This window comes from Schistocerca serialis, chromosome 5 (assembly GCF_023864345.2).
Source record: "Schistocerca serialis cubense isolate TAMUIC-IGC-003099 chromosome 5, iqSchSeri2.2, whole genome shotgun sequence".
NCBI lineage: Eukaryota > Metazoa > Arthropoda > Insecta > Orthoptera > Acrididae > Schistocerca > Schistocerca serialis.
This window is the reverse complement of record NC_064642.1, coordinates 511191121-511335299: the sequence shown is the minus strand read 5'-3', so window position 1 is coordinate 511335299 and position 144179 is coordinate 511191121. Positions and strand designations below refer to the sequence as shown.

At 41.5% G+C, this 144179-nt stretch overlaps 1 protein-coding gene and 1 pseudogene across 1 annotated transcript; both read right to left on the bottom strand.

Annotated features, from left to right (window-relative positions):
• Positions 1-46304: 46304 nt before the first annotated feature.
• Positions 46305-107310, bottom strand: LOC126481665 (odorant receptor 43a-like). Its single transcript, XM_050105593.1, has 5 exons — positions 106487-107310; positions 88122-88221; positions 74896-74997; positions 64455-64610; positions 46305-46650 (listed from the first exon to the last, which is right to left on the bottom strand). Exons 1-5 carry the CDS (start codon positions 107305-107307, stop codon positions 46594-46596), a joined length of 1236 nt encoding a protein of 411 aa, XP_049961550.1. The 5' UTR covers positions 107308-107310; the 3' UTR covers positions 46305-46593.
• LOC126482555 (5S ribosomal RNA) lies at positions 91420-91537 on the bottom strand (annotated as a pseudogene).
• Positions 107311-144179: the final 36869 nt, after the last annotated feature.

Here is a 144179-nt window from a genome sequence, read left to right as displayed (position 1 = left end):
TCATGGTCCAGCCCACAGTTTTCATTTGTCAGGAAGTTTTAAATCAGTATACAATCTGCTGTAAGGTGAAAATTCTTTGTAGTTTCTTGAATCTGTCAAATTTGTCAATTCATCAAAGTTTTCCTCAAACTTACAGAAGTTGTGTATGTTTAGTATCAGTGCAAAAATATCAGTGTCCTAAAGGAGAAAGGCACAAAGACAGATGGACCAAAACAAATGTACCACTGAAACACATAAAATCATATAGTTGGCACAACCAGTCAAGGAAGTGAGAAATGAGTTTACCAAGCAATTTGTTTCACCAGAAGGGAAAGTAGAATGACAGTTCGGACATCTTTAAATTGTAGCTGATTTTTTTTAAATGTTACCATGAACATAAATGCATTACATCTGTGATAAAAGTAGTAAATACTGCTTGAAAAAACCAGAGGAATTAAAAGGCAGTTTTCTTGTTGAGATGCTGTGCTGCACTTCTGTTTCTTGTTATCAAATAATTGATTATACAGTATGCAAGAGATGGCCAAAATTTGCATACCAGTATGGTATCCTTAAAATTTTTATCCTAAATGAAGTCCTCTAATTTTAGTTAATTTTGTTAGCATCAGCATGTACTCCTCTACATTTTTTCTATTCTTGTTTATTTTTGTGTTTTGTCGTGATTTTTATCTATTAATAAAAATGCAACAACAGTGGTGACTGCTCCTGTTTTTTAAAAATAACTGCACTTCTGCAACAATTACTTGCCGCAAGGTTCTGAAATAAACTTGCCCCAGTGACTTGAAGAAGTAAACTTCAGGAAGTTTTTGTTGTAACATAAACACCTCGGCAAGTGCTTAAAGAAGTTACAAGACACAAGCCTTTCATAATTCTTCATTTGTAGGGGCATCTTGACATTGGCAGTACTTGGATACAAATGATTATCGTACAAGGAGTCCCTGATCTACTTCTACATCTACATGGAAGCTCTGCAAACCACCATGATATGCATGGCAGAGGGTACCTCCCATTGTATCAATTATTAGGACTTCTTCCCATTCTACTCACATATGAAGCAAGGAAAGAATGATTGTTTGAACTCCTCTGTACATGCAGTAATTATTCCAATCTTATCTTCATTATTCCTATGTGAGCCATACATAAGGGATTGTAGTATATTCCTAGAGTAAACATTTGAAGCCACTTCTTGAAACTTTGTTAATAGACTTTCTTGGATAATCTATGTCTATCTTCAAGAGTCTTCCAGTTCAGTTCATTCAGTATCTCTGTGGCACTCTCCCACAGATTGAACAAACCTGTGACCATTTTTACTGCCCTTCTCTGTGTATATTCAATATCCCCTGTTATTCCTATCTGGTACAGGTCCCACATACTTGAGCAGTATTCTAGAACTGGTCACATGAGTGATTTGCATGCAATCTCCTGTGTAGATTGATTGCACTTTGTCAGTATTCTACAATAAACTGAAACTACCATGACTGAACCTATGCGAAAATTATGTATAGAATCTGTCAGGGATTCCATGGTGCACTGGTGATTTGTCCAATTTTAATGATTTCATCTCTTTCTCAACACCACTGAATCTAATACTTATTTCGTTCATCTTTTCAGTGGTTTGAGGATAAAAGTGGGGCAAATTTCCTGGGTTTTCCTTTCTGAAGGAATTTTTCTGCTTCTGGCAGCTGTAGTAAAGTCATCAAGTTATTGTGGTCAAACAGTACGAGTCTGATTCATATAGTTCTCCGTATGCATCACTTACCAGCTATACCCTCTTCATCTCAATGTAAGCACTGTTTCCTACATCATCATACCTAGTTCTTTCCCTGTGATTCTTTCCTTGTTGTAATGATTCAAAACTTTTAGTTGAAAATAACCAGTTATTGCCAAGTAGCAGCAGGGTTTAACTTTTACAAACTTTCGTAGACAGTGACTCATTCTTCTGGCAGCTCTCTCAGTATCATTTTCAGAGACAACTCATGTTATAAAACCTACTCAACTTGACAAAAAATACACCAGATACCTTTCATAATAACTTCAAAGAAAAAAATCAGGAAGCTGTGGAACAAAGTATCACAACTGTTTTATGAAAGTCAGTTGAGAAGCTATATCAAATTTGTAACATTGCTTCCAATAAATAATGATATTTAATATGTTGATACAGAGGACTTCCATACATTGATCTCCATAAGTTAAGATTCTCTAAGAACATAACAGAAAACATGGCCATGATGGTTTTTACAAAAGGTGTCCTATCAGCACTGTGCACGTGACATAGAAAGATGATAGTTGGCGTGATGCATTTGTGTGTCAGATGTAATGATACAAAACTTTCAGTTGAAAATAAACAGTTATTGCCAATATGATGTAAACGGATAGATAAAACATCTACTCACCAAGCAGCAGCAGGCTTTAACTTTTACAAACTTTCGGGGACAGTGACTCCTTCTTTTGGCAAAAGAATTGAAGGGGAAGGAAGAGCAGTGAAGGAAAGGGGCTGGAGAGATTCAGGGAAAGGGGTACAGTTCAGAAAAGTCACCCCAAACCCTGGATCAGAGGAAACATACCAGATGGGATGAGAAGAAAAGAGATGCTGCCACTTGGTGAGTAGATTTTTTTATCTACCCATTTCCATTATATTGTCAAACTTTTAGTTGGCTTCATGCACTAATACGTAAGATATAATGATACAAAACTTTAGCACTAGTCTTCTATTTTCTACACAAATGAGTAGACAAACAGGTACCGGTACATTCATTTCTTGGCTTATGACATCTGTTTCTGGAATCTGGGCTGTTTTTATGGGATCCAGAGAATCCTTTGAGGTGAAGTAGTACTACTGCCACTTGTCCAACAATATTCAAAAAATAAAATAAGCAGGTACCAAGACATAGTACCAAGGGTCCTATTGCTACTGCTCAAATAGGACCAAAAATTATTGTATAGTATAGGATATGGATAGTACCATAAGCATTGCTAACAAGAATTGAATTAACAAGAGAGCCTGTTTGCTGTTTCTGGGATGAAAATATTTGAGGTTACAGCAGCCATAGGGAAAATGGTGATGGAGGAGATGTAGGTGAACTTATTTGAGATTTTTGGGTTTTGAAGAGCCTATGTGACTATTTAATAATAATACATACATACATAATTTTAGGGGTGGACTGGATAATGGCTTATTAGGGTGTCATTGGCTTTAATATAAGGTGTCATCAAATGAAAGTGAGGCAGATGGGAACAAAGTAAGTAAATTGTATGTTATTTTAAAAATAATCACCATAAAAGTTAATACATTTTCCCACTATGAAAAAAGATGGCCAACACCTGCATGAAAAAATGTTTGTGGTTGCCTATGGAACCATGATTGTAACCAGGCATGCACCTCTTAGTTTGAAGCAAATCAACAGCCATGAATGTCTTTCTTCAGGAATCTAAAAGTAGGGAAACTGTACAGGGAGAGATCTGGACTCTATGGAGGATATGTAAGGGCTTCCCAGCAAGCCTTCTGTAGTTTACTGACAACAGTATTGGCAACAGGTGAGTGTTTGACTGTCCCATATATAAATAATGAAGTCTTGATTTTTAATGATAACAATAAGCTTAGATAATTAAGTTTAAGAGGTAAGAAGAGTGTAGGGACTTAAGTCTAAATACTTCTAACATTAATTTACTACCAGAAACGAGAATTTAACTAAGATCTACTCAGAGAAAGTCCATTTAAATGGGATGTTGAGTGTAGTGTTCAGGAAGAGTCCCTCAGTTTATTTGATAATAAATGTATAATAAGTAAATGTGGCAGGGAACAGATACTAACAGATATGAAGAAATATATTGAAGTTTTCTTATTAAGACCTAGATTTGAAAAAAAAACAACAAATGTATATCCTTCAGGTACGCACCATTTTAAGTGAAGCCTTATGCTATACCTATGATAGTTAAAGCAACTGCACGAAAGGAAATAGAAAACATGGAAGAGTGGAGCATGACAGAGGGGTTATGGAACCAGTACAACAATCCTTGGTTCCTGTTAACAAATCGTATATTACAGTAAGAGTACACTTAAATGTTATGACACTTAATCATATTCCTGATGTGGAAATGGCCTGGTCCCCCATTGTTAAAGAGTTACAATGTTTAATGAGGGTAAGTACATAGTATCATTGATTTCACAAATAGATAGTGGCAAGTACTGCTTGCAAAATAATTCAGATCATATGCAGCATCTGTTTTTGAAGGAGTTAATTATCAGTTTAAGGTGTTTTCTCTCAGTGTGAACACATCTGTTTTAGCTTTTGTTAGGATTCTGGGCCAGGTAACTAATAAATAATTATGTTAAAATTTTTAATGCATTTAGATAATGTACTATAATTACCATGAATTCTATTATACATGGCTATTTATTATTTATAAATGATGTACCATACCAGTTGCCAGCAACAGGGCCAATGTTGAAACTTCCTGGCAGATTAAAACTGTGTGCTGAACCAAGTCTCGGACTCCGGTCCTTTGCCTTTTGCAGGCAAGTGTTCTACCAACTAAGGTCCCTAAGCATGACTCACAACCAGTCCCCAGAACTTCGATTCTGGCAGATGGTATAGCACTTGCCCATGAAAGGTTAAGGTCCTGAGTTCAAGTCTCCATCTGGCACACAGTTTTGATCTGCCAGGAAATTTCATATCCGCACACACTCCACTGCAGAGTGAAAATTTCATTCTGGAAACATCCCCCAGACTGTGGCTAAGCCATGTCTCTGCAATATCCTTTCTTTCAGGAGTGCTAGTTCTGAAAGGTCTGCAGGAGAGCTTCTGTGAAGTTTGGAAAGTAGGAGATGAGCTACTGGTGGAATTGAAGCTGTGGTGATGGGTCGTGAGTTGTGCTTGTGTAGCTCAGATGGTAGAGAGCTAGCCAAAAAAGACAAAGGTCCCAAACTCAAGTGTCGGTCTGGCACACAATTTTAATCTTCCTTATAGTTTCATATCAGCTCACACTCCACTGCAGAGTGAAAATTTCATTCAGGACCAGTGTTATTTTATTAAAGGACACAGTAAATGTGATATGCAGCAGAAGATCTCAGTGATAATAAAGAATCAGAAATAAGGTTTGCAGACATTTAAATGTTGATAAATGAGCATAAAACAAATGGTATGAGCTTTAGAGACATAAGAACAAAAATCTGAAAGAACACAAGTCTAAATTTATGGGTCTGTAGCATTTGACAAATATTTTACTCAAACTTTTAGGAGTTTTGTTAGTTGATCCTTTAAGATGAGAAACATAATGAATTTTTTCATGTAAATCTAATGGAGACAAACATTTATTTTCCATGTTATTTTTGCACAAAATGAGCAATAGATGAACAACAGCAGCAGCACAGTAGCAACAACAACAACAGCATCACTTATAATCATTATTTTTATTCTTATACAATATAGAAAAATTACGTGGTTAAGAAGTTAGAGAATCACAATAAAGTTATGTATGTCACAGCTCATAAGAAAAGAATTTATGTTCTTTGGTCATATTATTTACTAATGGAATATTATACCAGTAAATGATCATAAAAGCTTGGTTCTTTAACTAAGATGGTACAGAGTAACAGCAAAATATCTGCACAGGTATTGAAAAATGATATAAAGGACAGTTTATTGTATGTGAACTGTCTGAAAATCAGTGATGGTAAGGACAGTTTGTACTAGTGATCTAGTGATCTAGTGATGTGTCAATAAAATAAAAAAAAAATAATAAAAATAAAAAAACTGCACAGGTATGTCAACCTACACTCCCTTGGAAAAATGTAATCTGAAAAGTTTTGAATAGAAGCCAAAACCTCTAACAATTTGTGGTAGTTAGAAGAGGTGCTGCAGACACATTATGGGTACAAAAGTTTTTTGAAAATATGATATTCAAATAAATATTGATCCATACGCTCCTCTCTATGTGGTTATCAAAAGAACTGGTCAGCTAGTAGAAAACACAAGTGAAAATGATAACAAAATAATAATGGTTGGGTCAAACAGTACCGAAAGCCCATATGTCAGCATTTGTAAAATCTCTGACTATATGTTTCTAAAAGTCATTGACACAACAAATACAATTCTTTAGCCAGTGCCTCAGAAATTTGGTAGCAAAGAACAAACATCAAGATTTGAATAGTAAATCCCTTTTTAGTGCACTGTGAATAGTTCAAAATATTGCAACAAATGTACATTTTTTCTAAACTTTGAAATGCAAACAGGTTTAGATGCTAAATTTACACATCTTTATTTACTCTTGAACTGAAATGCAAGGAGCAAGTGTGCAGTGGGCTTGTTTCATTGTTGAATCTGAATGCAGGTGTAAAGTATAGAAAATGAATGTTCATCTGTCCAGAGAAATTCATATTTAAGAGAAGCAGCTAAAGTATAACCATGGTTAAATTTTAGACTTTCCCTAGAATGAAGCAACTATTGCTAGGCAAGCAGACTATGAGTGGAAACATCTCAACAGAAGAAAGGCAGAATCTCACATACAATGAACCAACAAGCCAGAAGTCAAACACTAAGAACCCCACTCCATTGAAGTAATCAGGATTTTTCCCACTAGAGTAAGCAGTGAAAAAGTGAAGTAACACAAAGTGACAAACTAACATGTTATTTCCAGAATTAATCTAAAGCAATTTATAAAATGAGAAGTAGGCTTAGGTGAAGTAACAGTGTGTGTGTAGAAATCAACTACATGGAAAGTATACAAGCTCTTAAAGTACATAGTAAATGAATCCTTCACATCAGGGAAATTTCCAGAATATTCAAATTACAGTAATACAAACTGATTAAAAACAAAAACTAAATAAAGCCACACTAGTGGTTAGTGCCTCCAGTTATTGTTCTTCAAACATAGTGTAGCATTTGATACAAACAGTTCATGAGAAGTAGCCAAATGATAGAAGACTAAATTCAGATTCAAAAATTCATGCATAGACATTAATCACATACCCAGCAGCACCTGAAGAACTGACCATAACTTTCTGGGAATTACGAAATAAATGTCAGTGGGTGTTGATGAGATACGGAACAAGTGGTTCACACTACATAGTAATGTGAATGTGTGTTTTTCAAGAATTGCAGTGAAATCACAACAAAAGTTTCCAGAAACAAATATAATGCCAGTAAATAATTAGGCTCTAAGTTCAATGATGTTGCTACCAACCTCACAGCATAAAATGAGTAAAACTGTACAAAAAATAGAAAATCAGTAGGCTTAGGTGAAGTAACTGTGTGTGTACAGAAATCAAATACATGGAGAGTATACAAGCTCTTAATGAACATAATAAATGAATCCTTCACATCAGGGAAATTTCCAGAATATTCAAATCAGCAGCAGTTGTACCTCAGCTAAAGAAAGGTAGTGCAGAAGACATAGATAATTACGAGCCATTTCCCTGTTCTCACCAGCTTATAAATAACAGAATCACTTATGAGAGACAGATTAATGAGTTACCTGAACAAATACAACCATTTAAATAAATCACAATCTGATTTCCAAATTGTAAAAGTAAAGAATCAGACATAATAGGATTCACAAAAGTGGTACTTGATGCTCTTGAGAAAGACGAGTGTGTCACAGTCATATTTTTGGATGTCTCTAAGGCTCTTGATACCACTGACCATAAGATTCTACTAAATAAGCTAAAAGCTTCAGGAATAAGAGAGGCAGCTAATGACAGCTGATTATACCTGGCAGGTAAGGTACAAAGAGAAGAGATAACACAGCCCTCAAATAATTATACAGCATTAATGAAACACTTATCAGAGCAAAATACATTAATATAGGAGTTCCTCAGGGTGGAATTTTAGCACCAATACTGTTACTGATATGCATCAATGACTTTTAAAGTAGTGTTAGTCATGAAGGAAGTATTCTCCTTGTTGATGAAAACAGTATTGTACTCAAGAAAGGAAAAAAAGAAGTCCTTGTAGAGAGAGAAAATGAAACCCTCAATGAAGTTTACAATTGGTCAGTAATAAACAAAATCACAGTGAATATAAAGAAAACAAACTCCATGAATTGCAATCTTAAGAGAGTAAATGACACTATTAAGTTAAATGTAGATGGCCCCTCATTAGACAGTGTATTAAATGCAGAATATCTGGGAGAGAATGTTGATTCTCAGTTGAAGTTGTGCAAACACATATATACATACATGCAAACAAATATATTAGCACATTATGTCCTTAGAGTCCTGCCATCAGTGTGTGATAGCCAGTGTCTTTTAGCTGCATACTGTTCACATGTACACTTAGTTCTTAGCTATGGCATTCTTTTCTGAGGATCAAATGCACAAAATTTGAACACAATTTTCAAATTGTAGAAAAGGTCATCAGAATAATAACCAGACAGTAGCCAAACTAATTGTAATGATCTGCTCAAAACACTGGGGATTTTAACCACACCATGTGAATACACTTACCAAACAGCTGAAGACACAAAAATAATGGTGGTAACTACTGCACAAAGACCTCTGTTCATGACAATGCGACAAGGTCTAAGACTGAACTTACATGTACCAAGAAGGAATAATACAATATAGAAAACACTATTTTCTACCAAGGACTAAAACCATACATTAAATTGCCAAATGACAAAAAAACAGTTACAAATAAATATATTAATATAAAAATAATACAAAAGAATTAAAGAAATCAACTTATTTAAAGAGGCAGTTGAAAAGTAAAAGTACTTGTTAACTGAATCATTCAGTCAATGGGATTACTTATATAAAAATGAGTAGAGGCTTAGCAAAAAATGTATCACAAATAATAACAATGATTATAAAAATCTAACATTTCACATACTGTGATGAAGCAAGCTGGGATAATTTTAATTTCCCTCTTTTTTTGCCTTCTGCCTCCTTAAATTCGTTTTGTTACTTTTAACTAATTATCATTAACATACATGAATATAATCTGTATTTCCATAAAAGAGAAAGTTTGGCCCTCAGTTTTAAAGGATATAATACCAGATCTAATTTTGTGCTTAGTTTCATGTATGTAATTGATTTTCTAATTTATTTTGTTTATTCCTAGCTAGTAACTATAGGGTTAAATCAGTAATTCTTTCATAACTTAAATTCTATTGTTGACATATAAACACATGTAAGTTCCATAATAAATGTAAACATTTGGAAGACGAAATTAATAGTAACCTAAAAGTATCTATTTGACTCTAATCAAAAACATGTTAGCAAGGCATCCCTTAAGTAATTCCAAAGTAACTAACAGTTTTGTCAAAAGTATTGTTGGCATGACTATATTTGTAAATTTCATGATTTAAGGAATTAATTCGGCCTAACTCTTGCAATGGAAGAAACTGTTAAAAAGAACAAATCTTTTGAAGTATTCAGTTAATTTAATGAAGTAAGTTTTAATTGTACTTTCTGTAAATTGAACTTAGAACAATGTGTAGTTTCAGTACCTATTACTGTGATGATGTATGAGTGCCCAGTTTTTGGTCCCTCACGAGACAAGTCAGTCCACGCCCGGATTTCAGATGAGTAATCTGTGCTGGTTAGAACAACAACAATGCTTCAAATTAACTGTGGAATAAGTGTTAAGCAATTAGGCCTTTTCTGTGTTGTTGTGTTGATGTATGGTGATTTTGGTTAAACTGCTCCAACAGTAACCCCAGTACCAGATTTCTGCCTTTACATCTACATCTAAATCTTCATCTATGTCTGCACTCTGCAAACCATAATGAGGTGCATAGCAGAGGGTACATCCCACTGTGGCGGTTATCAGGGTTTCTTTCTGTTTCATTCACATGTGGAGTGTGGGAAGAATGATTGTTCAAATGTCTCTGTACATGCAGTAATTATTCTAATCTTATCCTCACAATCTCTATGTGAACAATATATAGAGGGTTGTAGTATTTCCTAGAGTAAACATTTAAAGCTGGTTCTTGAAACTTTGTTAATAGATTTTCTGTGTATAGTTTACACCTATCTTCAAGAGTCTTTCAGTTCACTTCCTTCAGCATCTCTGAGACACTCTTCCATGGATTATGCAAACCTGTGACCATTTGTGCTGCTCTTCTCTGTATATGTTCAGTATCTGCTGTTAGTCTTATCTGGTGTTAGTCCCACACACTTGAGCAATATTCTAGCACTGCTCTCATGAGTGCTGCTCTGTATTCTGTAATCTGATTTGTAGGCTGGTTGCACTTCCCCAGTATTCTGCCAGTAAACTGAAGTCTACCATGTGCTTTGCCCATGACTGAAAATATCTGATCATTCCATTTCATGTCCCTACAAGGTGTTACACCCAGGCATTTGCATTGTTAGCCAATTGCAACAGTGACTCATTGATGTTCTAATCATAAGATACAACATTTTCTCATTTTGTGAAATGAAAAATTTTACATTTCTCAACATTTAAGCAAGCTGCCACTTTCTGCGCCACTTTGAAATCTTACCAAGATGTAACTGAATAGTTTATGCAGTGTCCTTCAGATAGTACTTCATCACAGATAACTGCATCATCTGCAAAGAAACTGATTTTACTATTAATATTGTCTGCAAGGTCATTAATATACAGTATTAACTGTAACAGCAAGGGTTCCAACATACTTCCAAAAGCTGCTTCTACATCTTATGATGATTCTGACCAAAGATAACTTCCTGCATTCTCCATACCAAACAGTCCTCAATACAGTCACAAATGTCACTTGATAGCCCATATGATCATACTTTTAACAGTAAGCATAGATGTGGTACTGAGTGAAATACCTATAGGAGAACAAGAAATGCAACATTTACCTGAGTGCCTTGAACCAAATCATTCAGTTCATCATGTGAGAAAAAAATGCAAGTTGGGTTTCATATGATTGATGTTTTTGAAGTCCATGCTGGTTGGCATTGAGGGAGTCATTCTGTTCAAGAATCTCTCATCATGTTTGAGTTCAGAATACGTTCTAAGGCTCTTCAATAAATTGATATGAAGGATACTGGATTGTACTTTTGTGGATCACTTCTAGTAACCTTTTTGCAGATGGATGTGACCTGCGTCTTTTTCCAAGAAATGGGCACAGCTTTTTCTTCGAGGAATCAGTGATAGATTATAATTAGATGAGGGGCTAAATCAGGTGATAATTCAGTGTAGAATCTGATAGGGATGCCAGTGAGCCCTGGAGCTTTGATCAATTTTAACGATTTCAACTGTTTCTAAACACCATTGACACAAATACTTATTTCATTCATTTTTTCAGCAGTATGAGAATGAAATTGGGCAATTCTCCAGGGTTTCCCTTTGTAAGGGAACATTTGAAAATGGAGTTAAGCATTTCAGCTTTTGCTTTGCTATGCTCAATTTCATATCCTGTCTCATTTGTTGGAAATTGGACACTAACTTTGGTACCATTAACAGCCTTTACATATGACCGGAATTTCTTTGGATTCTGTGAAAGATCACTTGACAATATTCTGTCAGCATTAGTCACTGAAGGCATCACACATTGCTCTCTTGGCAGCCAAATGCATTTCATTCAGCATCTCTCTATCTGTAGCCCTACACTTTGTTTTGCACCTATTATGCAGTACTCTCTGTTTCTTTAGAAGTTTCTTTACATGATGGTGTACCACAGAGGTTCCCTTACATTATGAACTGTGCTACTGGGTACATATCTCTCCAGTGTATGGTCAGCTATTGTTTCAAAATTGAGCCAGAGTCCCTCTACATGCTTCTGCCCTGTGCTGAATGTTTAAAGAGTCTCATTGAGAAATTGCACTACTGTTTTTTATTCAGTTTTCTGAACATATACATCTTTCTGCTTGATCTAGTTGTTATTGTACTTTTGTAACTATTGTTGCTACAACCACATCATGCTCACTGACATCAATTTCGATGCCAACATTCTCAAAGAGGTCTGGTCTATTTGTTGCCATTAGATCCTACATAATTCCATCATGAGTGGAGTTCCTAACTGTCTGTTTTGGGTAGTTTTCAGAGAAGTCATGTAGTAAAGTTTCACAGGATGTCATATCATGCCCACCACTAACAAAGCTGTAATATTCCAATTTTTTTTTCCATTCATGCTTTTTGCAGCATCCCACTTCCCCTTGTGTAGTTTCTAAAATATATTTATCTCTCCTTTCTTTTATCAATGAGTATGATGTTTCCTCTGTAAACACTCTGTTGTAAAGTTATGTAGTTACCTAGGGTTGAATGAATTTTTCATTGAAAGTGGGACTATTTTACGAATGATGTCAAATATGCTAATTAACAAAATTTATTTGTTAAAATTTTTGTTCTAGTTAGTTAAAGGGTGTTTTAACAGGTACACCCACATTATATATCATTTCTAAGACTCACAGCCAACACTTTAATTATGATAATAGAATTAGCCAAGTTTGAGTAGGACCTGTGCTCTGAGGATTCCTTACAGAGCTAATTATGTGTGAAGACAGATCATCCATCTCAGGTATCGAGAATCTCGACGATTTTTGCCTGTTATTTATGCTGGCAAGAATCAGTCCCAGGAATTCCAACACATTTGAAAACGTTTTAATTTTATGTTTTAAATTTATTTATTTATTTATTTATTTTGCATTTCCTACAGTAAGTTATGATAAAAAGGGGTCTTAACAAGTGGACAGAGAAACAATCAGATAGCAAATGCAAAAATATTTCTTTTCATGATATATAATTACAATTAACTATTTTTGACTCATCCCTTTACTCATACAGTGAAACCTTGCTGATTGCCAAATTTCAAAGCTTTAGATCAATGGGAAGTACCCTTCAGGTTTGGATGAGTAAGTTTGCGAGTATCAGAATATGTGAGATAAATGGCTGCATAGTTTGATTGCATTGACTTAGAAGCTTAGGTTTCTTGCACCACCAAGGGATTGTAGTCCTTTGCATGTGACTTAAACATGAACTTGATATGTCTACCATTTCCTGAAGAAAAGGGTTCCTCAATGACAGACAGACAAGCAGATGGACAGACAAACAACAAAGTGATCCTACAAGGGCTCAACTACTACTGACTGAGGTTGTTGTTGTTGTTGTGGTCTTCAGTCCTGAGACTGGTTTGATGCAGCTCTCCATGCTACTTTATCCTGTGCAAGATTCTTCATCTCCCAGTACCTACTGCAGCCTACATCCTTCTGAATATGCTTAGTGTATTCATCTCTTGGTCTCCCTCTACGATTTTTACCCTCCACGCTGCCCTCCAATACTAAATTGGTGATCCCTCAATGTCTCATAACATGTCCTACCAACTGATCCCTTTTTCTAGTCAAGTTGTGCCACAGACTCCTCTTCTATTCAATACCTTCTCATTAGTTATGTGTTCTACCCATCTAATCTTCAGCATTCTTCTGTAGCACCACATTTCAAAAGCTTCTATTCTCTTCTTGTCTAAACTATTTATCGTCCACGTTTCACTTCGATACATGGCTACACTCCATACAAATACTTTCAGAAATGACTTCCTGACATTTAATCTATACTCGATGTTAACAAAGTTTTCTTCTTCAGAAACACTCTCCTTGCCATTGCCAGTCTACATTTTATATCCTAATTATTTATGAAAATCTCATTATAAGCATATATTTCTGAGATGCAATACCATGCATGTTAATGGCTTTTTGAAGCACAGTGCTATTGATATTACATAACAAATGCAAATTAATTGCAGAAACTGTCATTCGGACCAAACAGATGACAAAAGTGTAGATAATGATACTAATACAAGTATTCTCTGATGGAGTAGTTGAGTAATATTCATTTACATTAGCTGATTGTTGTTTTCCTATGTCCAGAATAACTCTGTGTTATATTTTACTATGGTGAAGCATAAATGTTTAAAGATTGTTGTATAATTACTGTGGTCCTAATAGCTGAATGAAAGTATGGAAATAACATCAAGTAATTATTATAATAAAAGGTAACTTGGGACAATAGCAATGACAGAAGTAGTAGAAGAATTGAATGTGGAGAAATATTTGTATGCTGTGATGTTGATGAGGATTTGGCTACACCAAAAAACTGAAACAAACATTATCATATTTGACTGAGAATACAATGATATTTTTTAAAAAGGAATGAATTATTTTGTTTGATGTAATGATGACAGTTCTAACTTCTCTATTAAAATTTTAATAATACATCCTTGTAGAAGTTTAAATGATAGTATTACTATTTCATATTTTAAATCATATGTTCATATGTTAGGAATTTTTAGAAATATTTTTCTTAGTTACAGTTTTGACTATGACAGAATATCTTACTCAGAAAATGTTCAAATTAGTCTTTTTTTCCCAATAAATAAGTGAACCCATTTCACACCAATTTACATGTGTATGACTGATATCACAAGAAACTAATCAGCGATGTTTTCTGTAGCTGATATTATACTCATGTAAAAGAAAGTCTACGAAGCCAAAATGTGAAAAAGGACTGATCCACTACAGACAGTGGTATGACGTTTTGCCAAAGAAATGGAGAAAAACATCAACTTTGGATGTGATGAGATTTATACCTCTGTGTGCAAAAACTAATACTGTTAAAGAAAAATAGCATGAACTGAAAGGATATCTTTTTTTTCTTCAAGTGCATAAGGCTGTCATTTACTTGTTCTTAACTCCTCAGAAACTGAATTCTCTATAATTCTGATGTAAATGTACATTTGTGAAGCATAATGCTGACATAAAATTAACTATTTTTTTCTATTTCTAATGTACTTCACAGTTTTATTCACTTGTGAAATCAAGAATATTTAGATTTAGTATTATAATTATACTTATTATTTTCCATGACTCTTCAAAAAGATAAAATCAAGAGAAGACTGTATTTATTTTCTCTTTCTTGATATATTAATTAAATTGTAACTCTTTGCTCAAGGGCATCCATTAAATCAATCACATAAACATATATTTGCAATGAGATGAGTATATCTCTTTTCTTGTTCACATGGGGGGTGTGTTACATTTTTGTGGGAGGCAGTTGTGATGTAGCTGAAAAGCAGTTCTTATAGTGAGGTGTAATGGTTGGAAGTTAGTAGTTCTTGTCAAGAAGTGTGTTAATTTGTGAAAACTGCAAAATATGGAATAAAGTATTTTGAGAAAATACGCTCCTGCTGCATGGAATTTTTGGCTTGACGTATGGATAAACAGAACCCAGATACCTCTTTGCAGATTTAGTCGCAAGGAATCCTTAACATAATGAGAGTGTGCCAAGAGAAAGAAGAACTTACAACAAATGACTAGAGATATGTTAAGTGCAAAGTACTTTTTCTGATTCTTTTATTGTCTACTTTGTGCCATTAAGAAGTGAAGACATATAATCTCAAATACATGCATAGTAATAGCATAAAAACTGGCTTAATTAATCATATTTTATTTAAATTTTGGTCCTTTTAAGGCCCTACAGTGAGTAGAGGTGTCAGAATTAGTAACTATGTTCTTTTAGTAAGCATTTTTCATTCCAGCTAGAGGTGAGGCTGTGGTTGTGAAATATTAATAAAATACTAAAATCTGGCTTAAATGCTTAAAATTCAGATAATATCAGAAGTTGCACAATACATTTTGGGTATAACATAGTAATTCACTGTCAAAAACAAAACACTGGAATAAAATGTTCCTTTCTTAATTTACATTCAGTTCTCTTTATATTCTCCTGGCATTGTTGAAATAACTAACTTTTGTTCCTTTTGTACATTGCATTTTTTCATTGTCTGGCATAACCAAACATGCATTCTGCTGTGTTCTTACTGGGTAACACTGACTGGCAATCTGGAACATTGATGACATGAGACAATGATAAATACAAGTATGTGGGTGTGTAAGTAAATAAAAGAATTTCACAGGTATCAAAGTGATGATGAATGCCTAGAAAGATATTTAAATGACAATGGGATAAACTGAACACAAAGATAATTGATGTACCAGGTGGTTATATTCAAACTTGCCCTATTTAACATGTTATAACATGGAAGTTAATTACCTCATGAATACCAGACTTGGTAGCATTAATGTCCAGAGTATGGGGTGCATGATTCCCATGTGTTGCAGTGCCACTGTCCAATTCCAACTATGGCCACTGAGTGCTGTGATCAGTCATCATGATTCACATTCTCACAAACCTGACAAGTCTTAGTGCACTTGTTGACATGTCAACATGTGCTTGGACAAAAGGAGCAGGCGTTACTAGTGAAGCTCTATTATCAAAACAACAGTGCATTTGTTGACATGTCAACATGAGCTGGGACACAAGGAGAAGGGCATTAATGGTGAAGCTCTAGTATCAAAACAAGAGTAACGCTGCATCTGCACTCCTCGAATACTGCTGGATGAAAGAATTACTAAAGGGTGCTGTTTCTCCACTGGTGCCAAGCAGAGCATGATGAAGAAGTTCGAATCAACTGTAGAACTGAGTGTCACCCTGGGAAGAGGCTGCAACAGATTTCCCACAAGTGGCTGATGAAACCGCTGTTGCTATGGCGGACAATGCTGCATGCAGTTCCTGATTATCAGACAGTACATGTGCTGTGTCATGACAGTTGAACATCCCATGGTCCACTGTACAGAAGGTGCTTCGAACCATTTTCAAATGGTATCCACGCAAGATCCATTTCATGCAGCAGCTTGCAACACAGGATGCACAACAATGTGTTGACTTCACTCTACACTTTCTCACAAGGATTGAAGTTGAAGAGGGGTGGCCCTCGACCATCCTACTGAGAGACAAAACATACACTCCTGGAAATTGAAATAAGAACACCGTGAATTCATTGTCCCAGGAAGGGGAAACTTTATTGACACATTCCTGGGGTCAGATACATCACATGATCACACTGACAGAACCACAGGCACATAGACACAGGCAACAGAGCATGCACAATGTCGGCACTAGTACAGTGTATATCCACCTTTTGCAGCAATGCAGGCTGCTATTCTCCCATGGAGACGATCATAGAGATGCTGGATGTAGTCCTGTGGAATGGCTTGCCATGCCATTTCCACCTGGCGCCTCAGTTGGACCAGCGTTCGTGCTGGACGTGCAGACCGCGTGAGACGACCCTTCATCCAGTCCCAAACATGCTCAATGGGGGACAGATCCGGAGATCTTGCTGGCCAGGGTAGTTGACTTACACCTTCTAGAGCACGTTGGGTGGCACGGGATACATGCGGACGTGCATTGTCCTGTTGGAACAGCAAGTTCCCTTGCCGGTCTAGGAATGGTAGAACGATGGGTTCGATGACGGTTTGGATGTACCGTGCACTATTCAGTGTCCCCTCGACGATCACCAGTGGTGTACGGCCAGTGTAGGAGATCGCTCCCCACACCATGATGCCGGGTGTTGGCCCTGTGTGCCTCGGTCGTATGCAGTCCTGATTGTGGCACTCACCTGCACGGCGCCAAACACGGATACGACCATCATTGGCACCAAGGCAGAAGCGACTCTCATCGCTGAAGACGACACGTCTCCATTCGTCCCTCCATTCATGCCTGTTGCGACACCACTGGAGGCGGGCTGCACGATGTTGGGGCGTGAGCGGAAGACGGCCTAACGGTGTGCGGGACCGTAGCCCAGCTTCATGGAGACGGTTGCGAATGGTCCTCGCCGATACCCCAGGAGCAACAGTGTCCCTAATTTGCTGGGAAGTGGCGGTGCGGTCCCCTACTGCACTGCGTAGGATCCTACGGTCTTGGCGTGCATCCGTGCGTCACTGCGGTCCGGTCCCAGGTCGACGGGCACGTGCACCTTCCGCCGACCACTGGCGACAACATCGATGTACTGTGGAGACCTCATGCCCCACGTGTTGAGCAATTCGGCAGTACGTGCACCCGGCCTCCCGCATGCCCACTATATGCCCTCGCTCAAAGTCCGTCAAGTGCACATACGGTTCACGTCCACACTGTCGCGGCATGCTACCAGTGTTAAAGACTGCGATGGAGCTCCGTATGCCACGGCAAACTGGCTGACACTGACGGCGGCGGTGCACAAATGCTGCGCAGCTAGCGCCATTCGATGGCCAACACCGCGGTTCCTGGTGTGTCCGCTGTGCCGTGCATGTGATCATTGCTTGTACAGCCCTCTCGCAGTGTCCGGAGCAAGTATGGTGGGTCTGACACACCGGTGTCAATGTGTTCTTTTTTCCATTTCCAGGAGTGTATTTTTCTCTGACAGATGAGGTGATCGCAGTATTGCTGAATGTGGTGATCTTAACCTCCAGCCACTGTGCATGAAGTGCCTCTGTATGGTGAACATCTCACCATAAGGTGTGGCTTCACAGCTGCGTTCATCATTGACCCATTCTTTTTTGAACTGGTTGGTGCTCAAGTACCAAATATGTGCAGTATGACTGGCCAGTGTTACTCCAATATGTTTTGCAGCATATTATATCCACCCTACAGGAAAGAGATGAATTGAACTCAACAGTTTTCATCCAAGATGGGGCCCCACTGCACATTGTTCGCGAATTTCAATTGCTTCTCTGAAACACATTTGGAAATGATTGAATTATTAGCTGTTTATTTTCAAATGCTTGGCTGGCACAGTCAGCTGATCTCATTCCCTATTGATTTCTGGTTGTGGGGCTACCTGAAGGACAGGGTTTACCAGGGCAACAGTCACACATGTAGTGATCTGAAAAACAGCATATCAAGAGAGGTAGTAAGCATACCTAAGGACAAGTTGAGTTCTGCTGTGCGGAATGCAGTCCTGTGCTTTCAGACAGTTCTGGACGCTGATGCATGCCACATTGAATTCCTTTCGTAGCAGTTACAGTACCAGTATCAAATGGTATGATGTACCATATCAGCACATTAAAAGTGTTTCAGTTGAACTGATTCTGCATTATTTCTCTTCCCCATGTCCTTAATATTAATGCTACCAAGTTTGGTCCTCATCAGATAATTAGTTTCTGTCTTGTAACGTATTAAATAGGGAAAGTCTAATTATAACCACCCCGTAGATTGTAAAATACTTGGCAATTTATTACTGAAGAAATTCTGTGACTGTAACAGGAGGCTTTTGTGTGTTCCTTGTATACCATCAAGATTTTTTGTGGCTTTGATAGGGATATCTAAATAGAGGATAGGCTCATTTAAGTGTTAAGAATTGTTTATTACACATTATAAGTTGTTATTAATTTAAAAATCTTATTCACTGTGTTGATAATTGTTAGATATAATTTATCTGCACCAAACGTTAATGTGAAATTTACTCACTTATATACCAGATTATATTGAATGTTATTGACACGTCTGTTGTCATTGGCCATGGACATTTTTGATTCATTGCAATGTGACCAGGGAGGTCTGGCATACATAACTGCGACAATGGAGTTGTGTCCTAGCTCAGTTAAGCTTTATTCAAGGAAACACACTATGATGCAGACAGCAATAAGGTGTTTAGGGAATCACTATTTAAGGAAGTTGGTGAACCTAGGAGACTGTTTCCAGACAACAGAAAATAATTTGTAGGTAAGGCAGTTAAGAGATTCCTAGCTTAGGAATGAGTGAGACAAGTGTTTATATCAAAGGCCCACTCCCAAACCAACATGTTGAAGAGGATGATGGAGTTGGAGTGGTGAAGGTCATACTGTTCAGAAAGGCACTCAAGCTGGCTTTAGTTAGTTGCTGAAATTGAACAAAATTGTAATGTGTTAGCTCATTCTAGATTGTTGATTGTACTTAATGAAGCAGTAAGCAAAATTAATGAGGGAGACATGTGCTGCATTGAGAGGATTGACCAAAGCATATATTTGTAACCCAGGGAGACAAAGTATTCTTAATAGGTTGGGAATGGTGTAGCAAGAAAGAGGTGAGGAGGAAGGGTGTACTAATTGTGTTTAAAGTTGGTGTTATGAATTTAGACTGAAACAATTAAGTCAAAAACCAGTTGAGGAGAACAAAAAGTTCTTTTCTTTGTATGATGGATCAATCATAATCCCACCCAAGCTGCATCCCAAATCATTTTGTTCTGATGTACCAGTAGCAAGGGATATGGCTTATACAGCTTCTGTGATATAGAAATCTGGAGACAGACATTCATCTCTACACTCATGTGAAACAGTGTGCAAAAATATATACATTAATAAGAGTGATTCACATAAGAATGGTCATAAAAAAAATTTCTTTAGTTGTACAAGTAAGGTGCCTACAGCTTGTATTTTTTCAATTAAGGTAACCATAGTTTTTGAATTAACAATCTTTAACATTTTTCGAAGTGTGATTCAATAAAGGCTTTAGGGGTATTTTATAATATTTGGTATTTGTTTGAGTAGGTATGTTGGTTTGTTTAGCATTGTAGAAGAGTTATGCCAACTTATCACCATTATGAAACCTGTTTGGAAGTCATCACCATTGGAGTTCTCTAGCGCTGACTTTTCAATTGTTGGTAGCTTACTGCAAAATGGCTTCTCAGTACACAACTCCTTAAAGTAAATTGCTTTGATTTTGTGTTAAATTAAATAAGCATTATATGCTATGAATTTCAGTGAGTAATAAACCAGTAATAGTTGTGTGGAGACAGAACTAAATAAGCGTGATTGCTGTTATTTATATGGAATTTTAAAGTCTCATCTGAGGTGGTGGGCAGCAGCGTTAATGTAGTGGTTCACCCTTGTGAAAATGATGCAAAATACAGTATTGCTAACCACTGCCAGCTGATTTGGTGAAAGCATTGAAAAATGACAAAGGAAGAAACACAGGTAATGCATGATAAAATGTGGTGATACCACAATATGCTAAACAGAATGCTCCATTCATACTTTTTTAGTAATGTAAAAGCTCTATAGCTGGCAAGAGCTCAAGAGGGACTCAAGGCTTTTACTGCTTTAAATTGCTTTTACATGTGCTGAACATGAGTTCATGTTAATGCAGGTGAGATTCATTGATAAATGAATTGCTTGGTAGTAAAGAATGTTGTGTACAACATTGATTCGGTTTCAAGTGGTGCAGTACATGACCTCAGTTCATGGCTTGTAGAAAATAAACTAATGTTAAATCACAGTAAGACTCAGTTTTTACAGTTTCTAACACACAATTCAACAAAACCTGACGTTTTAATCTCATAGAACGGGTATATGATTAGTGAAACTGAACACTCCAAATTTCTAGGTGTTCAGATAGATAGTAAGCTGTCATGGAAAGCCAACATTTAGGATCTTGTTCAAAGACTTAATACTGCCATTTTCACTATTCGAACGGTACCAAAAGTGAATGATACTTCGACACGCAAATTAGTCTACTTTGCTTATTTTCATTCACTTATGTCGTATGGTATTATGTTTCGGGGTAACTCTTCCCATTCTAGAAGGATATTTTTGGCTCAGAAACCGGCGGTTCGGGCAATAAGTGGTGTGAGTTCACGAACCTCTTTTCGACCTCTGTTCGCGAGTCTGGGTATTTTGACATTGGCCTCTCAATATGTATATTCCTTATTGTCGTTTCTTGTTACCAATATTAGTTTATTTCCAAGAATAAGCAGCTTTCACTCGGTTAATACTCGGCAGAAATCAAACCTCCATTTGGATCGGACTCCTTAATTCTAGTGCAAAAAGGTGTGCAGTATACTGCTGCATCCATTTTCAGTAAGCTGCCAATCGAATTAAAAAATTTCAGCAGTAATCCACGCGCTTTGAAATCGAAACTGAAGAGTTTCCTCATGGGTCACTCCTTCTATTCTGTCGAGGAGTTCCTTGAAAAATTAAGCTGATTCTTATTGCATTGCGAATAGCGTTTACTCAGACTTGTGGACTGGCTTTTTTTCAGGTTCATGAACATTTATTTTTATCTGTTATTACTTTTATGTTGTAAGTTCATGTACTGACACATACCATGACCTTGGAGATTTGCTCCTCAAGTTGGTCCTACGGAACTTGACGTGTAAATAAATAAATCATATGGATTACTAAAGTCTTTGTGTGAGACAAGAAGGAACAAGTTTCCAGATTCGAATACAAGGACTCAGGCTCTTGAATAAAAATGCGGAGTGTTGTTAACTGCTGGTCGGGGTGGCCGAGCGGTTCCAGGTGTTACAGTCTGGAACCGCGCGACCGCTACGGTCGCAGGTTCGAATCCTGCCTCGGGCATGGATGTGTGTGATGTCCTTGGGTTAGTTAGGTTTAAATATTTCTAAGTTCTAGGGGACTGATGACCTTAGAAGTTAGGTCCCATAGTGCTTAGGGCCATTTGAACCATTTGTTGTTAACTGGATCTTAAAACGTAAGATTGCCTTCAGAATTTGATTCTGTTGCAGCCCACAGGGCATGGGGGCCCATGGGTGCTCATTAGCTTTGTTCATGGACAAGTGCAGATAGTATAAGCTACCCTCCAGATGGCGCTGTTGCACCACATTGACGTTTTTATCTGCTGAATGCGTGAGCCACTTGGCACCTGATTTCCTGTGTGTATAAACTGTTGGCCCACCAACAGGCAGAAAAATGTCCAGAGTACTTGTGGAACATCAAAAGAAATTTTGATAACTTGCATGAAATCACCGGAAAATTTCAGCAGAAAAATAAAAAGTATAACGAAAACGGCATAGAAAAAGGAAATCCTGCTGGGTCTGGGCATTTTTCTATAACAGCTATTGTTAAAGCATGAACAAAGTCGAGTCTTAGAATTTAGTGCAGAACTTTTTAATAAATGTTTGTCAGTAAGTGAACTGTAAAGTTCTTTTTGCGAAAATGCCAACAAGAAGAATTGTCATAAACGTTAAGGCGTTAGTTTTACCACCTCCTTAGGGTAGTTGTGCTACAAGATACTGAAATCAAAAGGAATTGGTGGTCGAGAGCTAGATATTAAAGACAAAGTTGTGTTTAAATTGGCAGGTCATATCAGCATAATGTGGGGGTCGTTCAAAACTTTTTTCTGAAAGGAGGTTGGTTTTATTCAGGATTCCAAGACACATAATTATTCCCCAATATTTTGGCTACAAAACTCTATTTTTCAACATAATATCAGTTCAATACGACAGCCCTGCGCCACCTTACTGGTAGGCCCCATATGCCCTCATGGTACTCTACTGGTCGACTTCACAGCCCACGTCTTACTGTATCAGTAGCCTCCCCATCTGCTTCCTGCAGAAGGCCAAACAGATGAAAGTCGCTGCGAGGTCCGGGCTGTAGGATGAATGAGGAGGAACAGTCAAATGAAGTTCGGTGAGCTCCTTTCTGGTCCGATGACTCGTGTGACGCCTTGCGTTATCGTGGAGAAGGAGAGGTTCGTTTGTATTTTTGTGGCGACGAACAGGCTGAAGTCGTTTCTTCAACTACCTGAATGAAGCACAATATATTACAGAGTTGATCGTTGCACCAAGACGGAGGACATCAAACAGAATAACCACTTCAGAGTCGCGGGAGACCATCGACACGCTTCACCTGCAGAGGGTGCGGCTTCGAGTTTCGGAGGAGAGGTGGTGTGGCGCCGCTCTGTGGAATACCGTTTTGTTTCCGGTTAGAAGTGATGAACACATGTTTCATCGTCTGTGACGGTGTTCGACAAAAAATTGTCACAATCAGCCGCTTAAAGCACAAGCAGCTCAGCACTGATGGTCCTTCATTGCCCTTTACGGCATTCTATTAGGAGGCAAGGAACCCAGCCGGCACACACCTTTGAGCACCCCAAATGGTGGACGAGTGGGTCAGCGCTACCGACAGAGACATAGAATTGTGCAGCGAGATGTTTGATTGTGACTGTCGATCACCTCGAATGAGAGTGTCGACACACTCCAACATTGCAGGAGCCACAGCTGTATGCGGCCTGCTGGCATGCGGAGGATCGGACAGGTTTACGTGACTTCGTTGCGATGATGACAGACGCCTCATCCAGTGACTCACCGTGCTTTTGTTCAGTGTCACGTCTCAAATCAAATGGTTCAAATGGCTCTGAGCACTATGGGACTTAACATCTGTGGTCATCAGTCCCCTAGAACGTAGAACTACTGAAACCTAACTAACCTAAAGACATCACACACATCCTTGCCCGAGGCAGCATTCGAACCTGCGACCGTATCGGTCACGCGGTTCCCGACTGAAGCACCTAGAACCGCACGGCCACACAGGGCGTTTGTCACGTCTCCATAGACTTCCTGCAAGCGTACATGAATATCTGTGACGGTCTGGTTTCTCCGTCAACAGAAATTCAATGACAGCTCTCTACTTGGAACAAACCTCCGTTATAGACGCTATTTTAAAGATGAAGTATAGCACCGTTACCTGTCATTCATGAAACTATAGGGGCTGAATCGGGAATATTCCACGATGTACCACAATAAATTCCGCATTTTTCCAGCCAAAAATGGCTGAGAAAAAAAAGTGTTGCGTAACTTATTGAACACCTCTCATATCTTCGTCTCAAGACATCTAAGCAGCGAACGACTAGAACGAGTCATGGAATTTCGAAAAGTACAACTGATCAGATTTTTCAGATTAAGCGAAACGGAAACGAATGTACCTCGCAGAAGTACACACGTTCTACACAGTAAAGTATTTAGGCTATACACGGGGAGACTGGAAAAATGACAAAACAATTTAAGGTTAATACAGAATAGAGACTAGAATTTTGTACACACTTTCCGAAAAACTTATGGGCAAGAAATTCTTAATAATCAAAGTAAGAAATCTGAAAAGATGATACAGAAATAGGTATGTTCTTATTCACAGAGAAACAGTTTTTGATGTCTACGATAGAGACATGAACCATGGACCTTGCCGTTGGTGGGGAGGCTTGCGTGACTCAACGACACAGATAGCCGTACCGTAGGTGCAACCACGACGGAGGGGTATCTGCTGAGAGGCCAGACAAACGTGTGGTTAATGAAGAGCGGCAGCAGACTTTTCAGTAGTTGCAGGGGCAACAGTCTGGATGATTGACTAATCTGGCCCTGTAACACTAACCAAAACGGCCTTGCTGTTGTGGTACTGGGAACGGCTGAAAGCAAGGGGAAACTACAGCCGTAATTTTTCCCGAGGGCAGGCAGCTTTACTGTATGATTAAATGATGATGGCGTCCTGTTGGGTCAAATATTCCGGAGGTAAAATAGTCCCCCATTCGGATCTCCGGGTGGGGACTACTCAGGAGGACGTCGTTATCAGGAGAAAGAAAACTGGCGTTCTACGAATCGGAGGGTGGAATGTCAGATCCCTTAATCGGGCAGGTAGGTTAGAAAATTTAAAAAGGGAAATGGATAGGTTAAAGTTAGACATAGTGGGAATTAGTGAAGTTCGGTGGCAGGAGGAACAAGACTTTTGGTCAGGTGAATACAGGGTTATAAATACAAGATCAAACAGGGGTAATGCAGGAGTAGGTTTAATAATGAATAAAAGAAATAGGAATGCGGGTAAGCTACTACAAACAGCATAGTGAACGCATTATTGTGGCCAAGATAGACACGAAGCCCACGCCTACTAAAGTAGTACAAGTTTATATGCCAACTAGCTATGCAGATGATGAAGAAATTGATGAAATATATGATTAGATAAAAGAAATTATTCAGGTAGTGAAGGGAGACGAAAATTTAATAGTCATGGGTGACTCAAATTCGAGAGTAGGAAAAGGGAGAGAAGGTAACATAGAAGGTGAATATGGATTGGGGCTAAGAAATGAAAGAGGAAGCCGCCTGGTAGAATTTTGCACAGAGCATAACTTAATCATAGCTAACACTTGGTTCAAGAATCATGAAAGAAGGTTGTATACACGGAAGAACCCTGGAGATACTAGAAGGTTTCAGGTAGATTATATAACGGTAAGACAGAGATTTAGGAACCAGGTTTTAAATTGGAAGAAATTTCCAGGGGCAGGTGTGGATTCTGACCACAATCTATTGGTTATGAACTGTAGATTAAAGCTGAAGAAACTGCAAAAAGGTGGCAATTTAAGGAGATGGGACCTGAATAAACTGAAAGTACCAGAGATTGTACAGAGTTTCAGGGAGAGCTTAAGAGAACAATTGACATGAATGGGGGAAAGAAATACAGTAGAAGAAGAATGGGTAGCTTTGAGGGATGAAGTAGTGAAGGCAGCAGAGGATCAAGTAGGTAAAAAGACGAGGGCTAGTAGAAATACTTGAGTGACAGAAGAAATACTGAATTTAATTGATGAAAGGAGAAAATATAAAATTGCAGTAAATGAAGCAGGCAAAAAGGAATACAAACGTCTCAAAAATGAGATTGACAGGAAGTGCAAAATGGCTAAGCAGGCATGGCTAGAGGACAAATGTAAGGATGTAGAGGCTTATCTCACTAGGGGTAAGATAGATACAGCCTACAGGAAAATTAAAGAGACCTTCAGAGAAAAGAGAAACACTTGTGTGAATATCAAAAGCTCAGATGGAAACCCAGTTCAAAGCAAAGAAGGGAAAGCAGAAAGGTGGAAGGAGTATATAGAGGGTGTATACAAAGGCGATGTACTTGAGGACAATATTACGGAAATGGAAGAGGATGTAGATGAAGATGAAATGGGAGATATAATACTGCATGAAGAGTTCGACAGAGCATTGAAAGACCTAAGTCGAAACAAAGCCCCGGGAGTAGACAACATTCCATTAGAACTACTGACAGCCTTGGGAGAGCCAGTCCTGACGAAACTCTACCATATGATGAGCAAAATGTATGAAACAGGCGAAATACCCTCAGACTTCAAGAAGAATATAATAATTCCAATCCCAAGGAAAGCAGGTGCTGACAAATGTGAAAATTACTGAACTATCAGTTTAATAAGTCACAGCTGCAAAATACTAACATGGATTCTATGGAGACGAATGGAAAAAGTGGTAGAAGCCGACGTCGGGGAAGATCAGTTTGGATTCCGTGGAAATGTTGGAATACGTGAGGCAGTACTGACCCTACGACTTGTCTTAGAAGAAAGATTAAGAAAAGGCAAACCTACGTTTCTAGCATTTGTAGACTTAGAGAAAGCTTTTGACAATGTTGACTGGAATACTCTTCTTCAAATTCTGAAGGTGGCAGGGGTAAAATACAGGGAGCGAAAGGCTATTTACAATTTGTACAGAAAGCAGATGGTAGTTATAAGAGTCGAGGGACATGAAAGGGAAGCAGCAGTTGGGAAGGGAGTGAGACAGGGTTGTAGCCTCTCCGCGATGCTATTCAATCTGTATATTGAGCAAGCAGTAAAGGAAACAAAAGAGAGGTTCGGAGTAGGTATTAAAATCCATGGAGAAGAAAGAGAAACTTTGAGGTTCGCCGATGACATTATAATTCTATCAGAGACAGCAAAGGGCCTGGAAGAGCAGCTGAATGGAATGGACAGTGTCTTGAAAGGAGGATATAAGATGAGCATTAACAAAAGCAAAACGAGGATAATGGACTGTACTCGAATTAACTCGGGTGATGCTGAGGGAATTAGATTAGGAAATGAGACACTTAAAGTAGTAAAGGAGTTTTGCTATTTGGGGAGCAAAATAACTGATGATGGTCGAAGTAGAGAGGATATAAAATGTAGACTGGCAATGGCAAGGAAAGCGTTTCTGAAGAAGAGAAGTTTTTTAACGCCGAGTATAGAATAAGTGTCAGGAAGTCGTTTCTGAAAGTATTTGTATGGAGTGTAGTCATGTATGGAAGTGAGACGTGAACGATAAATAGTTTAGACAAGAAGAGAATAGAAGCTTTTGAAATGTGGTGCTACAGAAGAATGCTGAAGATTATATGGGTAGATCACATAACTAATGAGGTGGTACTGAATAGGATTGGAGAGAAGAGAAGTTTGTGGCACAACTTGGCTAGAAGAAGGGATCGGTTGGTAGGACATGTTCTGAGGCATCAAGGGATCACCAATTTAGTATTGGAGGGAAGCGTGGAGGGTAAAAATCGTAGAGGGAGACCAAGAGATGAATACACTAAGCATATTCAGAAGGATGTAGGGTGCAGTGGGTACTGGGAGATGAAGAAGCTTGCACAAGATAGATTAGCATGGAAAGCTGCATCAAACCAGTCTCAGGACTGAAGACCACAACAACAACAACAATAGAGGAGGTATACACCATTTTATGAGAATACCTACTAATGGAGACACTATAGTGGATATTCTATAGAATTAATTTACTATTTCGTAACCGAAATTTTGGCTTTCAAGTCCATCATCGTATTTTAAATGATTACCGCCGTCAAAGAGGGCACAAAAGTAACGAACAATACCTCCATGCGAACAACACCGGAAAAAATGTTATGTACTGAGTGTGTACAAATAGAGTAAATGTCACCTTCGACAGTGCTGTTGTAAAATATTTGAAAATCTTCAACTATAATTAAATATAAAGGGGATAAAGCAAAGAAATTTACACTTAGCCACGAAAAACAAATACACGAACAAATAAACAAACGCGCGTGTGTGCGCACATTTGTGTGTGTATGTGTCTGTGTCTGTGTGAGAGAGAGGTAGTGAGTACGTGTGGGTGGTAGGTAGAAGGAAGAAGTACAACATTGACAAAGAATTGCACTCAACTGAAGAGAGGATGTGTGCATGGAAAAACACTGCAGTAAACTACGTAATAATTTAAATTAAATCAACGATCAGAATAAAATAAAATTAATACAAGAGTACTGAAGATTAGATTGAAGACGTATTACAAGTGTGACGAGATGGAAGCAAGAAATATATGTATACGATAAGCTACACTCCTGGAAATTGAAATAAGAACACCGTGAATTCATTGTCCCAGGAAGGGGAAACTTTATTGACACATTCCTGGCGTCAGATACATCACATGATCACACTGACAGAACCACAGGCACATAGACACAGGCAACAGAGCATGCACAATGTCGGCACTAGTACAGTGTATATCCACCTTTCGCAGCAATGCAGGCTGCTATTCTCCCATGGAGACGATCGTAGAGATGCTGGATGTAGTCCTGTGGAACGGCTTGCCTTGCCATTTCCACCTGGCGCCTCAGTTGGACCAGCGTTCGTGCTGGACGTGCAGACCGCGTGAGACGACGCTTCATCCAGTCCCAAACATGCTCAATGGGGGACAGATCCGGAGATCTTGCTGGCCAGGGTAGTTGACTTACACCTTCTAGAGCACGTTGGGTGGCACGGGATACATGCGGACGTGCATTGTCCTGTTGGAACAGCAAGTTCCCTTGCCGGTCTAGGAATGGTAGACGATGGGTTCGATGACGGTTTGGATGTACCGTGCACTATTCAGTGTCCCCTCGACGATCACCAGTGGTGTACGGCCAGTGTAGGAGATCGCTCCCCACACCATGATGCCGGGTGTTGGCCCTGTGTGCCTCGGTCGTATGCAGTCCTGATTGTGGCGCTCACCTGCACGGCGCCAAACACGCATACGACCATCATTGGCACCAAGGCAGAAGCGACTCTCATCGCTGAAGACGACACGTCTCCATTCGTCCCTCCATTCACGCCTGTCGCGACACCACTGGAGGCGGGCTGCACGATGTTGGGGCGTGAGCGGAAGACGGCCTAACGGTGTGCGGGACCGTAGCCCAGCTTCATGGAGACGGTTGCGAATGGTCCTCGCCGATACCCCAGGAGCAACAGTGTCCCTAATTTGCTGGGAAGTGGCGGTGCGGTCCCCTACGGCACTGCGTAGGATCCTACGGTCTTGGCGTGCATCCGTGCGTCGCTGCGGTCCGGTCCCAGGTCGACGGGCACGTGCACCTTCCGCCGACCACTGGCGACAACATCGATGTACTGTGGAGACCTCACGCCCCACGTGTTGAGCAATTCGGCGGTACGTCCACCCGGCCTCCCGCATGCCCACTATACGCCCTCGCTCAAAGTCCGTCAACTGCACATACGGTTCACGTCCACGCTGTCGCGGCATGCTACCAGTGTTAAAGACTGCGATGGAGCTCCGTATGCCACGGCAAACTGGCTGACACTGACGGCGGCGGTGCACAAATGCTGCGCAGCTAGCGCCATTCGACGGCCAACACCGTGGTTCCTGGTGTGTCCGCTGTGCCGTGCGTGTGATCGTTACTTGTACAGCCCTCTCGCAGTGTCCGGAGCAAGTATGGTGGGTCTGACACACCGGTGTCAATGTGTTCTTTTTTCCATTTCGAGGAGTGTATTTATCATCGGTATAAATAATTTCACTTATTGTAGAAAAGTTGCACATATTACAAAACTTCAAAACATTTGGTGCATCTTGAGAATCACAATAACATAAATAAACGTAGGAAAGACAGAGGAAAAGAAAGCAACAGGCGGGTGACCAGAACTGGATACAGCAGAGGATTAAGTATTGTACGTTCTTTGACAACGATACCCGTAGTTACTGTCTGAAGATGGCCGTGTAAGCTGAAAGCTGCTTACGAAATAAATTAATATTGTTGTACATCCACTGTACTGTGCTTTTTATTTATGATTATGAAGCTGTTCTAGCTAAAAGGGACGGAAGGATTAACTAACGTACTGTACTAGTGGAAGAATATTGATAACAGAGTCTGGTTTCAAATTCTAGAAAAGGGGAATGTTTGAAAGTTGGCTGATATACAACAAATCTAGAAAACTTTACTGCTAAATATTGTAAACAACATATGTACTTCGGAATTTTTATATCAGAAGAGGAACAGAACAGAAGAGACGTACAAAATAGATTTACATGTATTCAAATTGTTAGGTCATTTATCGTCAGCAAAAAAGGAATTAGAACAAAATTCAATACATACCAAGCAGTTCTAAGCCCAAACAAACTTACAGAGCAAGGTGTTAGAACTGACCAACTGTTTATGTTGTCACGAGAGATAAGTACTACTCGTACCGGTGATGAAACGAATGTAAACCGGTGCCGTACGGAACAGACATGGCTGAAATGTGCTATAAAACGTAGCAGAACTACTTGACTCTAAGAACTAACCTGCTAAACAAGTTTCTTCTTGACGAAATTCATCTGTTCTCACAGAGGCAGTCTGCTGGCATCACCACACGATTAATGTTATAGATTAGGTTTATCTTTTCCCCGCTGATAGCGTTGTCCCAGCAATAATTATACCTCTTGCCAACAACCTTTCTGTGCCGTCTGAGGTTTGTGAAACCCCTTCTACTTATCATCTTTTGATCTTTAGACCGCGTTAGTCACTTGTAAGACACTTCTGGCGCTGAGCACAGAAGCCGCCTGTCTGCGTTCAGTGCCGCCGCACGTAAAGCACGCCGCCGGTTGCGTGACTGAAGGCAGAAGCCATCCGCGCTGTTTGATGTTACTGGCTGCTCTAATTGGCTGTCAGCTTCATCGATTTAGCGCATAACCGAGGCTAGCGCTGTAATCTGTTAATGTGCAGAGATTACCAATCGTCTTCCCTCTTTGATCTTATTTTCAGTACTGACTGAAAACATTTTTCACGAAATATTATAAGACATACCTTCTGAAAACACGTTACTTAGAAATTCCTTTCACAGAAGTCTAGAAAATGCGCTAGTTTGGTAGATAATAATGCTCAGCAAACAAAATGCTGTGAAAATGAACTGAGCTAAAGTGTATAAACTCCTTGAGTCTAAACATTATATTACGTGAGATTTCAGTCCTGGGGGATTTAAAGTCATTGCCACATTACTAGGAACAACATCAGCTACTGTTATTTCCTATGTGAATGAAAAATCTTTGCTACAACGAGCACTAATTGCAGCAATACTGATAGATGGGACAGTCATTAACTCCCGGAATGAAAACTATTGTGCGTGGACCAGTGACGGAGCAAAGCAAAGCACACTACTGGCGTTAGTAAAAGTTCAAAGGGAAAAGGAATGCTATTCTGTTACGTGATTGTTCCTGGAGGGTAAATGAACACGTCTGCTACGTAGTACAAGAGGAGCACAAAAAAAATTTAATTTGGTAGGGAGTTGATGCCTTAAAAACAAATATCACCTTTTCTTTCCAGGTGCATTCGATAAATATTATTATCTGAAACTGAGTACCAGTCAATAGATTTAAGCTTCATTTTCGCGTTCTGTAACTTGAAAATACCCGTATAAATAAGCCAAATTCTCTTCAACATAAAATTCAACTTCATAAAATTTGTAATGCAGTGTAATGTTCGAATAGGAAACTATGTCTGGGGTCCCATAGTTTTCATATTTTAGGGATAAATATTTAAAACAATGTGTTCTGCTCATGTACGGCTGTTGGTCGAATTAACAACTGCAGCCATTATTAAATTTCAAACCAGATAACATGTCATACCAGCCTAAACTCGTTTGTAATCGTGAATCCAACGGAAGACGAGAACAGGGTGTGTAAAGTAACAATCGAAATATTGAATGTTGCGAGTATTTTGGCACTGGGAATTACTACCTCATTAGCTGGCTGGCTGCAACTGAAAAAAATTAGCAGGCACAGAATAAATTACTATCACTCCTTTACCCACCCATTACAAGGTTGTTCCTACAGTGCAGAAATGGTCTGACTCCAGACTTCTTTACTGTCAATGTCTACACGCCACCCACTAGACATTCTGGTATTCCTAATTATTAATTCAGAAATGGTTTGTACATGGACACTGCTAACCAAAAGTTCCGCCATGTCTATCACTAATCTGTCCATTTCTTTCCCCGGAACGTGGTATCTCCTTCTTTGTACACTTTTTCCGTTTCTCCACGGGGTCTGCCCTCTTATATAACTTCTGGCAATATTAGTGACAATTAGTGGTCTGATGCCGTTCCTCACGCCACCACTGCAACCAGAACGGAATCTGTGTATACCGTCCGTCTCCGTCGAGAGTAAATATCACGTTCAATTGTGAGAACGTTTGTAAATGGTTGCGTAGTTGGTATCAGAGGCGGGACGTGGGTACCAGCCCGGCATTCAGCTAGCTGGATGTGAGAAAGTGCCTAAAAGCCAATCCACGGTAACCAGCCGCCTAGTACACGTTGTTAATCCACAGAGTGATTCGATCCAGGGGTGGCAGGGATCTCCGAATCCCGGAACCGGTGAGTTAACGCGACCAGCTATCCAGCCAAATCAGTCCTGTGAAATTACTACGCCGTTAGATATTTACTTTCGTACCTCTCCTCATGCTCACATTAGCACTTTGTATAGTTACTATTACCGTTTTAATTCTGAAAATAGTGGTTATTATTTTTATTGTTTGCAGCAGCAGTCCTAGTAGTAGTAGATGTAGCAGTAGTAGTTTGGTATCATTATCTGTTGTCTCAGACACTGTAACATTAATTACTGCACTCATCACGAAACTAGTGGCATTATTTCTGCCTTAGACATACACCGAGGTTACGAAAGTGACGAGATAGTGATATACACATATGTGGATGGCGATAGTATCGTGTAGACAAGGTATAAACAGCGCAGTGTATAGGCGGAGCTGCCATTTGTATTCAGGTGAAATAGAAATTTGTGGTAAGGTCTTTATGGGACCAAACACCTGAGGTCATCGGTCCCTCGCTGCTTAATCTAACTTAAACTAACTTACGCTATGGACAACACACACGCCCTGCTCGAGGGAGGACTCGAACCTCCGACGAGGGGAGCCGCACGGGCTATTCGGGTGATTCATGTGAAAAGTTTTCCGACGTGATTATGGCAGAACGAGGAGAATTAACAGACTTTTAACACGGAACAGTAGCTGTAGCTCGACATATGGGACATTTCATTTCGGAAAACGCTAGGGAATCCAATATTCCTAGATTCATGGAGTCAAGATTGTGCCGAGAATACCAAATTTCAAGAGTCTCTCTCACCACGGGCAACGCAGTGGCCGAGGACCTGCACTTAACTAGAGAGAGCAGCGGCGTTTGCGTAGAGTTTCAGTGCTAACAGACAAGCAAAACTACATGAAATAACTACGGAAATCAAGTGTGGGGTGTACGATGAAGATGTCCGCGAGGATAGTGCTGCGAAACTTTGCGTTAATAGGCTATGGCAGTAGCATGACATCGCCTCTCCTTGACCTGTGACAATACCGGTTGGACCCAAGAGAACAGGAAAATCGGGCCTCGTCATATGACTCCCGATCTCAGTTGGTAAGAGTTGACGGTAGGGTACCAGTATGGCGCAGACCTTACGAAGTCATGGACCCTAGTTGTCAACAAGGCACTGTGTAAACTGGTTGTGGCTCCATAATGGTGTGGGCTGTCTTCACATGGAATGGACTGGGTCGTCTGGTCGAACTGAACCGATCATTGATTGGAAATGGTTATATTCAGCTACTAGGAGACCATTTACAGCCATTCAACAATGGCATATTTATGGATGACAATGCACCATGTCACCGGATCACAACTGTTCGCGACTGGTTCAGAGAACATTATGGACAATTCGAGTGAATGGTTTCGCCACCCAGATCGCCCGACGTGAATCCTATGGATAATTTGTGGGACATAATCGAGAGGTCAGTTGGTGGTGAAAATCCTGCACCGGCAATATTTACGCAGTTATGGATGCCTACAGAGGCAACGTGGCTCATTATTTCTGTACTGGACTGCTTTCGACTTATTGAGTCCATCCCATGTCTAGTAGCTGCACTATGCCGGGCAAAAGGAGGTACACCACGAGATTAGGAGGTATGCAATGACTTTTGTCACCTCTGTGTATTTAAAGGTGTCCAGATCAAGTTGCAAAATCCAATATTAATTATGACAAATACTAATTATAGTGTAACGAAACTGTACATTTAAAGTTGTTTTTGTTGTGTTCTTCAGTCTGAAACTGCTTTAATACAGCTCTCCACGTTGCTCGGTCCTGTGCAAGCTCTTCATCTCTGAATAACTACTGTGAACAGAATGTTTTTGAACCTGCTTTCTGTATTCGTCTATCAGTCACTCTCTACAATTTTTACCCTCCCCTCCCCCAACCTTCTCTCCAGTACTAATTTGATTATTACTAGGGGTCTGTCAATGTGTCCTATCAAATGATCCCTTGTTTTAATCAAGTTATGGCACTAATTTCTTTCCTTCCCATTTCTGTTCAGTCCTTCCTCATTAGGTATGCAGTATACCCATCTGATCTTCAGCATTATTCTGTAGCTCAACATTTCAAAAGCTTTTATTAACTTCTTCTTTGAACTGATTATCGTACACGTTTCACTTTCTTACAAGGCTACACTCCAGACAAATACCTTCAGCAAAGACTTCACAACATTTAAATTTAAATGCGATGTTCTTCATTATCTCTGGTTCTGTCATTATAAGTAATTTTACTTCCCAAACAGCAAAATTTATCTACTACTTTTACTGTCTCATTTCCTTATCTAATCCCCTCAGCATCACCTGATTTAATTCGACTACACTGCATTAGCAATGTTTTGCTTTTCATCTAACACCCTCCTTTCAAGACACTGTCACTCTGCACAGCTGAACTTCCAAGTCCTTTCTCTCTCTGACAGACTTGCAATGCCATTGAAAGCATCAAAGTTTTCAGTTCTTCTCCACGAACTTTGATTTCTTCTCCAATTGTTCCTTTGGCTTCCCTTACTGCTTGCTCGGTGTACAGATTGTATAACATCACGGATAGATTAAAAGCCTGTGTCACTACCGTCTCAACTGTTACCTCCCATGACCTTCGAAGTTTATAACTGCAGTCTGGTTTCTGTGCTAGTTGTATATAATCTTTCGTTCCTTGTACACTCCTGGAAATGGAAAAAAGAACACATTGACACCGGCGTGTCAGACCCACCATACTTGCTCCGGACACTGCGAGAGGGCTGTACAAACAATGATCACACGCACGACACAGCGGACACACCAGGAACCGCGGTGTTGGCCGTCGAATGGCGCTAGCTGCGCAGCATTTGTGCACCGCCGCCGTCAGTGTCAGCCAGTTTGCCGTGGCATACGGAGTCCATCGCAGTCTTTAACACTGGTAGCATGCCGCGACAGCGTGGACGTGAACCGTATGTGCAGTTGACGGACTTTGAGCGAGGGCGTATAGTGGGCATGCGGGAGGCCGGGTGGACGTATCGTCGAATTGCTCAACACGTGGGGCGTGAGGTCTCCACAGAACATCGATGTTGTCGCCAGTGGTCGGCGGAAGGTGCACGTGCCCGTCGACCTGGGACCGGACCGCAGCGACGCACGGATGCGCGCCAAGACCGTAGGATCCTACGCAGTGCCGTAGGGGACCGCACCGCCACTTCCCAGCAAATTAGGGACACTGTTGCTCCTGGGGTATCGGCGAGGACCATTCGCAACCGTCTCCATGAAGCTGGGCTACGGTCCCGCACACCGTTAGGCCGTCTTCCGCTCACGCCCCAACATCGTGCAGCCCGCCTCCAGTGGTGTCGCGACAGGCGTGAATGGAGGGGCGAATGGAGACGTGTCGTCTTCAGCGATGAGAGTCGCTTCTGCCTTGGTGCCAATGATGGTCGTATGCGTGTTTGGCGCCGTGCAGGTGAGCGCCACAATCAGGACTGCATACGATCGAGGCACACAGGGCCAACACCCGGCATCATGGTGTGGGGAGCGACCTCCTACACTGGCCGTACACCACTGATGATCGTCGAGGGGACACTGAATAGTGCACGGTACATCCAAACCGTCATCGAACCCATCGTTCTACCATTCCTAGACCGGCAAATGAACTTGCTGTTCCAACAGGACAATGCACGTCCGCATGTATCCCGTGCGACCCGACGTGCTCTAGAAGGTGTAAGTCAACTACCCTGGCCAGCAAGATCTCCGGATCTGTCCCCCATTGAGCATGTTTGGGACTGGATTAAGCGTCGTCTCACGCGGTCTGCACGTCCAGCACGAACGCTGGTCCAACTGAGGCGCCAGGTGGAAATGGCATGGCAAGCCGTTCCACAGGACTACATCCAGCATCTCTACGATCGTCTCCATGGGAGAAAAGCAGCCTGCATTGCTGCGAAAGGTGGATATACACTGTACTAGTGCCGACATTGTGCATGCTTTGTTGCCTGTGTCTATGTGCCTGTGGTTCTGTCAGTGTGATCATGTGATGTATCTGACCCCAGGAATGTGTCAATAAAGTTTCCCCTTCCTGGGACAATGAATTCACGGTGTTCTTATTTCAATTTCCAGGAGTGTATTTTAACCCTACTACTTTCATAATTTCAAATATTCTTTTCCACTAAATACTGTCAAAAGTTTCCTCTAACCCTACAAATGCTATAAACGTATGATTGCCTTTCTTTAATCTACCTCCTAAGATAAGTCTTACGGCCAGTACTGTCTCACATGTTCCTACATTTCTCCCAGAACCCGAACAGGTCTTCTCCAAAGCCGACTTCATCAGTTTCTCCCTTCTTTTATAGATAATTCGTGTCAGTATTTCGCAGTCATAACTTATTAAACAGATAGTTCGATAATATTCACCTCTGTCAGCACATACTATCTTTGGAATTGGAAATACTACTGTCTTCTTGAAGTCTGAGAGTATTTCGCCTGTCTCGTACATATTGCACACCCGGTGGAATAGTTTTATCGTTGTTGGCTTTGCAAAGAGTATCAACAGTTTTGGTGGAATTCGTCTACTCCAGGGACATTTTATTAACATTTGTCTTTGGTGCTCTGTCAAATACACCTCGTTCCGTGATATCTCATCTTCATCTACTTCCTCTTCCCCTTCTATAACATTGCCATCAGGTTCATTTCATTTATATAGTACCTCCACAAATTCCCTCCACCTCCCAGCTTTGCCTCCTTTGCTTGATACTAGTTTTGAATTTGAGCTCTTGATAGTTTGTAACACCGAAAATAGAAATAAAGTATCTTCTGTACCACCTCAAAATTTTCACCGTTTAATATCCGTGGATAACTTGTTCTGTACTTCTGATTCTGAAGCTGTAAGCTGTATTACAGAAACTATGCGAAGAGTACAGAAAAAGAAAGTGCTTTGTCCACTTTTTTTTCAAAAACGAGTAATGTATGCCATGAGATGTATGATTCTATGTTGTTTAATATTGTTAATCGTCCAGTGTGATGGTATGAATAGTCCATGTTGTATAATTCATTTTAGGCTAGGCATACAGGGAAAGAATGTGCTAATGTCTCTCACTACAAGAAATAAATGTGCTTTGTCCAATGTTTTGTATTAAGTTTTAGATTCCTTCTGGGTTGGCAAACAATGTTGAAGCAAGAAGAAGAGAATTTTCCTTTATTGTGCATTGTTGTTACTAGTTAGAGCTATTACTTTAGTTTGAGACATTGTGTTTAGTAATGTAGGTGTTGTAAGTGATTCATTTCAACTTTAATAGTTTTTATGTACAACCAGACACTGTAGTCATGTGTGTGTGTGTGTGTGTGTGTGTGTGTGTGTGTGTGTGTATGTGTGGAACTTCCATTGTTTTATTTTTTACATTGAATGGTGAGTACTTCATCTGAGGTTGAAAGACAGAGACTGTCAAATTGTAACAGTGTTAGGAAAAGATAAGTATGAGGGTGAATGAGTACACTCCTGAAGAAATTTAAGGGTTCAGTCGCACGAGCTAGGAAAAGTGTTTTGAGATAGCAAGAACTGAAAAAAGATCAAGTATTATACGAAAATTTAGTAACACCGCAGACTGAAATGAACAGTCACTGTATCTGAGTGGCCTTATTACAATACTTACACTTCACAGAAGGTGATTGAGGAGTAATAAAGATGAAGCGCAGCTTCAAGAGTGTAATTTCAAGTATAGAGTTACCGTAGAAAGCGGCGAAATCGCTCGTGGGCTGTACGTGCAGTGACAAGGCGATGATTAATGTCAGTTCAGATATTTTTGAAGTTGCGCAAGTCTCTTCGTGCTAGAAGGGGTAAGCTTGGAAGCAGGCCATGGAAAATTAAAGAAGGAGTAGGAATGGCAGTTTATGATCACATTCATTCATCCAAGAGTAGATCAAATCGTTACACCAATTACAAGACCAAGACATTGCATCTCCAAGAAAAAAATGGATGAAATGGCCAGGAAAAACACCCAAATTTTGACATTTCGTATGAAATGCACAGAACAGTATTCAACACAAAATTCAGTATTCAATATAGCTTTGGGATATCCAAGGAACGATACATGCTCATCATGCAGTAAGTACACTGCTAAGATGAAAGTGTTGAAATAAAAATGCTGAATGCAATGTAATCTGAAAATTTATATGATAACATGAAGAAACAAGTCTTGAAAGAAATTAATAAGATCACCACTGAGCAGAAAGGATACAAAGTGAAAGCTGAAACATCTTATAACATAAAGAGAAATGCCATAAGAAGCCATAAGTCCAATAAACAGAACCAATTTGCATCGACTGCTTAAAAAATGTATACTTACATTATGTAAGTACTAACAGTGTCTACTACAAGAGGCAGTTGTCTATTTATTCTTTCAGTATTCTTCAGGTTTCAAGTGCTACTTCAGTGTTCTACCCGTACACTGAAGATACTGGAACAAAAGGAAACAATTAAGTTGTTTCCTTTTTAAATTGATTTTTGATAGAACTATTGCTCATGAAAGCGAAACGTCTAAGAAGTTTTTTGCGATTCATATTCAGGGCAGAGCAAGAATACACTGTATCAAGATATCTTAATTACCTTGTGAATGAAATGAAATTTTTGAAGGTAGTGAAAGTTACTTCACCTCTTAGAGGATACACTTTTATGTAGTTTGATAATAGTGTGGAACTGATTAACTTCTAAGCAACAGCAGAAGTTTTAATGGATTGGATGAAAATCGTATTTGAATCTCGATGTGAACCCGGGCCTTTTGATGTCATTGTCACTCAAGATATGATACAAAATTGGGGGTCATTTCTGAAGAAGAAATGTTTGAGGAAATGTTCTTTCCCAAGAAGGCTCATCAGAGAGGTTGTCATTGCAAAAAACATCTCCACCTCTTTCAATACTGAGAAACTTAATAATGGAGCATGGATTTTATCAGTGGTGAAAGTTTCACACCAACTTCAATTACAGCAGTCTGGAAATATAAACTCCCAGCTCAAAGGGATAAAATATAAAAATATAATAAAATATTATCTTAGAATAAATTTATATACTGCTGCTGATAATAATAATAATAATAATATCAGTAATTTGTCTTTACAAGTCCGCTGGCAACATCAAAAGCAAAGTAACAGTACCTTCAGGTTTTAAAGGAGTACTGTAAACAAGAAACTAGAGTGTTTTATGCTCTGACGAACTGAGCTCAGTTCGTCAGCGCACCTGACGATGGCGACATGTCTTATCGCCGAAATATTGTGTCCGTTGGACACTATGGACCGGCAGTACACCCATGGACTGTTCGAGCAACAAATAATCCGGGAGAAACTGAAAAATCACAATATTAATAACAATAACCTAAAATATTATTAAATAAAATTTCATAACATAGAGTAGGTACATACTTTTCTTCACAGGAAATATATGATGTTGAAACTTGGTTAAAAAATAAGTCAAATCTTCAAGACTGGTTTGCCTACGAATTTGATTTTCACAAATGTCTATTTTTCTCAAAATTTTGTGCCTGTGCTTTGGGCCCTTATGGTTATCAATGTACCAATTTATTCTATAAATTTTTTCCATTACTTGACGTTCTAGAATGATGGCTACAGTAAATTTGCTTAAATCAACGTTAAATGTCATAATAGATCTATTTCCTTTCGATGTTCCTCCTAAAAGACCTGCTATCTTCAGATTGCATTTGTCGAAAATGGTTTCTCTTGTGTCTGTTATAACTAATGGCATCTTTGAGTGAACATTCAATCCATTGACACTTATCAAATGTTATGAAGTATTCTTCTACATCCCTTTTCACTCCTTTCCACGTGCAACACTTTCTTAGCCATTCCAGTGTTCTTTGCGTACTTGGTGACCACCCAATGGATTGCCAAGTATGTCCTTATACTTATGCTTTCTGCTCTTCGCAATTTTTTTCCATGTCCTCATCTGATTGCTTGTGCTCAGCCTATTATTACTTGCTCTTCTGGCTCTCTTCCGGTTGCTGGCACATCTGTTTGCTTCATTACATTTAATGCATCTCCAGCAGCTTTCAATTGTCCTGGTGAATATACGATTTCATATGAATATTCTTCCAATTTTTATCTCCACTTTAGCAAATGCCATGAGGAATCTTCCACGCCAAATATCCAAGTAATTGGCTTATGATGTGTTATGCTTGTGAATACACATATGGCATAAATTTCTTCATTGGCTGCACTAATATCGAGAATTCCAGTTTAACTGCTGAGTAATTTTTCTCTCCTTTGTTTAATGCTCTTGAGAGGTACACTCCCAGTAGGCTGCTTCCAGTTTTTCCTTGGGATAAAACTGTCGACTCTGACTGACCACTTGCTTCTGTAATAATGATGAAAGGTGTCCCGTAATCAGGATACTGCAATGTGTGAATCTTTTATCCCTTCAAATGCATACTGCTGTTCACTTCCCTAATCACATTTTGTGTCAGGTCTTAGTAACTTAAGCAATGGGGCCACAACATTACTGAAATTCTTTATGAATCTGTGGTATTGTCCTACTAAATCTACATATCCCTTTAATTCTTTACTAGCTCATGACACTGGGAACTTCTTCACCTTCTCTGCATTTCGCTTATCTGGATGTAACCCAGCATCCATTATTTTATCTCCCTGAAACATTTCCTTCCACAGAAATTCACTCTTGTCTGGCTGTACCTGTAGCCTGTGTGCCCTTAGTCTTTCAAAAATGCCCTGTATTTTCCCATTATGCTCTCTCAATCAACTTCCATAACAAATAATATCACCTAAACATACCAAACATTTTGTTCCCTAAAACCATGTTAATGTGACACTCGTCAATCTTTGGAGTGTACTCAGTGCACTTTTTAATCTCATTGGTATCACCTTATATTCATAGTGTTGGTAGTTAGCACTAAAAGACGTGTTCTCCCTGCACAAGGGCCCATTAATATCTGATGACACTCAGTCGTGAATTCCAAGGTGGAAAAATACTTGGCCTTTCCTAACTGCTTCAGTATTTGTCTTATGGTTGGTATTTGGAATGCTTATCCTACTGGAATGTAATAATGATGGTGTATTCCATAGACTTCAGCTCTCCGCTATATCATTAATTAGGCTATGTTCTATTTGACCCTGTAATATCTTGCTGTGACACTCCTGGAGCTTACAGAATCTGACACTTATAACTTTGCCTCTGTGTTCTAGTAGTACTGGAAGTGCGTTCTTCACAATTTCGATAAATGGCAGTCTTTCACCCTTTCAATGGAATACATCAGAATATGCACTGCACAAATGTTTAAATTCATGTTTTTATTCTGCATTTAGGTGTTCTGTTGACAAAGCGTCTCTGACTTGCACAATATCAGTATTATATCTCTCTGCCTGTTCCAGCGTTTCTCATCCCCTCCTTAGTGTTGCCTCCTGGCATAGGTCTTCAGTAATTCATGGTATAGAGCTTACATCACACTCTTCGTCGTTCTCCACATATGTCTTGCGCTAGAGCTGGAAAGTCTTATGTTCCTTTATTTGAACCCTCATGACCTTCTATTTCCTTGGTCCAATCGCTCCCTTTCAGGTGAGAAGTTAATTTTTCCTTCTGTATGCCCTATAGTATGATTCTCTGTCATCTGACAACTGCTTTGGTTGGTTATTCTCACTGACACTATTTTGCCATTTTAAATTCCTTGGGCCCAACTAGTCTCATAGTTTCTTCTCATTTATCACACAAGCACTATAAGCCTAATGGACTTTTTGTGTGTGCATCTGTCAAATAACCTTTTCTGATTCCATTGGTTCTTTTATTACCTCATCCTTGGATACTGTCAACAGAGGTTTGTCCCAACTACTCACTTCTAACTGTCTATTCCTGTAGCTAATCACAGCGCTTTGTCTTGTGAGGAAGTCCCTTTCTAGTAAACCATTGTAAGAGATGTCTGTTGCCATCCTAAAAACGTGAAATTTGTGCTCTCATCACACAAGTTACAGCTATCCTTAGTGCATTTCTGTTCACATACACTCACTGTGTAATGTGTTATTCCTTTCGGTCTTTGCACCTCATGCCTATTAGTTGGCATATATTTGGTCACAGTTTTGTCTTTAATTACAATAGTATGTTCTCCATACCTGTTAAGAAATTCAGTGCTTTATCAAAGTCTTTGCCGTCGTCTGTCATTACACCATTACCAGCTTCACAGTTTATTGCCTTTATCTTGGAACATTTAGTGGTGATTATAAGAGATGGCTGCAAGCTACATCTGTTTAATTTCCAATCTTCTTACCTGGAGTCACCCTCGTGCACTGTATGCCCATATTTAGTACATATTTAACATGTGGAAGTTCGTTGCCTTATGCTCACATCTCTGATATTCTCCACATATAATTATCTTGTTCAACTTCACATATGTATACACTGACTTATCAAAATGGTAAGAGAACTCTTAAAATTTTCTAGCTCTCTCTTTTCTGGTAGGTGTTTGCAGCCATCTTAATTTTCCGTTCTTTTGGTTCTTACCATGGTAGTTGGATACACTGCCCAGTTTCCCACAGTAGTAAGATTCTGTATACACATTTTGTTTATCATTACTCTGTCAGCATCTTCCCAAGGGCACATGGTTTTTCCCTTTCACTGACATTATCGTACTTTTGTCTTGTACTGCTGCCTCAGCTATGTTGCTTAAACTAATTCTCCCTCCTCTACTTCATATAATGGTTTCTATTCTATTATTTGCGAGATCCTAAATGAAACATGCTCGTCGTAGTGTATAAACCAGTTCTATTGCGCCTTTTAATTGTACTTTCTCGGTCACCTTCGTTACAGCAAACATGAATGATTTGGACAGCTCGTCTATCCTATTTCCCCATGAGGCTATTAATCCCCCTGAATGTTGTCTGGCTTGAAACATTTTACATGCGTAAAAATCAGGCGTACATTATCAGAATAGTTTTCGTCTGAAATACTTTGCACCTCTGGTCAGCTACTCATACTGTATCTATGAACTTAGCTCTTGCAGCTTCTGTAATTTTGGTCTTGATGTATCAAAGTAATAACATCATTGTCCTCACTTTTAACTACTTAAAATGCGGCATTCGCATTCTCAATGAACTCCTACATTTCCCTTTTGTTGCATTCAAATGTTCTCAAAACTAATACTAGTGTTTTCTTAGAATTTATGCCATACTTGTACTTCTGGAGGATGTCATTTTACGCTATCTCGAGGGGCATTATACTTACTTTTGATGAGACGCCTTGCCCATTCTGATGTCTTGATGCAGTGCAGCTCATTCAGTCTGCCAGCCTCCTCTGGGCATCCGCTTCTTAGATGCTGCTCCCCATATGGGTCTGAATCTGCTGACCTCTTCTGGTCTTCTGTTGCTTTGACACTGCTACTCAGATGGACCTTTTCTTTTTGCAGTACAACCTGGTGATACAACTGATAGGTTTTCTCTTATGTTCACCCACCTTTCATAACAGATAAACCCTATACACCTGTCACAACAATTATATGTTGCCTCCCAGCATTAGGCCTACTCCTCCAAGTTTGGTATGGCCTGCATGGTGCAATCAGAACATTGTTGACAATATTGTTTGTTGCTTTTCTCATTATTAGTCGTTATAATGGATTCGAGAGAGAATGGAACTTTCTTGACTGTTGGGAAACAAAGAAGCATCTTTGAGAGAGATGGTGATGTGACAAAATAGCAAGATGATGTGCACTCGTTAAATAAGTATGTGCCATTATACATATTTATGTTTGAACCGTCTAACCAAGTAACATACATACATGAGTTACATCTGGTACTACCTTTTCACTGTCAAAGCTCCTATCTCTACATTCTGACCATTACACATGGGATTCCCACTATCAAGAGACTAGAGCCATCTAGCTTCTTGTTCCTGTCACTGTTAAATGCATTATCTGCGCTGCCCATATCAGAGACAAGTCCAGTCGTTGCCATTTCTTCGGCAATCCATTGAACGAATGGGCACTTAGCTTAACTATTATATCAGTGGCTCATTAGCCTAATTCACAGGAGACAAGTACTATTCAGCTATTTGCTCCTACTAGTAAATGAAATCCACTATGCTACTAATTGAGACAAAGGTAGACTATCACTGTTCAGTGCTTTTCGATGAAACATATATGAGCCACTTGCAAAATTATTATTTATCTAAAAATAATTGTTGTGGCATCATCCAGAGTAGTAACGTCTTTTCACAGATAATGTACTACTGTTCCATCAGTAGCCACTGGCATAAAAATTGCTGGTGCCTCCATTGACAATCTACTAACTCCATTAGTACTGACTATTCACTGACTCTCTGACTGTTCACTGCTGCCTTTTTCTTCTCACGAGTTTGGCCTCCATCCTCGACTCATTTGGCGGGTCGGCAAGCGTTACTAAAGTGCTATATATTTGGTAAGCCCTCGAGTGATAATTGGGAATCAACTGCTTTCGAAAAAGTTATTGTTTACAAATCCTTGGGTTTGCCCCACCTGTGTGGTACCTGCCAGCAGAAACCTATGGGAATCTGCTGAAGAGCTCAGTCAGAATTGTTCCATTTCTTTCTTTACATTTAACTAAAATATTCTCCGGTCATGATTGAGTTTTCAAATGCTTTATCAACTCATGGTATAAGTTTGAAATTATATTCAGAGGCCTCAGCGACTAGTATTATATATTTAAAATGGTATTCAAAAGCCTTTTATCTTTTATGTGTGAATTAAGCCGTTTGGAGGTTTAGGAAAAACTGGTAATTATTTCTTTATTTTCATCATGGCAGCAACATCAGCAACTGTCACGAAGTTGTTTTGAATGAAAAACACCCGACAATTGCACTACATCGGAGTATAACAGTTGTTGTGGCGGAGGACATACGGTGCCATATGCAGTTTTACTTGTAATCGAAATAGGCTTATGTCTGTTATACCCAGATGTAGTGGCGAAGGACATACGGTGCCATATGTAGTTTTACTTGTGATCGAAACAGGCTTATGTCTGTTGAAGGTATTTTATTTTATTGATCGTGACGCAGCCGCTGGACTAAGACGTTTTTCATTTTTAAAAGCTTTTGTAAGTAATATGTTATCACATACGTAATTTTAGAAATTTGTGCATAGATTGTATTACTGGTCTAAATGTTATTTTGATCACTTTTGAGGATTTCTGAAGAAGGCTATGTTATTATAGTTGAAACCATGGTCAAGATTTAGTATAAACATAATTAGTGCAACTGTGGGCTGTTTTTCATTCGAAACAATTATTTCTTTCATATGCTTGCTGGTGCAGAACACGTCCAGTTATACCTACCACCCACTGCCTATCCTTAAAACCAGTATAATGGATTTAGTAAAATGTATATACACAAAGTGTAAGTAAAGCTTTGGATAAAGCTGTTTATTACGAATTTCACCAAGATTACATTATATTTTAAATAGCTTACAATTTCCAATTATTATTTACTAAGTTTTAGGAGGGTTTGTTGCTGTGTTAGTGTAATACTACATTATTTGCAGTGCTCTTTTTCTTTTCACTAATCCATCTCAGCCTGCTGATGGAGTAATGAGTGTATGATTTTCATAATAACGATAGCCGCATTACACTGTTCTCCCAGACATTGTGCTGCTACAGAGTGGACACACTTTCATGTCGCCAAGTACTGATTTGCGAAAACTCAAAGAAAGGTGTAAGCTTTCAGGAAGGGTAGCTCTCTGGCGGTGCATGTCCTCTTTTATTGGCGAGTAACATACAGCATCTTGATCCGTTAACGTCCATTAAAGTTCTTGAGCAGCGCGTAGTATGAATAACCCGCATTTAGCAGCTGCAACAGAGCAGAGGCAAAAAAAGTTGGTTACCTAAAAAAAAAAAAAAAATGGTTCAAATGGCTCTGAGCACTATGGGACTTAACATCAGAGGTCATCAGTCCCCTAGAACTTAGAACTGCTTAAACCTAACTAACCTAAGGACAGCACACACATCCACGCCCGAGGCAGGATTCGAACCTGCGACCGGAGTGGTCTCGCGGTTCCAGACTGTAACGCCTAGAACCGCACGGCCATTTCGGCTGGCAGTTGGTTACCCCAGTCAGGCATTTATTGGTTGATTTAATTTTAATCTGGTAAGCTGAGTCACACTCAAAGTATCAAATTTACTGTTATCTACAGTGTGCTACTGACTGATGAAGGCTTCAGAGAGTTGTTTTGCTTATTTTTAAGATTCATTATTTAAGAAGCAATGCATGCTGACACAAAGTTGAAGGACAAAGAAAATTATACACATTCACTTGTTCTTAATCTGTTTCCAATGTAGTATTAAACAAAAAGTCCATTCATTTAATATTTTATGATGGAAACAGTACTGAAAGGAAGATTGAAGAGGTATGTTAGCGTAAATTTAATTTTGATCATTGACATGGAAAACATCGTAAAATTTTTGTGGCATCTTGAATGTTACAAATACCTTACTCGATCTGAGATGCCGTTAAGAACTGAATACATTAAGATAAAAATTAACGTAAGCTTCTTTGTGAAGCTGTGTCTAATATTTTTCAGTGAGCTAAAACGCATATTTCTCTTAAATCAGTAAACATATTAATTTGAATATTCGAGTTACTGAAACCAGCCACACTAACTTGTAATTTAAATTGATATTTATAACAGCGAAGATAAAGTCTAAGCGAGAATGTTTGCATTTAAAGCTTATACAACTTCTACTTTTCACTAAGTTCATATGAACGCTACGTGGACAGAAATCTGAGCAGTAGGATTGGCATTTAGAGCTCCTAAGGTATTGTTTTACTCACGTCTGGGTGTTAGACAGCCTCACCGTAGCATATTGTTGTATGAGTAACCAGATTAACATGTGCTTAAGTGAAGAATAATGGAGCCCAGAGAAGAGGCAGAATACCGTTTATTTTACAGTAAAATACAGTTTTTCTATATTTCATGTCTACCATTAAATGATATCTTCACACCTTCGGTTCTAATAATACGAAGATCGTTCAATAAGTGATGCGACACTTTTTTCTCGGCCAGTTTGAGTCGAAAATATGCTTAAATATTCCCATTTCAGCCTTTGCAGTTCCGTGAATTTCCAATAAGTGGCGGCACTAATATAGCCTTCAAAATGGCGTCTGTAATGGAGGTGCATTCCAGACAGATAGCTGTCACTGAATTCCTTTTGGTCGATAGCCAGAGATTCGCAAATATTCAGAGCGCTTGCAGAACCTCTACGGGGATCTTGCAGTGAGTCGTTGGCCCAGGTATCTGTGATCATCGCAACAAGGTGGTACAAATCTGTACAATCTCCCGCGTGCCACAAGGCCCCTCATAGGTGTGACTCCTGCAATATTGCAATGTGCAGACGCTCTCATGTAGGGTGACTGACGGATCACAATCAAACACCTTGCTTCTCGATTGGATGTGTCTGTTGGTAGCGCTGACACATTCATACACCAGTTGGGGTACTGAAACATGTGTGTCTGTTGGCTTTCTCGTCGCTTAACAGAAGACCATAAAGAGCAACGAAGGACCCTCTGTGCGCATTTGTTTGCTTGTTACAAGGCTGATAGTGACAATTTTTTGGCGAACATCGTCAGAGGCGAAAAAGCATGGGTCCTTCACTTTGAACCGGAAACATAACGGCAATCCATGAAGTGGCGAAAGAAAAAGTACAAAGCGTCACTCCCGGCCAGTAAAGTCGTGGCGGCTGTCTTCTGGGATTCTCAGTTGTTCTTCTTATGTCTTATGACCTCCCTCATGATGCGACGACGAACTCTGAGGTGTATTGTGCTACCCTCAGGAAACTGAAGATACGACTTCAGCATGTTCGTCGCTTCCAAAATGCAAACGAACTCCTTTTCCAAGATGATGCAAGGCCTCTACACACCTGAGAGGAGCTCACTGTTCTTCCCCATGCACCTTACGGCCCAGGTACAGCACCCTCCAACTTTCGTCTGTTTGGCCCAATGACGGATGTACTCTGCGCAAAGCAGTACGTGGATGAGGGGGAAGTTACTGGTGCATCAAGACGTTGGCTCCGACGTCGACCAGTAGAGCCGTACCACGTGGGCATGCAGGCTCTCCTAGTAAGGTGGCATCAGGCTGTCGTATTGAACTGAGACAATGCCGAAAAACAGAGTTATTAGTCAAAAGAGTGGGGGATAATACAGTGTATTGAAATCCTAAATAAAACCAACCTGCTTTCAGGAAAAATATGTGTTGCATCACTTACTTAAGGACCCTCATAACTGAAGCTAACCGAAGAAGAGAGAATATAAAATGCAAACTGGTAATAACAACACAATAATTTTATACGGAAGTCAAACGTGGTCAGTAAGCGGTTCAGGGAAGAAGAGATATGGTGCTACAGAACAATGATAAAAATGGGTAGATCGAATAACTAAAGAGGTGGTACTGAACCGATTTCGGGAAGAAAGAAATTGATGCACAGTTTAATAAAAGAAGGGATAGGGTGATAGCATGCATCCTGAGGCAACAAGAAATCATCAGTTTGATAATGCAGGAGATTGGCGTGGCGGGGTGAGGGGGGGGGGGGGTGAGGGAGAGGAGGTGAAAATCGTGATTGTAGATCACCGAATGCTGTAGGCTTGTTGAAATGTGGCTATTTTGGAGATGAAGACGCTTGGAGCTGCAACAAACCAGTCTTCGGACTGAATAACGCAACACAACAGACGAAGACACGTTATAGGGATCTGATTGCAATCGACGTATATACCACATACGCCAGAGGAAGGCTCACTGAATTAAAGAACTACTGGAAGAAACACTCTCATCCCCAAAAATTCACGAATTCAACAAGACCTTTAAACTATTAACACTATCATTCAGAGTGCAACAAAAGAAGAATAAGACTTACTAGAAATACATGGTGATTCAAACGTAAATGTACACACTTCATGGGTGCAATGTAAGGATCAAAATAAGAGTAAATTGTTCGGTAAAGTTTTATCCAAAACTACTTTGTTTGCGAGTTATGATGCGTAATGCCATTTGTGGTAGGCATTACATCATTGGCCAGTAGAGGCTTTGCCGTGATGTGTTCGCCTGTATATCGACTGATGTTGCTATGTCGTTGGTGCCCCATCACATTTCACCCGGGAGGCAGGAGTGTGTCTCAGTGTTGCTTATCCCGATAATTTGACAAGCAGCGCAGGACCAGCTGCATGGCCCGCCAGATCTCCATCTCTCAACCCCTGGGTTTCCATCTTTGGGGCCGTCTCGAGGAACTCGTGTACGTTGTTGCAATTGAGAACGTAGCACAACTACAGGAGCGAACTGAAAATGGTTGTGCAGCTGTACAGAATGAGATGATCGGTGCCTGTTACATTTGGAGAGCTGTAATAAATCGAGCCGGCCGAAGTGGCCGAGCGGTTCTAGGCGCTACAGTCTGGAACCGCGCGACCGATACGGTCACAGGTTCGAATCCTGCCTCGGGCATGGATGTGTGTGATGTCCTTAGGTTAGTTAGGTTTAAGTAGTTCTAAGTTCTAGGGGACTGATGACCTCATAAGTTAAGTCCCATATTGCTCAGAGCCATTTGAACCATTTTTTTTTTAATAAATTGAACACGTCACTGTCTTCGCCCACATGGGCATCATTTTGAAGATGTCCTGGGGCAAAAGTACAATACGTAGCTGAGTTGAATTTTAGATCCCTTCGTGTCGATGCTCTCTGAGAAGAATTAATTTTGTGTTGTTTGTGCTGTACTTGTGATCCCTACTCTATTGCATAACTCTGGAATATAGCAATTGCAGACAAAACTTTTTTTTAATGTTTTATTCATATTTTGATACATATATTACACCCACGAAGTGTGTACAGTTACTTTTGAATCACCCCATATAATTCTTGCCATCATATTCGGACACAAACTAGACAGTGAGCAAACTTATTACAACGGATGTATTTAGGAAAACCCTTACTTATGAATAATAATACAATGAAGGCTTTCAAGGCCGTTGTTTAATTAATTATTTTGAAACTTCCAGTCTAAGAGGACGTGGTCGCTGCATACAGCTATTCACTAATGTATCGTATCCATCTGCGGGAGACATATTCAGAGATAAAACTGGCAACAGCATGGAAACGGGATTACGCTTTTATTAGCACGTTATGAACTGAGTAGAGGGCACCACTATTCGTCATGTGATGCTGGGTCCACGTGATCATTCTCTGTTAATAATAAGCGATGATTAGAATCACTCTCTTTGTGCAGATCAGTACCCGTAATTTTATTCAGTTTAATTATTTCTACCTTTCTATAAAACTTTTCAGTGTTCGTAAATTTCTTTTGACTCTCATTGTCTCTCTATACAAGCGCACTACATAAAATGTTGTCTTGCCTAGAACACCTGTAACATGGAATCTTATTTCATGGTTTCTGTATTTAACAGCGTGTTCCACTACGGGCGATGCGTCACTCTGCCGGAAGAGACAGTTACGCTCATGGCCGTGTTAACCTTATTGTTACGACTGCAGAGGATTTTATGCACGCCAGCTGTCGCTAGTAGATATTGTACATGTACAATTCTCAGGTTTTTAATTTTAATTTTTAAATTTTTTTTGAAATTAATGCTTGTTCGTCCCGTTCTGTAATGTTTTCAACAAGAGAGGAAAATTTCCTCTGTTGGTGGCTGTTGCTCAGCTTTATTCCTGGAATTTTGTGTCCTTGCCGTAGTTCCCATTTTACGTCTCCTTGCCGTAATTCTCATTTCACCTACCAACTGGAGTTATAATTTCTCCTACAAGTCGACTGTAAATATTGAGTTCTGCTTGTAACTGAACCGGCCCGCATGTTTTATTTGCCCAATCCACCATTTTAATCAATTCTGTAGTGGAAGTACCTTGTAGTGAAAATGGCTCTGAGCACTATGGGACTTAACATCCATGGTCATCAGTCCCCTAGAACTTAGAACTACTTAAACCTAACTAACCTAAGGACAGCACACAACACCCAGTCATCACGAGGCAGAGAAAATCCCTGACCCCGCCGGGAATCGGACCCAGGAACCCGGGCGTGGGAAGCGAGAACGCTACCGCACGACCACGAGCTGCGGACTACCTTGTAGTGAGACAGTATCTAAACATAGCTGCTAAATTCACTGGGAAAGTATGTTCTGTATGTGAACTAGCTTCATTCGTAGGAATCATCGCAAATAAAGGGGCAAATGTTAGTTGATGGAAATACCACTCAGGCCCACGTCGATGTCCTTCAATTTCTCAGTGCGCTTAGTTTCATACATATTAATAAACTAGTATAGCGCTCCCTGCTTCGCTCGTGTAGACTGTATGGTCTACACAGATGCTTTTTTATTTTCCTTTAATCGAATTTTTACGTTGTTCATAAATTACAACACCTACTAAGCGTTTCACACTAATTAAGGCCATAGAAGTATGGTGTTTTCCTAACGTACTTCCGAACAAAACAGCGATTCTGGTAGCTGTGGTCCAAAGATTCTATTAATCTTGCCTTTTGCGTTCTTGTGGTGGTATTTCCATAGAAACGTGCATCCCCTGGCACATATTTCTTTATATCTAGCTGAGAAGTGAAATACCACTTTTTATGCATTAACGACATATTTTCTTAAAAATTTTAGTCCCCTCTTTCACCCTCTTGGGGATTAACTTTCCAAAAACAGCGTAGTAATTTTTTTTATTTTTTTTTTTAACAGAGAATTCAAAGTTTCACAGATTCTGCTTCAAAGATGTTGCATAATGAAATATTTTTCATGAAAACTTCCATGTCCTCTTTCACTCCCTTAATGGTTGAATTTCCAAAAACAGTGAACCATCTTTTCATAAAACATTTCATCCGCTATTTAACCCCCTTTTGGGTTTAATTTCCATAATCAATGAAATATGTAATTTTTTTTCTTTTGGCACCAAGACGTTAAATACCAATTTTCATAGCTCTAGCTTCAAAATATACTAAAGTAGTTCTTTAATGATGTTTTATTTTCAGAAACAACTTTAATCCACTGTTTCACCCTTATAGGGGATAAATTTCCAAAAATCCTGGGACATGTGTTTCTTTATTTTTGACACAGAAGCGAAATAACATATTTCGTAGGTCCAGCATGAGAATTGCCTTATTTTTGACAGTGAAACCAAATACCAATTTTCGGTGGTCTAGCCTCAAGATTGCCTCCATGGCAATATTTTTCAAAAAACCTTTCATCCCCTGTTTCCTTCAGTTAGGGATGTAATTTCAAAAATACCGTCTCACACGACACCTATAGTATAAGATCAACACCCTCTGCAAATTTCATGTATCTATCCTTAACGGTTTGGGCTGGCCGATGATGAGTCAGTGAGTGAACGAGTCAGCCATTTAGGACATTGCATTTTATATACAGATATTAAAGTTCCTCGTCGCGTCTTTCCGTTTGTATCTGAAGGCTAATCTCAGGAACTGCTGCACTGAACTGCTGTACTTTGATACTGTTTCCACTAACAGATAGACTGATCCATGAGGAACGTTTGCACGCGGACGTGCTGAAAAGCAATTCCTCCGAGTTTCTTGTGTGAAAACTGTTAAATCTTTTTGACTAACACTTTATTAACATTCTACATTTTTATTCTCCAGGTCTACGTAATTATTTCTCAACACAGTCAACCTGGCAGTAGTCAAGTTCTTCCTGAGAGACCAGTTTGTTGATACTGTCACTGCAGAATGTTTAAATCTGTTTGGCGAAACCACAAACTCAGTCTGATTGCACCGCTTCTTCACTATCAACGTGGAGTCTTCGATGGTGTTTTTAAGTTTTACTAACATTTGACAATGAGATGGGACCAGTTGGGTCTGTATGGAGGATGATAAATGACAGTGAACCCAAGGCGTCGGATTGTTGCACATGTCACAGCGCTCGTGTGTTATCTGATATTGTCATGCTGAAGGTGAGAGTGCTCCAAGTGTGGATGAACACTTCGAATTCGAAACTCGATTACAGTACCGACGTAGTTACGTTACACACCACCATACTACAGTCTATAATTCCGAACCCTGTAGCGGCAGAGGGCTGCAAATACGCAGACATTAAGAATAAAGATGTGGAATGTTAATAACGTTTGTGTTATTTAAAAATCTGTCAGAGTTTTCGCATAAAAATATTTGAGACATTACTTTTCAGCACGTCCTCATATAATTCACTGCCGTCACGCAAGATAAGTCGTCTTAGTACTACCTGTACGAAACCGATGTCGGTTTACGATGTAGGGTTATAGTAATGAGGCTCAATATCTGGTCACCTGGTGGGTAGGAGATGCTACAGATCCAGCAACAGGTTTCAAAATAACCCCAGATCTATGAATTTTAGGCAGCCATATAGTCTGGGCGGATAAGCGTCTGTCCAGCTGAGTTGTTCTTTATTCTGTGCAGAGAAAGAAGACACTTTTGTCATGGATGTTATCAGTTTGCTGCAATGGTTGTTAATGTTGAGATTAATCCATCCTTTTGTTGCATATTGTTCACTACTATGAAGTTTTGTCTCTGTAGCCATTCTCAAGTGAATACTATAACCCATTAATTGCACATACTTAAGTTACTGTCAATGTACTTGTTTTCGTCAAATTTCGCTGATGGTAATTATGCCTGCACACCCACCGTCGTCGCGACTGCACAGATATCGCTTCGCCATTGTCTCCCCCCCCCCCCCCCCCCCTCACCACCCTCACAAGCAGCGGAGCTGATCTCAAAAGTTTGTGTATATATTGTCCCGGCTAGTTAAGAACCATTCCCTGCCGTGTGGGTCGGGCATAAAACATCTCTGTATTATGTTGTGAATCTAGTCGTGTGAACTGGCAGTTGAAAATTGATCGCGTTTTTCCAGAGATATTTCATACACTTTCAACCACGACGGATCCCAGGACAATTTTTTTTATTACTCTGGAGTAAGATATCAGTTGAGTTCCAGCCAATTTTTACTAATTTGTTTCCCTGAGTAATTTGATTTAGTTACTTTAGCAGTCTGTATGCATTCGTTGAATCCTATTAAATCTGTTTGTAAAAAGGTTTATCATTTTCCTTCAGTAACCATTGAATGTTCGCAGATAATATTGTCTATGTAATAGCTGATTATGGAATTTAGTAAACACTGGGAATGTCTCCTATATTTCTGTTTTATTGACACAATTAAGTTCTTGAATTAATGAAAGATGGCACCGCTGGATAAATGAAAGGAGAGTTGACCCCTGTGTGTATTGTTTCGGTATGATAACAGTCAGTCAGTACTACATTCCTTCGTGTACCCATCACCAAAAATACGCTTTCCTATGAAACTGTCCTTTGCCATTAATGGCAGATAAATTATAAATATGTCTCTGGGCCTTACAATGTCTAAGCTTCTCAATTCTCACGACACGATATTAATGATGGGTTCAAATCCTTTCAGTGTCTGTTCAGCACAAGTTTAATCTTTAAACGGGCACTATTTGTCACTTCTCGTGTATTAGCGGAATCACCTTGACAACGAGCGGCAAAGATACTAATGTGATAAGGTCGAAACTATTTTCGGTTCCAATACTCTTTAATGTTGCAGGTTCGACTCCTGCCTCGGACATGGATGTGTGTGATGTCCTAGTTCAACATAAAAGTTTCCGTATTGTCCATAAATCTCTTCACTATCGTAAGTATACGATCGTAGCGTTTCGTTTGACACGTACAATCACCATTCGCTTGAATATCAATGTGCGCACACCCAATCACCGCCGGCCGGAGTGGTCGAGCGGTTCTAGGCGCTACAGTCTGGAACCGCGTGACCGCTACTGTCGCAGGTTCGACTCCTGCCTCGGACATAGATGTGTGTGATGTCTTAGGTTAGTTAGGTTTGAGTAGTTCTAAGTTCTAGGAGACTGCCTCAGAAGTTAAGTCCCATAGTGCTCAGAGCCATTTGAACCATTTTTTTGAACCCAATCACCTCTAATTGACTCCGTCTCTGAATTTATCCCAAAATAATCTATTCTCCACCACTCCAATGTCTAATCCAGTTCTAAGAATGAACTTTAATTATGCTTCTAATCCCAAAATTCCGACTACCACGGAATTATATATTATATTCAAAACAAAATGTACCTCTGCTGTGTCTTCCTTGGATTCCCTTTGAACTACTTTGCGTTCCTCTATTTCGAATATCTACTCATTGTAAAATTTTAACTAACTATTACTTCGAAATACTACTACCGTTTTTTGGCTCTTAGACCGTTTCGTATTACAGAATTTAATCTAATACTCTTCTGAATAACCACTCTCTAAAGAGCGGTTACATAACCCAAGAATTTGTATTTCACAGATTATACTCTTCAGCTGAGAATAACTACACAGACGAAACTACGAAGTAGTGAATAGTATGCAACAGTATAGCGCCGAAGTGCTATTCAAGCAATTTATCAAGACTGTGGCCCAGTAGGACGTAAAATGTGTTGATTAGTTGATAAGTAATTATGAAAACTTTCGTTGTGGGGTCTTTCTGAAGCTTCCTATGAGTAGTCGATTCCAAAAGATACTTATCCTTCTTACGATATCATTCACTCTTCATCACAGCGGTGGCATTAACTTTGTCAACTGTAAAGGTACCGACTTTTTTGCCTGCATTTCTGTCTCTCGTCGCCTTCTGTCCGCTCGCTACAAATTACCTTTAAGCAGCTAAGAGTTGCGTAAGTTTCTGGGTGTTTCTGTTCGAATTTCATCAGCACACTCTTGTAGTAACAAACGAATTCCTGCCTCAACATTTGCTATAATTTACAACGTAGGACTCATCTGAAAGTCTCATATTCTTCTCTAATTACTGGCATTAACTACAGCTTACGTGGTAGGCTGCCGCTGAAAGCAAGGAAACTGGAAATATGAAAAATGACTCCCAATAGAAGCAGAGCTCTCTCAGAAGTCTGTCACACTCTTTTTAAAAGTTCGCCTCGCGATTGGTCAGTTGGGTCAACACATGCACTGTGGAATTTTCCATCGAACTCTTGCTCGAATTTGTATTCGATAAACTGCTGGTAGACTGGATAACAGGCACAGGCATTTTTAGCAGCCACATAGTTGGACAAACCATTTTTCACTGTGCGTCGTTTCTCATGACGATTTGCTGACAGCATGCACAATAAAGAAACTGAGAGACCTCCTTGGAAGATTCCCAGGGAGTAATTAAAATATTGTCACAGCAGTGGGGATGACACCTGTCTTAATTTTGAAGAACAGGCAGCCAGCTGATAGATCAGAAAAGTAGTTAGTTTTCCACCCACAGGGAGAGATAGACACATAGCATTAGTACAGATGGCGACTGGACAAAAACGTGGGGAGCCGCCGAGAGACAAAAATCAAATCCAAATGGAGCATTTTGTGATATATATTTGACACGATGGGATAAAGTGCTGATAAGGCTCATTATTTATCCAGGAAACATAGGTTCCTTCGTAGTAAATTCTTAAACATATTTAATGGACCATTTCAGGTCCGCAGATTCCTTCATCGACATGTAGTTGAAGTGCCAATGCTTCACATGAAAATCTCTCATGGCGAACATCGTGTATCGACCATCAAGAAATTTCAGGAATAGCCTGATGAGATAGAATCTGGTAGGCAAATGGCTAAGCTGGGTATATTGCCTTAAGCAGACTGATGCATGCACCATCATCCTCTAAGATGTTGGAGGGTTAGTAGGTTTTTTTTCTTTTATTTGTTTTGGAGATGTCAGTCCTAATTTGCTCTGTTGCCTGATATGCAACGTGGATAACAGAACATTCTGATGTGTAGCTTTCATTGATGTGATCGATTGACTAAGTCACAAAGAAGAAGGTTTTGATGAAGTCACAAGAAGGATACCTGAAGTGTGATTATGACTTATGGGTTGAAGAAATGCTTTGATTTATTTTATGTGCCAATAGCGAAGAGAGTGCTGTGTTGATGTTTTGAGGTGAGTGACTGAAGATGGATGCAGAGATGACTAGAACTATGTAGACATAGTAAAGAATTTTCTGTTGAAGCAGAGGTGAACTGTAGAATCTAAGTAGATTGGCTGGAGGACTGATCCACTCCCACTGCCCCCAAATCACCCCGTTTTAACTTTGCAGAATTTCTTGATCTCAAACCTTCCGGCACTATCATTCCCTAAATCTATCAACAAACAAACAAATCTTAAATCTGCAGAAATATTCGCAACCCACCAGCCTAAACCTGGTCCCGACTTTATAATCCAACCTGTAGCCAAAGGCTAAACCGGTATCGTTTTTAACAAGGATTAATTGGCAGAAGGACTCTGCCAGCTGCCAGATTGATTCACCTACAAATCCTGTCACAGGTCCAGCAGGATTTCCAGTCTCCCCTCAAATCCTTAGGACAACCCTAGAACCTCTCCCAAGAATCCATTTCTCCCCTTACCCATACCACTCCTTGCACTCCTATCTTCTACATGCTTCCTAAAGTCCATAAACCAAACCACATGCCCCAATATGGCTGTTTACTGTGCCCCCACTGTTCGAATCTCTGCTCTCACAGACCCACACCTTCAATCCATTACTCACAACCTACCCTCCAATATGAAAGGTACCAAGCATTTTCTCCATCGACTCTCCACAGTTCCTGTTCCTTTACCACATGGTGCCCTGCTCATCACTATTGACACCACTTCCCTTTACACTAACATACCTAATGCCCATGACCTTACAGCCATTTAATACTGCCTTTCCCAACGCCTGATGGATTCCAAACTAGCCAATTCCTTCCTAACCACCATGATCAACTACATCCTCACACACAATATCTCCTATGGAGGCATTACCTACAAACAAATTCAGGGTACAGCTATGGGCACCCCCATGGTACCATCCCATGCCAAACATGCTACACTATGTATTCACGGAGCATCTAGAGGAATCCTTCCTAAACACTCAGAATCGCAAACCCTTCATCTGGTTCAGGTTTGCTGATATTATCTTCATGGTCTGGATCAAGGGTGAGGACATCCTATCCGCATTCCTCCAGAACCTCACCTTCGCCCCAAACTGCTTCACCTGGTCCTACTCATCAAGTCACCCTCCTCAGTGTTGATCTCCACCTTAAAGATGGCTATATCAGTACATTTGTTCATATCAAACCTACCAACCACCAGCAATACCCCCACTTCGACAGCTGCCACCCATTCCATACCGAGAGGTCCCTTCCATACACCCTAGCCACCCATGGCTGTCACATCTGTAGTGACGATTGACCCTCTCGAAATATAGTGAGGGTCTCACTGATGCCTTTACACATTGTAATTACCCTCCCAACCTTGTACAAAACCAGATCTCCTATGTCTTCCCTTTTCAGTCATCTAACACCTCCCACAGTCCCACCATCTGACCACAGAGGAGCATTCCCATTGTGACTCAGTACCACCCAGGACTGGAGCAACTGAATTACAATCTCTGGCAGGGTTTGGACTATATCTCGTCATGCTCTGAAATGAGAAATGCCCTACCCACTATCCTTCCCACCCTTTCCACAGTGGTATCTGCTGCCCACCAAACCTACACAATATCCTTGTCCATCCCTACACATTCCCAGCTACCGAACCCTTGTCTCATCGCCCATATCCCTGTAACAGGCCTTAATGCACAACCTTTCCCATACATCCTCTACCACCTTCTACTACAGTCCTGCAACAAACATCACCTGCCTCATCAAAGGCAGGGCTACATGTGAAACAAGACATGTGATCTACAAGCTATGCAGCAGCCACTTTTCTATATTCCACGTGGGCATGACAACCAACAAACTTTCTGTCCACATGAATGGCCACTGCCAACTGTGGCCAAGAAATAAGTGGACCATCCTGTTCCTGAGCATACCACCCAACATGACATTCTTCATTTCAGTGATTGCTCCACAGCCTGAGCCATCTGGATCCTTCCCACAAACATCAGCTTTTCTGATTTGTGCAGGTGGGAATTCTCCCTGAAATATATCCTATGTTCCCTTAACCCTTCTGGCCTCCACCTTTGTTAGTCGTTGTTCTTACCCGCCTAGCCCCTTCCCTGTTTCCATGCCAGGACTACACAGCCCTCTATTCCACCAATGCACCCAGTCTTTTTACTTCTGAACTTTTCCACTACCTCCACCTCTTCCCCCACCCGCTCCATCAAACTCCCAACTGCACCTAGCTGCCCTACTCTTCGCCTCATCCCTGCACACTCCCAGCAGCACTTTACTGTCCCCAATCCCTATCCTGCTATCCCTCTCTCTCCCCACTCCAGCCTCCTCCTTATCCCACCTGGCTGCCTCCCCATAATGTGCTGCTGCTCGCAGTCTGGCTTCAGCTGCCAGACACTTTAGTCATGTGTGTGTGTGTGTGTGTGTGTGTGTGTGTCTATTTTGACAAAGGCCTTGTTGGCCAAAAGCTAACTTTCCAAGTCTCTTTGTTGTGCCTTTCTGCGACTCAGTATCTCCACTGTACATTCCATCCTGAATTTTCCAATGTTTAACATGTACAGACACACTCACACACAATGATTCTTACTATAAATACGTAATTGTTTGAATGCCCTCATAATCAATCATGTTCAGTACCATGTTAGACTTATATTTTAAGGTAAAGTTCGTCAGATATCTTGTAACTATCGACTTATGTTCACTTCTTTTCCATGCTGTAATGAGGTCACAATAAGGTAGAAGCATAACGTATCATGCAAGTTACCATTTCATTTTCATGCTAGTGTAAGGAGACACAAAACACATTGATACAAGATCTAGTACCTAGTAGTTTGTGCACAATCAAGTTATTTTCTTTCGATCTTACGCAACAAATCACATTCGGTTAGTAGGGACCATGTACTTCAGTTTCGAACTGATGTGTCAATCACAGTATTTTTTGTGAGAATGATCACTGAATTATTGCTTTGTAAAATCATGAAATTAGTAGTGTTCTCTCCAGTTTGTCAATTGTGTATTGCCTGAGGGTGGGTAAAAACAAATCTCTTCTGGAGAATATTTCATACGTAAACTTTGTATTCACTCTGGTTCTGAAGATTTTTTAGGTGTTTGATAATGCTTGTGCTGTTAAAATAATAATTAAAAGTTGTGGTGAATAACTAGGGCTTCGGTTTTGCCTACGAGCGTCATCACTGTGAGAGGGTGAATAACAAAAGAAAAAATCGCTGGACAATGATATAATACAATAACAACAGCTCCATCACGATTTTTCTTCCTAGGTTTGGAGTAATGGAAGGCGCCTGTAAGAGCCACCTTCCATGAAAACTTTATTTGTGGTTATTAACTTTGATAAAATATGGCGTTTCAGTCTTCGATCGCTATTCTTTATTTTCAATTACCGGCTTCGGGCTAGCTGCCCATCTTCAGATCATATATTGTAGTTACAGAGTAACTTGTCCGTACAGAACACTCGGTTCGCTGTCGTAAGTGAAGCAAATTTACTTTACTTGTGACAGTGAACCGAGTGTTCTGTACGGACAAGTTACTCTGTAACTACAGTATATGATCTGAAGATGGGCAGCTAGCCCGAAACCGGTAATTGAAAATAAAGAATAGCGATCGAAGACTGAAACGCCATATTTTATTTAATTAACGATCGCGGAATTCCCATTGAGACAATCATGTCTAGTTTTGATTATTAACTTTGCTTTGCCTGGTCCTAGTTATTATATCATCATGCCTGCGAGAAGGATCGCTTGGAGAACCGTGATTTTACTTCCATTTATCTCGTATCGGCATCACCTGGGAAGTATGAATTTTTGTTAATGCACGTGCGTTAGAAGAATCGGTATAACGTTGTTGGTTCTCATTGCAGGAGCTTTCAAAGCTGGCGTGTGGCGTGAATAGTCCCAAGAAAACAGTTTGTCGAGCTCTTTTAAGTTCGTCTGGCGACTGTTCTGCCAAAACAAAACTTGCAGAGTAAAATTTTCCACCGCACAGTTGTTCTAATTCTTTGTTCAGTAATCTGGTGGAAAAGTGAATATAAAACTATGGTATTTTTAGGGTCCACCCAGTTGGTCAAAGTGTTTTATACTACAGGTCGTTTCTCATGACGATTGGGTGGCGACCAGCCACACTACGGAAGTCTACGCCAGAGCACAGTTTATGGTTTTTGGAAAGTTTTGGTATCAGCCAGTTGAGGTCTGATGGTACGACTTATGTGCACTTACAACAAAACATTTTGGTTGATAATCTGTTTTTTTTTTTTTTGTTTTTGTTTTTTTTTTTTGTTTTTTTTTTTTGCTTCATCTCGTAACGTAGATAATCTGTGCAGTAATCATACGCTTCATGGGGGTTGTCGTGTGGTTAAATTTCGTCTTTGTCAATTATATCGGTTATCAACTTAGTTTTTTGGAGGGGCGACATGTTTTTCACTGGGCACCTCCGTTGGGACATCTTCATTGTATTCTGCAGATTTTCTTGAGCAGAATGAAGGACGCTCACAAGGTAGGTTTGATGGTAAACGCACCTAATTCGTTGGAGTTACCGGTGAACTTATTTCCTAGTAATTTTCTTCGACTGCTGTGTTGATATTTTAATATCTTCCCAAGAGCAGCTGTGCTCCATCTTCCCGGTGGCACGATCTTTTGCTCACAGAGTAATGTCCACAGAATTTGTTAAGAAATTGACCCCAATAAAGAATCATAATATTGAAGTAAAGTTTGCTTGTTAATTGATTACTAAACTTCGAGGAGAGAATACCTCGTCTTCTTTCATGGGGTGTGATCCGCTAGTCTTTTAGCATACGAGCATTCTACCACTCCGTTGTACTTCCTGTCATCAATGAGAATAGCTGTTGTGCTTGAGAAATGTAGTTTTAAATTGGCAACGAAATTTGTTGCCTAATCAGTCCTACTCAAGGCGTTTAGTCAGGCTGCGTTGTGCGTTTCGGATAAAGGACGGGGTGAAATCTCATAATCTGATTTACTTATTTCAGATGGCATTATGCTGAGGAACATTAACCAATAGATGCACTGCTTGTTTTTGACAGAAAGCACAATAGATTCACCAAGCCCACTACATATGGCAAAAGGTGAATCCCATATATTGCAACAATGCTTAAGTTCAGAATTCAGTTTTAAACCAATTAAAGGAATGATAACGTTAGACCACAGGCTCAACACTTTTACTTAACCTGGAATGAAAGATATATTTTAAGACAAGTAATTTCCGAATATATTGTTAGTAGTATGGAGTGTAGGTGGAAACCAATTAGCCAATATGGCTATTTAAAATTTGCATTCTGAAGTTGATTATTTGGATAAGTGCTCTAAACGAAGTACATTGGTAAAGTTTGTTAGGTTGATGGTTTCCTTTTGTGTCCTGCATTTTCTGAAGAAATATGTTCCCTTATTGTTAAAATATGTTACTCTTAAAACTGATAAAATAATTTTAGCATTCACATGAGTCTCAAATGTTTGTTCTTTTTTTTTTTTTTAAAAAAAAAAAGTTGTTGTTCATGGCGATGTTAATAAATCAAGAATAATTCTTAAACTCACCTATTCATTAAACTACAAATTTTGTGGTATAACGTTCAATCTGTATATTGAGCAGGCAGTAAAGGAAACAAAAGAAAAATTTGGAGTGGGAATTAAAATTAACGGAGAAGACATAAAAACTTTGAGGTTTACCGATGGCATTGTAATTCTGTCAGAGACAGCAAAGGACCTGGGAGAGCAGAGGAATGGAATGGACAGAATCTTGAAAGGAGGATATAAGACGAACACCATCAAGAGTGAAACGAGGATAATGGAATGTAGTCGCAGTAAATCAAGTGATGCTGAGTGAGTTAGATTAGGAAATGAGACGCTTAAAGCAGTAAATGAGTTTTGCTATTTGTGGAGCAAAATAACTGATAATGGTCGAATTAGAGAGGATATAAAATGTAAACTGGCAACGGAAAGGAAAGCGTTTCTGAAGAAGAGAATTTTGTTAACGTCGAGTATAGATTTAAGTGTCAGGAAGTCGTTTCTGAAAGTATTTGTATGGAGTGTAGCCATGAATGGAAGTGAAACGTGGACGATAAATAGTTTAGACAAGAAGAGAGTAGAAGCTTTTGAAATGTGGTGCTACAGAACAATGCTGAAGATTAGATTAGTAGATCACGTAACTAATGAGAAGGTACTGAATAGAATTGGGGAGAAGAGGAATTTGTGGTACAACTTGACTAGAAGAAGGGATCGGCTGGTAGGACATGTTCTGAGGCATCAAGGGATCACCAATTTAATACTTGAGGGAAGCGTGGAGTGTAAAAATCTTAGAGGGAGACCAAGAGATGAATACAAAAATCAGATTCAGAAGGATGTAGGTTGCAGTAGTTACTCGGAGTTTAAGAAGCTTTCACAGGATAGAGCAGCGTGGAGAGCTGCATCCAACCAGTCTCTGGACTGAAGACCGCAACGACGACGACAAGAACACCAACAAGAATGTTATGGCACGTTAGAGGCTGTTAAATCGAATATTATTCTAAAATGTTATTTTATGGGATTTAGTTAGCACAAGATGTCCATTCACAGAGTCCACACCACGCGATCGATCTATAAGTTCTAAATACGGCCCTGTTAATGGCAAAATGGAAGTTCCACCTCACTTGGAGTGTTACTTCCGTCTGTGCAGATCAAAATAGAGAATGGTGCTTACCGACAGGAAGGTGCTCCTTTCTATCGGGTAGATGCCTCCCGCAGTGAGATTGTAAGGTCTCTGTGCTCGACTCATCACTATCAGCAGCGCTCTACGGAAACTGGTGCTGGCTTCGGTCCAGTGACAGCTGTAGACAGCCAACGACAGCGACTCACCCTGCACACAACAACATTTCGTCAAAAATCGCTTTGCTGAGGAATGTAATTATCTTTTGATAAGGGGGATATTCTACTGCTGGTGTCATACTTCTGCACTGGTTACGCACTTTACACCTAGCATGTTCAGTGCCCTGACATTTCTCAATAAGACTGTAACACTCGTGTACTTCCGTAGCTCACCGCATATCGTATATCTGTCTAGTCTACATTATCGATGCCCCTCCACCCCTTCTCTTCCTTACCTTCCACCACATCCATCAAACAAAACAGATGTGATACTAGACAACCATATGCATCCCTTGTGTGTATCACAAAGTGTACTTTTGTGTCGGTGAAAATAAATTTGTGGGTGTTTGCAGTCACACCCGTCAAGGAAGCACTATTTCAGCAGAGATGCAGTTAAGAAACGGATGTGTTCTTTTTGAAACTATGACTCCTGTGATTATTATACATCTTTCGGAACTCTGAGATTAGCAGGACTAAAATACACGGACTGAAAGGTTATCTACAACATCTACAAAAACCCATCTGGAGCTTGTAATGACACTGAACTCATTTTACTTAAGCATGTAACTCGATCCACCAAATGAGACTTGGGTCATTTATCAACAATGCCTGAGTACCGTAGCGCTCTTCATTTATATTTTGTTGGTGTCATTCATTCATTAGTAAATTATTCATTTAACGGCACTAAATAATTACTTTGAATATTAATATACACTCCTGGAAATTGTAATAAGAACACCGTGAATTCATTGTCCCAGGAAGGGGAAACTTTATTGACACATTCCTGGGGTCAGATACATCACATGATCACACTGACAGAACCACAGGCACATAGACACAGGCAACAGAGCATGCACAATGTCGGCACTAGTACAGTGTATATCCACCTTTCGCACCAATGCAGGCTGCTATTCTCCCATGGAGACGATCGTAGAGATGCTGGATGTAGTCCTGTGGAACGGCTTGCCATGCCATTTCCACCTGGCGCCTCAGTTGGACCAGCGTTCGTGCTGGACGTGCAGACCGCGTGAGACGACGCTTCATCCAGTCCCAAACATGCTCAATGGGGGACAGATCCGGAGATTTTGCTGGCCAGGGTAGTTGACGTACACCTTCTAGAGCACGTTGGGTGGCACGGGATACATGCGGACGTGCATTGTCCTGTTGGAACAGCAAGTTCCCTTGCCGGTCTAGGAATGGTAGAACGATAGGTTCGATGACGATTTGGATGTACCGTGCACTATTCAGTGTTCCCTCGACGATCACCAGTGGTGTACGGCCAGTGCAGGAGATCGCTCCCCACACCATGATACTGGGTGTTGGCCCTGTGTGCCTCGGTCGTATGCAGTCCTGACTGTGGCGCTCACCTGCACGGCGCCAAACACGCATACGACCATCATTGGCACCAAGGCAGAAGCGACTCTCATTGCTGAAGACGACACGTCTCCATTCGTCCCTCCATTCACGCCTGTCGCGACACCACTGGAGGCGGGCTGCACGATGTTGGGGCGTGAGCGGAAGACGGCCTAACGGTGGGCGGGACCGTAGCCCAGCTTCATGGAGACGGTTGCGAATGGTTCTCGCCGATACCCCAGGAGCAACAGTGGCCCTAATTTGCTGGGAAGTGGCGGTGCGGTCCCCTACGGCACTGCGTAGGATCCTACGGTCTTGGCGTGCATCCGTGCGTCGCTGCGGTCCGGTCCCAGGTCGACGGGCACGTGCACCTTCCGCCGACCACTGGCGACAACATCGATGTACTGTGGAGACCTCACGCCCCACGTGTTGAGCAATTCGGCGGCACGTCCACCCGGCCTCCCGCATGCCCACTATACGCCCTCGCTCAAAGTCCGTCAACTGCACATACGGTTCACGTCCACGCTGTCGCGGCATGCTACCAGTGTTAAAGACTGCTATGGAGCTCCGTATGCCACGGCAAACTGGCTGACACTGACGGCGGCGGTGCACAAATGCTCCGCAGCTAGCGCCATTCGACGGCCAACACCGCGGTTCCTGGTGTGTCCGCTGTGCCGTGCGTGTGATCATTGCTTGTACAGCCCTCTCGCAGTGTCCGGAGCAAGTATGGTGGGTCTGACACACCGGTGTCAATGTGTTCTTTTGGCCATTTCCAGGAGTGTAATAACTGATATGTAAACGTTCAACATCGCAGCGTGTCAGCAATCGTTGGTTAATATATTAAAAAACTAAAAACCCGCCTAGGGTATCTACACCGCAACCTGGGTTAACACTAGGTGTTTTTTTTCGCAATCGAGGCGGGTTTTTTGTTTTTTAATATGATATGTAAACAATGTTTTCGTATGACAATAAACATAAGTAAGTAATTTCATGTGGAATTATTGGTTGGGTATCCCGCGTAAGGGCTGGTCAGCTATCTTTCACAATGAACACAACTCTACATCTATAGCTTTCTCGGGATACACAACTTTTTTTCCAGGTTCGGAAACTATTTGAAGTTGAAAATCTTTTACTATTTTTTATGTAACAGCATTTATTTAACATTTCATATTTAAGATTTAGCGCTGTTTGGAAATTGACGCCGGCCTTTGTGGCCGAGCGGTTCTAGGCGATTCAGTCTTGAACCGCACTGCTGCTGCGTTCGCAGGTTCGACTGCTGCCTCGGGCATGGATGTGTGTGGTGGCCTTAGGTCAGTTAGGCTTAAGTAGTTCTAAGTGTAGGGGCCTGATGACCTCAGATGCTAAATCCCATAGTGCTTAGAGCCATTTGAACCATTTCAACGGAAATTGACTGTCCGTTGTTAATATCTCATATGAGTCACAACAACACATTTCAGCAAACGAGTATATATTAACACAACAGTTTTAGTTTTTACATGTGCTGAAATTTATACAATTAATTACACAATGTAAAACAAAATAATTTAATTGCAGCACTTAAGAAGATTTCTCAAAAAATGTTGGTACTAGAAACAGCCATAGTGAACTTAAAGACTACACCTCTTACGTAATTAATACACTGACGGAAAAAAATCGCAGTACCAAGAAGGGATTGGCCAACATAAACGAACGTTGGTAGGCGTGTTCCTACATCTGAAAGGCGATGTCTTTTCAGATTTCACGCCAGTTGCTTAAGAGTGGCGCTAGCAGCACCACTATGAGGATACAAATCATGTTTGCTTTAAATACGTGGTATAATGGTCTTAAGCATTAGTTATCTTTGAGATTGGCCGTGGTGAGTTGGTGTTAGTCAAGGAAGCCTTTAAAGCGACAAAGATGCTATTATCAGCACCTCATTGAATTTGAACGAGGTCGTGTAAAAGGGCTATGAGAAGCTGAATGTTCCTTCTGTGATTCTGCAGAAAGACTTGACAGGAATGTGGTCACTGTACGTGACTGCTGACAGTAGTGGTCACGATAAGGTACGGTCGCAAAAAGAATGGGCTCCGGACGACAGCGTGGCACCCTTGACGGGGAAGGTTATAGTGTTTGGCGCATGGCTCTGGCGCATCATGCTGCATTTGCAGCAGCAATTTGAGCAGCAGTGGGCATCAGAGCGACACAACTAACTGTTACAAATCAGTTATTCCAAGGACAGCGTCGTGTCAGAAGCCCTACAGTGTGCATTTCACTGACACCGAACTGTCGTATCACGTATCGATACCACCTGACCGGCGTCTTTAGGTTGATCAACTTGATTAGCAAGTTTGGTCAGACTCCGACAGCGATCTCGCAGGATCCAGCGGATCCGATGGCGCACACCCCACGGGCCATTAGGTCCAGCGGCTCAGCGACTCGCACACTTGCACTTGGAGCCTCTTCGCTGGGGCACCTTCGTTCACGCTTAGTACAGTGAACCTCTTCGTTGTTGACAGTTATAGCTTGACTTTATTTCTTGTTGCGGTATTTTTAATGAGTCTTCATTCGCTTGGAGAAATACAAGTTAAGTAAATCTTCTGTTTGTTGGGTTAACTTGTTCGCTAATTATATCTGCTCCTGTCAAGTTCTCCTATGATGACAGCTGCCCCACCAATCCGTAACCCACCTCTCCTTACCTTTGTGTACGAAATGATACAAAACAAATCAGGCATCATACCCACGTGTCGCAGTCGTCAAGTTGACTTCTGTTCTCTCGTCTTTTTCCGCTGCTTGTCTTTGATGGCCCCAGTGTTTGCCTTTCTTGCACTTTTCTAGGTTCCGTGGTGCTGCTTTTGTACTCCCCTTTTTGCTTTCTGTGTAAGTATTTGTTTTGTTATTTTGCACGTTGCTTAGTTACTATGGCTACCACGCCACAATCGCCTCATTCGCCGCCTGCAGTTGATCTAACTTAGTTTTCTCATTTTCAGAGTCAACATATAGCGCAACTGCTTGAAGTAATGAATCGCTTCGTGATGGCGCAGATGACTTCACACAAAACATCAGATCGAACGCCAGTGCCACCACCTGCACTGCCTGCGTATGTGCCGCCATTTCACGAGTTTGGCAAGGTAAAGGGAGACTGGACAGGGTACCTCTCATAGTTCGATGTGAACATCGCAGCACATCACATACAAGATACTGACAAACATTCTTATTTCTTGGTGATGGCGGGAGTGACTATTTATCGCATGTGCGACAAAAATTTTTCCAAGCCCATAAATAGTACAATGTGAGGACCTGTTACAAAGTATTATGATAGGGTTCATGTACTGGCTGCCCATTAAAAATTCCTTAGGATGCAGATGTACCGTCAGTGGGTGACTGAACTGGAAGGCCTTACTAAACAGCGTGGATTCAAATGTGACTGTGGCAAGTTCTCTTGAGAACAAGTGCCTCAGTAACTTACTGCTTTGCAAGACAATGGGTAGTAGTATCCACTATTGCCAGTCAGTGGTCGTCTCCTCTTGTTATTCTAAAGAAGCAGTCAGGCAGACTCTGGTTGTGTGGTGATTTTAAGACAACTGAGAATCCTCAGACAGTTATTACAGTTGTCCCTAGCTGTGCCCAGAAGAACTGATGGATAAATTGGGTGCTGACTGTTATTTTTCCAAAACTGATTTGTGGGACGCTTACTCATGAATACCTTCAGATGAGCAGTCGCAAGAAGGCTTTACCATTAATGCTCATCTGTTTCTCTGCAAATTTTTGAGAGTGCCGTTTGGCAGTGCTTCTGCACCCGCTATATTTCATCGGTTTCTGGAGCACCCGATTGCAAAAGTTCTTTTTTTGTTCAAATCATGTGGATGACATTGTCGTCTCAGTTCGCACTCTGGAAGAACGCATTCGCAATCTTTGCACTCTGTTTCAAGGATTATCTGCACCTGGTCCCGAATGTAACAGAGACAAATGTGTGTTTTTTCAGAGTACGTAGGACATGTCATTAACAACTAGGGTGTTCACATATTGCAATCACATTTGATTGCTATCTGTGACCTTCCACTCCCACGAAATGTCCAGGAATTGCAGTCTGTGTTAGAGAAGCACAAGTATGGCATCCGATTTATCCCCAACGCCGCTCAAATAGTGGCTCCCTTCCATCGCTTGCGCAGAAAGAATGTTCCGTTTGTTTGGTCGCAAGAGGGTCAGTCTGCTTCCCCGAAATTGAAAGAGGCTTTGCTTAGTGGTCGAGGTCTCGTTCATTTTGATCCAGCCAAACCTGTGGTCTCGGCAGTGATGCTTCCTCTTACGGCACTGGTGTAGTTTTGTAGCATAAATTTGGTGCTGTTTACAGACCGACTGCCTTTCCTTCGAAACTGTTGAAGAAAGCTGAATGTAATTATTCGCAAATTGTCTATAGTGGTGACTTGGTGACAGAACATAAACCTCTACAATCTTTCTTTAGTCCGTCTCAGTCAGTCCCAACTTGCACAACACAGAAACTGTAACAGTAGGCTCTTATTTTGTCAAATACCGAGATTGTATTTCAGCCCATTTCTAAGCGTGACAACGCAGATGCTCATTTTCGCCACCCTATTGGCACAGATTCAACGTTAAATGTCCTCTGTTTCTTGTAGCAACATTGATGCACAAAACACCGATGCTTTGCATAGCTTTCCACTTAATCACTGAAATTATCTGTGCCACCTCAGTGGATCCTGTTGCACCAGATCTGCACTGTTGGCCGCAGGCAGATACATAGCTCTGTGGTTCACCAATATTTTACCCATCAGCATGCCGTTGCAGTTCACCAAGGTGTCAGTTTTCTTCGCACCGATTATGACCAGTCACATGTTGTGGTTCCCCAGGCTCTCTGACCTCACATATATCGTTTGCTACACCAAGGACAGTGTAGTGACAGTCGCACCAAGCAACTGGTGTGACGTCATTGCACTTAACACTGTCTGGACGCACAAATTGAACTGATTACTTCTCTGCGGCAAGCCTGAGCTGAACATCAGTCAACTTCACCTCAGCAGTTCTTTGAATGGTCCAAACCTCAAGCGTCTTGGCAACATCTGCGCTTGGATTTTGTGGAAGCTTACTGGAATACACATTGGCTCATCGTGGTTGACGCTTTCAGCAAATATACCTTTGTGGTTCGTTTGCACTCTACTATGGCTCGTTCCACAATCCAGGCTCTGTCTCCGATCGTTTTCCTCCTGGGTTTCCCTGAACAGGTTGTGGCTGACAGTGGCCAAGTTTGAAGAGTTTTGCATCGCCTCCAGTATCAATCACGACACGGGTGCACCGTTCCACCTGTAACACCAACAGGACGATGGGATTTACTAATGCAGGAAAAGCCGACATGCTCATGGAGTACGGAGATTGTAGGAAGAATGCAGTTCTTCTTGTATCGCGTATGCAGGAAGATATCCCAACAGACGTCAACAATCTCGGCAGTTATTTATCAAGCTCTTCAACGAGTTACGTTAATGTGGTAGTGTAGTTCCTAGACAACGTGACAGAGGGAAACAAGTGACAACAGAAGTAGGGGAAAGTAATGTTCTTGCTGCTGTTGCAGTAGATCCACAAATTAGCTCCCGCCCAAGGGCATGAGGAAGTGGCATGAGTGAGGAAGTGTCCTATGCGTTCTCCATCGTTATAAGTTCCATTCTTATCACATTTCCATCAATAGCTGTGTTGAAACGATTATGAAAATCGTGTTAACTTCTGTACATGGACTTTAAGACAGAGTACTCCGGATGTATGATGATCTTATTTAGTGATGAAGTCACATTACCAAGCATCGCCAGGTAACCGTCAAAACATGCGCTACTGGTCTGATGACAATTCCCAATAGCTTCATCAGGTGGAACTTCGGCGTCCGTGGATGTGTAAACGTGTGGTGTGCGACGGTGAAGCATCAGCTTATAGGCCTGTTTTTCATACGTACAGTATCTCAGCCTCTTAACAGACCAACTTCCACAAATGCTAGAAGACGTCCCACTGCAGACTAGGAGGAACCTGTGATGCCAACATAATGGCTGTCCAGCCAGTAGTGCACGAAATACTACAGCATGTCCTCACAAATTGTTTACGAATTGCTGGACTGGACACAGAGGACTTGTACTTGGCTGTCCCGTTCTCGGAGTTGACGCCTGTAGCCTTTTTTTCTGTGGGAGAAAATGGTTCAAATGGCTCTGAGCACTATGGGACTTAACATCTTAGGTCATCAGTCCCCTCTGTGGAACAAGCTGAAAGACTTGTCTACAAGAACATAACAACTACACCTCATGAAATGCAACCACGTATTACTGCAACCTGCTCGGGCATATCGGCTTAAATGTTAGCACGTGTGCAACAGTCATTACATACCAGACTGGATGAGTGTATTGCCGCTGCCGGTGGTCGTTTTGAACACAACCCCTGTAATGGTCAGTTATCCCGTTACTGGTCGAGATACATATACCTCGTGTAAGCGCTTGTATTATTCTTTAGTGTGCGCAACCACAGAAACTGCAAGTGTCACTGTGGGAAATTTTCAAAAATCGATATATCGTACACGACTTGACCTAGACTCTTGCAACAAACACCACTGAGATTCTAATTTACCCTACTTTCAGGTTCTTAATGTCAATAGACGTTGTTCTACTTAAAAAGTGTACATTCGCACAAAAAATTCACTTTCTATGTATTATTACAATCTTTTGATTGCCTAATAATACGAGCACTTGCCTACCAACCCATTCTCTGAAACAGCACATCAATAGCGCATTCCATTTCCGCAATATTTGGGGTGCAAATTTTAGGTGTTTCAGCCGCAGTTGATCAGAGTAGTGTCTTACTAACACACAAGAAATTAAGAATGGGTGTTGTCTTTGTTAGGTGGTCACAGAGTGCATTGTAATGCATCCCACCTCCACCGCATTCTATATCATATAGTGCATATAAAGGATGGGTTTGGCAATTAGCATTGTGTGTTTACAAAAGTTTTCTGGGTACAAATTTCGAGGGAGGAGCAGGGGAAGTGCTCTTCCAAGCACTTTATAGACACTCAGGCAAGATAGGGGAATCTGTACACAGTTGGATAACGAAGAAAGAAACACACTAAAACTATTTTGTTCGAGATATACAGCTAATTTTATCTTCCTGATTTTGAAGTGCCAGTTGCTTATTATCAACAGCAATTTCTTTCTGTAGTTATTAAATCACAATTTGACAACTGTCCAACACTGTACGCGTCTTGCACATACCCGAGGATACATTTCGGAAGTTTTCCTGTCCTTTCTTATTGCGTAGATGTGAAACCAGTAATGGTTTTCTTAGCATAGGCAATTCCTAAGCTCATATTTTTTGTACACTAAAGCGGATCAGCACATTGCGAAAATCATATTTAAGGATAAAGACATCTGGTAACTCAACAATCATCTCCAATTAATCTGAGATCACTCTACTGAATGGGTACGTAAAATACTTTTGTTGGCAATGGGAAATAAATTAATAATTTCTATCGAACTAGACATTACAGAAAAGATGCGATGAATGTATTTGTTTGGGTCACCCCAGTTACAAACTGCAATATTGAAATTGCAAATATGCACCGAAACACCAGAGGTGATGCATATGATGAGTCTTAGGAGGGACAGCCCACATCTCTGATCTCTACAATTGTGTTAGTCTTAGGATTTTTAAAGGAGGGAAAGCCGTGTGCCGTTACTGGTACGTCATTTCGGAGAGACAAATGCTTCAATAACGTATAACACTAATTGATGGCTCTGAGCACTATGGGACTTAACATCTATGGTCATCAGTCCCCTAGAACTTAGAACCACTTAAACCTAACTAACCGAAGGACATCACACACATCCATGCCCGAGGCAGGATTCGAACCTGCGACCGTAGCAGTCGCGCGGCTCCGGACTGAGCGCCTAGAACCGCTAGACCACCGCGGCCGGCCACTAATAGATGTACGCACATGCTGTCAAATAGGATTACAGTACACTATAAGCGGATGAAGACTTTTTACATCTGTCTTTAATAGCGACAATCTAGAATCTTCGCAATATTGGTGTATAAACAGGATTATACTTACATAAACATAATTCAAATCGTACATGATCAGTTTGTTTACATTTGGGTCATAAATTACTCTTACATAAACATAACTTTAGAGTACAAGTGATGATTCGTTTATATTTGAGTAATACATTAGCTTAGATGAATAACTGACACATAGTCTTATCAGAGTGCTCTTCGTTTACATAAGAAATCTAAGTGAAGTGGGCAAATTGTTTACATAAGGAGAACAATGGGCCCATTGGACGAGAAATGCAATCCGTTCCCTTGCTTACAGACTGTAGATATGTGAGTATGTAAATTTGGGGAATGTTGATTCTTTCTTTCGTTTCTGCCTCTGTTTGAAAAATAGTCTTTCACTTATTATGTCCTTAGAGAAGGTTGTCTTTCTTTGCCGTCTTGCCTTACTAAACTTCCTGTGGTCTGTCAGTTCCATCGGTCAACTCACAAACCTTGTCTGGTTGTTGCTGGCAGCACTGCTGTATGATCCTCCTGTGATGAGCACACCTTTCACTGTTTGGAATGTTTTCTGGAGCAGGTGGGGCTACAAGTTCATCCATATGGGCTACCCAGTCTTCAGTCAAGGAAGTGGACGGTACCCCATATTAAAGACAGGTCGCAATTTGTATGTGTTCCTTAGTATAAATGAGACACTTAGCTTTTATTCCACTTTATTCTGCAAAGGTTAGCTCAAAACTTCCGGAGCTGCAGTGCGACACTCAGGCTTTGCGCCCAGATTCACTACTAGAATATGGGTCATTTACGGATTCGATTCGACTACTCTGACTAGAATATTGAGGTTTTAATGGTATCCCGCATACTGCTGTGAAATACGTGTGGAAAGGATGAGAAAGTGCTGCTCAGCTCACCTGTTCCCTCACGCTGTGCGCCCCCAGGCAGTAGAGCAGCAGTGGTGTGCTGACAGTGGGCGCCGAAGCCAGGCACTTCACCAGGTCTCCATTCTCGGAGCTCTGCCAACACACAGGTCTGTATTAGTACATGAGCAACTTCTGCTACATGCTCACATGACGATGTTCTTGTTTCCCATGAGTGCGTAACAGCTATATTGCCAGGTAACTGCAATGTTTTTTGTAATATCTTTGCTGTGAGTTGTTCCTCGTTAAGTGTGAGAGAGGGTCTTAAGACACTAATCTGATCAGGCTACATAAGCAATAAATAAATAAAGCAATTACACTGAGTTCCACAGACTAGTTAGACGATCGTAACAGATTAAATTTCATCATTCTGTCCTTCATAGTTGAGTGGCAATTCAATATTGGTTAGTTAATTGCATGTTCCATGGTCACTTTGTAATATATATCAAAATGACATGGAAAAATTTAGTTATTCCAGGATATAAACTTAATCTATACTTAAATATGGTTCAACTCTGAGAACTTACAAATGATTTCATGTAACAGAAAACAATATTTAGTTTAATTATGTGTGTAAGTAGTGACATTTTTGCACTAATTAAGCTACAATTGAGAACTTGATTTCTCCTGCACTCTTAAAGTTCCGCGAAAGTAGCCGGGTGATGCCATCGACAACCGCTGATATTTCGACGTGTACACACACTGTCATTTTCAACGCATAAATGGAACTCTTATTGATTTGTATCTACAGACTGATAGTTTTCACCATCCAGCTCGGCCTGAAGTGGTGCTTTGTACCTTCGATAACAGGTCCATGTCATCTCAGGCTCTAAGTGTCCATCGACCGAGTTTGCCCACTTCAGAGACACCTTTCGCCTGAATGGTTATAGTGAAAGCCAGATTAGACACGTGTTGCGCTACTGACAAAACGTGAATTGGGTGAGTAATGAAACTATCTAACTGGTAGCAAAATCTGTGGCCTTTTTATCCTATGCAGGTAGCATGTGAAAAAAGACGGCAGAGACATGATATGAAATACGTTATTCGAGGGTCATGTTAGATTATGGTAAAGGATGATAATGGTTTGCGTGAGATGTATGTCATACATTGGTCAGACCATCTCTTATGAGGAGGCCCGTTGTATTTAGCATAATTATCACACATCCTTACAACAGATGAGGAAATCTGCTATTTCAGAACACTGCCTCGGCGCTGGTTATTCTATTTAACATGACACGGAGATTCTGGCACTCAGTTACAGCTGTCGGGATAGTGTTATTAAAGAAGCAGTTGAGATTGACTTAGCAAGTGACTTTAAAATGGAAAACGAGGTTTTGCCTTTCAGGATATGCTCCGCTTACTGCAGTTTGAAATTTCCTTGTACAGCACTCGCTAGATACATTTTTGCACGTGTCGATATGTTGGCAGAAAATTTTTCCTAAGGGATATAAGAAGTTGCCCTTAAGAAACATGCTACCTGTCATCTACTTAATATCGTTAGGAAAGTTGTCAAAGAGTTTAGTACCATCACTGCTTATCCTTTTTTGAGTTAAACTCAATTTTTATGAAAACTAACTAACGCAATTTATTCATCTATTAGTGTAATCATCGATCGAAACTCTGATAGACTGTTTACAAAAAATATCATCAAAATGAGTACTCTGATGGTGCAGTTAAGGCAGCTGACTCTTTAAACAGTTTTCTGCAAGATGATTACTAGCCCTGCTAAATCACAACAAACACTATAGGATAATAAAGATGGATACACAATTATCACTTGACAGTTCTGAAAAGTAGTCTATGCCAGGTCGTCATGAAGCTGCAGCGACCGAGCGAGGTGGCGCAGTGGTTAGCACTCTGGACTCGCATTCGGGAGGACGACGGTTCAATCCCGCGTCCGGCCATCCTGATTTAGGTTTTCCGTGATTTCCCTAAATCGCTCCACCGAGCGAGGTGGCGCAGTGGTTAGACACTGGACTCGCATTCGGAAGGACGACGGTTCAATCCCGCGTCCGGCCATCCTGATTTAGGTTTTCCGTGATTTCCCTAAATCACTCCAGGCAAATGCCGGGATGGTTCCTCTGAAAGGGCACGGCCGACTTCCTTCCCCATCCTTCCCAAATCCGATGAGACCGATGACCAAGCTGTCTGGTCTTCCCCAAACCAACCAACCAACCAACCTAAATCGCTCCAGGCAAATGCCGGGATGGTTCCTTTGAAAGGGCACGGCCGACTTCTTTCCCCGTCCTTCCCTAATCCGATGAGACCGATGACCTCGCAATTTGGTCTCTTCCCCCAAAACAACCAACCAACCAAGCTGCAGCGACACACCAAAAGCAGGACCAAATATTCCATGGTGATGCAACTCATGCACAGCATCAGCAGAGCAGGCACCAGAGCACAGCAGGATAAAGAGTTCATGCTTGCAAGCTGGCTGGTTTTATTTCCTAGATGACATCATGGGCGCCAATCATTGGCCGTTGGTGAAGTTTTTGTCAGCGTATATCGTAGATTGTTGACTTCGCTGTCTGAGGACTTAGATATAGCACCCCTCTCTCCTTAACTGGCTGTATTGTCGAAACTGTTCCACTGAGTAGCGTCATCACTGTACTGGTATAGGGTGGGGGCTTATGGGTCGGCAAGCAGTATAGGGGTTTGGTGTGTATATCGACATCAGCAGGTTTTTGTGGTTTGGCAGTGCCCTTTACTTGCAGTGAGGGCGCTGTCATTAGGCTATAGCTGGCTGGTGCTAATATCTCAGTCTTGCTGACCTGCTGGGATCATTGTTGCTGGAGGTGGGATGGGGTCCCACTCCACAGGGGACCTGCTTCGATATCACTGGACCTGTGTGTGTTGGTCTGTCTCTATTTGCCGTTTAAAGTTGTACAGAGCTGGTTCTGGGTCCAGAGGTGGTTGGCTGAAGGTGTAAGCCGGTAGCCATGGTGTAGCTGGTTTGCATACTGACCAGCATGGCGCACTGTCATCCAATGCGGATGTCTGTCTTCCCTGGGCTGCTCTGGTGGCACCTGATAGGCACTTTTAAGTCTTCCAAAGATGCAAGCCTGCAACTGTATGCCTAGAGAGTAGGGGTGGGGGGAGGGTATGGCACAGTTGGAGTGATTCGGGTCTGTTGGAGGCTGGAGGACATTCCAAAGTGTCCAGTATCGGCAGCTGACATCGGTTCCGCCAGAGGGCGTCTCTGGATTGCCGTAGTTCTGTAAGAGACCAGAAAGTCGGTCATAAGCTCCGCTTCGGATTTGACTAGCTTCATTTTTCGCATTCACTCATTGTGGTGTCCTGCATCCTATCCAGCGCCGGATTGGGACTGGTACGGTTCTTCTCCAGCTTCATGGAGAATCATAACTGCATGTAAGCTATTACTACAGTTGAATCACACCTACAATGGCATTTTAAAGCTACTGCCGATTCCCTCCTTCCCCGCTCCCTCCTCGGAAGGAATCCGTTTACTCCTACTGTCTTCATGAGATATATACTGGATGGTGAAATGTGACATCGTTTCTCAAAGTGTTTGTATATCGTGTAAATCAGCCAGCCCAGTATTTACATTAGTGGATGTAGAAAACCACATATAGGCTGGCTCGAACGTTGACCCCCTTCCTTAATCTGGAAGGCAGATTCATTCTTTCATATCCTGAAAGTGTGCACTTTAATGTGCTCAGCTTTCTGGGCTGTTTATTATTTTTTGCATCTGCACTTAAAGGAGAGGACGAGCGGCTCAAATTCAGTCCTAGAGGCTGAGTGAAATGACGCTGTTGTCAGGTGCGTTATGCTACCCACAAACCTTAGAAACATGCTACTTGAGAATCGAGAACCATTGTCCGAAACGATTGTTTCTGGGGCCCCTTCGACAGCGAATATTTTTCTTCAAGGCTGTCGTGTACAATATTCGAATCACATATGTGAATTTGGAGTATGCGTTGGTGACAATGAGCCAAATCCCTCAAAGGTATGGACCGATGAGGTCCACATGTATGGACTCCCACGGGCCCTACAGCACTGGTTAGGTATGAAACTGTTGCAGAGGTGCTGAGTGGATCGAACTGTAGGTCACACAGCAGCCGGCTGTCGTCTCAAAGTCCAGCATAATGGCTGGCCAATAGGTATGCCGCCTTATGAGCGCTTTCATGCGTGTCATCCATCAATGGACAGCATTAGTGAGGTTGATGACATGATGATGCAGTGGCGGTGGAATGGACACCCGGCAGTCGTCGTCGTCTATTGTCAGCATCAGTGTTCCCTGTACCATGTGGAGCCTATTTTTCAGAGAAAAGTGTCTTTGTAGTAGGAAGAGAGGCATCAAGCCTACATTGGCGAATGTATCCCATCATTTGCTTTAAAAGAGTGTTCTCAGCCATGTGATTTGCATTTACAGCTGCTGTGAGGGGAAAATCTTGTAGATGTTTTGCAGAATGTCATCAGTTTGGAAACATAACGTTTCCTGTGAATCAAATGTTGGGTCTGGCCCGGAAAATAGTATGAATAGGGTATCGGCGTAGCAAGTTGCGCTGTTGACCGGTAGTGAATTGTATAAGTAGAGCGCCCATCATTGCAAGCAAGACGTCGGGTAATTTTTTAGGAAGATGGTTCTTAGGCCTGAACTAGGCAATCAGTGGTTTCTGACGAATCGTGAAGTGGAATATTGTGCTGTGAAGAATCATATGGAATTTCTAAACGCCAAGTCGGATCGCAAGGACTTTTTTATCGGTTTTAGGATAGTTTATCTGTACTGAAGTTAGCGCTTTAGTGAGAAAGGACTGTCCTGATGACATGTTGAGAGGTGACAGTAGCTACGATAAGGTGTTTTGACGGTGACGCGAGGCACTGAGTGCACTTTAGATATTGTTTTAAGTTTTGAAAACCTTCTGACACTGCTGTGAACATATTTCCTTCCGTAAAATATACAGAGGTCTGGCTATCTGGGAGTCAATTTTTATGAATTCTGCATAGTAATTGATTTTTCCAAGAAAAGACAACATCTTTTAAGTTAGCAAGCAGTTGAATTTCTACGGTGGCTTGCACTTGTCACAGAGTTGGTTGTAGTTCTGTACTATACAATATATGACACAAGTACTCAACTTGCTCTTGAAAGGATTCATACTTTCGTAGTTTGCACTTTACTTCATTTTGATGTAATATCTAGAAGAGAAAGTTTGCAAGATGCTGCTCTCTTGTAGCACCTATCAGAAATACATCGTCCACGTAGTTTACCGTATTCGGAACGTTTTTAGTCAACTGCTCCAAGAAACCTGGAATTCCATATAGCAACCTGTTACGTCTGGTGGATGTTGCAGATAGGCTTAGGATAAATCGTACTCGCCATTTCATACTATTGACATGAGCTCTTCTGGCCTTGGGATAAACGTCGTTTTCTGATTGCGAATTTACGGTTGCTTCAAAGTCAGCACTGTCACGGAAGGAATCATTCCGTTCGCGTGCAACTACCGACGGAGTTGCCAATTGTCTTGACGTGATGGGTGTGAAACTGCCTTGCACCACACGTTCTGATTCTACCCTGAGGATATCTTCTGGCAGTGATACAGATCTAGCGTAGAAAGATGCTGCAGAAGGCTGTATAAGTCAGTGTGAGATACATAGTTATTCACAGATCCTAAGTTTGATGGAATTGCATCTGATAATTCAATACATAACGTATTAAGTTCATCGAATAGTACTACTGCTGATACAATGTTCATGTTATGAAAAATCGTCCACTCTTAAAACTTTTGTGCACTAGGTGAACCAGTTTAGAAAATGCAGCTGAAGAAACATCGACGAAAAGACAGAAAGCACCAAACTGAAGAAAATTTGCAATATGTAATGAAGAATTAAGAGCACCTTGAAAAGAGAAACAAAAAGAATGTGAACAACTGCGCAAGAGCACACTAAAAGCTGGAAACCACTATAAACAAAAACTAGATTACCCTGGACAGTTTGTACGATAGAGTCATCAATAATCTTGAGATAGTTTCAACTCCCACAATGGCCATGATAAACATGAAAGAAAAACTTAAGTATACGATGTAATGAGACACACAAGCCAGCCAGAAAAAAATACAACAAACTGAATATATTTGAAAAAGATCAATGGTACATTCATTGTAAAGACTTACGGACCAAACTGGGTTGCTGGGAATGCTGTGTCATTTGATAAGGAAAACAAAAGTAAATATTGACAATACAACAATGCATGAACTACAAAAGAAGCTAATAATTTCAAATAGAAAACTGCAGAGAAATATGGAATAAATGTGCAGCTAATCAAATGTGCAGGAAATCTATTTCCTTTTTCCTTGCAGGTTTTAGTATTTTATTTATACTGCCTGGCAAAAGTGTAAAATTCCAAGTTCGTGGAACAAGGAGGAAGTTATTTCCGTGTGCAAAACGGGAAATGAAGGTGAGTTTGGAAACTACGGAGGCAGTGTTCTGTTGAAGCAGTCATACAAGATCAACTAAAAAATTTCGAATATTGGACTTACGGTTCTAGCTGAAGCCCAAGGAGGATTTGGGAAAGGACGTTCGTGCATTGACAATTTCTTTACAATAAAATGACACATAGAAAAACAAAGGCAATTTAATCTTGTGATCCATATCGCCTTGTCGATCGAGTTGATCGAAATAAATTATGTGCAATAATGATTGATAGTAGCTTCCCACCATACTTCATATGGGCAACAAAAGCTTATATTGTTAAATAAAAATAGTAAGGAGAGAAAATAACGGATGAGATAAAATCAACCCCGTCTTGTTAGCATTTAAATTGGCAATGGCCTTAAAACCTGGAAATCAAATAGTTATTCAGGAATTAAATTAGATAAACGGACTAACCTAAATAACTTACAATTTGCAGATAACAAAATAATAATACAAGAAAATGAAGACGACATTCTATTAGCAGTACATTGGCTAAACCAGATATGTGCAGAATTAAAAACAAAGTAACTGAACGAGTGTCACATTTTAAACACGTGGGCTGCGATAAGGGCTATAATTACGAAAGTGATATAAATGACAATGTGTACAAATTTTTTTTCAATATCTAGAAGGACAAAAATTGACACGACAGAAAAATTAAATTTTATAAAACTACGGCGGTAACATCACTGCTGTACGGAAACGAGAGTTGGATAAATGAAAGAAAAGTGACAGCAAAAACAAATAGCAAAGACGAGATTCTTGAGGGGAGTGAAGGCTTTAACAAGAAGAGAGTTACTATGTGAAGACGCGTATCTTTGTTTGGAAAACGACGATGGCCTCCTGTGATGGTACAACTAAGAAAGTAATCAAACGCCGTTACTGTGCATTTACCGAGCAAAAATATGCGGTGCTTGCTGTAGGATTGTCGCTTTTGTGATGTCGGCTGATCAGGCGGAGAAACAGTCTGACTGTAGATGACATGATATATGATAGAAACTGGTGGACCAGTACCAACAAGCAATATTATTAACTGGTTATTGATCGTTAATGGCAGAGAATACATTTGTGGCTGTGCTGTGAAAGGGCTCAGCTGCGGCTGTAGTGTGTTTATGCTGAGGCGGCGTTGTTCGTGCAACGCGATGTGGCCTTCGCAGAAACGAGGCTAGTTGCTACGATATGTGTCTGATGCTCGTAAAGCTCAGAGAGCAAACAATGGATTTCTGAAAATTCTAAACACTCGGGTGAGAGGACGTATCTATTACAGAAGACTCATTGTAGATAGCAGAAAATCGCGCTGCTTAGCCCTGTCGGTTACACTGACAACCTGGGATTGGAGCTGCAAAAGTCTGTACGAGGCGCAGTCGTCATCTTCTGGATGAAATGGTGCGAAGGTGGTGGTGGACGCTTTTCTAGCTTGAAGAGCTGCGGTAGCATAAGATGCCGCTGTTCTATTATTCGCAGTTTCAGCCTTTGTTGTTCCTGTTGTCTTTGATATTGTACGACGATTTGTTCTTATTCTTGTCCTTGTTGTGTCTGCTGTTGTGACTGAAGTCAGAGCCGTTCCTTTTGTTGTTGTTCTTGGTGTGCCTGCTGTTGACGCCATGGTTTCATGAATTCTGGATTCATTACCACTAAAGTTGTTGACAAACACGATGAGAAGAATCCAGATACTCTGTGATCACGCAAGACCATCAGCATCATTGTATTCGCACTTCACAGAGTTGTCCAACTGAAGTCCAATAAGCAGGCCGATCACGTATGCTCAGTGTCAGAGAGGTAGATAGTAAAGCAGAGTACTATACAAATCAGTTCATGATGGGAAGGCAGTCGCTTTTATTTCCTGCATGACATCGAAGGCTAGGCCTATGATTGCTTGCAGGCGTTTCTTATCGGCCAAAGGTGAAGTCTCCGACAGCATATGTCACAGAATGTCAACCTCGCTGTCTGACGACACAGATGTAACGATGATCGACGGCATGCACTGTATGTTATTCTTATTTGTGCAATGAAGATATCCTTTTTTTAAAAAAATGAGTTACCTCTGAAAACAATTAAACGTAGTATTATTCAATAAAAATAAGCAAAGTATGTTTACCTACTGATTGGTTCCTATTAAAGGTTTTGCAATAATATGACGTGAAAAAGTCATTCAACTGAGTTGTTTGAGAAACTGTAAATTCTAGTTTTCCCAGCATAAATTCTCATCAATTAAAAGAGATTAAATTTTGTGCCTGAACCCTAACTGCTTTCAATAGTGGTGTCTCTGCCCCGTATCCGAATGAACAGCTTATCCAAACTGACTACACATCATAATTGGAGAGTCCATTCGAAGCTTTTACCTTGCTACTAACTAGATAAAGGAAAGGCAAACCTACGTTTCTAGCATTTGTAGACTTACAGAAAGCTTTTGACAATGTTGGCTGGAAAACTCTGATTCAAATTCTGAAGGTGGCAGGGGTAAAATACAGGGAGTGAAAGGCTATTTACAATTTGTATAGAAACCAGATAGCAGTTATAAGAGTCGAGGGGCATGAAAGGGAAGCAGTGGTTGGGAAGGGAGTGCGACGGGTTTGTAGCCTATCCCCGATGTTACTCTATCCGTATATTGAGCAAACAGTAAAGGAAACAAAAGAAAAGTTCGGAGTAGGAATTAAAATCCATGGAGAAGAAATAAAAACTTTGAGGTTCACCGATGTCATTGTTATTCTGTCAGAGATAGCAAAGGACCTGGAAGAGCAGCTGAACGGAATGGACATTGTCTTGAAAGGAGGATATAAGATGAACATCAACAAAAGCAAAACGAGGATAATGGAATGTAGTCGAATTAAATCGGGTGATGCTGAGGGAGATAGATTAGGAAATGAGACACTTAAAGTAGTAAATGAGTTGTGCTATTTTGGGAGCAAAATAACTGATGATGGTCGAAGTAGAGAGGATATAAAATGTAGTCTGGCAATGGCAAGGAAAGCGTTTCTGAAGAAGAGAAGTTTGTTAACGCCGAGTATAGAATAAGTGTCAGGAAGTCGTTTCTGAAAGTATTTGTATGGAGTGTAGCCATGTATGGAAGTGAAACATGGACGATAAATAGTTTATAAAAGAAGAGAATAGAAGCTTTCGAAATATGGTGCTATAGAAGAATGCTGAAGATTAGATGGGTAGATCACATAACTAATGAGGATGTATTGAATAAAATTGGGGAGAAGAGAAATTTGTGGCACACCCTGACTAGAAGAAGGGATCGGTTGGTAGGACATGTTCCGAGGCATCAAGCGATTTAGTGTTGGAGGACAGCGTGGAGATTAACAATCGTAGAGGGAGACGAAGAGATGAATACACTAAACAGATTCAGAAGGATGTCTAAACAGATTCAGAAGGATGTAGGTTACAGTAGGTACTGGGAGATGAAGAAGCATGCACAGGATAGAGTAGCGTGGAGAGTTGCATCAAACCAGTCTATGGACTGAAGTTCGCAACAACAACAACTAACTGTAGTATTGTACGACAATATGTTGTTGAACCTAATCATCTTCTCATCATGATCTGGGAGCCCATTAATTACCGGGTACACCTTTGTTAGCTTTAACCTTCATCTACAAAGAAATTATGAATCGGTGCATTACATAAGATACTGTAATGTAAGCCAGTCCTATGCTCCTTGTTCAAAACAGAGATGGTGTTAGGCACTGTCCTCTGTAGACAGAAAATCTTTTATTTGTCAGAATTTCATTCGATTGTTCCTATAAATGTACACAAATAGTTAACTTTATGGATTTTTGGGTTTCCCAAAATGTTATTCAACTTCGCTGGTTCCATACGTCCATGAGGTCTGACAGTGATAAGGGACCTGCACTGCAGCATTCAGTAGGCTGATAAAGAGGACAAGTCAGGAAAAGAGAAACATACTGACTTTCAGTAACCCTTCTATTCCAGTATGAAACCGCAAACGTATGGCTTATGGCCTGATGCTTTTATTCGCTGCTAATCGCTCACATGATACCGTGATAAGAATTCCTCCGTTACAGGGTACTGTATGTTACACAGAGTGATTTTTAAACCTATATAAATTATAGTTTGGACAAGAAGAGAATAGAAGCTTTAGAAATGTGGTGCTACAGAATAATGCTGAAGATTAGATGGGTAGATCATATAACTAATGAGGAGGTATTGAATAGAATTGGGAAGAAGAGGAGTTTGTGGCACATCTTGACTAGAAGAAGAGATCGGTTGGTAGGACATGTTTTGAAGCATCAAGGGATCACCAATTTAGTATTGGAGGGAAGCGTGGAGGGTAAAAATCGTAGAGGGAGATCAAGAGATGAATACACTAAACAGGTTTAGAAGGATGTAGGCTGCAGTAGGTACTGGGAGATGAAGAAGCTTGCACAGGATAGAGTAGCTTGGAGAGCTGCATCAAACCAGTCTCTGGACTGAAGACAACAACAACAACAACAACAACAACAACAAACTCTAGGGATTGATCGATGAGAGGACACGGAACAAGAAAGGTCTAATGAACTTATGTCTAGAAATGCATGGTTTCCGTGTTAGAGACTATTTATGCTATCATACATTGTTACAGATACTGTGGTGTAATACGCGCTATACCATGCAGCCACAGTTACAGTATGTCTTGAAAATGGTTTCCAATTGTCCCAACGCATGCGTGTACCCCGTAGCATGTTCTGTCTCATACATTCCATTGGCCATGCTGCATCTGAACAGTCTCAATGGCAACATGAATACGCTGCTCCAATGTCTCTACATCTGGTATGGGCTCTGCATACACGATACTTTTGAGATGGCCTCTTCAACAGAAATCGCACGGGTTGAGATCCGATGAACGAACAGGCAATGCGAGTGGACCCCCTCGTCCGATCCATCGACCAGGGAAGACACAATTGAGATGCATCCGGATGTTAACGGCGAGGTGGGCTGGAGTACCACATGTAGCAACCACATAACCCTTAGAATCATCAGTGGCACTTATTATAGCAAGGGAGACAAAGTCACCCACAAGAAACGCCGATAGTTCCGGTCTATTGGGTAATGTGGAAGGAAGACTGGTCCCAAAATACGGTCAAAAAATGGTTCAAATGGCTCTGAGTACTATGGGACTTAACTTCTGAGGTCATCAGTCCCCTAGAACTTAGAACTACTTAAACCTAACTAACCTAAGGACATCACACACATCCATGCCCTAAGCAGGATTCGAACCTGCGACCGTAGCGGTCGCGCAAAATACGGTCACCAATTATCCCGGCCCACACCTTCTGAATGCACCAATGCTAATGATTCACTGTCACCATACCAAGGCGGATCTGTTTACTACTCCACAGATGACTGTTTTGATAGTGAAGATACCACTCCGCGTAGATGTTGCGTCATCTGTGAATAGGATGGATGGCAGAGATTCCAAAATCGTGGTTGCCTGGTGAAGAAACTGTTCCCGATGTGGAAAGTCTGTCGCTAATAAGCCCTGCACACGCTGTAAGTGATAAGGATAGTAACAACTGTCATGGAGAATGATTCACACGGCCGTCTGGCTTACCCTGTAGTGGCGGGCCGACTGCCTGGTACTGACACGGAGGACGCCTTCCACGGTGTTAATCACATTTTCCTCCATGTCTGGTGTCCGAACATTTCGGGTACGTCCTTCATGATTCCCTGCTTTCTGAAACGACTGTGTTTCAGACAAACGGCGAAACACTGTTGCAAACATTGAATGCTGTGTTTGCTGTCGGCGGGAATATGTCTCCTGATACAACCTTGCTGTCTGCCGCCCGTTGCCATTTGTCTTTCCGTGAGTAAAAACCATGTCGGCAAGCTCTCGATTCGAGTACGGGACCATTGTGTACAGCGCTGTATCACCTCCACTACAAGGTGAGTCAGTCCGATTCGAGTACGGAACCATTGTGTACAATGCTGTATCACCTCCACTACAAGGTGAGTCAGCAAGAGAAGTGAATCGGACACACCGTTACCAATTACTACGGCAGGAGAGGGCGCTAGGGCATGACGTACAGGGAACAGTACCACCCTCTAAGAGGAAAGCAAGCATACTTTAGCTGTAGCTCCATGGTACAGCGCGTATTAGACCACAGTCTCTGTAACAAAGTATGACTGAATAAATGGTCTCTAGCATGGAAACCAAGCATTTCTGTCCATAAGTTGGTTAGATCTTTTTTGTTCCGTATCCTGTCATCGATCAGTCCATAGAGATTCTACAGGGTGGAAAAAAATCACCCTGTACGTGTGCTGTTTTGGTGCACCAGTCCTTCGTAAGTATTACATATTACTCTTTCCAGCTGCCTTCCAATGAAGACATATCTGATTCCCATTCGGAAACTTCAGACCAGTTGTTATGGTCACCTTTGTATCACAAGGCAAAGTAGACTGCGGTACTATGAAGGCTCCCTGAAACTTTCTATTTACTAATTCTGATTTGAATTTCCAAGTAACCGCACTTTTCGCAGAAGAAAAAGACCATTTCAACAACACTGATTTCTTAGAATTAAATTTAACTGACGGGTCACTTGCCAAATGCCCTTGCAAACAATAAGAAATCTCTATATGCAAGGAAACAAGTGAGAAATAATTGAAATGTTTCTTGAAACGATTTGCAGCCCACATGTGCTGCCATCTTTTGGTGTGCATTGAAGTGACATCAAGATTTCTTGACTAATTTGTTGATATTTTTATAGTAACTTATAACAAAGTTTTATATCTTTAATGAAGTCCTATTTACATATTGTATAGTGGTGCTTGTCAAGCAAATTCATACTTACAGATGCGGCTGGAAATATCAGCATGATGCCGCTGAGCATCCCATGAATAAATTGCATCGTTGCAACGGGGCTCATTACGCTTTCTAAATGCTTGACAAACCTGAAAAAGAGAATATCTCTTAATGCAAGAGGAAGTAAATTGCAGGAAAAAAATTCGCAACACAACACCGAGGGCAGGGGTGGAGATCTGCTGTGTTTTCTGATGAGAGGTGGTCCTGCCTCGGTGTCAGTGGTGGCCCTGTCTTGGTTAGAAGGAGGCCAATCGGGGGCTTGCAACCTACCTGTCTATGTGCTAGACGCACTGGGTGTAACCTGGGGTTATGGTCTGGGGTGCGGTTTTGTATGAAAGCAGGAGAACTCTCGTTGTTATCCCACGCACCCTGACTGCAAATTTGTACGATAGTCCAGTGATTCGACCTGTTGGGCCGCCATTCATGAACAGGCGTTTTCCAATAGGACAACGCTCGCCCACATACCGCTGTTGTAACCCAACGTTCTCTAGTGAGAGTCGACAAGTTCCCTTGACCTGCTCAATCATCAGGTTTGCCTCCAATCGAACGTATGTGGGACATTGTCGGACGATGACTCCAGCGTCATCCACATATAGAGTTAACCGTCCTTGTATTGACCGAGTAAGTGCTCCAGGCATAGAACTCCATCCCATAAACTGACATATGGCTTCTATGCAACACAGTGCATGCACATTTGCATGCTTGCATTCAGCGGTCTGGCGGTAACAGGTAACACCGGTTATTTAAGTACCAGCATTTCACATTTGCAATGACTCATATCGCGCTTACATTAACCTGTGTTCTTGCAATGTTAGGAGGAGGATATTAGAGTTTAACGTCCCGTCGACAACGAGGTCATTAGAGACGGAGCGCAAGCTCGTCTTAGGGAAGGATGGGGAAGGAAATCGGCCGTGCCCTTTCAAAGGAACCATCCCGGCATTTGCCTGAAGCGATTTAGGGAAATCACGGAAAACCTAAATCAGGATGGCCGGAGACGGGATTGAACCGCTGAAATGTGTTACCTCATCATCATCATCATCATCATCAGTTAAGACTGATTATGCCTTTCAGCGTTCAGTCTGGAGCATAGTCCTCCTTATAAAATTCCTCCATGATCCGCTATTCAGTGCTAACATTGGTGCCTCTTCTCATGTTAAGCCTATTACTTCAAAATCATTCTTAACCGAAGCCGGCCGAAGTGGCCGTGCGGTTAAAGGCGCTGCAGTCTGGAACCGCAAGACCGCTACGGTCGCAGGTTCGAATCCTGCCTCGGGCATGGATGTTTGTGATGTCCTTAGGTTAGTTAGGTTTAACTAGTTCTAAGTTCTAGGGGACTAATGACCTCAGCAGTTGAGTCCCATAGTGCTCCGAGCCATTTGAACCATTTGATCTTAACCGAATCCAGGTACCTTCTCCTTGGTCTACCCCGACTCCTCCTACCCTCTCCTGCTGAACCTATGAGTCTCTTGGGTAACCTTGTTTCTCCCATGTGTGTAACATGACCCCACCATCTAAGCCTGTTCGCCCTGACTGCTACTTCTATAGAGTTCATTCCCAGTTTTTCTTTGACTTCCTCATTGTGGACACCCTCCTGCCATTGTTCCCATCTACTAGTACCTGCAATCATCCTAGCTACTTTCATATCCGTAACCTCAACCTTATTGATATGGTAACCTGAATCCACCCAGATTTCGCTCCCATACAACAAAGTTGGTCGAAAGATTGAACGGTGCACAGATAACTTAGTCTTGGTACTGACTTCCTTCTTGCAGAAGAGAGTAGATCGTAGCTGAGCGCTCGCTGCATTAGCTTAGCTACACCTCGCTTCCAGTTCTTTCACTATGTAGCCATCCTGTGAGAATATACATCCTAAGTGCTTGAAACCGTCCGTCTGTTCTAACTTTGTTCCTCCTATTTGGCACTCAATCCGTTTAAATCTCTTTCCCACTGACATTACTTTCGTTTTGGAGATGCTAAAACGAAACCTAGACAAATGTTTTCGCAAAATTTCGTTACCCTACATTAATTATTTTTTGGTGTTACGAGTTTTTTTCGGGCAGTATATATCATAACAACGTTCCAAGTAAATGTGTGAACTGGTAAAGCGATTGAGGATCTCTACAACGCAAGACCGATGTTGGACGATAGAACGAAAGCTAGCCGGTATTATAAGTCATCTTCCAATGAAATCTCGGAGGCGTCATTATGGGATCCTTACTTTTCGTAGACAATTCTTTATGCAACTGTGCTGTCCAGGGACGACATAGAATTCTTCAACATAGCTTTATTTTTGTCTGTTACTCTGCATTACCGCTCAAATTTCACAAAATACCTTACTGGACTGGCACTCCTGTAAAAAAGGATACAGCACAGAATCATCTTACTAGCTGGCGAACTGTTGCAGAATAAATGTTCCGCTTTATAGTGGTTTTGCGTTGTTGGGAAACCTCCTGAAACACTAAGATCGTGTGCCACGCCGGGACTTCAACCCAGGTGCTTGGCTCTCGCAGTAAATGCTTCTATTCAGACGCCACTCCGAACTCTTCTTGCTAACTTGCCATCAAAAGGTGAGGATCTGGGTTCAAGTAGTTGCACGGCACACTGTTTCAGTCTTCCAGAATGTTTCATAGACGTGAAAACTTCGCTGCTGAGTGAAGATTCGTTATGAAATATCCCTCGGCTGTGATCACCACCAAGTGTAACACGCTACGATCTGTCTGTCAAATATATATTTATCCACTTAAAAATCTACTTAGATCTTTCTTTTTCTTTTCTTTATTTTTGTACATATCTTGCTACAGGTTTCAACTGGCGGCTGTCCATAGAGTCCTGTTCGGAGCATCTTCCTTTGTCTGCATCTTCGTCCTGTTCTAATGTCGTCCATCGCTCCAATTCGCTTCCTACCTTTTCCTCTCATTCCTTCCACATTTTCCACTAAAATTCTTTGTTGCAGACAATTGCTACGCAATATATGTCACAGTCAAGTTTTTTTCCTCTTTCTCGTCACTTCCAGTAGTCTTTTTTCCTCCCATATTTTTTTTCTTTAGTTCTTCGTTAGGTTTGCCGGTGCACTCAAACTGAAGTATTCTTCTCCGTACTGAAAATAAACTAAACTCCTTCCAAAGAGGCGATGAAAGCCGGCCCCCGTGTCATCCACGGCCCACAGGCGTCACTGGATCCAGATATGTAGAGGCATGTGGTCAGCACACAGTTTACGAGACCGGAGCCGCCACTTCTCAGTGAAGTAGCTCCTCAGTTTGCCTCACAAGGGCTGAGTGCACTCCGCTTGCCAACAGCGCTCGGCACACCGGATGGTCACCCATCCAAGTGCTAGCCCTGCCCAACAGCGCTTAACATCGGTGATCTGACGGGAACCGGTGTTACCACTGCGGCAAGGCCGTTGGCATTCTTCTCCATACTGCAATTTGAAAACTTTATCAATATCTTTCTTCTTTATTTTTAACTGTTCATGTTTCACTGCTGTGTAACACTGTATTTCAGATATAACATCTAGCAAATCTTTTCCTCAGCTCCATTTGGAACTCTCCTAGTTGTTAGTAAGTGCTTCACCTTTTCAAATGCCGTCTTTCTCATAAACGTCCTCCTCTTTGTTTATTCTTTATAATTTCCGTCCGGGTCATTAAATTTCCCAGGCGCAGAAACGACTTTCCTTGTTCTGTCCTTTTTCTGTATAAGAATATGCTAGCTGGCGTTCCTTCTTGCTTGTTCTCGTGACTTTTCTCTCTCCTATATTTATTTTCATTCCATACTCCTCGATCTGGTAGGAAAATATTTTGTTTAGCATGCGTCGATGTAGTATTCAGTCGCGAGTCACCGAATCGGCGTTAAACCTCTGTCGTTTACGCTTAGGACATCATGGGCGAAGAGGTCTGGGTGGGTTTCGCATGACTGTTGCTCTCTGACCCCACGCTTAGTCACATTCATAAGACTTATCTTGTTCAAGGACAGCCACTGTGTTGGAATTCTGGTGCATATAGAAGAGAGTAATATAGGTCGATAATTCTAGAAACCAGTTCTGCTCTAGGGGTCTGCAGTAAATTTTGATCAGTGATAAAACTGTTTCACTCATAAATCCTGTTTAGAGCCTTTCAGAGATTCTGTCAAACCTCAGCGTCCTTTTTGGTTTAGGAGAATTTAGACATTTTTTAAGCTCATATCGCTATTATTTCGTCACTCCAGAGACTTCAACGCCAATTCGGTGAGTGGCAGCGATATCATTTGTAAGGCGCTTAGTTCCTCTTGCGGCAGTTGCAACTTCAGATACTATGGCAAACACATCACATGGGGACGATCGGCAGCTCTCTACATGAAATAAATATCTGGGCCGCAGGGTGGACAGGAACACAGTGCGACCAATGCCTCGCCTCTGCACGTAGATTGCAGAACTTGGACATCCTACCAGGGACAGAACTTGATACCACTTGTAGAATATAACATAAAACAGATCACAAAAACGCGACACATTCAGGACTGTACCACAGCTCCCAAGCACGACTGTAACACTTATCGACATCTGAAATGAAGCCCCCAATTCCATTGTAGCAATCCTTACCACCGTCTACAACAGCCTCCGAACATATTACTATTCTGAGTTACAGAAAACTTCCCGAATCTTATTTTAAACCCAACAAACCCAATGGTTTCAACTTCTCATACCGACCAGTCAGCCTCACGTCGGTGTTTAGAAGGGTATTCGAATCAGTCTTCTCCCAACGCCTCCATAAACACCTACACCACTACCTATTCTATCGTATCAACCAGTGGGTCTTTCTTCCGTTGCCTCTCATGAACAGCTCCTTCATTTCACCCATTTCCTATCTCATAAGCACAATATCCGAAAATCTTCAATTTTTGCATGGCTTGATCCCTTGCGAAGCCTATGGCCGTTTATGGTATTCCATTCTGCCCTTCAGGTCTGAAGTTATGGACTTCCAGTTAATTACGTCCATCGTATTGCTTACTTACTGTCTTTGTCACCATAAACACTAGTTCCTATACCTTCACTGTTACAGCAGGAGTTCCCCAAGACTTCTCCCTTTGTCCTCTTCTGCCGTACACATCCTGAACACTGCTGTCATACTTAACCCACCACCTCCTGCTTGTCTCCTGCAGTACGTCGATGACACTGCCTTCTTAGTCGTCTACTCTACCCTATCGAAATTCCAACGGTCCGTTCGGCTCCATCTCAACCAATTCACCTCCCAACACAACTAGTGGCTCCATCCAAAACTCAGGTAATAATAGTGGGATGAATAACCCACTGCCTCTTTCCCTATTAGCTAGTTAGTTAAATTTAAACGTTTCACAGATCATTTGAATGATTCTTTTATCGAAGTGATGTGGAACGAATTAGTTTACAGGATATGTATACATGATTAGTGTTAACATTAATGAACACTTTATCATTTTAGTCCTAAACAAGCTTTTTTTACTGGCTACCAGTTTTTTAAGTAGGAATTCGTCAATGAAATAGTAGGAGTCGTCCAGGAGAAATTATTTTATATTAGATTAAACCTTCTTCGCTAAATGTCAGACATTTTATGTTATTGGGCAAATGATAAGAAAATTTTTATTGCTGCATATTGAACTCCTCTTTGAGCCACTGATAATTTTAACAATTTTTCCCTCTATTGTTGTACGTATGTGTGTCACCATTCTTCTCAAATTGTGATGGCTTATTTATGACGAAATTCATTAGCGAAAATACATATTGTGACGGTGCAGTTAAAATACCTAGCTCCTTAAAGAGGCGCCTACATGACGTCCTTTGGCGACCACAATGTATTGTTTTTACTAATCGCTTTTCTACAATCAATACTTCCTTTCTAAGTGATGGGTTACCCCAGAAAATTATTGCATACGGCATTATTGAGTGGAAATATGCAGAATATGTCAAGAGTCGATACGTTTGTTTCCAAGATAGACATTTATACGTAGAGCCTAAGTAGTTCAACTTAATTGTTTGAGAAGCTCTTCAAGTTCAAGTTTTAATCAATACATACACCCAAAAATTTGGGGCATTCTGCCCTTCTTACTGACTCCTACTCATGCGTTACACCAGTTATTGGTATGACTCCATATATTCCACTGCATTGAATGTATTATTTTCTTTCAAAATTTGAGGAAAGTCCATTTACAGGCAACCACTTATTAATTCTTCTGAAAACATTATCGACTAATCCTTCTGTTACTTTCTCTCCAATGGGATTTATCGTAATACTACTACAGTCTGCAAAAAGTACTACTTTTGTTTGATGAATTTTAAGTGGAAGACCATTCACATACGTAAGGTATAGGAATGGACCCAAAATTGAACCCTGCGGTACTCCCTTTGTGATTTTACCCCAGTCACGAATATTCTCTACTTTTCCAACCTTGTGTGAATTACTCACCACAATCTTTTGCATTCTGTTTGTGAAGTATGATTCCAATCAGTTATGTATAAATCCAACATCAATTCTACAAAACTTGAGTTTTTCTAGGAGAGTAGCGTGATGTACGCAGTCGAAGGCCTTCGAGAGATCACAAAAAATACAAACTTGTGATATTTTATTGTTTAAGGCCTTTAAAATTTGATGAGTGAATGCATAAATAGCATTCTCTGTCCAGTAAACTTTCTGGAATCCAAACTGTGATATGTTAAGTAAACTGTTTCCACTTAAGTGTGCGACTACTTTTGAGTACATTACTGTTTCGAATATTTTGGAAAAAGAGGTCAGTAAGAAAACCGGACAACAATTTTTTTAAATATGCCTTATTATCTTTCTTATGAAGTGGCTTAATAACTGTATAGTTTAACCGGTCTGGAAAAATTCCTTGCGCCAGTGATGCACAGCATATATCACTAACGACATTGCTTGTTAAATTATAAAAGCTTTTAAGAATTCTGTCTGAAATACCATAAACCGAACAAGAGCTTTTGTTTTATAGAATTTTTGTAGCTGTATTAAGTTTACTGAAGGAAAATTGAGAATTCGTTAGTTGCTCCAAGTTTCGTGGAATGGCATACATTCTCTTGCTCCTTCGAATGAACTATTTAACGCTGCAGGGTGACAATTATTGGACTGTATGAATAAAATCATCGTAACTTCTGAACGGGCTGTGTTAGGACGTTCAAACTGCACGGTTGGCGGCGGGACATCATGGGAATTAGTATGTGCATGTATGGTTTGGCTTAGGGACGAAGCCCACTTTCATTTGTATGGGTTCGCCAATAAGCAAAATTGGTGCGTTTTGGTGACTGAGAATCCGCATTTAGCGGTCGAGAAGTCTCTTCTCCCTCAACGGGTGACTGTGTGATGTGCAATATCCAGTCACGGAATAATCGATGCGATATTCCCTGATGGCGCGCTGACTATCGATCGATACATGAAGGTTATGGAAGATTATTTCATTCCCATTATCCAAAGTGACCTCGATTTCGACAATTTGTGGTTCATGCAAGACGGAGCTCGTCCCCATCGAAGCAGGAGAGTGCTTGATATCCAGAAAGAGCACTTTGGGGACCGGATTCTGGCTCTGGGGTATCCAGAGGCTACTGATATCGGCTTCGATTGGCCGCCATATTTTCCGCATCTGAAAGTATGTGTCTCCTTTTGTGGAGCTATATTAAAGACAAGGTGTACAGCAATAACTCCAAAACCATTGCCAAGCTGAAAACAACCATTCAGGAGGTCATCGACAGCATCGATGTCCATACACTTCAGTAGGTCATGCAGAATTTCGCTACTCGTGTGTACCGTATTATCGCAGGCATATCGAACATGTCATAACCTAAATCCGAATATTTGCTGTGACGTTTACATGTTTAATGGAGTGTGCGCACGCCGTAGTTTGTAACTAATTTACGTTTTTTTCATATATTTCAATAATTGTCACTCTGTATATCTGCTGCTTCGTTTGGAAAGTGACTGTCAAAAGTGCTTCCAACTTGTGAACCTTCAGACACAACACTATCATTTTTGGAATCTTGTACACTGACTGCCTGTCCTGTCTCCCGTTTGACAATCTCCCACATAGTTCTGATCTTATTATCTGCTATATTTATTACTGTCAGTACATGTGTACTTCTGAGGATTTTAATAACCTCCCTTAAAATGCTACAGCATTTCTTGTAATTTGCAATTAATGTCGGATCTTGACTTCCTCTGGTCTTCAGATAAATGTCTCTCTCCATCTTAAGTGCGATTTTAATTCCCTTAGTTATCCACGGCTTACTAGGTTTTTAATGGCTCTTTTGGATAATTTTTTTGGAAAGTAACTTTCAAATGTTGACTCAAATTTACAATGAAATAAATTAAATTTGACATTAGCATCTTTTTCTACGTATACCTCATCCCATACCACCCTATTTAGGGTATTAACTAATATCTTAAAACATTTCAGATTAACCCTCGTCCGTAAACTAACATACAGAGCCCACCTGCTAACAAGCCAACAGAAATGACACAAAAAGTTAAAACTAATAACTGCTCCTCCGTCCCTGATCCAGGTCTAGCCGACTGTGTAGTCCCATATCCCTTGATTCTGGTTTCCTCTGTCACATTACCTAGTGGGGGCTGACATCCGTGGTCTTGCCAAACGCAGTACCTTCATTTACCCCATAGCAACAGCCACAACTCTGACATCCGTGTTTTCTTACAGAAATAATGTTAGAAGGAATAATCTGTTGTATTTGAATCTCATTATTCTATTAGTTTTGAATGTTAAAACTACGTGTTTATTATTTAACGTCACTTGCCTGGACACTTGCAATATGATCTGTACCAGCTACCCTCCACGTGAGAGAAATGTCACGGCCAGCAAGAAAAGAAAATAAGGCGTGCTTGTGGGGAACAGTTTTGTTTAAATTCTCATGTTATTTCAGTGACTGTGACGCGTAGATGGAACGTTTGATTTTTAAAGCACTTGACAGCTGCCACGCACTTATATCAGTTAACTGCACACAAGTGAATGATGTAGTAAAGAAAGATGACGAAATGTTTTTTACTTTAATAAAGTTAACTGCAACTGCGATCCCCTGCACATGGAATCTAGTTACTGTGTTATGTCTATCCTAATGTTGCTCTGCACCACAATAGTGAACTGTTTCTTGTTACAAGACCTTCAAAATACTGATCGTAATGAAAATAACTGGCAGAAACAACGGAACGAATTATCCTGCCACGGCACACAAGAGGCTAAGGGCACCTCATATCAAATCACACAGCCGACAATAATTGTCGTCATAGTCTGAACTGTCTCTCTGTAGTGTGATTATTGCAGACATGTGAAAATTTCGTACGCTCAACAAAACGGGAAAAAACTCTGAAAGCGAATAGGAGAAGAATGAGGAAAGGAATCAGCCTTGTTCGTTCAAAAGAACGTCACGGAATTCACCTTAGGCGTTTTAGAGAAATCACAGGAAACCCAAACCAAGACGGATGGACGTGGATTTCCGTCGCTGCCCTACCGCATTAATTAACGGAGGCATGCAAAGTATTATTTGCAGCTGTACTGTGTGTTTACTTAAAGTGAACACTAGAAGAAGTGTACAGTTTGGATTGTTGTCCTCTAAAAGCGATGCACGACGAAACCCTTGCTTCCACCAGCTGCAGCACAATCATAAATTTCTCCACTTTGCTGGCCAGCCGCTAATAGGGAGAATGAAACTTACAATAAAAGGAAAGCCAGTTATACTCTCTACACTGTTGAGTGAATCATGAGATGTTGTAAGAACTGGGCATACTTTAAAGTGATATCCTTTGATAATGAGTAACAGTGAAAGTGGCCAATCACAAATAAAATTAAATATATTGTGTACGTAAAATAGCCTCCAGAAGAAAAATGAGTTCTTTCGAGATCGTTGGTCCATAAATACGCACTGAAACGAAATGGACCTGAGATGAATGAAGTTATGTTGATTCAGAGATTACAGAGTTCATAGCAAGCGCTTTTATCTGCGAAGATGATAGTGACCCCACTCACACGACTGGGGTGGCCTAGTCTGATCAACATGAAGAAAAACTAGTAAGTCATACACGACCAAGTCATCGGTTTTGAAAGTTATTGAACCATTTGCCGTCAAGAGAAATTGCCTCCAGAGTGCTCTCAGCCTGCAGGTCAAGCAGGCTGTCATGAAATGTGGATCTTTTCGGCGTGTGTTATGACACTGACGCGTGTCCGTTTTCCTGTGGCTGTGCTATTTTCCTAGGAGAATGTATCTCTTAGGTATTTTCCGTCGACCGGAATTTAGTGCAACCATTCCTCCAACTGAAACTGACATACGTGTTTCTCGGCATCGTTATGGCCCTTAATAATGCTGACCGAACGAGGTGATGCAGCGGTAACACATTGAACTCGCACTCGGTAGTGCGGCAGTTCAAACCTCCGTCCGGCCATCCGGGTTTAAATTCTCCTTCGTTTCTCTGAAATGAGTGACACACATGCCGGATTGGTTTTTTTGGAAAGCAGAAAGCCAGTTTAGTTTCCCATTCTGCCCAATCGGAAATTTTGCTCTATCCCCAATGACCTTGTCATCGACGAGAAGTTAATGTTCAGTCGTCCATCCGTCCTTTTTAACTGCGCTGTACCACAAATTGGAGCATCGACCACAACGTCTTCATTCCTCCTTACATGACGGTAATTTCAGACAGGCCTCGGCGACAGATGAAGTGCCCAGCTGTTTAAGTCGGGTGTTTCCCAGAGTCTCTTCGGAGCTCTCTTCGACTTTTCTGATAACGTGGCCCATTTGCGATGACACAAGTACAGATTATATATCCTGTTCCTGGAGATCTAAATTGTTTTTATATTAAAAGGACACATTTGATTCTAGTTGATGAAGTCTGTGTGGAAGATGCAATTGTCGTACAGTCAGAAATTTGGAAAACAGCACTAATCAGTCAAACTGACGAAGCCTTAGAAACCACTTTAAGGACTTCTTACTCTCCTACAACATTTCTCAAAGAACTAGTATGGTTTTTTGCAAGGAAATCAAATTTATCGCACGAACACGAACATTGCCGAATTCTAAACAAGTATCAGATGGACAAAAGGAAATGAAAATCGCTCAGTAAAGGGAACGTAACTGGATCTGAGGCTATTTTTATTTTCCGTTTATTTTTGTCACAAGTCTTCTCACTAGTTTGACGCGGCCCTCCAAAAATTCCTCAGACGTGCCAACCTCTTCATCTCAGAGTAGAACTTGCAGTCAACGTCCTGAATTATTTGTTGGATATACACCAGTATTTGTCTCCCCAACAATTTTCTACCTTTACTGCTCCGTCAAGTACCAGAGAACTTATTCCTTCATGTCTTAAGGCATGTCATATCATCCTGCATCTTCTTCTTTTCGATATTTTTCGCTAGCTGTTCACTCAGTTTCTACAGAGACCTTCCTCACTTCTTATCAGTCCACGTAATTTTCAATATCCGTCTATGGCAGCGTGTTGGTTGGTTGGTTGCTTGGGGAAGGAGACCAGACAGCGTGGTCATCGGTCTCATCGGATTAGGAAGGATGGGGAAGGAAGTCGGCCGTGCCCTTTCAGAGGAACCATCCCGGCATTTGCCTGGAGTGATTTAGGGAAATCACTATGGCAGCGTGTCTCAGAGGCTTAGATTTTCTGTTTTTCCTGTTTCCCAACAGTCTGTGGTTAACTTCCATACAAGTCCATATTCCAAACGTCCAGTCTGAGAAAATTATTTCCAGAAATTAAACCTGATGTTTGATACGAGTACACTTCTTTTGGTAGGAACGACCTCTTTGCCTGGGCTTGCCTACTTTTCATGTCATATGTTATTTTGCTTTCAAGGTATCAGAATTTAGTCACTTAGTCTTCCCATTTCTGGTGATAAGTTTATCGCTAATCTCTTTTCTGTTATTTGTCATTACTTGCACCTTTCTTCGGTTCGCTCTCAATCCACAGCGTGTGCTCATTAGACTGTTCATTTAGTTTCTCAGATCCTACAGTTCTTCTCCTCTTTTACTGAGGATAGCAATGACATCGCTGAATCTTATCACTGATATTCTTTCGCACAGTCCTAGTCGCGAAACTTTCTTTTATTTCCATCATCGCTTCTTCGATGTATAGATTGAAAAATAGGTTGAAATACTACTTTCCTGTCTCATACCATTTCTAATTCATGCGCTCAGTTCTTGGTCTTCCACTCTTATTTTTCACTATAGCATTCTACATAGGATACGCTCGTCTTCTAGCAGCGCTCCATCGTAGGACACTGGAGAAAAGAAGCGTTTCACGGGACTGCAAAAATGAGCAGGTCATTCCCGCTTTCCAGAAGGGTTGTCTAACGGATTCACATAACTAGAGGCTTATATCATTGACTTTTCATGAATTCTGGAAAACGCGATGTGCTCGCGTATTATGTATTTGTAGAACATAGCTTTCCTCAGATACCGGAACCCAAACTGGTGCCATGTCCCTGTTCTTACAGAAAGTGCCTCCCGAAGAAAACACTAGTGTACGTAAAATCAAACCTCATTCTTCTTTGAGTGGAAGAGATTCTACCAAATGGAACAAAACATTCTTAATGGAGGGAAACAATCAGACTTAAAAGTACCCTTGGCTCTCCTCCAAAGAAGCAGTGTACCATTACTACTGTTCACAGTTCATATTTATATACTATAGTAGGTACCATCTGAAGCTTCATGACCCGACTCGCGGATGGTGCTGTTATACAGAGTAGTTTTTTAACTTGAAGCAACTAAATATCTCGAAAACGACGCAGCGTATTCAAAACTTGTTCTAGGTGAAAAGTTGACATTATTAAATACGATATCTCTCTGTGCTGCAACTTGCCACCTTGAAACCACCGCTTCAGAGTGGGAGTGGTAAACTTTCTATTTTCAAATTGGTTTTGCAATTAAAAACAGACGCATTTGGTTCTACATTTCATTTACGATGTAAATGTAGATCTTTGTGTTATAAAGGTTCGTATTTATGTTCACACGTTACTTGAGTGTTGTAAATCTGATTGTACGGCACAAATGTGACTAGACATTGACACCCACGGGAAATAAGCTACTTCTACGGTAACGTAGTTTTTTGTTCCCTACGGGTTTGATTGTGGTGATCCCCCAAACCATCGGAATTCTTGACTTCGGTGGCCACCCTCGAACCCCATCATCAGGGAGACTGATGTCGGTGTGTGTTTGTATCCAACCGCCGTAACACAAGCGTTGGCCCATACTCGGCTACAGACGGAATATAAGCAACAACCACTGCCATAAGGTAAAATGTTCATGAACTTATAGTGACCTGCCGTGGAAACTCACCGAAATCAAGCACCCAAATGGTGAGAGGCAAGGAGACTCACCGATGAGAAGCATTCCAATGGGTACAGTAAACTATTCAGAGCACGTCGTTGTTTCTGGATCATGCTAAAGGTAGTATCTAACCAGACATTGAAACGGCTAACCATATTGTACTGTGCAATCGAATCTGAAACACTACAGTACATTTAGAACATCAGTATCAACCCCTAGAATACAAGTTTACATTTGCATATTAAGTGAAATATAGAATCAAATGCATCGGTTCTCAACTGCTAAAAGAGACACACTTCATATTAGTGGATTATAGTGCCATCTACCACGAATTGAAAACAACGGTTTCAGTAAAAAATCACGGGTGTTTGGCGTAGAATCCGAATATGTAGTAAAAATTGGAGATTTCTATTTGATAATACAAGTTTGACCCCGCCCACGCAGGAGAGGTGGTTAGGAGATAGTCAGTTGTAGGAAAGACAAATGCCCCCTTTACTAATATTAACTTTTAACCAATAACACTTTTTTCATAAGATGCGCCGTTTTCGAGATTTTTAGCTGTCTCAAGTTTCAACAAGCACCCTGTATACATGGTGATTGCATAATGATATCACAAACTTTCAGGGATAATGAGAGGATAAATGTATCAATCTGAGGTAAGGGAAAAGACCGAGTCGAAAGTTATAAGCGAACATGGGTCTTAGAAATGACACTGGACCTCTTCCTCCAAAAGCTCTTTGCTTTCCATATTTTGAGAGGAGTTAGTAAGGTCCGAAACAAGAAAAGATTCTCTTGCAAATATGGGCTCTAAGACGCATATCTCAAGAGATATGATCACTTTTTCAGTAGACGAGATGTGTTTTACACTAGTAAAGATGAACATGTGCTCAAAGCTCTTAAAGTATGCACTTACGAGCCCATATTTACTTGACAGTTTTTTCTTGTTTTGGTCCGCACTACCTTCTCCCAAAGGTATGGAAAGCAAAGAGCTTGCAGTAGAAGATGTCCACTGTCATACGTATCACTTTCGCATAACTTTCAACTCGTTCGTTTGCTGATCAGGGTCCATTACGTCAAATTGATAGAGTTATACTTTTCTATCGTCCCTGAAAGTTTGTACCACCAGCACGGAATCACCCTGTATAGGGAAGTAGCGAAGCCGGGAAACTGTAACGAAATACAGGAAGAACTGCATAGGACTGACGCTTGGCGCAGGAACTGGGAGCTGAGTCTCAATGTAATCAAATGTGACATATTTCACATAAAAGACTCGTTACCGTTTAATTGCACGAACTCTGACAATTACTAAGGAGACCACACCCAGCCTTTCTAACGCATGTAAATTTAGGCAAGTATTTGACCCATTTCTGAAAAAACTATTTGATGCAGGACATTAATATTTTTACTGTATGTTACATGATGCTGATAGAGTCAAGTGTACTAAAATCTACTTTATCCATTTTATAATTTTTAAGAAATACTTTTTTAAATTTATTAACAAAAAATATTAAGTTTTTTCTGCAGAAAATATTTTTTGTGAACTTCCTAATGGGGGAATATTAATGAATGTAGTACCAGAGGTGGCTTTTTATGTTATACAGACTCTCTGAAAAATTCATTCATTTATCTATGATAGTTTCTGATATAATGGGGCATATGTACTGAAAATTTTAGTTGCGGGAAATTGACTTTAAAGAAAAAACTTTTGAAATTTGTTACTTACAGTTAATTAAAACTGTCCTGCGCTATATGATGGCCCTTATTTGGCCTCTAGCAGGTCTTCCAGCTTCTTTTTCACCTTCCTGGATGTTTGTCTTGCTTTCTTGGCCATATTAGATGCAGACCTGTCTACATCGGCTATCCTCATTTTATCGCAATGTTGCAGCCCAGTGATATTTTTACCAGGATTAATTCCCAGCTTTTCCAGTACCCAACACTTTCCAATATTACCACAATTGAATGTAATAACAGCATCATGAACTCCTAGTTTCATTTTATGCATGGCTACAAATACAGTTTTAGGGAGGCGGTTCCAAATTATGCTGTTGAAACATTCATTTGGGTTCTGCAGACATTTCCTTAGAAGGTCAGGATAAGCCAAGTCTCTGAAAATAGGTTTAATTGCACTAATAACAGCAACAGGAAGAGAATGCTGGTGAGAGCAAGATTCTCCAGTTGCTTGAGCCCTATTGTATTTCCACCACGAATTTTCTGCTGATGGACACAATCCAAGACATGGCTTATCATCAGTAGAGGACTTATGGAAGAATATGGCCCAAACATCTCTCTTCATTGCATCCAGGTTTTCTTTATTTCTCCTAATTGCCTGCCCATAGTATACATGCAAGTTTTCTGTTTCAGTTTCAGTTAACCGACCCCGTCTGGTCAAGAATTTTCCATCTTCTAATTTTTTCCTCTCATATCAACAGTTAGTTTTCTCAGCCTTGTTCCCAAACGTTTTTGGACATGGCCTACACATTCTAGTTTGCTAATAATGGCATTTCCATATGGCTTAGAATTGACAGTAGTTGGATTTACAGTGGGTGACAGGAAAGTGGACGTGGCACATAAACACACGTGGTAGGAAAATGCTCTTTAAATGCTCGAAAAAAAATTTTTCAGCAAAATCCTTTTGACAGTACTTAAATAAAACCTTAATCTATCGAAATATGATGAAAACCACAGGATGTGTGGTCCACCCGCAAAAGTGGTAACTTATTAAAAATTTTCCGACCGATACCCGAGTATTGGTTCTATACACGGGACCCTTTCATGTAAGGAAATGGAGAAAATACAAGGTAGAGTAGCGCGCTTCGGCTCAGGGTTCGCTTAGCAAGCGCGAAACTGGTAGACGCTACAAGAGAGACATTGTACTTCACATTGAAGTTCACGGCGACAATTCCGAGGGGATTCGATACACACGAACCAACAAATATAATGCTTTCTTGTACATATACTCGCGAAAAGACCACTAAAGTAAAATGCGAGAGATTCAAACTCAATCAGAGACTAGCGAACGGTAGTTCTTCCCGTGTAGCATTCGCGACTGGGAAAGAAAGGGATAAGAGTCAGTTATATACATAGACGCTCTACCACACACCTTAAGATGTAGGTAGATCAATCTTCGTAGTTTATACGGTGAGGTGATAAAAGTCATGGGATAGCGATATGCACATATCCTGATGGCTGTAGTATCGCGTGCACAAGATGTAAGTGCAGTGCATTGGCGGAACAGTCATTTGTACTCAGGTGATTCATGTGAAGCGGTATCCGACGTGATTATGGCCGCACTATGGGAATTAACACACTTTGAATTCGGAATGATACTTAGAGCTAGGCGCCTGGGACATTCTGTTTCAGAAATTGTTAGGAAATTCAATATTGCGAGGTCCACAGGGTGAAGTGTGTGCCGAGAAAATCAAATTTCAGACCACAGAGACCGCAGTGGCCGATGGCCTTCACTTAACGACCAAGAGTAGCTGTGTTTCTGTGTTTGCGTAGAGCTGTCAGTACTAACTGACAAGAAACACTGCGTGAGCACCCGTAGGTATCTGTGTGGGACGTACGACGAAGGTATCAGTTAGGACAATGCGGCGAAATTTGGCGTTAATGGGCTACGGCAGCAGATGACCAAGGCAACTGCCTTTGCTAACAGCACGATATCGCCAGCAGCGTCTCTGCTGGTATCGTGGCCGTGTCGGTTGGACCCTAGATGTCTAGAAAACGGTGGCCTGATCAGATGAGTCTCAATTTGAACTGCTAAGAGTTGGTTGTACGGTTCGAGTGTGACATAGACCCCGAGAAAACATGAGCCCAAGTTGTCAACAAGGTGCTGTGAAAACTGGTGGTGACTCCATATGGTGTGATCTGTGTTTACGTGAAATGGACTGGGTCTTAAAAAAAAATATTTATTCTTCAATATATGTGGTACATGAACAACCCACCACCTTAAACAATTAGTGGGTCCTAATTGATACAATGCAATTATTATTACTGCAGCTTATTTCTAACAATGTTAGCTCTTTTACTCTTGCACTATGGGCACTACTGCTATGTCTTAGGTTCTGATGTTTGGCTATTACTACTTACGCTAGTCTACTTTACCTGCAGCGTTACGTGTGTGGGTCTTCTGGTCCAACTGAACCTATCTACCTATCTATGAAATTTCCTGGCAGGTTAAAACTGTGTGCCGGACCGAGACTCGAACTCGGGACCTTAGCCTTTCGCGGGCAAGTGTTCTAGCATCTGAGCCACCCAAGCATGACTCACGCCCCGTCCTCACAGCTTCTGTAAAGTTTGGAAGGTAAGAGACGAGGTACTGGCAGATGTGAAGCTGTGAGGACGGGGAGTGAGTCGTGCTTGGGTAGCTCAGATAGTAGAGCACTTGCCCGCGAAAGGCAAAGGCCCCGAGTTCGAGTTTCGGTCCGGCACACAGTTTTAGTCTGCCAGGAAGTTTCATATCAGCGCACACTCTGCTGCACAGTGAAAATCTCATTTTGAACCTATCTATGACTGAAAACGGTTATGTTCAGCTATCTGGAGACCATTTGCAAGCAAACAACGATAGAATTTTTATGAATGACAAGTCGCCATGCCACCGGGCCACAATTGTTTGCGACTGGCTAGAAGAACATTCTGGTGCGTTCCAGCGAATGTTTTGGCCACCAGATCGCAAGACTTGGGTCTCATCGAACGTTTATAACAGATACTCGAGAGGTCAGTTCGTACAAAAACATCTAAACCGGCAACACTTTCGCAATTACGGACGGCTTTAGAGGAAGCGTTGATCAATATTTCTGCAGGGGACTTCCGACGACATGCCGAGTCCATGCCACGTCGAGTTGCTGCACTACGCCGAGCAAAAGGAACTACAACACCGTATTATGAGGTATCCCATGACTTTTGTCACCTAATTGTTTGCATCGATGCCCATGAGGTTTTATGCTGATTTAAACACCAAATGGAGAGCTCCATCATATTACCTGTGTGTTCACATCATTTTGCTCAACCTATGTGAGGTGGAACTGCTCTGAACTGTGGGATAGTGAACTGTGATTTAGTCTTGTACGTACCTTGTGATTTCCTGGTGAAATTGTACCCACAGGCACAATTCTTTATAGCTGTTGTCATATGATGCAGAACTATGCCGTTGCTTTCCCCCGTCTGAGTTTTGCTTCGATTTTTCACTAGCGTTACGCGAGTAGACATCAGTCATACGAAAGGCCAACACATTTATCTGAGCAGAGGTGTGGATCATGACCGCCGCGAAGAAGCAGTCGACGTGTACGTTGATGAAACCGATGACGAAGACGGAGACGGTCTGGAGTGCGTAAGACAGCTCGTAGAGCGGAGAAGTGTAGGCAGCTGCGAATGGAAGCTGCTGGAAGGGGAGTCTCTTCTCGCCTTCCGATGCCATCAGGGGAGCCAAGGACCATACCGTGACTATGAAAACGTTGTTCGCTAACAAGCACAGCGTGATGCGTGCGCCGAGCTTCTGGGCTTCGTAGAAGATCGCCTCGCCCTGAAGCTGACCCCGTATGTGCTCCATCTGGCTAGCCACGAGTGCGTCCAACCACCGCACGAGTTTGCAGAACTCGTGTTCGTGGAAGACAAAAAATATCATTTTGGCAGCGCCGACGCACACAGTAGCAACGTGGGACACGGCCAGCGTGTAGTCCTCCAGATCCCCCTGTAACGTGGAGAGATTTATCACGGCCTCTGCAAAATGCCCCACGCCGAGCATTACTACGGCAGCTGTCAAGGCGCGGAACACTCTCGACTGTAGCAGTGGCCAGAAACCGAGAAAGTACAGAATGCGTAGGTCGTACTTGACGACCGAGGTGCGAGTATACTGCCACGTCAGGGACTTCGTCTGCTGTGGGTCGGACTCCATGTGTGAACTAGTAATGGAACGCAGTGGTACTCTGAAGAAACGTAAAGTCCTCTCGCTTTGCTTCTCGACTCTACCAACCAACACCACTTGGCTATCGGACAGGACGAAAGGACCTTCCCTTTGGCTGTGGCTGCTGGCTGCAATTTCTTTCGTTAAAGCAAACCGTAGTTAATCAATACGAAGCACGACCTAGGTTCTTCTAATACCCTTCGAGAGAATGCCATCAAAGAGAATGGGTGATCAGTTCGATAGATCCTCGTAAATAAATATAAACGACGCATACCCGGGACAACTTACACGCAGCTCCAACTCATAGTTTATATCACCTGCCGTATGACTATTATTCTGCCGTAGAATTTAAATACGACAACGATTAAGTAATCCATTGCGATAGCGGCTTCGGCATAAACAGTTTTAATTAGAAATCACATTCAAAGGGAATATTCGTATTAAAGCCAGCCGCGTTTCTCACGGAGTGGACAGATTTGCAAATAAATAGTTAACAGATTCGTTTCGCAACTATGCGTACTTGCGAGTCTGATGTAAACTTAACATAACTCTGCAGAGACAGATTAATATTTTAACGTAATTAACGAATCATCACATGACTCTGTTTTCTAATTTATGTCCACGGAATGCTGTTTCTCAGACGGGTAAACTGAAAATCAATGTTAAACTGCTGTTTCACTCATCACCTGTCTCAGTTATTTACATGAAGAAGCATGCACGAGGTGAGAAAAGAAGAACAGCAACGGTGCGAACCGCACGTACAATTGAAAGCTCTCCTGTGACTCGAAATATATTATTGTCACAATGATGGCAAGTAGATAGCTGTGTATACATAAAAAAGTTATTAATTTTATTGCATTTGTTCTTAAATTTGTGAATTTTTGAGGCAACTGTCTTACACTAATGTTAATGATGCAACTACTTCCGCGACGAAGCTAACGCCGTTGGTGGCTGTATCTAAGAATAATAATGATTGAAGACGTTTCCAATGAGAGTTGTTCTGAACATATGGCTGTAGCTCGAGTGTTTATAGATAACTTGCCCTTGGCCAACTCTATTGCAATATTTAACACGAATTTGTTGCAGTGAAGTAACCTCCCTACATTAAACTACTCGCTCATACGTGATGTCGGATATCAGTTACGATTTTTATGACCCGAGATAAAACCGTCTAATAGAGTGATCCATTATGTTACGTTATTTTATTTATTTTATTTATCTTTCATTCTATACTTCGTCTTTTGCAGCAAAGTCGGGAAGTTGGCAATGAGCCACAGCTCCCAACTGGTAACGTTTGAAAGGATATTTCCAGTACCAGCACTCACTCGTTAAAAATCATTACATTTTTCGCGCAGGAAGCATATTATACTAATGCCATCCTACGCACGATTGGATGCCTAAAATATTATCAACAGTTATCATAATTTAATTATGGTGTTTTCCTAAAGATACAAAATTTTCTCCTACACGAGTACTGACTGACGTCGTCAGAACGAGTGGAACTAGTACAATAGAAATGCCGTGTGGCTAGGGCTTCCCGTCGGGTAGACCGTTCGCCTGGTGCAAGTCTTTCGAGTTGACGTCACTTCGGCGACTTGCGTGTCGATGGGGATGAGATGATGATGATAAGGGCAACACAATACCCAGTCCCTGAGAGGAGAAAATCTCCGACCCAGCCAGGAGTCGAACCCGGGCCTTTAGGTAAGACATTCCGTCGCGGTGACCACTCAGCTACCAGGTGCGGACACTAATACAATGTCAAAAAAGGAAATCTCAGTTCCAGGGAGTTGCGTAACATAAACGAAAGTTGGTAGCCGAGTTTCTACAACTGAAAGATGATTATGTCCAAATTTCACGCCAGTCGCATAAGAGTACAGCCAGTAGCGCCGGTACGAGTATGCAGAGCAGCTTTGCTTTAAATACACGCTGTACACTCGCGAGCGTCAGTTACCATTGAGACTCGACGTGGTGAGTTGGTGTTAGTGAAGAATACCTTTATCGCCATTATCAACACCTTACTGAGCTTGAACGAGGTCGTGTAAGAAGCCTACAAGAAGCTGTATGTTCCTCCTGCGATGCTGAAGAAAGCCTTGGCTGGAATGTAGCCATTGTACATGATTGGTGGCAGCGTTGATCACGAGATTATACGATCACAAGGAGATCGGGTTCCGGGCGGTTGCGTGGCACAATCGAGAGTGAGGACCATCGTGTTCGGCGTATGGCTCTGACGTATCGTACTGCATGTGCAGCAGCAATCTGAGCAGCAGTTGATATCAGAGTGACACAACGAACTGCTACAATCGGTTACTTCAAGGACAACAACGAGTCAAACGCCCTGTTGCATGCATTCCAATGACCCCAAACCTACGTCATCTGCGACCTCGGTGGTGTTAAGCGTGAGATCGTTGAAGGACAGGCGTAAGTCTACTGTGTTTTCTGATGGTGAAATATGGTTCTGTCCGGATGTCAAAAATGGCCTTGTGTTCGTTAGAAGGAGTCCAGCTGGGGGCCTGCAACCAACTTGTCTGCGTGACTACACATAGTGGAGCTATACGCACCTGGAGATATAGTCTGGGGTGCGATTTCGTATGACAGTTTGTGCACTCACTTGGTTATTCCACGCACCCTGACTGCAATTTTCTGCATCAGTCTGTTCATGAATTCCAACGCTTGTCTTACAACAGGATAACCTCACCCACATACCGCTGTTGTAACCCAAAATGCTCTACCGAGTGAGTACACATTGCCTTGGCCTGCTCAATCACCGAATCTGTCTCCAGTATGGGACATCATCGGACAACAACTCCAGTCTCATCCACAACCAGTATTAACCGTCCTTGTATTGACCGACCAAGTGCACCAGGTATGGGACCCCATACTACAAGCTGACATCCGGCACCCGTACAAAATAATGTACGAGGCGTGTTTTTTAAGTAAAGTCCGTTTTGTTGTAGACACTAGTAGTTCGCGTGCCCACTGCAACGAGCGCGTGCGTCGTATACCGACATGCCTCGGAAACAACTGTGCTCAGTTTCAGTTCTGTAGCTAATCTGTACGGTAGTGTTATGTGCTTTCAAAATTTTTAAGAGTATCAACTCGCCAGCCGCGTGTGAGGTTCGCTCAGTGATACGGTGTTTGTCAGCAAGGAACCTGTCTGCTGCAGAAATTCATCGATAGATTTGCGAAGTGTGCGGTGATACCGTTATGCGCGAAAGCAAAGTGCGTACGTAAGTGGGTACGAGAATGCAAAGATGGTCGTAGCAACGTCCATGGTAAGGAGCGCTCCGTTCGCCCTTCTTTGATTACAAACGATTTGGTGGCTTCAGTTGCAGCGAGAATTTGTGACAACAGGCGCTTCACAATACCAGGTCTCTCCAACGAATTTCCTGACGTGTCGAGATCAGTGCTTTACTACACTGTTTCTGAACACCTAAAGTTTAGGAAACTGAGCTCCCGTTGGGTCCCGAAACTCCTAACAGAGGACCACAAAAACAAAACATTTGAGTGTGCGATGAAGTTCTTGACTCGTTGTCACGAGGAAGGTGACGGCTTATTGAGTCAGATCGTAACTGGAGACGAAACATGGGTTTCGCATATCACGCCCGAAACGAAGCAACAGAGCATGGAATGGAGACACGCACACTCGCCTGTAAAGGTGAAGGCCAAACACATTCTGTCCCAGCGCAAAATCATGGCGTCAGTGTTTTGGGATAGGCACGATGTTTTGTTGGTCGACTTCATGCAACGAAGAACAACTATCAATGCAGAAGCATACTGCCAAACCCTGAGAAAGCTACACAGAGCGATTCAAAACAAAAGACGCGGCATGCAGACAAAGGGAATTGTCCTTCTCCATGACAATGCAAGACCTCACACTGCAGGTCAGACCCGCGATATATTGGATAGTTTTGGCTGGGAACTTTTACACCACCCACCCTACAGTCCTGATCTTGCGCCGAGCGATTACCATCTGTTCCTCCACCTCAAACAACACCACAGTGGCAACCGTTACAATGATGACGACGACATGAAAACGGCAGTGAACTCTTGGTTATCGGAGCAGGTGGCAAGTTCTTATGAAGAGGGTATTTTAAAATTGGTTGAGAGGTATGATAACGTGTTTGAACAAACTTGGTAGCTATGTCGAAAAGTAGAGTGAAGTATGTACTTTCTGAAAATAAATCTTTTTGAAATAACCGTTTGTTGTGTACTTATGTTCAAACGGACCTGACTTAAAAAAAAAAAAAAAAAAAAAAAAAAACACGCCTCGTATGCACGTTGGCATTCTTGCATTCAACATTCTGGCGGTTATAGCAGTTATTAATATACCAGCGTTTCACATTTGCACTGGCTTATCGCGGTCTTACATAATCCTACGATCTTGCAATGTTAATCACTTAAATGAGTTATCTACACAAAAGTATTCCCGAAATTTCATTACTCTGCAATAATTATTTTCTGGTCCTGCGATTTGTTTCCGTAAGTGTAGTTACATGAAGAAAATCCTAACCACAATAAACAGATTCGAACATAAATTCACTTCCCAAGGACAGGCAACTGTATTCTTTTATTATTTTATTAGTATTTCATTGGTATAAAAATAACAATCAACCATACTTTCTGTCGAACAATCAAATTCAACATAATAATTATTATTCCTTGAATTAAATTTGTACTTCACCAGTACACAAATTGCCATTCTGATAATTTTTTGTATCCTTTCTCATATCATTTTGGTCAAAATACTTCCGGACTGATGCCTAACAAGTTATTAGGTACAGTAATCAAGGTCAAAATTACTTAACCCTGACATAATGAGAAAATTACACAATGTGGACCTCGAGCATTTCCAAATCCCAATAGTTCGTATTATAACGTACATAAAATCGGTACCTACTGAGATATTCAACGTTTCTATTATAGACTTGTGGATAATTAAGAGACACAGTTCCGACGAATATGATCAGAAAGATATCGTTTTATGGCTGTCAATAGTGCCACTATTACTGACACAATGCTCAGCTTCTGAGTGTAGAATTCGTGCCACTGTTGTTTCTACTGCTCTTGTTACTAGAAGAGGCCTTATAATAGGGTGGGTGAAGCCAACAGTGGCCGAAGTGAGTCAGTTCTTTCGTATCCGTCTCTTCTTGAACGTTTGATCAGTGTGGTTTCAGAAAGTGTATTTCGTGATACGTCATCGTTCTGTTTTATCCACAGAAACCCCTTTGTGATGGTTTTCTCTTCTTACAGAAGTGGCTGTATTTACATACCACATTTTAATTTAAACATGCTTGGGAAAAGGAATGTGGAACTCTTGTTAGTGCTGTATCTACTGTACTTATGGCCCCCAGTTTATAATCTTAGTGTCGTACCGTCCTTAGTGCCTCCTTTTGAAATATATGAGTTGTCTCAGCTAACTCTGCCACTTCAAATATCTCTGGAACACCGATAGATATTCAAAAACGGTTTTCACCAGCATGAACGTACGGCACGGGCGTAGGAAACCAAATACTATGCGAAATTTTAAAACGTAAACAAATACTATTCCAGCCCAAACTTGTGTATTTTTAAATGGACACCCCCTATTATCCCGTATGCAATCAATAGCATGAAAAATCACAAAAATCATGGGGTTGGTTGCATCGCAACACGTCAATTACATTCCGAGAAATTTCGAAGCGAAGTTGACGCTCGAAACAAATGAAGCGCATACCGAGGCACGTCCTGAGACGCAAGCGTGCACCTCACGCTGCCTGTGTCAGGGGCTCACACAACGGGAAGGTATGCACAATCCACAAAAATAAACAAGTAACACGTCCAACGCAAAGTTAGCTTTTCCAAATCGTAAATACATGTTTATCCTAGCGAAATGACGACTAGAGCTACAATTAGAGATAACACACTTGAATTCACTTTGCTAAATACATTTACTAGTGCCCTGTCGCCCACAGAAACTGTATTGTTGTGTATTACATCCAGCATAGAAAACACACCCACATCTTGACCAATGAAACTGTGTTACGTCAACATATATTCGAAGTGCCGTCCGTTTGCATCAAAAGGCGTTTGCAGACGGGTAACGAGAGATTGTTGCACAGATTGTAGAGTTTCTGCATATATTGACGCACACGCCGCAGTAATACGATGTTGCATATCCTCTACTGTCGTTGGGGGTTCTTGAAACACTCTGTCTCTCACTGCGCCCCAGAGAAAGAAATCTAATGGAGTCAAGTCGGGGAACCGTGCTGGCCATCGCACAGTACCTCCCCGCCCCATCCACCTGTTTGGAAATGTCGCATCTAGAACGTCTCTGGCAACTTTTGCATTGTGTGCGGGATGTCCATCATGTTAGAACCACATTGATAGACGAGTTTCCAATCCTGGAAACTCCATGAGGAGCGCTAGAGTGAGTTGAAGAAATGATGCATATCGCTGTCCATTCAATATTCTACGGTAAAAATAGGGACTTACAATATAGTTAGCAATGACACCGCACCAGATATTGACACTCGGATTTTGCACGGACCAGTAGTGCATGTTCCGCAGATTCACATTACCATGATTTGTAAATGAAGCCTCGTCCGTAAACAACGTATTGCTTAGGAATACTGGATTACCTTGCAACTGCTGAAGTGCAAAACGACAGAATGCAACTCGGGATTCAAAGTCATTCCAGTACAGTTCTTGGTGCAGTGAGATATGGAACGGATGAAACAAATGCCGATGCAAGATTCTACACGCACTACTGTGGCTTATTCCTACACCTCGTACACCCACCTGAGGATTGAGCGCTACAGCAGCCAGAACAGCGATTTCGTTTCCATTGCCAGTCGCTGGCTTTGTGCGTCGACGTTTTGTGGGAGCCCAGCTTCCTGTTTCCGTGAGTGTCTTGCGGATGCTGCCAATGGTTCGACGTGGCGCACACAGCCGATCTGGGTAGCGTTCAGCATACAGTGTCACAGCTGCGGTTGCATTTCTGTGACAGTCACCATAAATTAAAATAATATCTAGTTTTTCTTCATTACTGGAAGCCGGCATATCGACTAAATGACGGCAAAAGTAACAAGCCACAAGTAAACAGGTTTTAATGTGGAAACGTATGTGAAATACGTTACAGTATGAGAGCAGTTCAGTAGACCAGATTAGGACACACTTGTACACTGAAGGTAGAGCGTGCCGTGGTGATATTGGTATGTTTAGGGCAGGATACAGGCCACAGTGCAGGCAAGCCCTGCTCCGAGCACAGTACTACATGCGCTGCATTACGTCAGAAACTGTGATGCCGTTACTATCCTTTACGAGCCACATATTTCAGAACTTATGAGGATTCGAAACGTGAAACCAAGTGTGTTACCACTAATTGTGCCACTAGTTGTCATTTCGCAACAGTAAACATTATGTGCAGGACATCCAGCGTTCTGATACTGCATTATTTGACACATTATAGTAGGGGGACCGGCTCAAGTACGGTACAGCTCAAGAAGGAGCTAAACTATCCCCTTTTAGGAGTGCTATCAATGAAATATGGGCCAATGATGTGTTGTCACACAGTACCACACCATATATTAATACTCCACTGATAGTACGTCAATCACATCACGATTACCGGCAGCGTGAGGTACACGCTTGAGTCTTAGGACGTGCGCCAGCTGTACGCTTCGTTTATTTCAAGCATCAACTTCGCTTCGCAATTTCTCGGGATGTAATTGACGTATTGAGATGCAACCAACGCCATTATTTTTGTGATTTTTCATGGTACTGATTGCGTAGGAAGTAATAGGGGGTGTCCAATTAAAAATATACAAGTTTGTGTTGGAAATAGTATTTGTTTACGTTTTAAGATTTCGCATAGTGTTTAGTTTCCTAAGTCCCTGCCGTACGTTCATGCTGGTGAAAACCGTTTTTGTTTCAGAGATATTTGAGGTGGCAGAGTTAGGTGAGACACCCTATATATATATCGGTACGTGCTGCCAGTCATCTCCCTCCCTCCCTCCCTCTCTCTCTCTCTCTCTCTCTCTCTCTCTCTCTCTCTCTCTCTCTCTCTCTCTCTCTCTCACCCCCTCACCCCTCCCCCCTTCCCACACACACGCATACATAGAGTAGCACACAATAACTTAAAATCTCCAAAATAGGTTATAGGGAAAAGAATTTGCAGGAGAAAGGCTCATTGTGCGAAAGTTGTAGAAGTAGTAATTTCTTCGGGCAAGGTTCCACACACAGGAAAGTTACATCTTTGATTGCGGACGAAAATTCTAGCTTCGTATCAAAAGTAAAAGAGCACTTTAATGAAACCAGAAATTGTCTGTATTATTTATCAAAATACATAAATGTGAGTTCTATAGCAGCAGAAATCATATGTGGCTGGCTCCCTTTATTGGCACTGTTGGTGTTACTGGCAGGTTAAGGTACACTTGGTATCCAAAACCAAGACAGTGATTCGATATTTGTGCCCACTTGGTGCGACGCAATATGGACTCCCAAAGTAAATGCCAGAATGTTATCTACACATCCATATAGCTTGCATTATGTATCCAAATACGTAATGATCTGACCTGTGCTAAATCGCAACTGTGCTTTGATCTTTGTACCCATTTGATGCAAAGGACAATAGACCGTCAAATTGAGTGTCATAACGTTATCTCCATGTCTAAATTATTCGTCCAAAACTCGTCTTAATTCAGGTAAAACTGATACAGCACTGTGAGAGTCCGATGACAAGGGCACAGGTTTTGCGGCGACTGGAGCCTGGATTATCCAGTATTGGAACCGCACAACACCAGACACAGTGCTTGCTTCATAAGTGAGACACTCTGTTCAACACTTCTTCTCGCCAAGAACATCTGTGAATTTTAGCTTTGCCTCTTATTTCCTTGTTAAAATTTTCTACATACTCTCAGGTGTAGGTTGCCAAGTCTCTCCGTCATTCTAGCGGAATCTATGAACAGAACTTCAGGTTTCCTGCTTTAGAAAACGAATGGTCCTTAAATTTAGTTATCTCGACAGTTATAATGTGGCTTGCTAGATGCACAGTTTCGAGGAAACACATACAGATACAGTAAAATCATATTCCTTCAGTAGATCCAAATGGGAATGAAGGTTCATAAACGTATTTTTCATGTATCTTCTAATGTAGTAAACGCGCTTGGATCCACTGTTTACCATGAGTACTCCATCCAACATACGGGCACTTTCCAGTGGTATTTACGGTAAATCTGATACCTTATATTCCCCGTAACAGATTTCTCCATATATTGTGTTTAAAGCAATTTGTAAACTTGCAGATCTGAAACGATTTCTTCTTTTTCCAATGGCAGGTTATATTCTTTGTTTGTGGAAATGGTTTTCAACAATTCCAACAAGTTGCATGTTTAGTTATTGACTTCTTTAATTTCCAGCTTCTACTTGCACACACGTAACGCATCCAATGCCCTTAAAGGAGTAATATCGGTAGCAGAAGAACCATCTAATTCTATTAGGTACAGCGCTCCTTTTCCCTTAGGAGCAGCAGAATAATATTATTTGTGAGAATCAATACTATGTGCCAATATCCATATTTAACAGTATTATGTAGAAATATCCTGGCTTGAGAAAAATATGTTTCTTCAATATAACACTAGTATATAATGCTTATACCATCTTTATGGGAAGTCTCTTTTAACAATTTCCACGTAATTTACAGGTAAATAATTGAAACTACAGATAAACAGAACACAGTTTATAATCTGCGATTGGTCTTGACTGTCTGGAAGATATATGCTCGAATACAAATCAATTTTAGTGTGTTCTTATTGCCCGCAGTAGACAAAATGAATAATAATGTTAAACACTAAACAGCACCTGTTCTGTGAGGTATCCGATACTTTGGAACTCATAGATGTGACCAACACAGAGGAGAGCAGCGCATATTTTGTATTATGGCTGTTGATATTTAATACATTTCGACAGTCTTCCACAAAGTCACCTCATAGAAATGATTGGCACAGAGTAAAACATAGCATATTGTACATAATGGTTGTTGGCATTTAATACACCTCGACAGTCTTCCACATGGTCAAACACATCATCCATTTTATAGTTTTACATCATAGGTCCAGTCTGGCAATTGCGTGTTCTTTAGCCAAAGAAGACATAAAAGTCTCTCATAGCTGCAAATCAGTCGAACAATTTGTAAAATCCATAGTAAGACTGTTACCGAAATCGTTGTTAGATCCTGGACTTGTGATCTGACTTATAAATTTGTTATATATTCTTAGTCCACAATTGAAGCTCTTCCATATTAAATTATGTATTCCACGTGTCTTATCTTTGTTCACAATCACATTTCTGTCTCTTTGGTAGTCATCCTCCAAACAGAAGTCATTGTTAGATGTTAGGTAGTCACACACCAACGTTTTGTTGAAAATCCCAGCAAAATCTTGCGTTACATCCAGGTTGGTTGGTTGGTTGGTTGGTTTTGGGGAAGGAGACCAGACAGCGTGGTCATCGGTCTCATCGGATTAGGGAAGGATGGGGAAGGAAGTCGGCCGTGCCCTTTCAGAGGAACCATCCCGGCATTTGCCTGGAGCGAGTTAGGGAAATCACGGAAAACCTAAATCAGGATGGCCGGACGCGGGATTGAACCGTCGTCCTCCCGAATGCGAGTCCATACATCCAGGTTCATAAGGTAATAGTCATCTACACAGAGCTGCTGTCAAATTCAGGGAGCTCATTCTCCGGCAAATCTCTATGCATTTTCTGAAGTTCGGAAATTTCGTCCTTTTTTAACTGAGAATTAATTATTGTTTCTAGTTCAGATGCCACACGTTCAGAATTTTTCTTCGTATCACTTATGCGTCGTTTGCTTTTGAGCAATATGCTCTAACCTCGTGCTTAACATCTCTTGAAAAAAACTGATAAAGATCGGTAAGAAATTCGGCTAAAGGGTTTAATAAAGGAGCTGCTTCCGTGGGTTCTGCAGACAATTCGGTTCCGCTTATCACAGAATCCATCTTTTAGATTTAGGCACTGCACGTCACTTTTCTCAGCGGAAGCCACATCTTTGTCCTTTCGACTTCTCCTATATTTAATTGATTCAAAATAATGTTTTCGTTGTTTTGAAAACTGCTAAGTACCTTAGTTATTATGCTAAAGCCAATTCTGGTTTTTATTACACTGAAATGAGCAGTAGCATATGACTTACAATAAAACAATCTAACAACGCTTCTGCAAGTTCTGCGCTAAAATTCTCGACTGAAAATTTCTAAATTCTATTTATATAAAAATTTTGAAAAAATATCCTATGCTAATTTGGGGCATATTTAATCACATATAAGTTCCTGTTCTCACAAAACACACAAAGATAAGTGACAGAACAGTAATTCCCGTACCTTTCGTTGTTAGTGCCTCATTTTAAAAAATTTTAAAAACCTTTTGTTATATTCCAGATGGATGTCGCCAGCATTCTCTCTTCTTTTGCTTTTTGTTTCCAGGTTAATGTTCCTCGTTCACTTGTTGCCCATGAAAAAGGAAACAAGCTCTTAAATATACAAATTGAAGACACAACATGTCCTAGCTAATGGTGACCAGTTTTATATATCCTGCTACTACTAATGATTAAGTAGTTTCCAACCTTCATTAGTTAATATTGATGATAAAATGGGCAGAACGTATTAAAGAAAAAATGTAAGACTAATTTTTGCCTTCACTACACATCTCAGTGCAATGACCATAGTGATCATTTCTCCTTTTAAATGAAATACTTTAATATCAAGGGGTTTTCATTCAGCTTTTAAGGAATTAGAAAATAAAAGCTAGGCTCATAATCTTTATGCAATCGATCCATTTCATAATTGTTCGACCACATGATTGTTAAACAGTATTTTTTATATGAAAATCTCATTTAGCATAATATTTATGACTTAGTCTCTAATTCAACAGATTCAATTTTTAAAATGGTAGTGAACAGACTGTAGTAAATGGCACTCAAAGTTATCACACAAAACGAATCGATTCTGTTTTAAAGATGGCCATATTTAACATTACCTGATTATTTCTCTTATTAATTTTTAAGAAAGCGAATTTTGAATAAACTCCTGACACAACTAATCTTGAAATGGATTATTATTCATTTAAAAATGCGTTACATATTATTCAAGTTAATCTGGGTGACAATAAGAAATAATAAGATACGATAAAAGAGACATTAGACATTTTATGTACCCATAAGACAAAGATATATGAGGTCCAACAATAAAGCAATGAGATTGATTTTCTTTGCAAGATGCAGCAATCCTGCAGGCTAGCGTAGGCGCAATATCTTTGACCTTTGTCTATAAGCTGCTTCTAGTCCAAGCGGCACATCAATGCAACCTCACAGTCGTGAGTTGTGCTGTAATAAGTTAACACGTGTTTGTGTCTCTCGTCACGGAAATGGGACCGCATAATATTGCGCAACGGTATGCCATTTCTTTTTGAGTTACATTGAGTGAAAACGCAATGACAACTTACAGTAAGCTTCATAAGGCTTTTGGAGAGGTGGTTATGTCAAGAGATCAAGTTTTTCGTTGGCATGAAATGTTTAGTGCAGGCAGAACAAATGTTGAAGATGAAGACAACGGTGGACGACCATCAACCTCACAGACAGATGTCAACTTGGCTAGGGTGAGTGAACTCGTACGATTTGATCGAAGATTATCCGTGAAAACGATTGCAGAAGAACTGAACATCAATCAAGAAATGGTTCGTCTAATAACAACTGAAGATCTGGGTATGAGAAAGATTTGTGCAAAAATAGTCCCAAAAAATCTCACAACACAACAGTGAGAAACACGGAAAAATGTGGCAGCCGATCTGTTAGAGGGAACGGAAATCAATCCAGAATTGTTGAGCCGTGTTGTCACTGGTGATGAAAGTTGGTTTTTTCAGTACAGTCCAGAGACAACACGCCAAAGTTAGCAAAGGTGCTCAAAGGGATCACCCAGACCAAAAAAAGCTCGTATGTCAAAGGCAAAAGTAAAATGCATGCTTGTGCGCTTCTTTGATTCCAAGTTCATAAAGAGTGGGTGCCTCCTGGACAAACAGGTAACAAATATTGCTACAAAGAAATTTTAGAAAGACTTCGTAAAAGAGTTCTTCGAGTCTGTGCCAACATTGCAGTTAATTGGATTCATCATAATAACGCGCCATCCCATAGTGCTCTGTCAGCACAGCAATTTTTAACGTCCAAACAAATTTCAGTTCTACCACAGCCACCTTACTCACCAGATATCGTTCCGTACGACTTTCTTCTATTCCCAAGAGTCAAAATGGCAGTCAAGGGACATAATTTTCAAACAACACAAGATGTCCAAATAGCTGTGACGAGGGTCTTGGAGGATATTACAGAAGATGAGCTCCAGAAATGTTACCATCAATGGCAGAGGCGCTGGGAAAAGTGTGTGCAATCAGAAGGGAACTACTCTGAAGGATACAACGCTAAACTTGACTAAAACGATAAGCACATTCTTTTCACATCAGTCTTATTACTTTATTGTCGCACCTCGTACTTTAGTTTCCATACGAGTTACAAAAATGGACGCAAAAAAAGAGGGGAGGTGGCATTACGTCACAAACTTGAAGGCGATGTCCGCCATCTTAACTAACCGAAAACATTAGGTTCACTGCATTCATACCCCCATAGTTCACCACTGTCACACTTCCCAATGACTTCAATCTGACTGTGTCGTATTACTAGAGAAACTACACATTCAAGAACAGAAAAACGTTCGAAATTGCCTTCCTGACACTATGTCGTTCATATAAGCACTATAATTTGCAGTATTTAAAATAGTTATTGCGCACACACGACAGAAATAATGAACAAGAAGCACTCGTAAACAGTAGCCTGCTAACGTTTTGGGCTACTTAAAATGGCGCCCACTCTGGCTTGAAAACAATGTGTAGCGTAAGTCTGTACTGCCACCTCCATTCTTTTTTTACTTCCATGTTACAAAATCATTGTTTTTAGACCTCTTTGAATCGTCTACTATCTCTGCTTTTATTTTTCGTCTTAACACGACGATCGAATGAAATTAGACCACATTATGATACGAGGGTGAATGAAATATAAACGGGATTTCATTTTTTTTTAAATTCAATCATTGGGAAACAGAGGGCAGTAATAAGCTCCTTCCCCTTTAGGACTCGGGGTGTAGTGGTGAACCCATGTTTTGTCGCAGGTGACAGTCCGACAAAAAAATGCATCACCTTCTCTCCCAAAATTTGCTGTAAACCTCTGACAGTCCTGGAAACGACTCAGTTTCTGATTTTCGATCAAAAGACGAGGGACCTATCTGCAGCACATTTTTCAGAAGTGTACGTCATATGCGATGATCGCTTGATAGCTCTCATAACTTACTCCGACCAATTCTGCAGTTTCTGATACTCTCGGCCGTCGATCAGCTTCAAGAATGTCTCGAACCGCGAATGTGTTCGTCCGTAACGCTCAGCCTTCGACGGCGATCGTGTTGCTGACTTTCCAAACGTTCTCGTCCGTCCTTGTATTCTTTATCCCAGGCAAACACACCCGTCCTTGACAATGTTTGATCACCAAATTGTGCAGTCAGCCTCTGGAAAATTCCAGTCACTTGAACTCCTTCACGAGCAAGAAATTTTATAATTATACGTTGGGCAGCGGAGGGCTGCACCTGTTTTGCTCCGTCATCGTGCCCGTTACTGATGAGTGACGACGTTGTACAGGTACGTAACGGCTTTCTTCAGTCCTAACGGCCCCACACAACAATACTACACTCATGGTCATAAATTAAGGATGATTGCAAAATGTGGTGCCACACAACGTGGCGCTGATAGCATAGGCACGTATGAAACACACACGACAGAGATCTGCAAGTCCACGGTATTGGTGATAAGTTGAGAAAACCGTCCCGAAACACACGTGCTACAAAACGCCACTATTTCCTGCGCAAGGGCCCCGACATCAATATGGCATATGATCACCATGCACGCGTACACAGGCCGCACAACGGGTTGGCGTACTCTGGATCAGGTGGTCGAGCAGCTGTTGGGGTATAGCCTCCGATTCTTGCACCAGTGCCTGTCGGAGCTCTTGAAATGTCCTAGGGCTTTGAATACGTGCAGCAACACGTCGACCAAGAGCATCCCAGACATGCTCGATGGGGTTTAGTTCTGGGGAACAGGCAGGCCAAGCCATTCGCCTGACATCTTCTGTTTCAAGGTACTCCTCCACGATGGCAGCTCGGTGGGTCTGTGCATTGTCATCCACCAGGAGGAAGGTGGGACCCGCTGCACCCCTGAAAAGGCAGACATACTGGTGCAAAATGACGTCCCGATACACCTGACCTGTTACAGTTCCTCTGTCAAACACATGCAGGGATGTACGTGCACCAATCATAATCGCACCCCACACCATCAAACCGCGACCTCGATACAGGTCCCTTTCAAGGACATTAAGGGGTTGGTATCTGGTTCATTAAAACCCGGCGAGAATCACTGTTCAGACTATACCTGGACTCGTCCGTGAACATAACCTGGGACCACTGTTCCAATGATCATGTACTGTGTTCTTGACACCAGGCTTTACGGGCTCTCCTGTGACCAGAGGTCAGTGGAATGCGCCTTGAAGGTCTCCGGTCGAATAAACTATGTCTGTTCAGTCGCATGTTGACTGTGTGTCTGGACATAACTGTTCCAGTGGCTGCGGTAATGTCCCGAGCAAGGCTACCTGCAGTACTCCGTAGCCGTCTGCGGGCACTGATGGTGAGATATCGGTCTTCATATGGTGCTGTACACTGTGGACGTCCCGTACTATAGCGCCTGGACACGTTTCCTGTCTGCTGGAATCGTAGCCTTAATCTTGAGATCACACATGCTGTGTTTGACCAGCCTGCTGTCGCCCTAGTATTCTACCCCTCATAACATCATCAATATGTGTTCTTTGAGCCATTTTCAACACACAGTCAGCATTAGCAGGTCTGAAAACATCTGCACACTTACTGCACCGTGTTCTGACATGCACCAACACAGCTCTGCGTGCGTGGACTGCTGCCAGCGCCACCGTGCGACGACCGCAGGTCAAATGCACTGCATGCTCATACCTCAAGGTGATTTAAACCCGCAAACCGTCCACCAGAGCGTTGTTTCACCATGTATCAGTATTATCCTTAATTTATGATCATGAGTGTAGAAGCGCGGCTCTGATCCTAATGATTGTAAATTGTAAGTATTAGGTACTAAACTAAAGTCCGTCTGAACAGGCGTTGGAAGGCCCAGTGGTACCGACCGGCCGCCGTGTCACCCTCAGCTCACAGGCTTCACTGGAAGCGGAGTTTAGAAATGCTATGTCGACGGCTGTATGCGTTAGATCTCCAAGCTAATAAATAATAATAGTAATAATAAAAGAGCCCTAAGTAAGCCACATACGAGAAGACGTCAAATCAGGATCCAGTCCAAACAGCGACACAGCCGATCGAGTCAAAGTAGATATTGACGTTATGGTTACACAGCGGTGTGGATGGCTTGCGGTGCCCTTCGCTCCCGGACGCTGATGCGTTCCAGAGATTCGCTACAGTGCGGCGGTGGTTCTGCTGCCAGTCGCGAGGGTGCGGCGCCCTTTCCATCCTCTGAGTCTGACCTGCACCTAATTTGAGAGTGTAAACGGATATGATCGATGATGGTCCTACGTAGGTACTACTAGTGGTTCCAGTGGTGACCTTGCTGTTAAGTCTGGTGTGGTGATAACACTACCCAAGTTCCACATTGGGAGCTCAATTAGGCAAAAAGTGTCAAAACCAGGTACATTGGCAAAGTGGTATTATCCAAAACAACCGTGTGAAGACAATGTGACATGATTCATATTCTGAATTGACAACAGCTGTTCCTGCAACCGCAGTCTGATGATACTCATACCCAAACAAATGATATGACGACGGGAGATGCGCAGGCGACCACATACGCTGCCATGCTTCTTGCTTATTAGTGAACTTGGAATGTAACAGCTTGGTAGCCTGCACGAAGCACATTGTAATATCCACGTCTATATTCTATTCAGAATAATATGTATTCACGACAGCATTGTGTGTGGAATGCGAATGTACATTCTCGTGATATTAATAAAAAGGACTTCCCGTTAACAAAATAATGAATAATTATTGTCAAGGGCATAATTTAATATTTTGTGACAAGTTATATCTCATACAATACCCGTAGAAAAAGATAATGAAAATCTCAATACTTTCTTATCTATGATTCTTCTAGAATAATCCCTCTTCTTGTTCGAACTGTTGTATTGATAGGACGTGATTGATGTCTCGTAACACATAGGTCTCTAAAAAACTGTATTACGTTGCTAGTTAAATATCTGAAAAATAGAGTTTAGGTGGAGTTTTATTTCATTGTGATTCTCGGCCTGTATATGTTAAGTTTTCTGATCAGCTACAAGGGAGCGCAGCCGTTAGCGCTACTGTTCTACAGCGCCGCTTATTGGTAAATGTTGAATAATAAGCGATTAACATTGAGAAATATCTTTAAATGTTAATGCATATGGTGAAGGTACAAAAAGATTTAATATATATTATTTTTTAGCAGTAAAACAGGTTGAAGCAGAATCGATAAGTGATTTCCTATGTTAGCCGCCATCTTAGTGAAATATTGCAGCGGCAGTTTTAAATGTATTTTCTATACAGACATAAATGTTGTTGGTCATAATTGCGATAATAATTGTGTATTGGTGGCCCAGAACCCACTCTGAGGTAGTAAATTCCAGTTAGACTGTGAATAACCTCTAAATATAGTGACCTTCTATGAATACAAACAGCATCTTACGTGATACAGGTTCTTATATGCTGATGTATGAAGCCTGGTTATTTTGTAACAACTTTTATGAAATAATTTGACAGGAAAAACACATTAGTGTTGAGAGCATATGGCATCGTGTGACAAAACTGTTAATTTTTCTTAAAGAAAAGTGTTGCCGCCTCAGATAACCGTAGCGTTAAATTCGATAAATGATCTGCAACTAGTAAAGAGACTATTATGCAACAGATCTGAAAATTGCTAAGAATCGTTACCCTTGTTTAGTTCAGATTACTTATCGTAGGTTAAGCTTGTTTGATGGTTATTTGTGATTACTTTCGTGCATGAACTTAGTGCTATTTACACTGCTTGACAGACAACATTGCTACACATTCCCAGGCGGAGATTTCCGTAACAAAATAACCATCATTGGCCGGGAAAATCAGTGATTAAATTAAACTTCATGTTACATTAAGAATAAGTAACTAGTTTTATTGTAATATTGCTGAAATTATACAACACGAATTCAAATCACAATACTCGCACGCCACAACATTTTGGAACGGCAACGATGCTGCAACGGCGCTCGTCGTTTGTTGAGTGATAGTATTCGTTTCCATATCCCGTACATAACGAGAAATTTGATTGGGTTGCTTGCGCCCGCAGCACACAGCCAAAATGTATCCTTCTTTATTATAAATTGCTGCGTAAGTGCTACTCGTTAGGATAACAGTATCCTGGCGCATGAAACAATTTGGAGGGCTCGGTAAAAATTTCCTCTATGGTGTAATGATGTTTCTAACAAGAGACCAGAGAAGGACTGTTTTATTCTGTGAGAAGAATTAAGACCTGAAACCAACCATCGTTGTTCGCAAAACAGGGTAAATCACATGAAACTTGCATCGAAAGTATTGCAAAAATGGAAAGTGCTACTCACGTGCGAGTATCACACAATGTATTGGCAGTCAGGGGCTCTTATTATTAGCTAGTCAATAGATTGTAATAATACGTAGTGTACTTTTTGTTCAAACGTACACTTCTTTAAATGGAACAATGTCTGTTGACATTAACAGATTAAAAGTAGTGCAAACTGGAATGTCCTTGGCGTTTGTTGCAGCATTCTAGTTCGAGTCGTTAACGAAATATCCTATTTTGAAAAGTTTTGACACCGACACTTGTTTGTGACACTCGCCAGATATAAAGTTGCTATATTTGTTTAGAGTGTGGCTGTGAGTTCCTTGAGTGCATTGACTTGCTAGTCAGTTAGTATGTGACAGTCTAAGCAGTAGGTCGTCTGTGAACGATGAGATTTACCAACGCAGAAAAAGCCGACATGCTCATGGTGTATGGAGAGTGTAGGCAGAATGCAGTTTGTTCTTCTACGGTGAATGCGGCAAGATATCCCAATACACGTTAGCCATTTACCAGCATTTTCAACCAGTTACGTGAAAGTGGTAGTGCAATACCTGGAGAACGCAACAGCAGGAAACACGTGACGACAGAAGAGGCGGAAATTAACGTTCTAGCTGCTGTTGCAATTGATCCGCACGTTAGATCTCACGCAATAGCACGAGGAAGTGGCATGAGTCACGCAAGTATTCTACGCATTCTCCATCGAGACGGGTTCCAGCCCTATCACACTCACTCCATCATGAGCCGCATGGAAACGATTATGAGAATCGTGTTGACTTCTGTTCATGGACTTTAAGACAGGATACTTAAGATGTATCATGTATACTGTTTAGTGATAACGCCACATTTACCCATCATGGCCAGGTAAACCACCAAAACATGCACTATTGGTCTGGTGACAATCCCCGTTGGCTTCGTCAGATGGGACGTCGGCGGCAATGGAAGTGTAAACGTGTGGTACGGAATTCTGAATCATCAGCTCATAGGCCTATTTTCCATACACGGAACACTGAGCGCGCATAAGTATAGAAGCCTCCTACCAGACCATCTTACATGGATACTAGGACAAGGAGGAACATTTGGCTCCTACACGATGCATGTCTTCACCAATTGTTTCCAAATTGTTGGCTTGGACATAGAGTACCTGTAACTTTGAGAGCCCGTTCCTAGGATTTGACGCCTGTAGACTTTTTCGGGTGGGGAAAGCTGAAAGATGATGATGAGAAGGATGATGAGTGACTGCGTATTACTGCATGAGCAATGCATCTCCGCTGAAACGTTGGCACGTGTGCAGCAGTCATTCCATACCATACTGGAATCGTGTATTGCCGCTGCCGTTATTCAGTTTGAACACAATCTGTGATGGTCAATTGTCTCGTTACTGATCAGAATCCATATAACTAGTGTACGCACTTGTATTGTTCTTTAAAGTGTGCTACCACAGGTATTGTACACGTGGTGGTGTGGGAACTTTTCAAAATACGACACCTCGTAAACTACTTACACTAGAATACCGCTACAAAAACCCCTGACATTATAATTTACCTCAGGTTTAGCTTATTGATATCAGAAGGCATTGTTCCATTTAAAAAACTGTATGTTACTACAAAAATACACTTTATAAGTAGCATTACAATCTATTGATTGGATAACGGTGCGAGCCCCTGACTACCAAGTCTATGAAAACCACACTTAAATAGCGCTTTCCATTTTCGCAATATTTGCGGTGCAAGTTTTAGGTGATTCACCCTGTATGTTCCTTTGTGCGTTGAAATTCGTGACGCACACGTAACATTTTTGGAAAGAGAAACTGCTAACTTTCAAGTGCGAACTTCTTCAGTGGGTGTCTGCTATTGCTGTAAGGCAGCTGAAGTAATTCCAGTCTCCCAGAAGATCGTGATATTTGTACTAATGATTGCCGGGGACTTTCAGCGATCCAGTGCTGACGAACGTCACTGACGCGTCGTGGGTGAGGGTACTAGTGTATGTCTGTTTACAACTAAGGTCTAACACTTGAAATCACATTTTCTACTAGGCCCATGGAAATCAGTTTCTCTAGTGTCATAGGATTGCATACTTCCTTTCTGACACTGGTGAGAATACAGGCGGATCAATATCACGCGACATTTGGCGGAAATCGTTCTCCAAGAAAGCTACATATTTCATCGGACGAAAAACTTACTGGGTTGACTAACTGAGAAAGCTTAGAGAGCAAATCTAGCCGTGGTAGAAAGTAAGTCTACGGATGTAGGCACACCGGACAAAAAATTACGTCTAGTAAATAAAACTACTGAAACAGGTAAAAGGTTGTTGTTGTTGTGGTCTTCAGTGCTGAGACTGGTTTGATGCAGCTCTCCATGCTACCCTATCCTGTGCAAGCTTCTTCATCTCCCAGTACTTACTGCAACCTACATCCTTCTGAATCTGCTTAGTGTATCCATCCCTTGGTCTCCCTCTACGATTTTTCCCTCCACGCTGCCCTCCAATGCTAAAGTTGTGATCTCTTGATGCCTCAGAACATGTCCTACTAACCGGTCCCTTCTTTTTGTCAAGTTGTGCCACATACTCCTCTTCTCCCCAATTCTACTCAATACTTCATCATTAGTTACGTGATCTAACCATCTAATCTTCAGCATTCTTCTGTAGCACCACATTTCGAAAGCTTCGATTCTCTTCTTGTCAATACTATTTATCGTCCATGTTTCACTTCCATACATGGCTACACTCCATACAAATACTTTCAGAAACGGCTTCCTGACACTTAAATCTATACTTGATGTTAACAAACTTCTCTTCTTCAGAAACGCTTTCCTTACCATTGCCAGTCTACATTTTATATCTTCTCTACTTCGAACATCATCAGTTATTTTGCTCCCCAAATACCAAAACTCCTTTACTACTTTAAGTGTCTCATTTTCTAATCTAATCCCCTCAGCATCACCCGACTTAATTCGACCACATTCCATTATCCTCGTTTTGCTTTTGTTGATGTTCATCTTATATCCTCCTTTCATGACACTGTCCATTCCGTTCAACTGCTCTTCCAAGTCCTTTGCTGTCTCTGATAGAATTACAATGTCATCGGCGAACCTCAAAGTTTTTATTTCTTGTCCATGGATTTTAATACCTACTCCGATTTTTTCTTTTGTTTCCTTTACTGCTTGCTCAGTATACAGATTGAATAACATTGGGAAGAGGCTACAACCCTGTCTCACTCCCTTCCCAACAACTGCTTCCCTTTTATGCCCCTCGACTCTTATAACTGCCATCTGGTTTCTGTACAAATTGTAAATAACCTTTCAGTTCCTGTATTTTACCCCTGCCACCTTTAGAATTTGAAAGAGAATATTCCAGTCAACATTGTCAAAAGCTTTCTCTGAGTCTACAAATCCTAGAAACGTAGGTTTGCCTTTCCTTAATCTTTCTTCTAAGATAAGTCGTAGGGTCAGTATTGCCTCACGTGTTCCAACATTTCTACGGAATCCAAACTGATCTTCCCCGAGGTTGGCTTCTACCAGTTTTTCCATTCGTCTGTAAAGAATTCACGTTAGTATTTTGCAGCTGTGACTTATTAAACTGATAGTTCGGTAATTTTCACATCTGTCAACACCTGCTTTCTTTGGGATTGGAATTATTATATTCTTCTTGAAGTCTGAGGGTATTTCTCCTGTCTCATACATCTTGCTCACCAGATAGTAGAGTTTTGTCAGGACTGGCTCTCCCAAGGCCGTCAGTAGTTCTAATGGAATGTTGTCTACTCCCGGGGCCTTGTTTCGACTCAGGTCTTTCAGTGCTCTGTCAAACTCTTCACGCAGTACCGTATCTCCCATTTCATCTTCATCTACATCCTCTTCCATTTCCATAATATTGTCCTCCAGTACATCGCCCTTGTATAAACCCTCTATATGCTCCTTCCACCTTTCTGCTTTCCCTTCTTTGGTTAGAACTGGGATTCCATCTGAGCTCTTGATATTCATACAAGTGGTTCTCTTTCTCCAAAGGTCTCTCCAATTTTCCTGTAGGCAGTATCTATCTTACCCCTAGTGAGATAAGCCTCTACATCCTTACATTTGTCCTCTAGCCATCCCTGCTTAGCCATTTTGCACTTCCTGTCGATCTCATTTTTGAGACGTCTGTATTCCTTTTTGTCTGCTTCATTTAATGCATTTTTATATTTTCTCCTTTCATCAATTAAGTTCAATATTTCTTCTGCTACCCAAGGAGTTCTACTAGCCCTCGTGTTTTTACCTACTTGATCCTCTGCTGCCTTCACTACTTCATCCCTCAGAGCTACCCATTCTTCTTCTACTGTACTTCTTTCCCCCATTCCTGTCAATTGTTCCCTTATGCTCTCACTGAAACTCTGTACAACATCTGGTTCTTTCAGTTTATCCAGGTCCCATCTCCTTAAATTCCCACCTTTTTGCACTTTCTTCAGTTTTAATCTACAGTTCATAACCAATAGATTGTGGTCAGAGTCCACATCTGCCCCTGAAAATTTCTTACAATTTATAACCTGTTTCCTAAATCTCAGTCTTACCATTATATAATCTATCTGATACCTACTAGTACCTCCAGGATTATTCCATGTATACAACCTTCTTTCATGATTCTTGAACCAAGTGTCAGCTATGATTAAGCTATGCTCTGTGCAAAACTCTACCAGGCGGCTTCCTCTTTCATTTCTTAGCGCCAATCCATATTCACCTACTATGTTTCCTTCTCTCCTTTTTCCTACTCTCGAATTCCAGTCACCCATGACTATTAAATTTTCATCTTCCTTCACTACCTGAATAATTTCTTTTATTTCATCATACATTTCTTCAATTTCTTCATCATCTGCAGAGCTAGTTGGCATATAAAGTTGTACTACTGTAGTAGGCGTGGGATCCGTGTCTATCTTGGCCACAATAATGCGTTCACTATGCTGTTTGTAGTAGCTTACCCGCACTCCTATTTTTTTATTCATTATTAAACCTACTCCTGCATTACTCCTATTTGATTTTGTGTTTATAACCCTGTATTCACCTGACCAAAAGTCTTGTTCTCCTGCCACCGAACTTCACTAATTCCAACTATATCTAACTTTAACCTATCCATTTCCCTTTTTAAATTTTCTAATCTACCTGCCCGGTTAAGGGATCTGACGTTCCACGCTCCGATCCGTAGAACGCCAGTTTTCTTTTTCCTGATAACGACGTCCTCTTGAGTAGTCCCCGCCCGTAGATCCGAATGGGGGACTATTTTACCTCCGGAATATTTTACCCAAGAGGACGCCATCATCATTTATCCATACGGTAAAGCTGCATGCCCTCGTGAAAAATTACGGCCGTAGTTTCCCCTTGCTTTCAGCCGTTCGCAGTACCAGCACAGGAAGGCCGTTTTGGTTATTGTTACAAGGCCAGATCAGTCAATCATCCAGACTGTTGCCCCTGCAACTACTGAAAAGGCTGCTTCCCCTCTTCAGGAACCACGCGTTTGTCTGGCCTCTCAACAGATACCCCTCCGTTGTGGTTGCACCTACGGTACGGCCATCTGTATCGCTGAGGCACGCAAGCCTCCTCACCAATGGCAAGGTCCATGGTTCATGGGGAAGAGGTAAAAGGTATAATAATAATTACGTTTATTGTTTGCCTGTAATGCATAAATTAGACACACAATTACCTGAGGTTCGAACTTAATGAGCGTAACGATTCAGTCATTGGGTATGTGGACTGGTGGATTAATCATTTTATCTCACCACTTGAATCGGCGTTGCTTGAAGCCACAGACAATTGCTGGCGTAACGTGTCGACGTACAGGCGGGCTGGCCTGGTGTCTCAGTCCGTTAATTGACAGCTGGCGCCTGTGCCTCCCAGCGTCACGGGCGATGCTCACAGCTACTGAGCTCGCGCCCTGTCCACTTCTTCCTCTTTAGTCGCTATCCAGGTTAATCTGGCAGCGGGTAGTCAATGCTGCGCCGTTGTTCTGGTGCTCAGCTACTGCTCCCTATGTCCCAACGCTTATGCAACGTCTTTTGTCTATAGTAGTCAGACTGCAGAGGGGCGTTTCAGGCATGGTTGGAAATATAGGTTAGTTATCCGGAAAACAGTGGAATGTTATGTCTTAATTTTATCCATTGTTTTTCAGTGTTTCGTCCGCGACTGTTTTACTTTCGTAAAATGAAGAACAAACCACCTTCAGTTACAAGTTGCGTTTATTTACTGCACTATGCATTTCGAGCCTGGAAGCTCATCTTCAGGTGCTTTTTAGTGCTTTACATCAGGTTTTTTAGTTGTTTGCCAGTTGATATTACATTTTTGTGTTACAACATGGTATATTGTAGATATAAGTTTAACAGCGTTAATAATATGAAACTAACTTACAGTTTAACATTGTATGATGCCTGCTTCTGTTGTGCAGTTGGTATACACAATATACATCTTTAATTTTGCAATACATACTGGGATATATACGTAGTCACACACTTTTCGCACATTGTAGTAGCAGAACGTAAACATGCCAAAGATTCTCGTTCATACAGATGTTCTACTTCTAAATATAATCGATTTTCTTGTTTCACAGAAGATAATATTATATAGTATTACTAGTACACAGGTATTATTAAAATAATTATTTGGCACCATGTTGTAGGTTGTCAGCTGTTTGTACTATTATAGATTTGATTCCTTAGGAAAAAATAAACTTTTAAAGGTTTTTTCTACACCTATCCTGTTGTAACACAAAAATGTAATATCAACAGGCAAACAACTAAAAAACCTGGTGTAAATCACTAAAAAGTACCTGAAGATGAGCCTCCAGGGCTCGAAATGCGTAGTGCAGTAAATAAACGCAACTTCTGACTGAAGGCGGTTTGTTCTTCATTTTAGGAATGTTAACGTGCCTGAGCATCGGAGCAAGAGAAAAACAAAAACGGAACAGAAAATGAAGATGTCACAAAATTGGGATAACTGCAATTTTAAAACTGGGTACTGTAACATTGGCACTGTTTGAAATAGTGCAACTCAAGACATAAGTTCACGGCTTGTAGGCGATAGACTAAGGCTAAATCACAGTAAGACTCAGTTTTTACAGTTTCTAACACACCGTTCAGCAAAACCCCACGTTCTAATTACTCCCGTATCACGGCGTCGCAGCTCGCCCCTGCCAGCCCGATATCGTGGTTCCGCTCCTGTTCCTCTCATGTGAACCACGAAGCCACTAACCCTTTCTATACGGCGCTGCCCACTGGACTCACGTGGGGACCTCACATGCGCCGACGCTCAAGGTAGACAAGTCATCTCGTGTCTCAGTGCGCGACCAACCAACCGATCAATCCGTTGCCTGAGCAACTCGAGCAGACTGGCTGCCTAACGCGCAGACTCAGATGCAGGAACTCAGCCCCGACCGAGCGACCACTTGCTGAGTTCTGTTACTGGTGGAGTGGCAAGACTCTCATTTTATGACTTAAAGTTAGATCCAAACGACATACATACCCGCACTCCGACGGCAGACACTGACTGACGCACACTGAGCCGGCTGACCAACTGACTAGACTCGCCTCGACTGACCGACTCTCCACTGCAGATTTTTTTTTCCTTTATTGTATTTCAATTCCCCATCGGGGCGGGCTGGCAGCAGCATATGCGCTGCTCTTCAGCCAAAAGACATAGAACAAACAATAGAAGACGTTTAAAAATAACAGAGGAGAGAATATGGTGAACATAGACATAAAAAAAGGGGGAATATCATGGAAGGCAATAGACAAAAAAACGGGGTGACTGTAAAATGATAAAAAACTGTTTAAAAGTAGCACACACAAAAAGCCACACACTGCGACAATTAAAAGAACACAAGGCACAGTATGACGGGAGCATAAGAGGTATCAACGGATGGCGTAGCACATAACAAACACTGACGGCGAACCTCAAGGCAGTACACAATTAAAATCACACCTCTTGACGCACAGGAGAAACAGCACTAAACACATCGCTGATATGGCACACTGACAATGATCAAAACAGAGGATCTGCCAGGCACAAGGAGATGAGGGAGACCGGAGGAAGGGAGGGAGGGGAAGAGATGGGGGAGAAGAGCGGGGGGCGCGCTGAAGAGGGCCAGGTAGGGAGCGATGTGGGAAGGAAAGGGGCAATTATGGGGTGCAGGGTCTCAGGGGAGGAGGGGAAAGGAGGAAAATCCGCTCTGGGAGAAGGAGGGAAGAGGAAAAAGGGGGCCCAGGGGACGGGGGAGGGGGGCGGACAAGGCCAGGTTATAGTTGAAAGGAAGGGTAGACGTCGTGGCGAAGTTCGTCATCCGGGAGGGGGAGGCGTTGGAAATTGCCCTGATGAGGGAGATAGAGGGTGTGGAGGTGGAGAGAGGGAGGGATACAGCGATAGAGGCGCGGCAATGGGCGAGGGGTGGAGAGGAAGGAGGAAACCAGAGGGTGGGGGGATCAAGCCTGCGGACAATGTAAAGGATCCGGAGATGTTGGAGGAACAGGAGGAGGTGGGGGAAGGGGATAAGTTCATACAGGAGCCATGTGGGGGAAGGAAGGCGTATATGGAAGGCAAGGCGGAGCACATGGCGTTCAAGGATTTGGAGGGCCTTGTAAAAGCGGGTGAGGGCAGAGATCCAGGCAATGCTGGCATAACAGAGGATAGGACGGATGAGGGATTTGTAGGTGTGGAGGATGGTAGAAGGATGCAATCCCCATGTCCGGCCAGACATGAGTTTCAGAAGGCGGAGGGGGGAATGGGCTTTCTGCTGGACGGTCTGGAGATGAGGGGTCCAGGTGAGGTGTCGGTCGAGGGTGAGGCCAAGGTATGTCAGGGTGGGGGTGAGCTGGATGGGACGACCATAAAGGGTGAGGTAGAAATCATGGAGGCGAAAGGAGCGAGTGGTGCGGCCTATGATGATTGCCTGGGTTTTGGAGGGGTTGAGATGGAGGAACCACTGGTTACACCAAGTGGTGGTTAAGGTGGGTTTGGAGGGTACGTTGAGACCTTTGAAGGGTAGAATAGAGAGCCAGGACACTGCAGAGCTCATGGCGCCCCTTAAATGCACGTGAACAGGAAACCTTTCCGCTTTCCCACCGGAGGGAGACACCAAAGCTACGATTACCACAGCGGCGCCATCGCCATAAACGGAGGGCGACTGCTTCACACAACGCGCTGCGGCACGCTCTTCAAAACAGCAATTTTTTTGCCATGGCTCAGCTGTCATTTTTACTAATAACAGTATCTAAGCTAAGTGATAATTCGACCTGGGAAGTAGTCCTCTTTACGTATTTTCATTCGCTTATGACGTATGGTATTGGATTTTGGGGTAAGTCTTCCCCTTTCAAAGGATATTTTTGGCTCAGAAACGGGCGGTTTGTGTGATAAGTGGTGCAAGTTCGAGAACCTCTTGTTGTCTCCTGTCCATTAAGCTGGGTATTCTGACTTGTTAATGCTTGGCACAAGTCCAGTCTGCATTTGGATCGCACCACCCTGACTCCTGTACAGAAAGGCGTGCAGTATTTTCGGTAAGCCCACGAGAATTCAAAAATCTTTGAAGTAATCCACACGGTTTCCAAGCCAAATTGAAGAGTTTCCTCATGAGTCACTCCTTCAATTCCTTCTAGGATTTCCTTGAAAAAAATTAGCTTTTATGTCATTCGTTGTTAACAATATCAGCTTATTTCCAAGAATCAGCAGCTTTCACTTAGTTGATACTTGGCAGAAGTCCAGTTTGCATTTGGATCGCACCGCCCTGACTCCTGTACAGAAAGGCGTGCAATATTCTGCTGCACCCATTTTCAGTATGCCCACAAGAATTCAAAAATTCTTGCGGTAGTCCACACGGTATCCAATCCAAATTGAAGAGTTTCCTCATGGGTCATTCCTTCTATTCTGCCGAGTATTTACTTGAAAAATTAAGCTAATTCTTGTCTGAGATTGTTGATTGCGTTTATATAAACTTATAAACTTATCGCTTATCGTCTTTTTAGGATTCATAAACATTTTTATTTTATTTGCTATTACTTTTCTGTTGAAATTTCTTGCACTGACTCGTTCCATGACCGTGGAGATCTGCTGATCAGTTTGGCCCTGCGGAAAGGGTCATGTAAAATAAAAAAAAATAAAAAAGAAAGATGCCATCGCAAAATGCCCTATGCGTAAGGGAATCGCAACACTAAGAATGTCTTTGAACTAACTGAATTCCTCCTCTTGAAGGCCAGTGCTAGGGAGTTTAGTTCGTCTGCTGAATTTCCCGTCTTATCATCTTGACATTGCTGTACTGTTTGCGATGTCCCCCAATGAACAATCGACGCTGAATAGCTCCACACACCCAGTCGTGATTACAGGGAACCAATCTTTCCGACCCCACTTCAAAATATTCCTGGATTCTCCTCCGCAGGTAGTCTGCTTCCCTTCATTAGTAGCTAAACTGCCATATGCAAGATCGCCTCTCACGATTCCTTCTCTGGTGGATCACGCGCCAGATTTTCTTGACAGACGTCCGTGAACGCGTCAAGGTGTCTTTCTCTGCATTCGTGGGCCGCCAAGAAGGCTGCAGCTTAGCAGCAGAGTTACTTGCAGCAGGAAGGCTTTTAACATCCCCTTCCTACACATGCCACTGCCTCAGGTCCTCGGGAAGATAGTGGTATCATTCAACTATCAATAATACGGAGCAGTCTGTTCATAGCGAAGCACAAAACTTGTAAGCCACACATGCCTTCTTTCTATAGCTTAGAGAAAAGTTCCACGATAACAAGGCACAGCTTAATTGGATTCCTGTTGTTCAGAGCATAGAACCTCGAAGTATTATAGTGGTGTAACACCGCTTCTATCTTTGATACTGGTCACAGTTGGGAAAAGAGGGAAGTCCACACGTTTCTTCAGGTACTCCATGTCCAGTTGAAGAACATAACTTTTTAACCCATCTAAATTGCATCCATGGACAAATCTACTTTGCAACGGAAATTTAAAAGGAATGATACCCTACATTTTTTTATGTTTTATTCGCCAGAAACATAATGGCAATTTGGAACAAGCACTATTTCAGAAGCCCACGTATACAAATTTGTATTTACTTTCAAATTGCTGCCACCGTACGGCGAGTGTGGTCTGGTTCACAGAGCACACATCACTGTTGATGACAGCAGACTGCAGGACGAGCTTCTACACTTAAAGAGAGTTTTTTAAGCCTACAGATATTCTCCACAGCAGACACGTAAGGCTCTACGAATGAAACCAAAGGCGTCCATAAGCAGTACAGAAGAAGACACAGAAAAATTTAAATCAATGGCTTTCCTGCCACATGTGGGAAGCCTATTGTCAAAAATAGGATAGATCCTCAGTAAACACATAGTAATAGTGATTTTTTCATTATCCATCGAAGGCAGTAGCATTCTAACGTTCCGGTACAGATACCTTGAAGCTCCGGAAGGCTGGGGTGTACATCCTTCGTGAATGCGGCCTTTCATACATCAGACAGATGATTCTTATAGACCACGAAAGATGTACGGAACACCGCATGTACACCTCGCTCTTACAGTCCAATAAATCGGTTGTGTTACCACTGGTCGCTCTATGTTGTCCGAAAACTCTGTCTACTTTTTGGGACTCGGTGATGAAAGTTGCCATAGAAATCGGTTTGACGACTAATTTAATTAATAGAGGTAGAGGCTTTAGCTTGGGTAAATCATGGAATCCAGCGCTTTCTGTAATAAACTTGCAAAGTGATACATCGACATCCCAGCGTGGATCGACCGGGCAGCCATATATCTAATTCATTCAAATGTGTACTTCTTTGCCGCCGATCTACGTCTCTGGCACCTGTATGTCTGTGGCCGCATGCGCAGTGGCGTGGTCGGCGAGTTTAAAAGGACAGAGCTAATGCTGCAATATCATTCTCCCGGCTCATTCCGAAATGTCTGAACGATACACAGACGAAAATTAGAAGAAGCTGGATTTATGCGTCTGCACACTCGAAATTTAATGGAGCATGCAGATCCAGTCCCAGACAATACTGACGGATTGGGATTGGGTGATTTTGCGGGCCGGTTGACAAAATGTTTGTGAAACAAGGAAAACATGTGTGTAGCCCTGTGAACAGTGCTCGCATTATCTTGGAAGACGGGATAGTCCATAGTATACACATTACGAACGTGCAGAGGTATGGGCTACACTTGGTCGAAGAGAGTGTTGAACATCCGGGCTCATGTTCAGAGAAATCCCAATGAATGTGAACAAATGGTCCGAAAAACAATACCGCAAGATCAGTCACACACCACGGACCAGATGCCACATCGAGACGTCGAATCACTCGACTCTTGGCATCGTCTGAGGAGAGGGAAATTCGGACCACACTACACGCCTGTAGTCAGCTACTATCGTTTTCTGTCTTATTTGATTCACTAAAGACGAGAAACTTTATGTACCGCTGTGATCAATGGCCTTTTTACAAGGCAGCCAACTCCAAATGTACATTATATTTAGTTTCCTTTGCGAAGTTCTCTCGGAAGCTAATTAAGATGGACTTGAATTTATAGGCAGCAGTAATCATTGTCGGGCTTCATCCCGATTGTCATCGATAAAGTGTAGCACTCATTTTCCATCCTTGATGGCTAGGAAATTTTTACGACTTTCTTTATGCAACTTTACCTGGCTGCTTCTAAATACTTGAGACAGTGCCACGAAGAAATCGGGCAACTTCGATCAGGATGTGGTCATGGGAACGCGGAGGCAAGGTAACTTCTTATTGCCATTCTATGAAGTTCTCACAACGATCTATATTACTGAGCTGATTCCATACAGCCGACTAAAACATACAGACCATTTCACTGCCATGGCTTATGTCAGTAGTTGAGGGTTACACGACGATTTTGTTCCATTTCTATAGCATCTACAACTTTACAAAGTGGCCAGTATGTCTTTTAAAGTTATGACTAATACTGTGTCTGGTGACCTTCGGACAGTGAGCCGTGCCGGCTCGCATCGATCAATCGATCTCAAGATTTTGGTAGCGGATCACGATCTTTGGTGGTCCTCCACGACAGGAGCATTGATCAGCATGAAGGTTGACAGAATTGGCTGGCCAAACTGGAAGGAGGACCTGCAGGGCACGAGGCCGGTTTACCTCCGCTGTCTGGAATTGACAGTAAACGGCTTTTGCACAGACCTCATCGCGTGAAGACGGTGTTTTTGGTTAGCTGCGGTGGCGATGGGTCTCTGGAAATTTGCCTGTGCCGAACGTGTGATTCCTAGTGCCATTTCGCTAACGATTCATCAAATATTTTACTGAGGTTTATTTCTGTGGCTTCTGTCACTTGTTTTGTTAAATTGGTAGTGCTGCGACTAGTTACTCCTTCCCGAAAAGTCTGTTGTGTTTTCTGTTTATGGGGATTCGCTGCGAAAGAACTAAAATTTACCTTTATGGAAGCAACTCTCTTTCACAATTGGTTGTGAAATGTGTGGAAGGTGGGTGGTCTGTGTTACAGAGCTACTGGAGGTATACTGCGTGATCAAAAGTATCCGGACACCCCCAAAACATACGTTTTTCATATTAGGTGCATTGTGCTGCCACTTACAGCTAGGTACTCCATATTAGCAATCTCAGCAGTCATTAGACATCGTGAGAGAGCAGAATGGGGCGCTCCGTGGAACTCACGGACTTCTAACGTGTTCAGGTGATTGGGTGTCACTTGTGTAATACGTCTGTACGCGAGATTTCCACACTCCTAAACATCCCTAGGTCCACTGTTCCCGATGTGATAGTGAAGTGGAAACGTGAGGGACACGTACAGCACAAAAGCGTACAGGCCGACCTCGTCTGTTGACTGACAGAGACCGCCGACAGTTGAAGAGGGTCGTAATGTGTGATAGGCAGACATTATCCAGACCATCACACAGAAATTCCAAACTGCATCAGGATCCACTGCAAGTATAATGACAGTTAGGCGGGAGGTAAGAAAACTTGGATTTCATGGTCCAGCGGCTGCTCATAAGCCACACATCACGCCGGTAAATGCTATACGGCGCCTCGCTTGGTGTAACGAGCGTAAACACTGGACGATTGAACAGTGGAAAAACGTGGTGTGGATTGACGAATCACGGTACACAATGTGGCGATCCGATGGCAGCTCTGGGTATTGCGAATGCCCCTTGAACGTCATCAGCCAGCATGTGTAGTGCCAGCAGCAAAATTCAGAGGCGGTGGTTTATGGCGTGGTCGTGTTTTTCATGGAGGGGGCTTTCATCCCTTATTGTTTTGCGTGGCACTATCACATCACCGGCCTACACTGATGTTTTAAGCATCTTCTTGCTTCCCACTGCTGAAGAACGATTCGGAGATGGCGATTGCATCTTTTAACACGATCGAGCACCTGCTCATAATGCACGGCCTGTGGCGGGGTAATCATACGACAATAACTTCCCTGTAATGGATTGACCTGCACAGGGTCCTGACCTGAATCCTATAAAACACGTTTGGAATGTTTTGGAACGCCGACTTCGTGCAAGGCCTAACCCACCGACATCGATACCTCTCCTCAGTGCAGCACTCTGTGAAGAATGAGCTGCCGTTCCCCAAGAATACTTCCAGCACCTAATTGACCGTATGCCTGCGAGAGTGGGAGCTATCATCAAGACCAAGGGTGGGCCAACACCATACTGAATTCCATCCTTACCAATGGAGGGCGCCCCGAACTTAAGTCATTTTCAGCCAAGAGTCCGGATACTTTTGATCACATTCTGTGAATTAATCAGAACTGCCTGTTTAAATTGGTCATATTTCGTGTGGATTACCGTGGACCACGTTGAGGGCTGAACTGTGTGTTGTTCTTCCTTTTAAATACAGTGAAGTCTAACTTAATTGCGAGACATTTTAGTGGGGTTAGTATAATTTAATCAGAGTGCCTTTTCACTCGAATCATTTTAATAAAGTGTTTGTAAAACGTTTTGGTGGGTTGTTGGGTTGTCAGTTGCCCCCTTCCACTCGCCGGAGGTTCGAGTCCTCCTTAGGGCATAAGTGTGTGTGCTGTCCTTAGAGTAAGTTAGTTTAAGTAGGTTAAGTAGCAGTTTGGTCCCATAAGAATTCACACATATTTGAACATTTGTTAGTTGACCCTCCTTGAGATTTTCTGTGGTAAATTCTGCTGAAATAAAAATGTACCGTTCCTCTGTAGTTATTCTGGACAGACTGGTATACAAAGTTTGACACCTGAGATTCGGTTGCTTAGGTATTTGAAATAGTGGAGTTTACATTAATAAGAGTAACCTGATTCGTTACTTATGGCTAATGTCTTCAGTAAAACATGTTAGAAGTCAGCGAGTTTGAATTTTCTTCCATTTCAAAATAGTGTGTAATTACTGTTCTGCTGTATGAGTAGTAAAAGTAACTGTTTGCCAATTAATTTTGGGGGCACGCAAGCCTTTTTGGTTTTCTCATTCTTGTAATCAGAGTGTTATCCAGTTGTTAAGAGCTTTGTTGCTTATCACGATATTCTCTGATTGTGTAGATATTTTTATTATTTATTTGTGTTTGGCTCTTAAATGGCAATATAATGAAATACGTGCCGCCCTTTGTAAAGCAGTGACAGTGAACTCTTACCAGTTTTCTAAGGTTAGTTCTTAGTCTGTTGTAGTTCACGCTGTACAGAACCTGCCCCATCCACCAGCACTGCCGTGGGTAGCGAGTTCACACTGCCCACCCTGTCCGTCGGGTTATCCCGCCTGTCGCTGGGCTGGACTGTATCTGTATAACTTCTCGTGGTTCTGTACTTATGCCACCAACGGGTGGGACGCATTGCTTATGTTACTACTGTTGTTAACAAATTTACTGCAGTCATTTAGGATAATATATTTAAAGGTCAATTGAAAAATTTTTTAAATGTTAGGGTTTCGATTATTAATATGCAGCTTGGCTGACTACAGATACCTGTTAATGTTTGACAAATTGCTTAGTTTCTTAACTGATTACAAGCTCTTTTGCTGACGTCAGTTGCTGATCCCAATTCCTCGTTAATAAAATGGAAATTTGTGGTAAGATCTTATGGGACCAAACTGCTGAGGTCATCGGTCCCTAGGCTTCAACACTACTTAATCTAACTTAAACTAACTTACACTAAGGACAACACACACACCCATGCCCAACCTCCGACAGGGGAAGCCGTGCGCACCGTGGCAAGGCGCCTCAGACCGCACGGCTACCCCGCGTGGCCTTCGTTAATATTCGACAAATTCTTTAATTTCTTACTTGTTTTCAAAAGCTGTTTTACTGACGTCGTAAGTTGTTGACTTTTACTTAAATAAAAGATTATGCATGTTTTCAACTGTGAACGCTGCTTTCTTATCTCCTGGCCGAGCCCTGCCGCTTAACAGCGTATTAAGCTGCTTTAAGGTAACTACAACTAGTTCATAGGCTGCGACATAGTCGCGAATTGAACAGTGACCAGAATGTAGAATAATTTTTTTTTTTTTTACTTGTCATCAGACTACCGGTTTCGGTCTATAATGACGATCTTCAGATCTGTCTTACAAAAACATGTCCTAATGTACTGCAGCCATACTGTCATCGTCACATGTTAAACGCAAAATTAGCGCCAGCATCGTCAGATTCGTATAAATAATGGTATATACAAGGGTCATCTTGTCTTGGCTGCTGACAAGGAGACTCTTGTGACCTTAGACGTGAAGTAAAGGAAATTTAAACCAGTTCAGGAAGGTCTGACCAAGATTTACGCTCCCGGAGCACACTCAGGGTCAGCGAACGCAGCCGAGTCTGCTCAGGGCTCCAGATTCCCCACCCCCTTCATCCTTTACAGATCCCACCACACAGCGCTATTACGACCAGCTGTGAGAGTGGGACGGCTATTTGTTGAGGGCTACACACGCGGGTGCTCATGAAGACGTGTTTGCTACACAGTGCAACTATTTCTAAGATGCGTATGTTGTGGAGTACGTTTAGCTCCAGGATTTTATCGCAAGTGTTCGTTTACAACTTTTTATTTATTTTAACCAAAGTAGGTTAAATGTTTATAAATTCATGCACTTTCCAATTTTGGAATGTAAGTACGGTTCGTGGTACAGTCAAACACATGTAGTTATGCAATTTAAAATTTGTAAAAGGCGAGGGGCAGCGCTTCCTCAATTTCATGACAGAAGAAAATCGTTGGCACTTAAACGTTGAAACAAACGTCGCAATAACTTTAGCGACTTGGCTGTGCAGCTGAGGACATTGGTCCTGGCGCAAAATTTAATGAAGGTCTTGTAAATTCCTGGATTGGACAAACAAGTCATTCAGCTAGGTGCTACCCTGTATGTCTGTCATATACATCTACATCTACATGGATACTCTCAAAATCACAATTAAGTGCCTGGTAGAGGGTTCATCGAACCACCTTCACAATTCTCTATTATTCCAATCTCGTATAGGGCGCGGAAAGAATGAACAGCTGTATCTTTCCGTACGAGCTCAGATTTCCCTTATTTTATCGTGGTGATCGTTCCTCCCTATGTATATCAGTGTCAATAAAATATTTTCGCATTCGGAGGAGAAAGTTGGTGATTGGAATTTCGTGAGAAGATTCCGTCGCAACGAAAAACACTTTTCTTTTAATGATGTCCAGCCCAAATCCTGTATCATTTCTGTGACACTCTCTCCCATATTTCGCGATAACACAAAACGTACTTCCTTTCTTTGAACTTTTTCGATGTGCTCCGTCAGTCCTACCTGGTAAAGATCCCACACCGCGCAGCAATATTCTAAAAGAGGACGGACAAGCGTAGTGTAGGCAGTCTCCTTAGGAGGTCTGTTACATTTTCTAAGTGCCCTGCCAATAAAACGCAGTCTTTGGTTAGCCTTCCCCACAACATTTTCTATGTGTTCCTTCAAAATTTAAGTTTTTCGTAATTGTAATATCTAGGTATTTAGTTTACTTTTTTTAGATTAGACTGATTTGTCGTGTAACCGAAGTTTGAGTTCCTTTTATCACTCATGTGGATGACCTCACACTTTTCGTTATTTAGGGTCAACTGCCACTTTTCGCACAATTCAGATATCTTTTCTAAATCGTTTTACAGTTTGTTTTGATCTTCTGAAGACTTTACTAGTCGATAAACGACAGCGTCATCAGCTCAGGTTGGAAAGTGTTAAAGCACATCAGCAGCCAAACGCGAGAACGGTCTGAAAAGTAAATAAAA

Excerpts from the sequence above, each read along its gene's own strand:
- LOC126481665 (XM_050105593.1), bottom strand. The coding sequence starts at position 107,307 with ATGGAGTCCGACCCACAGCAGACGAAGTCCCTGACGTGGCAGTATACT. Across the intron at positions 88,222-106,486 it reads TTTCACCAGGAAATCACAAG|GTTTGTCAAGCATTTAGAAA; the intron begins GTACGTACAAGA and ends TCTCTTTTTCAG. Across the intron at positions 46,651-64,454 it reads AAAGGAGCACCTTCCTGTCG|CTGCTAAATGCGGGTTATTC; the intron begins GTAAGCACCATT and ends GCTCTGTTGCAG.